A 144,179-nucleotide genomic window follows, 5' to 3' on the forward strand; every position below is an offset into this window, starting at 1 on the left:
AGCATTGTAAGATGGTAACGAGGCCCACCCTCCGTTAGGAAGCTTTATTCGTTATAGTATTTGTTATTAATATATATGTGTAGTACTGTATTTAGTAGCCTATTCCCATATGCTATCTTCCCTCATTGTGTTTTGATTTCGTATTTTTTCTGTCTTTATGTTGCTTATGCTTTCTCTTGTTAATGAACATGGGTTGTTTTTTTGTATTTGTCTACTGGCTTGATAAAAGAACAGAAAAAAATGAAAAAGGGAAGTTCAAAAAAGTGTGAAAGTCCTAATCTGAAAAGGTACTTTGTCATTTTTTGTTTGGAAAAAATTATTCTCCATGTGGGACACCCCTGACATTCAATCAAGCACTTTACACTACCAGTTGGATGCTTTTTGCATTACGTCCCATTAACGCTCTATAGCTCCGGAGTGTACGTTTTGAAAGAGTGCCCATACAACCACTGAAATCCAATTCCAATGCCTCTGGGGCCTCAGGGGGAGCACTTAGAGATTATCAGGGTGTCAGGCAGAGGCCTACAATAAAGTTCAGTCCTGGTCCATTTGCCACCAGTCAGGTGAGGTTCTTCACGGGATTGCCCTCTTCAGCTTTCTTAAGTTCCTGAAGCCTTCAAGGGGATCAGCCTTAAGAACCTTCGAGATCTTTCGGTCCTTGTATTTCAAGTGGAAAGAGCCCAACCTTTTGAGGTCCTTGTCATAGACCACATATGCCTAGTGCAGCAGGTTCAGTCCACCTGCTATCGTTTTCGCGAGTCCAGCAGTGTTATGAGGAAGGCCGGGTGAGGGTCCAGATTTGTAGGATTCACGATCCTTTGGATGGGGGACAACTGAAGACACTCCAAATTCATCTTTGACCAGTGGAGTAAAGGCTCCCAGGTCCTGACCTACCCACTTTTGCAGTAGTTCCTGTTTGCTTTTCTGCAAACAGACCCAAGATGCAATGTGTCAAAGCAAATCAAATATAACAAAAGTTTATGGTCGCAGTGAATGTTGACTCTAATCCTTAAAGTGGGAGTGGGGAGTGTACTGTGGTAATCTCAGTATTCTAGCATCAACACTAAAATACAATTTGAAGCAGGTACTATACCCACTACTAACCCAGAGATATAAATCTGTTAACACAACAGCTTGGTCCTTCAGTAACCAGACAGGGGATTCACAAGAGTTGCCCTGGGATTTGACTCAGAAGACCTTGACAGGCAAGATTTGACACTGTGGTGCCAACAGAATGCCCACAGACCCCAACTCTACATATTCTTTTTAGCTCCGAGGATTGTGTACACATGGGAGGAATTTTACACCACTTCCTAGGCTGAGCACAAGCTGGGAGTGAGTTAGCAGAGTTAAATGCTCATTAGCATTCCGAAAGCTGAGGTAAAGGGGAACTGTCTAAAAGTTACATTTTCTCCATTTATATCATAATCCAACTTCAGCAACACATTGTATTGTTAACACCTATTAAAAACAGTAGTTTAATTATCTTTTTAGCTGGTCCTAATCCATAGACACAGTATTAGTATTTCAATCTGTACTCTGGTTTTCACCTTATGACAGCAGGGTCTGCAACAGTGAAAATAGCTTTTGTGGCCTTGCCACTGTAGGGTCATATTAATATAAATTTTCGAGATGTCACATTTAAAAATGCCTTGCACCCTACCTTGTGGGGTACAAGGCATACATGAGGTGACATTCTAATATTTTAAAGAAAAGATTTCACCAGTTAAAAGAGGTTATTTTATCAGGCTCTACTGCAGGATTTAAACAGCAAAAATCAGACTACAATGGTAGGCCTGGAGCCATGTTGTTCTGTGTCACACAACTGAATGCACAGTGAGTGCGGCAGCCAACAGGCAATAATGTGACTTTCTATGCTGTAGGTGTATGGTCTGCATCATTTCCTCTGGCCTTATATGAAAGGTAAATAAGACATTCAGGGATTAGTCAATACCTACATGTTTTAGGGCTCAGAGCAGATACACTGGGCTCAAAACATCAGTATTCCAGTACACAGAGCCCACAAACAAGAAATACAAATCACAAGAAATGGCGGTAACCACACAAAAGGGATCATTTGCTGACACATGTACACCTTGAAAAAGGATGGAGCAACGTGGTAACTTTTTCTAATTCCAAATCAGATAAACTATTGATTTTGGCAGATTCCTTGGCCTTGTAATCCTACTTATTTTGAGATTTTCATACAAAGCATTACATATTAACAGTTACACAATGAGGAATATTTGAACACAGGTTTATGTTAATTATCCATGTTGCTTCAGCAGTCTAATTAGAACACAACAACACTGCTTTTGTGACTGAAAGTAGATATGATTATCAAAACTGACAGAGGTGCCAAGAGTCCGAAATTCTGCAGATCTTATTGTTAAGGTATAATTGGTTGGCATTCGTCCAGTTATTAGTTGTGTCTATCATAAACTACATGGGGTCTTTTTTCTTGTGAGCACTCAAGTGAGCTTCAGAAACGGACTAATATTGACTGAATAGGCATGAAAGGGCATACTTGAGGCTCCTATTATTTCAGGCTGTAGTCAAAAATGTAAATATTGAATACTGCAATGGAATATAGGGCCAGAAGTACGACCATTTTATTTTGCGAATCGCTAATTATGATGTTTTGCAGCTTGCAATAAGAGACTAACAAAAAAGGAAATTTACTAATGTGCCTCATACACTTTTAGCAATTCCCTAAGGGGTCGTAAACGACCTGCCTCATCAGTACTCAGGAGGAAGGTCGCAATGGCTGGCAATGGGCAATTACACAGGGATGGTGTTCTGCTGAAGTCACCAGACCAACATGACTGTATTTGTTTTTGAATAAAGCAACTTTTTTGTATTGAAATACAGCCTATTTTCCTTAAAGAAAAATTAGATGCATTTCAAAAAGAAAATTGAAACGTTTCAGGTTCATTTTTAAGAGTAGGCAATCACAAAGTTTAAGGGGTGCCCTGTGGACCCCTCTCCATTTGCAACTGGCTTACCACCTACTTGAAGTAGGCGGTAAACAGCAGTTGTTTCGCGACCATATTCCAGTTGCAAAACAATCGTACATGCACTTGCGACTTGCTATTAGGGAGAGACACCCATGGCAGGCCCCTTACTAACAGGGACTCGCAAACCCTATTTTGCGAGTCGGTAATAGATTTCCGACTAACAAAATAGGGTTGGTACATTGCACAAGCCATTTCAGCGGTTGCAAAAAGCCCGATTCCCCATTAGTGAACACTGAAAATAGTCAAACATCTGGACCATAGAGGGCAATGTGGTACTCTACCTTCCAGAAATGTCCTATTGGCAACAAAATTTACATAAATTACATGAATGTGTTTCTTAGATAGAAAGTTGCAATACCGTGAGAGGGGGGTTTGAGAGGTCAGAATTTTTCTGGGAAAAGATGTGTATACCTAATGTTATGTTACAGTAACTGTCTTTACTTTAGATTCAAAATCCAGGCAATGTGGCAATAGGGTTATTCAAAACGCTTGCTTTTCCTAACAAAGATGGCAGCAATGACCAGCCTGGAGGTATTCAGTTAAAATATCAAAAATAAAATATTGAGGAGCTGAAATGTTGAGTTTGAAATATCATGATGCGCAAATAGTGTGTGTGAAAATATCGTGGACAAGAATATCAATTTTATGATAAGCAATATCCATGTTAAAAATACCCATGTTACTATTATCATTTACAAAAATATTGTTGTTAATAATATCATTTTTGTTTTCAGAAATTCTTTTTATTAAGCATCAAGCAAAACAAAGATATTGACATTAGCATAATATCATTTTAAAATAATTTTTATGTATTTTAGTACATGTTTCATTGTATATTTTATAAATTGTGTGATTACTGTTAATGTTTTTTGGTATAGTTTGCACATTTTTAGTTGTTTTTAAGTTTAATTTAATAGTTTAGTTGTATTTTTAGTGCTGTAACAGGTAGTGGGGTTTATAGGGTGAGAAGTACATTCGTTATAATTAAGAAGGTGTAGGTTGTGGGGTTTGTAGGGGTATAGAGTGGGAAGTAATTTAATTACAATTATTCATAATTCATAATAAATTAATAAGTAAATAGTTCATTGATAATTAAACATGTAAATTGTGTAATTAATTAAATATGTTATAATATTTTTGGTGTTGTTTGTGGTTTTTGTAGGCATGAAGGGTGTGAAGAAAATAACGTATAATAATTAATAATCAAGCGTAATTATTAATAATTATTTAATTAATAATTAACTATTTAAATTGTTTAATACGTTTTTTTTAAGTTATCAATGAGCTGTGGGTTGCTGTGTTTGTAGGGGTAAAGAGTGGGAAGTTAATTAAATATAAAAGTTAATTGTACTAATTGTTTAATTGATCTCACATTATGTGAATTATGTAATTAAGATTTGTGGTTATAAATATTTGGTGCAAAGAGCACCTAATAGATATAAGAAAAATATTAATCACATAATTTACATAATGGGTTTCTAGGTGGGAACTTAATTGAATATAATCATTTTATTTTTAGCTAATTACTGATAGGTCTGAAAAATGTAATGATGCCTAGGGGCAGAATCCTGCATTCGGCGTTTGGACACCTCATGTGAGGTATCTATGTGCTTTATAAAATAAAATATTATTATGTTTGCTGCACAGTGCAGCACACATGCAAAGTCGGAAAAGAAAGGAGAAATAAAGCAATTCTGCTCTTAATGTCTCCTTTCAAATGGCGTTAACTTTTGGCACTATATCCTGTCCACTATTTTTTGTAGATAGGGTTTTGCATCAAAAGGCATGGGTGGTAGCATGGGAACGCTCATGTACCACCCATGTAACGCCCTATTGGCGCTAAATAACACAAAGCAGTGCTTGCGTTGCTTTGTGTTTCTTTCAGAATACTATCCAGAGCAAAACAAGTTTTGAACTGGAAAGTAAATAAGGGAAAACACATTTTGTGCTGGTTAGTGTCACTTTCGTGACACTAACCTAGGGCAAAATGTTTGTAAGTCTACCCCCACAGTGCCCTCATCTCAATGCATGTGATCAAGTGAGACTGTAAAGACACTCACCAGATATGAAAGAATGCTTTGAAGCATATATCATCTAGTTCTATTACAAACATTCTAAAATCTCTCCTATGATGGGGAAAAATATTGGAAAAACAACAAAAATGGGAGAGAGAGAAAACTGTGGATTTGTTCTCCCTGGTCAAGTATATTTAAACAAAAGGAATTCACAACTAGGTGAGCGTGGTCCCTACAGTGGTGGGGAGCACAAGGTGTTTCTTAAAATATCACTCACACACCAACAGGCCCATTGGTGCCATGCTTCATCATCGGGGTCTTCGCACCCCTCTACGGGATGCGGCGTGCTACGACCTATGTCTGCACGGGAGCACTTTTAATCAGACTATGTGTGGTGTGAGTGGGCCTGTGTGCAAAATTTAAGGTGAGTGGTGAGGTTTGTAGTGATAGGTTAAAAAATGCCCTGGCTCATGAGAATAACCAAAAATGTTTTAATAATTCTCCAAGCTGGCACTGTTAAAAAGGTGTTTTGGCGAGGTTACTATGTATTACAATGTACACCACCTCATGTGTGCGTCGACGCACTACGGAGCCGAGTGGGGGAAAGCAGGGTGGAGAATTTCTCTGTATTCGATGCAAATTGGCTCGAAAAAACCCTCCACGTCCTGAGGCTCATGAAGCATTACAGCTCCAAACATTGTGTTTGCGAAATACGCAGACACCTTCTTGAAAAGAATTTAAGTACACAGTAGCCTTTTTTTATTTTCATTCTCTTTTCTGTAAATTACAGATTTTTGTTTTCAAAAAACGTGAGTAAGGTGGGGATTTGTGCACCCCGTCCTGAAGAAGGAGTTACGACTCCGAAACATGTGGACGCACACATGAGGTGGTGTACATTGTAATACATAGTAACCTGGCCAACACACTTTTTTAACAGTGCCAGCTTGGAGAATTCTTAAAACAATTTTGGTTACACTCATGAGCCATGATTCCTTTTGTTTAAATATACTTGACCGGGGAAAAGATATTGCCATTTCATCCATGCCAGCTCTTACCATATGATGAAACCCACTCACAAGGGTAGCCCCGACATATGGACATGGTAAACAGTGGACAAACCTGAAATGGACTACAACATAATTTCATTACAGTGCCACCTGTATCCTGTGCAAACCAAAATACCACATTACTCAGCAAGATATGTAAATCTCAATTTCCAGCCCAATTGATGGCTTTGGAAGGCTCAGTCGGACTGCCGCTGGTAGAGGGCGAACACTTATCTCCATGTTCTACCATTTGAACAGACCTACTGTACTCTCACTTGGTACAAGATGGCAGTTTCTAGACTGGCAGAACAAGGGAAACAAAAATATGCATGGTGATCATCACAACTCTTTTCAGGGATAACTGGAGAAAACCGGCGCGCAAACAGCATCCCTTTTTAAATCTGTACTATCTCATTCACATTCTCAATCCTCAACCTAAATCACAATATTACATGCAACACATTTGGTGGGTGGCTGGCATAGGTTTGCTGTATAACAGTGGACATACTTCTTAATGTCATCCTACTGTACCTCCATGGGCAGATACTTAACCCCTTCGCTGCTAGCCATTTTTCCCCTGTGTGCTAAGCTTCTTTTTGACTATTTGGGGTAGTGCGCGTTGAGGCCCCAGTAAAGTTTTGCCACATAAGGTATCCACACCAAATTTGTGTCCTTCTCTTCCAACACCATGGGGATTCTAAAGGTACCCAGGTTTGTAGATTCCCCCGGCGGGGTCCCAGAAATTAGCCAAAATACACCAACATTTTGGGTTTTTTGAGAAAAATTGGAAAAACTGGCTGGAAACGAAAGCGTCTGGGTTTTTCCCTGCAAATGTTATCAAAAAGGGTTTGTGGGGCTGAAATCACAATTTTTCCAGCTTTTAGGAAATGATAGACTTTTGTCTGAAAACCAAAATGTTTTACACACTTTGTGCATTTTTCTGGGACATTAATGGTTAATGGTAGAAATGGGTGTGAAAGCAATAATGGATCTAAGACAGCTATACATTTGAGAAAAGTAGACTAAATTCTGAATTCAGCAAGGGGTCATTTGTGTAGATCCATCAAGGTTTCTTTATAGAACTAACAGTTAAATATCGTAAAAATTGAAAATTTGTTGAAAAAACAGCCTTTTGTGCCAACGTTTTTTCCTGTAACTTCTTGTAATTATGCCAGCTCTTTGAAAGCAATATACCATTACATCCGCTGAACCTTCCTGGTTGTGGGGATATCTAGGACTTGTAGGTTCACCAAAGAACCAGACGAACTAAGACTCAAAAACTGTGCAGCAATTTGCAATGGCTTTTTTATTATGTACCGGGTATATAGCAGTTATTGTGGGAAAATGTATACATGGAAAAATCGGTATGAGAGACACCTATGTATTTCTGAAATGGGAACAAATTATATATTTTAGAAACAGTACATATTTGCACATTTTTACTCAATGTCTTTCATTTGGAAGGCAAAAATGCATCAAAAATCAATAGCTAATATCAGTTTCTTTACAAATCTGAATTACCCCAAGTCTCCCAATAAAAATGGTACCTCACTTGTGTGGGTAGGCATAGTGTCCACAACAGGAAATGGCTTAAAACCCAATGTGAACACACCATATTTTCACAATGACAATTTACCCTTTTTTGCGAAGTTCATAGCTGTAGGTTTTGAACACTAGCTCTGCCAGCACCTCGAGAAACCTAGCAAACCTATACATTTTTGAATACTAGACACCCAGGAAAATCCAGGATGGGGTGACTTGACTGCCTCCCACTAGGTTATGTTACCCAGAATCCCTTGCAAACCTAACACTTGTCAAAAAGTCCACATTTTCCCCACATTTCTGTGGTGGAAAGTCGTGAAAAGTGCGTGGATCCACAAATTTCTACCCACCCCGCGTTCCCCAAAGTCTTATGAGAAAATTGTTACCTCACTTGTGTGGGTCGGCCTAGTGCCTGCAACAGGACACGACACAAAACGCAACGTGGTCACACCTCAATTTCAAAGTGCCTAGCTGTAGTCTTTGAACCCTAGCTCTGCCGGCACCTAGGGAAACCTAGCAAACCTATACATTTTTGACAACTAGACACTCAGGGAAATCCAGGATAGGGTGATTAGACTGCCTCCCACCAGGTTATGTTGCCCAGAATCTCTTGCAAACCAAAAGAATAGTCAAAATAACACATTTACCCCACATTTCTGTGGTGGAAAGTTCTGGAATCTGCGTGGATCCATAAATTTCCACCCACCATGCATTCCCCAAAGTCTTCTGAGAACAATGGTACCTTACTTGTGTGGATTGGGCTAGTGCCTGCGACAGGAAATGGCACAAAACGCAACGTGGTCACACCTCAATTTCGCAGTGAAAAATTACCCTGTTTTGGGTAAGTGCCTAGCTGAGGTTTTTGAACCCTAGCTCTGCCGGCACCTAGGTAAACCTAGCAAACCTATACATTTCTGATAACTAGACACCCAGGGGAATCCAGCATAGGGTGACTTTACTGCCTCCCACCAACTTATGCTACCCAGAATCCCTTGCAAACCTAAACAATTGTCCCTCCCTCCGACTTAAGACTTGGGTCTCCCGTGGACCGGATGGCTGGCCCAGCCATGGCTACGAAAGAAATGTTACTTGAGTTCCCACCCCTTACGTACGAGGCCTTCACGAAGCTAGCCAGAGGGATTTTATCTGGGTCTTCTCTGGATCCTGTGCCTCCTAAAATTAGGAAGGAATTTGAGGAAGAATTATTCCCCTCACTCCACCTAATATGTAACCAATCACTTGTGACTGGTACCGTTCCAGCTCAATGGAAACGGGCGTTAGTATCTCCTCTGCTAAAAAAGCCTTCTCTAGACCCAGACTGCTCAAAAAACTATAGGCCCGTCTCCCTGCTACCTTTTCATGCCAAGATTGTCGAGCGTTTGGTTAGCAACACTCTCTCCAACCATCTGGAATGTCATCAATTACTAGATGAGGATCAATTTGGCTTCCGGCCTGCCCATGGAACCGAAACAGCTCTAATCACCGCTATGGACGAGCTTCAAAGGCGGGCAGACAGAAGGCAGGCAGAGTTCCTGATCCTGATTGATATGTCTGCCACCTTTGATACGGTGAACCATAAGATTCTGTTGAGGCAGCTGTTTGAGGCAGGAGTGAGAGGTACAGCGCTGCAGTGGTTCCAATCATTCCTGCAGGATAGGCAGCAGGCAGTGTACATGCCACCTTTTCAGTCAGCTTTTACTTTGATATCACATGGGGTTCCTCAGGGCTCAGCAATCAGCCCTATCCTTTTCAACCTATATCTCAGACCTCTGATTTCACTCATCAAAAGCTTTAACATCAGGATTGTCAACTATGCTGACGACACGCAGATGATCCTCTCCTTAGAAGGTGAGGACTCAACATCTATGGAGGTTCTCCACAACTGTCTGCGTGATACGTCTCGGTGGCTAAAGGACAACTCCCTCCAGTTTAACGCAGGGAAGATGGAGGTGCTCTTTAGCGCCGGAGCTAAGAATCCCGGCCGTTTCCAAACAACTTTTGGCCCCCGGAAACAGTGACCAAAGTACGGCCGGTGGAATCAGTCCGCAATCTAGGGGTCATGCTGGATTAAAGGCTCAGTATGGAGACGCATGTACAAAAGACGTCTGCCTGCTGTTTTGCCATCCTTCGCTCCCTGAGAAAAGTCCTGCCTCTCCTACCAACCCATGCTCGCGCCCAAGTGGTAAGGTGTACCATCCTTAGCAGGCTGGACTATTGTAACGCCCTTCTGCTAGGGTCCCCTGGGTTCCTGTTGGACAGGCTCCAAAGGGTCCAATCAGCAGCTGCTAAGCTGGCCTTAGGGCTTCCGAGAAGATCTCATGGGCCGTCCGCTCTGGGCAAACTACACTGGTTGCCGGTGAGACAGAGGATACAATTCAAGGCCCTTTGCATAGTCTTTAGGGCTCTCCATGGAACTGGCCCAGCCCCCTTACAATCGAAATTTGCCTGGTACACTCCAACCAGACAGCTTTGATCTTCTGAGGCCAAGCTGGTAGTGGTACCCAGATTCAAGAAAGTCCGAGCCGGAGGCAGATCCTTTGAGGTGGCAGCTGCCAAACTCTGGAATGCTCTCCCTGTCGAGATTAGGCACATCACTGAACTCCTCCCATTCAGAAGAAGGATTAAAACCTGGTTATTTCCCATGGTAACTGCCTGAAAGCTCACACTCCCTGTGATCACTTCCGCTTCTTCCGATCTTATCAGCGCCAGGATGCCTGCAATGGTGACAGCTGCACTTTACAAGTTCTTAAAATAAAAATAAATTGTCCAATAAAACACATTTTCCCCACATTTCTGTGGTGGAAAGATCTGGAATCTGTGTGGATGTACAATTTTCCACCCACCCCGAGTTCCCCAAAGTCTTACGGGAAAAATAGTACCTCACTTGTGTGGGTCGGCCTAGTGCCTGCGACAAGGAACGGCACAAAACGCAACGTGGTCACACCTCAATATCGCAGTGAAAAATGACCCTTTTTGGCAAAGTGTCTAGCTGTAGTTTTTTAATCCTAGCTCTGCCGGCATCAAGGGAAACCTAGCAAACCTATATATTTTCAAATACTAGACACCCAGGGGAATCAAGACTGGGGTGACTGCCTCCCACCAGGTTCTGTTACCCAGAATCCCTTGCAAACCTAGAATATTGTCCAAAAAACAGATTTTCCTCATATTTCTGTGGTGGAAAGTTCTGGAATCTGCGTGGATCCACAATTTTCTACTCAACCCGCATTCCCCAATGTCTTACGAAAAAAATGGTACCTCACTTGTGTGGGTCAGCCTAGTGCCTGCAACAGGAAATGGCGCAAAACGCAACGTGGTCACACCTCAAATTCGCAGTGAAAAAATACCCTCTTTTGGCAAAGTGCCTTTCTGTAGTTTATTAACCCTACCTCTGCCAGAACCTAGAGAAACCTAGCAAACCTATAGATTTTTGAAAACTAGACACCCAGGGGTTCAAGGATGGGGTGACTTGACTGCCTCCCATCAGGTTCTGTTACCCGGAATCCCTTGCAAACCTAAAAAAATGCCCAAATAAACGCATTTCTGTGGTGGAAAGTTCTGCGTGGATCCACAAATTATCACCCACCCCGCATTCCCCAAAGTCTTCCGAGAAAAATGGTACCTCACTTGTGTGGGTGGGCCTAGTGCCTGCGACAGGAAACGGTGCAAAACGCAACATGGTCACACCTCAATTTCGCAGTGAAAAATTACCCTTTTTTTGGCAAAGAGCCTAGCTGTAGTTTGTGAACCCTAGCTCTGCCGACACCTAGGGAAACCTAACAAATCCACACATTTCTGAAAAGTAAACACCTGAGGGATTTCAGGGACGTATGGCTTGCGTGGATCCCCCACGTTTCCTTACCCAGAATGCTCTCCAAACCTTAATTTTAGCTGAAAAAATCACTTTTTTCAGACATTTTTGTGTGGGGAAGTGTGGCATCACCGTGCTCACACAAATTTCCTACCACCCAGCGTTCCCCCAGGTCTGTCAATAAAAATGGTGCCTCACTTGTGTGGGAGGCCCAAGTACCCGCGACAAGTAAGGGCCCAAAACATAGTGAGGCAACATCAAAATTGCCTATCTCACAACCACCTGGTTTAGCAAGGGGGATTACCTGGGTTTTTGGCCACGTGCTCAGCGGTCATCTAGGGAAACCTAGCAAACCTTCACATTTCTAAAAAATAGACTTCCGGAGGCTTCCAAGGAGGTGTGGCTTGCGTGGATCCCCCAACGTTCCATTACCCAGAATCCCTGTCAAACCTCTTTTTTAGCATTTTGTGTGGAAAAGTGTGGCATCACTAAGCTCACACAAATTTCCTACCACCCAGCATTTCCCTTCATCTCCCAATAAAATTGATGCCTCACTTGTGTGGGAGGTCCAAGTACCCGCGACAGGCAAGGGCCCCAAACGTAGTGAGGCGACATCAAAATTGCCTATCTCAAAACCACCTTGTTTTGCAAGGGGGGTCACCTGGGTTTTTGGCCCCGTGCTCGGCAACCATCTAGGGAAACCTACCAAACCCACACATTTCTGAAAACTAAACACCCGGAAGCTTCCAAGGAGGTATGGCTTTCGTGGATCCCCCAACATTTCCTTACCCAGAATCCCTTGCAAACCTAATTTTATCTGAAACAAGTCAAATTTTCTAACATTTTTGTGAGGGAAACTGTGGCATCAGCATAACCCCATATCCCCCGATAAAAATGGAGCCTCACTTGTGTGGGAGGCCCAAGAACCCGCGACATGCAAGGACACAAAACGTTTTGAGGCAACATCAACATTGCCTATCAAAAAATGTTTTGGGCCCTTGCCTGTCGCGGGTCACTAGGGAGAGGTACCATTGGAAAGGGGAGATACTCACCTTTCCAATGATACCTCTCCTGAATTTCTACATGCTCATGGGGCTGAGATAGCCCCCTGAGCATGTAGGAACTGATACTGAAATGAGCCTCTTGGTTCATTTCAGTTTCGGTTTCACTGAAATGACATCAGCGCGACGTGCGAGCTGATCATCATTTCAGTGAAACCAGGGGGGGGGGGGGGCTTCGGGAGCTGGGGAAGCTCTTCCCTAGCTCCTGAGGCGCTTTTGGCAAAAAGGGAATCCCTCTGGTGTCCGCACCAGAGGGATTTCAAATGCGATGTTTCATGACGAGCTAGACTCATCATGAGCACACGAGCACTGTGTGCCATAACGAGTCCAGCTCATCATTAGCATGCAAGGGGTTAAAGCTTCAATGGCGCGCTTCATAATTTTTAAAACTCATAAGTGAACTGGCCAGAGTCTCTTCTCAAACAGGTTTTTACCTCCACATTGAAAGTGCAGAGAGTATTTCCACAGCTCATTTAAGTTTGGGCAGATACAGACAACATGTGTTTTATGGTGACCCACATAGGCAAAATGATGTGGCCACCTCACCTTTTATCCTGCCATACCAAAGGCCTCTTAGCAGAACTTAGCTGAAACAATAACTCGTTATTCATGTCTTTCATTTCAGTGGCCATGAAAGTTTCAGGTAATGTTGGGGAGCAGGCAAGTTATAAAGTGCAAGAGCTGAGTTAAAGTCAGATTCACGCCTTAAGTTGCTGATGTCCTGCATGGCTGATAACAGCTTGGTTTCTTTGTTCAATACCTTGGGCACTAACTTACACATGAGTGCCTTATTCCAAATCTCCTCTGCATCCAGATCACGTACTGATCACACAGAGTAGGTAAACTTGAGGATCAATACTTTATTCTTTCAGAGTTCTACAATATCAAGCCACTCGTCTTACTTCACTCTACACAAACGTTTTAATGCAAGCTTCATGCAAACATTTTAAGTTGGAATTGGGCAAGGCATGAGGAGGGGTGGCAAGGAAGGAAGCAAAGGGAATATACCATTTAAGTTATACATTACAACACATCTCCCTTTGAAAGAAAAGAAAGGTTAAGCAATGTAAATGTAGTATTGTAGAAATGTACAGTAATCAAATGTAACCTAAGATAAAAACTAATAGGGCATATTACCCTACTAAGAGAAAACAACACATGCGAATAGAACCATCTCAGTGCCTGGTATATTGAATCTATTTACAACAAGGGGTGGTGAGGGACAGAGTCTCTGAATTAAGCAGAAAGCTCTCACCCAGTCAAGAGATCAGGGCTAGATCCAACACCGTTTTTTAGCTCACTGCACCATCCCAGTTTCAGAACCTGGCTGTATGCAAATTAGTCTGTTCCTGTCCCAGTGCATGATGGGAACAGGGCAAACCAAACTACAAAAGCCAATTCTTACACTGGGAAGGAAACAAGCTCCCGGGGACCGGTTTCTGGCATTACAGCCGTCTTCGGCCCGGTTTGCTTGAATCCTGATGGTGCAATGAGCAAGGGTCTCACATCTGAGAATACCCTTCCACGCTTAGGGTGGACAAAAATATTTACAACAAGGGGTGGTGAGGGACAGAGTCTCTGAATTAAGCAGAAAGCTCTCACCCAGTCAAGAGATCAGGGCTAGATCCAACACCGTTTTTTAGCTCACTGCACCATCCCAGTTTCAGAACCTGGCTGTATGCAAATTAGTCTGTTCCTGTCCCAGTGCATGATGGGAACAGGGCAAACCAAACTACAAAAGCCAATTCTTACACTGGGAAGGAAACAAGCTCCCGGGGACCGGTTTCTGGCATTACAGCCGTCTTCGGCCCGGTTTGCTTGAATCCTGATGGTGCAATGAGCAAGGGTCTCACATCTGAGAATACCCTTCCACGCTTAGGGTGGACAAAAATATTTACAACAAGGGGTGGTGAGGGACAGAGTCTCTGAATTAAGCAGAAAGCTCTCACCCAGTCAAGAGATCAGGGCTAGATCCAACACCGTTTTTTAGCTCACTGCACCATCCCAGTTTCAGAACCTGGCTGTATGCAAATTAGTCTGTTCCTGTCCCAGTGCATGATGGGAACAGGGCAAACCAAACTACAAAAGCCAATTCTTACACTGGGAAGGAAACAAGCTCCCGGGGACCGGTTTCTGGCATTACAGCCGTCTTCGGCCCGGTTTGCTTGAATCCTGATGGTGCAATGAGCAAGGGTCTCACATCTGAGAATACCCTTCCACGCTTAGGGTGGACAAAAATATTTACAACAAGGGGTGGTGAGGGACAGAGTCTCTGAATTAAGCAGAAAGCTCTCACCCAGTCAAGAGATCAGGGCTAGATCCAACACCGTTTTTTAGCTCACTGCACCATCCCAGTTTCAGAACCTGGCTGTATGCAAATTAGTCTGTTCCTGTCCCAGTGCATGATGGGAACAGGGCAAACCAAACTACAAAAGCCAATTCTTACACTGGGAAGGAAACAAGCTCCCGGGGACCGGTTTCTGGCATTACAGCCGTCTTCGGCCCGGTTTGCTTGAATCCTGATGGTGCAATGAGCAAGGGTCTCACATCTGAGAATACCCTTCCACGCTTAGGGTGGACAAAAATATTTACAACAAGGGGTGGTGAGGGACAGAGTCTCTGAATTAAGCAGAAAGCTCTCACCCAGTCAAGAGATCAGGGCTAGATCCAACACCGTTTTTTAGCTCACTGCACCATCCCAGTTTCAGAACCTGGCTGTATGCAAATTAGTCTGTTCCTGTCCCAGTGCATGATGGGAACAGGGCAAACCAAACTACAAAAGCCAATTCTTACACTGGGAAGGAAACAAGCTCCCGGGGACCGGTTTCTGGCATTACAGCCGTCTTCGGCCCGGTTTGCTTGAATCCTGATGGTGCAATGAGCAAGGGTCTCACATCTGAGAATACCCTTCCACGCTTAGGGTGGACAAAAATATTTACAACAAGGGGTGGTGAGGGACAGAGTCTCTGAATTAAGCAGAAAGCTCTCACCCAGTCAAGAGATCAGGGCTAGATCCAACACCGTTTTTTAGCTCACTGCACCATCCCAGTTTCAGAACCTGGCTGTATGCAAATTAGTCTGTTCCTGTCCCAGTGCATGATGGGAACAGGGCAAACCAAACTACAAAAGCCAATTCTTACACTGGGAAGGAAACAAGCTCCCGGGGACCGGTTTCTGGCATTACAGCCGTCTTCGGCCCGGTTTGCTTGAATCCTGATGGTGCAATGAGCAAGGGTCTCACATCTGAGAATACCCTTCCACGCTTAGGGTGGACAAAAATATTTACAACAAGGGGTGGTGAGGGACAGAGTCTCTGAATTAAGCAGAAAGCTCTCACCCAGTCAAGAGATCAGGGCTAGATCCAACACCGTTTTTTAGCTCACTGCACCATCCCAGTTTCAGAACCTGGCTGTATGCAAATTAGTCTGTTCCTGTCCCAGTGCATGATGGGAACAGGGCAAACCAAACTACAAAAGCCAATTCTTACACTGGGAAGGAAACAAGCTCCCGGGGACCGGTTTCTGGCATTACAGCCGTCTTCGGCCCGGTTTGCTTGAATCCTGATGGTGCAATGAGCAAGGGTCTCACATCTGAGAATACCCTTCCACGCTTAGGGTGGACAAAAATATTTACAACAAGGGGTGGTGAGGGACAGAGTCTCTGAATTAAGCAGAAAGCTCTCACCCAGTCAAGAGATCAGGGCTAGATCCAACACCGTTTTTTAGCTCACTGCACCATCCCAGTTTCAGAACCTGGCTGTATGCAAATTAGTCTGTTCCTGTCCCAGTGCATGATGGGAACAGGGCAAACCAAACTACAAAAGCCAATTCTTACACTGGGAAGGAAACAAGCTCCCGGGGACCGGTTTCTGGCATTACAGCCGTCTTCGGCCCGGTTTGCTTGAATCCTGATGGTGCAATGAGCAAGGGTCTCACATCTGAGAATACCCTTCCACGCTTAGGGTGGACAAAAATATTTACAACAAGGGGTGGTGAGGGACAGAGTCTCTGAATTAAGCAGAAAGCTCTCACCCAGTCAAGAGATCAGGGCTAGATCCAACACCGTTTTTTAGCTCACTGCACCATCCCAGTTTCAGAACCTGGCTGTATGCAAATTAGTCTGTTCCTGTCCCAGTGCATGATGGGAACAGGGCAAACCAAACTACAAAAGCCAATTCTTACACTGGGAAGGAAACAAGCTCCCGGGGACCGGTTTCTGGCATTACAGCCGTCTTCGGCCCGGTTTGCTTGAATCCTGATGGTGCAATGAGCAAGGGTCTCACATCTGAGAATACCCTTCCACGCTTAGGGTGGACAAAAATATTTACAACAAGGGGTGGTGAGGGACAGAGTCTCTGAATTAAGCAGAAAGCTCTCACCCAGTCAAGAGATCAGGGCTAGATCCAACACCGTTTTTTAGCTCACTGCACCATCCCAGTTTCAGAACCTGGCTGTATGCAAATTAGTCTGTTCCTGTCCCAGTGCATGATGGGAACAGGGCAAACCAAACTACAAAAGCCAATTCTTACACTGGGAAGGAAACAAGCTCCCGGGGACCGGTTTCTGGCATTACAGCCGTCTTCGGCCCGGTTTGCTTGAATCCTGATGGTGCAATGAGCAAGGGTCTCACATCTGAGAATACCCTTCCACGCTTAGGGTGGACAAAAATATTTACAACAAGGGGTGGTGAGGGACAGAGTCTCTGAATTAAGCAGAAAGCTCTCACCCAGTCAAGAGATCAGGGCTAGATCCAACACCGTTTTTTAGCTCACTGCACCATCCCAGTTTCAGAACCTGGCTGTATGCAAATTAGTCTGTTCCTGTCCCAGTGCATGATGGGAACAGGGCAAACCAAACTACAAAAGCCAATTCTTACACTGGGAAGGAAACAAGCTCCCGGGGACCGGTTTCTGGCATTACAGCCGTCTTCGGCCCGGTTTGCTTGAATCCTGATGGTGCAATGAGCAAGGGTCTCACATCTGAGAATACCCTTCCACGCTTAGGGTGGACAAAAATATTTACAACAAGGGGTGGTGAGGGACAGAGTCTCTGAATTAAGCAGAAAGCTCTCACCCAGTCAAGAGATCAGGGCTAGATCCAACACCGTTTTTTAGCTCACTGCACCATCCCAGTTTCAGAACCTGGCTGTATGCAAATTAGTCTGTTCCTGTCCCAGTGCATGATGGGAACAGGGCAAACCAAACTACAAAAGCCAATTCTTACACTGGGAAGGAAACAAGCTCCCGGGGACCGGTTTCTGGCATTACAGCCGTCTTCGGCCCGGTTTGCTTGAATCCTGATGGTGCAATGAGCAAGGGTCTCACATCTGAGAATACCCTTCCACGCTTAGGGTAGACAAAAATATTTACAACAAGGGGTGGTGAGGGACAGAGTCTCTGAATTAAGCAGAAAGCTCTCACCCAGTCAAGAGATCAGGGCTAGATCCAACACCGTTTTTTAGCTCACTGCACCATCCCAGTTTCAGAACCTGGCTGTATGCAAATTAGTCTGTTCCTGTCCCAGTGCATGATGGGAACAGGGCAAACCAAACTACAAAAGCCAATTCTTACACTGGGAAGGAAACAAGCTCCCGGGGACCGGTTTCTGGCATTACAGCCGTCTTCGGCCCGGTTTGCTTGAATCCTGATGGTGCAATGAGCAAGGGTCTCACATCTGAGAATACCCTTCCACGCTTAGGGTGGACAAAAATATTTACAACAAGGGGTGGTGAGGGACAGAGTCTCTGAATTAAGCAGAAAGCTCTCACCCAGTCAAGAGATCAGGGCTAGATCCAACACCGTTTTTTAGCTCACTGCACCATCCCAGTTTCAGAACCTGGCTGTATGCAAATTAGTCTGTTCCTGTCCCAGTGCATGATGGGAACAGGGCAAACCAAACTACAAAAGCCAATTCTTACACTGGGAAGGAAACAAGCTCCCGGGGACCGGTTTCTGGCATTACAGCCGTCTTCGGCCCGGTTTGCTTGAATCCTGATGGTGCAATGAGCAAGGGTCTCACATCTGAGAATACCCTTCCACGCTTAGGGTGGACAAAAATATTTACAACAAGGGGTGGTGAGGGACAGAGTCTCTGAATTAAGCAGAAAGCTCTCACCCAGTCAAGAGATCAGGGCTAGATCCAACACCGTTTTTTAGCTCACTGCACCATCCCAGTTTCAGAACCTGGCTGTATGCAAATTAGTCTGTTCCTGTCCCAGTGCATGATGGGAACAGGGCAAACCAAACTACAAAAGCCAATTCTTACACTGGGAAGGAAACAAGCTCCCGGGGACCGGTTTCTGGCATTACAGCCGTCTTCGGCCCGGTTTGCTTGAATCCTGATGGTGCAATGAGCAAGGGTCTCACATCTGAGAATACCCTTCCACGCTTAGGGTGGACAAAAATATTTACAACAAGGGGTGGTGAGGGACAGAGTCTCTGAATTAAGCAGAAAGCTCTCACCCAGTCAAGAGATCAGGGCTAGATCCAACACCGTTTTTTAGCTCACTGCACCATCCCAGTTTCAGAACCTGGCTGTATGCAAATTAGTCTGTTCCTGTCCCAGTGCATGATGGGAACAGGGCAAACCAAACTACAAAAGCCAATTCTTACACTGGGAAGGAAACAAGCTCCCGGGGACCGGTTTCTGGCATTACAGCCGTCTTCGGCCCGGTTTGCTTGAATCCTGATGGTGCAATGAGCAAGGGTCTCACATCTGAGAATACCCTTCCACGCTTAGGGTGGACAAAAATATTTACAACAAGGGGTGGTGAGGGACAGAGTCTCTGAATTAAGCAGAAAGCTCTCACCCAGTCAAGAGATCAGGGCTAGATCCAACACCGTTTTTTAGCTCACTGCACCATCCCAGTTTCAGAACCTGGCTGTATGCAAATTAGTCTGTTCCTGTCCCAGTGCATGATGGGAACAGGGCAAACCAAACTACAAAAGCCAATTCTTACACTGGGAAGGAAACAAGCTCCCGGGGACCGGTTTCTGGCATTACAGCCGTCTTCGGCCCGGTTTGCTTGAATCCTGATGGTGCAATGAGCAAGGGTCTCACATCTGAGAATACCCTTCCACGCTTAGGGTGGACAAAAATATTTACAACAAGGGGTGGTGAGGGACAGAGTCTCTGAATTAAGCAGAAAGCTCTCACCCAGTCAAGAGATCAGGGCTAGATCCAACACCGTTTTTTAGCTCACTGCACCATCCCAGTTTCAGAACCTGGCTGTATGCAAATTAGTCTGTTCCTGTCCCAGTGCATGATGGGAACAGGGCAAACCAAACTACAAAAGCCAATTCTTACACTGGGAAGGAAACAAGCTCCCGGGGACCGGTTTCTGGCATTACAGCCGTCTTCGGCCCGGTTTGCTTGAATCCTGATGGTGCAATGAGCAAGGGTCTCACATCTGAGAATACCCTTCCACGCTTAGGGTGGACAAAAATATTTACAACAAGGGGTGGTGAGGGACAGAGTCTCTGAATTAAGCAGAAAGCTCTCACCCAGTCAAGAGATCAGGGCTAGATCCAACACCGTTTTTTAGCTCACTGCACCATCCCAGTTTCAGAACCTGGCTGTATGCAAATTAGTCTGTTCCTGTCCCAGTGCATGATGGGAACAGGGCAAACCAAACTACAAAAGCCAATTCTTACACTGGGAAGGAAACAAGCTCCCGGGGACCGGTTTCTGGCATTACAGCCGTCTTCGGCCCGGTTTGCTTGAATCCTGATGGTGCAATGAGCAAGGGTCTCACATCTGAGAATACCCTTCCACGCTTAGGGTGGACAAAAATATTTACAACAAGGGGTGGTGAGGGACAGAGTCTCTGAATTAAGCAGAAAGCTCTCACCCAGTCAAGAGATCAGGGCTAGGGACAGTCTGCACTGGGCCAGGGACAGTCTGATTTGCATATAGCCAGGTTCTGAACTGGGATGGTGCAGTGAGATAAATAATGGTGATGGATCAAGCCCTGATCTTTGGACTGGGTAAGAGTGGTCTGCTTAATTCAGACACTCTGTTCATCACCACCCCCATTTCTGTATCATGGTATATTGAATCAGCAGAGGAAAGCTATCCCATTGTACAATTGGATTGCCAGTAACTGTGGGCCCGCGGAGTATGCAGAGATTTGCCTACTCCATGTTCTGCGGAAAACATGGAGTAGGCAAAGCTCCGCACACTCCCTGGCGGAGCGGAGTTCAACAACCCCGCCATCAACCCCCCAAGTAAGAATTAAATCAATATAAATTATAAGTAAAATAATAAACACTGACCTTCCCTGCGGCGTCCCTGGGCTGCCCTACTCCTCTTCCTCAGTGTTTCACGTTGATCTGCACACCCGCGCACTCTAGTGCATGCGCATTCCTTGCAAGAAATGTGCATGCGTGGGTGCACGCGAATGCGTAGATCACAGTGAAACGCCAAGGAAGAGGGGGACCGCCGCCCGGGGATACCGCAGGCAAGGTAAGTGTTTAATATTTTACTTATAATTTATATTTATTTCATTCTTACTGGGGGGGCGGAGGCGTGAGGCAGAGCGGAGTTGGTCACCAGCTTCGTTGACTTCCTTGTAGTGCCCCTCCGCCAGCTCCGCCCAGAGTTAATTGCCATCCAATTAGACAACACTCCCTGGTATCCTCATGATCTAGATTTTGAGTGTCTTAGACACAGAGGGGGCAGTTCCTCAACTAAGGGACAGAACAGGCCCTAATAGATGGAAAAGCAGGTCTGAACAGTAGTACCAAGGGGGATCCGGATAATCAGATCAAAGTGCCCTCACACACCTGGTACGGTGTCATGCTTCATCATTGGGTGCTCTTCATTAGGCAATGCCTGATGGGACCTTCACTGGCGGATCTTTGACAGAGATCTTCTGATCATAAAGACATTTGATAATTGCACGTAAGGGAAGAAATAGGGAGGTGAAGACGTTATTTAAAAGTGTCTATGGGAACCAAGGAGATCTTAATGAAGTGTTGGTCCGTTGACTCATTAAAAACAGAGACTCTATCTGAGGTGATAATGTACCCTAATAGTTATAGTGTGTGTAGAGTAAGGTCAACATGTTTCATGCCTATTGTGCCAGGAGGGTCTATGGCATTTCATTAGGATCAGGCTGGTACCTACCCATTAAACAAAGATTGTATCCAAAAGAATTGGTGGATATGCTTTTCGATCTGCAAACCAAAAATATGTGTTGATACTATAGTCTGCACTAAGTTAGTATCATATCAATTTATGTTGGGTGCTCCTGTGGTGCCAAAATACTCACCCACCTTGAGTATTAATCCACTAGACCTATAACATAGTCTAGATACAACTTTCTACCATAGACACCAAAGCACACCAAAAAAGTGTGACTATATTCCTCAGTGAGTAATACACTGAATACAAAAGAAGACACAGTCAATCAAGTTCCAAGGATGCTGTCTTAATAAGGGATCCACAAAAAATGATCCACAGCTGTAGAAATGTACAGATATTGACTTTTATTCCATACAAAACTGCAGCCGATGCGCGTTTTGCCCTCCTGAGCTTTCTCAAGTATTGTTTCAACTGTATGTACGCATTGTGCAGTCAGAGCCCATCGTTTGACGCAGGTAACAGTTGCCAGTAAATATGATATAAGTCCGACTGCCTCAATTTTCGATAAATCAAAGTATGTTAAAACACGATGGTGGACTCTATCTGGGATGGACTATCATACACATTTTTATCTCCATTGATAAGTTGTCAGATTACAGTATAAATGCAAGGACCATGATGAGTCCGTGCATGTCTGTATATTTGCAGAATCCATATCCCGATTCAGAAATCTTTTCGCAGAATTGTATGAAAGTTCATTTTCAGTCTTGATTTCTCCGGAGTCTGTTTTTCTCTTCTTCCTTCTTTTCAATGTGTGTGTTTTTTTTCTACTCTTGCTCTCTGTAAATATCTTATCCGAAAATAAGTGCCGGTCTTTCAGTAATATATGAAACATTCAGCCCGTTATCAAATGTATCACGTAATATAACATTGTTAGAAAAACAATGTATTATCTCATTGTTAGGAAATCCACTCGCTTACATTGTATGTTTCATGCAGTTCAAAAGGAAATCCCTTTGAATTGTAAACTTACAAATTGATACGCTGGCGTAATAGTGCATTTTTGTTTGAAAACATTGTATATAATGATAGACGATCAAGCATTTCAATGCCGGGTTGAAATCAAAATTTCTATTTCTACTTTTAAAAACGAAATTTCCACCGAGGGATTTCATAGAGGAAAAGAACTTCGAAACTCCAATGTAATTTTTAATTATCATGTTGTTCCCCTGAAGAAAATATATTTTCAACATCTTCACAGCTTCAAAGAAGTCCTTCTTTTTGCCCACTACACAATCAGTAATTAAAAGGAATGATTTTCATATGTTCACTTCCAACAATTTCATCAGATATGAGAAACGACATTGAATTCCCAGTGACCCAGTTTGATTAGATGCCTCCTTTGGTGTCTCCTCCCTGTAGATTTTCATATGTTAAACACTTACTAATGGCTGCTGTTCAACAACTGCAGCTAATCTTTTATTTATAAATGTAGATGCAATACATTGCCTAATACATTCTGGCACCGTTATTTCTCTCTCAGAAATATATTTGAAAAGCAGGGCTTTTGTTTTTCTAAGAAACTGTATGTAAAAGGCTCTAATTTTGATGATTGATGCACATGGCATATTGCAGTGTGAGTTGATTTCTGATACAACACGAGTCACACAAATAAACAGAGGGTTTGCACCCTACATAATATTTTCAGAAATCCATTACAGGGATTAAAAGCAACCTATGAAAATGGAAACATTATAGAATGCACTTAATTGTGCAAAAATGAGAAACATATTATACAGTAAAACGAGACTTTAGAAAGCTGTACTCAGGAATATTGCTGCAATATCATACCTTAAAAGTTGGAAATATATTATTGAAGGTCACCAGAATGTCAGGGATCGAGAATGGGACATTATTTGAACCTGATAATGATGAAATATCAGACTATCGATAACAAAAATATTGTCTGACATAAATATTGTGGCCTACATATTGTTCGTAAAACTGTCACTCTAATGCGATATTTTTATGCATGATATATTTTAGTACATGCTATTTAGGAAACAATATTTATAACAGACGTTATTTAGGCCATTATGCTCTGGTAGCATACTATATAGACATCACATAGGTGTCCCCTTCTCCTAGTCTAAGGACCTCAATAACCTTCTATTTGCTGGAATGGATAGGGAAGGAGCAAGGTATGAACCATATGAATTTTCTGTATCGGATTCTCTCTTCATGACCCTTGAGACCAAGCAAAAAACATCTTGTGTCAAGGTTTCCAAAAGGATGCTCCACCTGGCCAGTTCTTACATCTGTCTCTCTCTAATTGACATCCATAACTGTGTTTGTGGAGGTGTCTCCAACAAGCTGAGTATTTTTCCAGTACAAAAGTAAGCTTATTAAGAGAGATTAAGACACAAGTATATAATACAGTGAAAATAGTAAACAGTCATGCAACTAAGATGAAGGAATAGCTGGGTATACGTAAGAGTTATACAAGATTTGAAAAGAGGAGAGTTAGAGTAATAGGGACAACAAGTGCAAATAATGCATATAAAGAACAAAATCAATAATTGGAAGTCATGGAGGTTGTGATACTTCTTGTTGAATAGGGGTACGTGCAAAATAATGCTTTGCACTTACATCAAGGAATACTGTAACAGGTGACCATAAAGTTAAATGTTTAACAACTGGAGAAGCTGGGTACAAATATGATGTGTCTCCCCTATGAATGTGACAAACTGCATACCACCAGGCTTGACAAGATAATTTAGTTATATTCTTCCAGTTTTTGGTAATCTGCTGAAATGCAACTGCTAGTAGTAAATCTAAAATCTTTCCATTAGACGAATAAGTAATTCAATCATTAGACTAACTTCCTAAAAATATGTTAGCAATGGAAAAGGTAACTGTGGAACAAAAAATGTAGTTAATCTGAGTGCAAACATTTTTCCAAAAATTGTAAACATAAGGATAACTAAAAAGTAAATCTTTCAAATCAGCATGAGCGGAGGAACAGGTTGAAGAAGCAGGAGATAAATGTGTATTTTGTGAAAAACCATAGGAGACAATAGAAGTCCATTATAAATAAAAAAGAGTGTTTGTGTGGTATTTGCCGCTCTAGAGGATTTTCTAATTTTGGTCCATATTCTATTCCTTAATAGCATAGACCAGTCCACTTCCAAGTCTTGTTCCCAGGATAGTTCCACCTTTGCTTTCTCTCTATCTTAGCAATGCAAAAATAATTGAGAGTAAAGAATGTATTCTCTGGGATGAGTAATAAGAAGAGTGTGTAAATTGTTAACAGAAGGAGATGTAAGAGGGGCAGGAAAACGAAACTGAGCATATGCAGTGCAAAGAGCATGTTGTAAAGGCCTATATTTGGTCTGAAAAGAGGAGGGAAATTCAAAAAGGAGACTAGATTGTGAAAAAGGCATGACCTCATTTTGTTCATATAACTGATATACCCAAATTAGCTCTTTTTGTCTCCAGGATCTCCAGTAAAAGAGTTTGCCAAAAATCAGTACAAATGTATTATGCCAAATCTTGAATTTAAGAAAAGTTTCATAGTCTGTAGGAGCCAACAGTGACATCAACTCTAAAATCGTGCATGGATGTTTAAGAAAACAAAATAAACGATGCATCATCCAAACCGAGGGAGATATACCAAATTGCAAAAACCCTGCTCAAACTTCCGGACAATCTGCCAGACCCTCGAAAAGCACAGACCCGCTGCGACGCACAGGCTGAATTTTTCCACCATAAAATAGCCACGATCTACTCCTCTTTTCCGCAAGCCCCTCACCTCCAAACAGATAACAAGGAAACAAGTCTGCCCCCTCCTGTCACCCTGGATAGCTTCACACCACTAGAGCCGACCACCCTAGAGACTTTAATGCTCCAGGTCAAATCTGGATCTCCTAGCGACCCAGCCCCAGCTCATTCACTCAGAACAATTACCCCCACTATTTTGCCCATGATCCTAAACCTGATCAACAACTCTTTATCCTCAGGCATCGTACCACCTAGATGGAAGCAGGCGACAGTTAGGGCCCTTCTGAAAAAAAACAATCTCGATCAAGAAAATCCAGGGAACTATCGTCCGATCTCCCTGCTACCATGGATAAGCAAAATTGCGGAAAAATATGTAAACCTCTCCCTCACTAATTTCTTGGAAACGAACAATTTACTGCATGCATCACAGACTGGTTTCCGTCCTATGCACGGAACAGAATCTGCACTCCTTGCTGTGATGGAAGGAGCCAGAATGATTATGGATCAGGGTGGCACTGCAGCCATTATCTTATTGGACCTCAGTGCCACTTTCGACACCGTAAATCACGATATTTTACTGCACAGAATTCTAGAACTAGGAATCCCCTCTAAAGCAGCAGCCTGGCTCCAGTCATTCCTTTCAGACTGCTCGTTCCGAGTTTGTGAGGGTAATGTCACCTCATCCAGCAAACCACTCAGTTGTGGGGTTCCTCAGGGCTCCTCCCTGAGCCCCACACTGTTTAACATATATATGCGCCCCCTTGCTGAGATAGTTCGCCCTTTTGGCATTCAAATCGTGTCCTACGCTGACGACACTCAGCTTGTGGTAACCCTGAATCATCCCTCTTCCCAACCAAGTGATCTAAGGGGATGTATGGAGGCAGTATGTGTTTGGATGACCCAGTCTTATCTCAAACTAAACGGAGATAAGACAGAGTTAATGGTACTGGGTAATGCCCCACAGAAATCCATTGACTCCATGTGGCCACCAGCCCTGGGCCCTGCTCCTCCAGCCAAAAATACCATCAAGAGCCTGGGAATCTGGATGGATAGTACACTGACTCTCGGCTACCAGGCAACCAAACTATCTGCCACCTGCATGGGCATCCTGAGACTCATCCAGAAGATCCTTCCGCTCCTACCATTTAAAGCCAGACAGATCCTGGTCCAGGGCTCAATTCTTTCCCGGCTTGATTTCGGGAACGCCCTCTACCTAGGAGCCCCTCAACTAACCCTAGGAAAGCTCCAGCTGATTCAAAACTGCGCGGCCCGCACTTTGTTGCGCATCCCCCGCCGCCAGTCCGTGAAATCCGAACTAATAGATCTCCAGTGGTTGCCAGTGAGGGAAAGAATCAACTTCAAAAGCATGTGCATTGCCCACCATGCTTACTGGAGGAAAGGAGCAAGTCTGAACCACACCCTGATCACTCCCTACCATCCTAAAAGACAGCTTAGATCAGCCCATACCTTCCAAGCAATCATTCCCAGGATCAGAAGAGAGAGGAGCGGAGGCAGGATGTTTTCTGTAAATGCAGCAAAACTCTGGAACTCCCTTCCAATCCCACTCCGATCAGAACCCAACCTTCTGCTCTTCCGGAAAAAATTAAAAACCCTTCTTTTTAGCAGATAACCCAGAACCTGCCACATACACCCGTGAAATAAGCAATTCAATCGCTAGGACGCCTGCGGGTAGCTATCGCGCTATACAACTATAAATCCAATCCAATCCAATCCAAGAATAGGAGCAGATAGAATGTGTAGTTTGCGGGTAAAAGATAAGTACTCCTGAAAAGAAAAGGGAGAAAGGTAAGAATTCTCTAGCTCAACCCAAAATGACCAATCCAAGAAAGCGTCAGAGAGCCACAAGGAGGACTGACAGAGCACAAATACCTTGTGAGTGGTGGGAAAGTCAGGAAACTGTACCCCACCCTCTGATTTTGGACATTTAATTCTAATAACGATATACAGAGATTTTTGTTATTTTACAGAAACAGAGTTAATCTTTTTAAAGAAGTTAAAAGGAATATGTACTGGAATGTTAGAGATGGTATAATGTATGATATGTGCTCACATCCTTTTAATGGTGTCTAGGTAGCCCCACGCGGATAGGTATAAAGGATGCCATTTCTTAGTTCATGTTGACATTTTCTGTACACATTTGTCTATACTCTTAGAAAGTGAAGTTGTAATAGATGGATTGAAATATAAACTTAAATATTTTATGTGTTGAGGACTCCATACAAAATTGGAGATGATAAAATCTGTTTTAAAAGTTAACTTTGTCAAAGGTAATATTGCACATTTATGATTATTCATCTGTATCCAAAGACCTATGCATAGGAACTTACTTCTTATAAAAATGTAGGTAGAGAGGACTGAGGTTGTGAAAGGAATAATAACACATCATCAGTAAAAGTTGCTAGTTTATTTGTTGATTTTTAAAAACAAAACTATGAATGTCTTAATTTTGACGTATTTTAGACAAAAACGGTTCTAAAGCTAATTTGAAACGAAATGGGGAGAGGTAGGGCCATTTAAACAGATTGATGCACATGGGCGGGAATAAAGAATAGAAATCAACTATATAATTTTTACGGCCTAAACCAAACCACTTAAGTGTTTGAAAGATGAAAGGCCAATATACTCGATCAACTGCTTTTTCTGCGTCTAGAGCAATTGCTCCAAGAGATTCAGATATGTGGGGGGTTTATGATAAAATGTAAAAAAACAAGCGAGTATTATCAGAAATAAGATGACAAAACCTGATTGTTCCTTACCTAGTAATTTAGAGATATATAAATCCAATCGAAGGACCAGGTCCTAAAAAAAATCTTAAAATTAATATTGACTAGAGAGATAGGTCTGTAATTTTTATAGTGCTGTGGATCTTTCCCTTTCTTTGGAATAAGGCAAATTAGGTTTTCTAAAAAGGAACCAGAAGATTCACCTGAGTGTAAAAAAGAAGCTAGAAGAGCATTTAATTTAGGAACGAGTAACTGTGAGAAGTGTATGCAAAATTCAACTGTAAAGCTACGCGGACCCAGGGCTTTGTCTTTTTTATGTATATATAATGTGGTGAAAAGTTTTGTTTCAGTAAAATCAAGTAAAATATCAGAGGGGTTTTGGATAGAAGAAAGATACTGAGAACTATGAATATCTGAAGGTAAATACTCTGTTGTATATAATGATTTATAAAATTTGAGACATTCTTCTAGGATGTCTAAATCCCTAAACTATAGTCAGTCAGTCAGTGAGTCAAAAGCTTTATTATCGGTTAAAAACCATAAAAGTACATGTATACACAATTACAGATAAAAAAAGCAAGGACAGAGGGAATATAGCTGTCGCAAACACAATCAAAGGGGTGGTGTCATATTTTAAGATTCTGAATACCTCCCTATAATCCCGGAGACCCCTAGACTTGCAAAGGTGGATGATCCATTTGGCTCTAGCCCTAGAGTTGGAAGGGCAGAAGAGCAGAACGTGCAGATCCGTCTCTTCACTGCATTTGACCACTTATATGTGTTGGCCCTTAGAGGCAGAGTTCCATGTCTGAACTGGAGATATAGTTACTTAGCCATTAAGGGCTGAATATCATCCAAAAATTTCTCAAAGTAGGGGATAACCTTAATATCCAATAAGGTGTTAGTCAGCCTACCCAAAGAGGAATTCATTAATATGATTTCCGTTCGATATCGCTTGAGTACCAAACTCATTAACCTCTTGGAAATCAAGATGCAGGATTCCTCAGGAGAGGACCACATGTCTCCCTTGCCAAGTGCGTAACAAATGTGTTTAATGTACTTCAGCCAGGGGATTTTTCCCACACCCCCTCTGGACAGAAGGTCCCTTAGGTCCTCCCTGTAGCTTGAAAGCTCAGGGGTGGACCACAGTCGCCTCCAGTACAGCAGGGGACGATTTGAAACAATCTCCTGAATAGGGACCAAACCTAGATCTAACCGTAAAGGGGTCAGAGGGGAACTCTTGGGTAGTTTCAGAAGGCGCTTAATAAAGCTATTCTCACTATGGGATAGAGGGGTGGCGCAGAGATGACCCCACAGGTCTGCACCATAAAGTGCTCCTCCTCTTGCCTGGGCTGTGTAAATTTCCACAGGCGGTCCCAGCGGTTTAAAAGAGCCCTCATTGTAAACCTTTAGAATACCGCCAGAGGATTGGGCCAACCTCAGGTTTGCCTTAGCCATGTGAGACCCCCAATTCATTCTATCATTTAATGTTACCCCAAGTAGTCAAAGGTTGACACTCGTTCCAACCCCAGACCATCCAAATGGGGGTGGGGACAGTTGGATGATTTGGCGTTATAAACCATAAACTTAGTTTTGGAGAGGTTAATCTCCAAATTCCTCGATCTACAAAAGGAACAGAACGCCTCCAGTGTTCGCTGAATACCCATGGAAGATTTTGATAACAGAAGGGTATCATCACTGAACATCAGGGCTGGTATCTTACGGCCTGCTAAAATGGGTGAATCTAGATCCCTCGCTCCCATTAGATGTTCAATAAGCCCATTGAGGAAGAGGGAGAAGAGCGTGGGGGCCAACACGCACCCCAGCCTCACTCCCTTTTCCACTGGGAACGGAGCCGAGAGCTCCCCATTCCTCCCATACCTCACCCTTGCGTAGGTACCTTGGTGCATGCGTTTAAATAGATGGCACAAATATGCCGGGACACCCATTTCTAGTAATATTACCCAAAGCTTTTCCTGCTGGACCAGGTCGAATGCGGAATGAAGATCCACAAAGATCAAATACAAACTACCCGCCCCCAGAAATACTGTCTTCCAGTAGACCAATTGTAATCTAAACAGTTGGTTGATGGTGGAGATCTTCGCTCGAAAACCCGCTTGCAGGGAGGTAAAGATGTGGTGTTCATCCATCCAACTCTGCAACCTTGTTAGTAAAAGGCGGGCAAATAATTTCTTGAGGACATCACTAAGGCTAATGGGGCAGTAGTTAGCCGGGTCGAGAGGGTAAGCCTTTTTGTGGATGGGTATATTTTCTGCACCTAACCAGGTTTGGGGGATCTCCATACCCTGTAGGATGGCATTAAAGTATAACCAGATGTAGGGAGCCCATACCTTCTGTTCACTTAGGCATAAGTCACCAGGGTTCATGTCTACACCCGGAGCTTTCCCAGAAGTCAAACTTTTTAAGGCCGCCTGGATTTCAAGCAAGGTGCAGGGTGGGCAATCAAGACCCAGAGCATCCGGGTGAGCTAAATCCGGTGTATTCTTTGAAGGGGGTAGATCTACTACAGATGCGGTGTCAGAGCATGAATAGAGGGGCTTAAAGTGGGCTAGCCAAACCTCTTCACTAAGGTTAGGAATTATGGCAGATGACCCCTCTGCTGAACCTGATCTAACTAGGTTCCAAAAGGCCCTGTAATCTCGTCCGTCCAGGGCTACTTTCATGCTTTCCCAACTTAAGACCTCCCACTCCGACCTAGCATCCGTGGTCATTCTTTTGTAGTTTTGCCTAGCCGTTCTAATGCTTGACTTCCTTTACAAGGGTATTTTTAGCCGCCCTACAATTTTTATTAAACCAGTGAGCCTGGTTTTTTACCCGTGGCCTCTTATTATCAATGGTGTAAAAGTAATCGGCCAAGAGTAGAAAGGAGCTTATTATGTATGTGTTGTAAATCCTGAAAATGGGACAGATCATAATTGGCACCCACGAGGTCACAAGCCTCTGCTAAGGAACATGCAACGTGTTGATAAATCTCGGCTAGTTTATCAGTGCTAGCGCGACCTTTGCCCACCTAATGCGTCTGCCACCCGCCACTGTAACTAAGTTCGAGTCATTAAGAGTCTCCAGTACCCCCAGTTCCTTTGGGTGTCCCAATACGTTGTTTAATTCTAGTGACAAGAGGTTATCGTCACTATCTACCCTTGAGATAACAATAAAAGCTCTCAATTGGGCCCAGCAATCCACATTGACCAAGATGTAATCAATGGTTGTGCTTTTCCCCGGTCTATTATAAGTACTTGTGCCAGGTACATCGGGAGGGAGTCTACCATTACAGGCCCTGAGGGAGTGGGTTACTACCAGCCTATTAATCTTGAGGGCCAAAGGCGATATGCGCTTAACCGGGTACATAGTACACTCGGGATATGCCAATTGGAGTCCTCATCTGAAGTTACAGAAGGGATCCCAGCAAGTGGCAATTAAAATAACCCCTGATGATTTTGTGGAACAGCTCAATATTAAAGGGGTCATTATGATGGCGGAAGGACGGCGGTCCTTCTGCCATCACCAAGCGTATACCTGCTGCCAAATTATGATGGTGGTGGGTACCTGGGCGGATGCAAAGTCCGTCCGCTGCTTCACCACCAAAGGCAATCACACTGATTGCCTGGCGGACGGTGCAGGGCCCCTAAAATGGTGGCCAGTATGGCAGGCGCATCCTAATCGCAGTAGTGGGACTGCTGCATACGGTGGCGGGTGGACTGGTAATCAGCCCCTAAGTTTGTTATGTTTAGCCGTAAGATAGTTAGCCAGTAGTTTGCCAACTTTGTTTTGTCCACCAGAAATCTTTGCACTAGAGTTTAGTAAATAAAGTGAAGCTGTGTCCATTGATTCCTTATTAAATTGAAACTTGCCAATAATAAGCTCAGATAAACAGTCTTTTGATCTAGAAGAATAATAGGAATGCTCCAGTCTCTTTATTTTTGCTACAAGTTCTTTGGTATGCTTACATGACATAGTAAGTATTTTGGAAACATAGCCAATAATAAAATCACTAGCAGCCACTTTAAACGAATCCCAAATAACAGAAAAAGGTAAGTCGTCTGTTTGATTTAAGGAAACAATTTTGTCAAAAAAAGAAATAAAAGTTGAAGTAAATATAGGATCTAAAAGGAGTGAATTGTTAAAACACTGGCGTTTAGGAATATTAGGCTTCTGCAAAATGTCCGATTGAATGGAGCATGGTCAGATATTAAACTAGAACCTACTAGCAGCTTTTCAGTATTGGGAAATGTTATGCGATATAAAAAAATCATCGATTTATGATTGAGTCTGATGTACCGGGGAGAAATAAGTATATTTTCTCAGGGTGGGGTTACAAAGTCTCCAAGCATCAATTAGCTTATATTGTTTAATATTTTGAACAAAACATTTATGAGCTTTATGTGGCATGAAAGAGACTGATGAATTACGGTCTATAAAGGGGTCAATAACTTGAATATATTCATCCCTAGGAGGACATTTTCCTTGGAATATTGTGAAAGTTGCTGAGTAAGGTGAGACCAAAAAGAAGAGTTAACAGCAAGGGGTGGGGTGGCATAAATATTAAACAAAGAAACTGGAGCTCCCCTGATCAACAATTTGGTGTATAGCCATCTACCATCATTATCTGAGTCTTGAGAAAGCAATTTAGCAGAAAGTGATCTGTGACAAAGAGTTATGACAACATTTCTTTTATGATCTCCTGGTGAGAAAAAGAGTTCACCTACCCATCCCCTCTTCAACTTTAAGGATTTATTTACAATATAATACATGATCCTGTGCCCATGTGAGCAGGCTTACATAGGAGAAACTGGTCGTGAGGTGAGGCTAAGGATTACCGAACAAAAGTCTGCCATTAAAAATAACAAAGAAAATGCCGCTCTGGTAGCACATTGGAAAGAAAAAGGCCACCATGAAAGAGATCTTAGATGGATCATTATAGAACGAATAAAAGAGCTAACCAGATTAGGCGATAGCACCACTAGACGTAAACAACAAGAACAGTGGTACATGATTAAATTTAACACTATCAAAAAAGAATGGGAGGCCCTTATTTAATGCTGGACACGAACAAATTGACCCCTTCAGCTATTTAATGAAATCAGCCCCCATGGTAAAATTAACTAATTATCTTACTTGTGAAGGGTAATCGATAGACATAAACTGTAACATAACGGAGAAGGTAATTAAACTAGTAGAATGCCCAGACAAATATAAATAATGGTAAACTGACACCGGCAAATCATGTATCATATACAAACACCTTTGACGCCAGATACTATCTCATGACAGTATTGAGGAGAGTTTTTGCCTGCAAATATTGAAAAAATGAAACGGTGTAGCTCCGATCCCGAGTAAAAAGATACGTAATATTCTCCATCTAGTTACGTCACCCGGGAAATATATTTACATGTATTAAAGTAGTGGAATGCCCAGATAAAGATAAACAATGAAAATCTAAAATCGGCGGTCCGTGTATAATATATAAATATCCTTGACGACCTGACCCTGTTCCAAGAGAGCATTGAGGAAAGTGCTTGGGCACAAACATCGTAATGACGAAACGTCGAAGTTCCGATTTTTGAGTAAAAAGATAGAAAACACTTCCCATGTAAGAACGTTACGCGGGAATTATATAATTACTTTTGTTAAACTCGCTTAAAGAACACATAGGGAATTTAAAGCCATATAACTATGAAATCGAGGATACAGACACCACTCCAAGATGGCGATACCTCGTACATAGGTAACGCCCCAAACAGAAACGGACTAACCAGCTGCCAGTAATTAACTGGCGTAATATACATATAAATAGAAGGGAGTTTAGTGTGGACGCCAGAGAGCGATTCGAACGAAGCAGAAACACGGCGCCACGAACACGGAGGTAAGAACGAGAAAGCCCCAACCAGCATATCTTTAAAAAATGGGGGTACTTTAAATGGAGGGAGAAAAGACTTGCAAAGCTATACTTGAGGTGTTTGTAGGTAAATACAACTTGTAGCATTTTAAGAGAGCATTATTCCAGGAGAGGTGGGAGGTGTTCATCTTAACATTGAACCCACCTCCTCGATCTTCTATATAATCTGGCAATAAATCCAGCAACACGGAAAGCCAGACAGAAGCAGGGGTTTGATGCCAAGCATTAAAATATAAGCTGTTAAAGAAAAATGTCCAGTTAAAGAGTGAATTTTCCATAGAATGCTCTAGGATAGAATAGACAAAAGCTAAATCTGATTATTCTTTAAAATAATCATTCCATACGTTCTTTTGACCCCACTAGAACATATCCAGTTCCCGTGAGGGTCCCAGACATTCTATGCCCGTTCAAAGTGGGTTTTAAAACGCTTAAAGGTAAGTTCCTGAGTGATAACATAATCGAATTTAAACCTCCAAAGTAAGAAACGGAAAGGCAACTAGAAATGTATTTTTTTCGTCCAAATAGATACATGCTTTTTAAAAAGAAACAGATCAAACAAACTGATAAAGAAAACCCTATACGAGGAGTGTTATTGGAGATAAAAAGGTAACTAAAGATTACATGAACTCCCTTTTGATTGAGGGCTAACGTCATCCCTTCAATAATCCAACCGTATATATCTCTCATCAGGCCAAAACAGCCAAAGACCGCTGACATTGAACGATGCTACACGCGCTCTGTCCATACGTATCAGTGGTGAAAACACCCCCTTTGTAATAGGTGAGAATATGAGAAATATGTTCGAGACATCTTAATTCTCCTTCTTTAACTAGAGACCCTTAAAATAATGGTTTCCACAATGAAATGGATTTGGAGGGTATAAGATCCAACGTATATAAATGTTTTTATGTAAGCATTGCATTAGGATGTAAAGTATGAGATCACATCAATAGAAAAGCCAGCTTCACTGCAGTAATGTATACTGTTTTCTATAAGATCCCGAATCGTGGGGTATAGGTATATGATTGCCACTACTAAATGAGAAACTGAGGGCATATAGACAATTCGTTAATAGTGAATAGTGCACAATCTGAGAAGATGGATACTGATATTTTATTATTTTATTATTTTGCTCCTTAAACAGAGAAATTGAAATCTTCTTGACACAGGAAACCCCTATCAAGAAGTCCTGAGGAAGGTGCCACAGAATTAAATGTATTGCACCGAAACGCGTCGACGCATTTCCTAATGAAAGAATCCAATTGAAGCCTAAGTACACACTGGGTGTACATACATTTCTGTCACATTTGTGTACGATTGACAATGCAACTCTAGGCTTTTGGATCTAGAAATCTACAGTGGTGAGAATATCCAGGAGCCACAGTCATTATAGGGGTTTATTGCTTTATAGGTTGTTTTTGGTAAAACTGTTTACTGTTTATGAAATGCAATGTGTTATATATGTACTTTTTTGCTTTGTATTTTTAATTACTGTATTGTCCATTTGTACATGTGAGAGACTAACTCTATGTAATTTTTACTCTTCAAGGAATTTTCCTTTGAAATTTTAACATTGTGCCCTTTTTCATTGTAAAAAACTTTTTTATTAAAAATAGATTGTTAACAAATCTTTTTTCTTTGTGGAAATTATTACGAAACTTCTCTCTCCCAGTAATACAGGGATCTATAGTAGCCTGTTATTTTAATGCTATAGTGCAACTGTAATGGTATAGATACATTAAGTTAACGAACGCACTCCAGGGATTTCCCTCTGACTTGTTGTCTTTGTGCCCTGTTCCCTGGTGATAGTGGGGTACCCTCTCTTTTGAAATCTGTTAAGTACGGCCTTGTGCTGGAGAGTTTAGGTTTTTCATGGTGACTATTACAGTTTTTCCTATCTAAATAAAACCCAATAGTCTTTGTCCAATCATAAAATGGATAGACTAAAGACCTTTGGCTTTAGTGAAGATCAACTCAACAAAATATTAAGCTCTAACAGAGGCAGTAGTAACATCACAGTCATCCCAAATGGAGGGGAAAAGTGGAATCAACTCATTAACCTAAAAAAGAAAATCATTAGGACTGAACTACATGCTGAATTCATGACACAGTATGTGAGGGCAGGTAAAATACCGATAGGACTGCAAATTTGTAATGAACCAGGGCTATTCGTAGATAACCAAAAATTCCTGGAAACATGGACATTCATTTGCAATAGATGCAGTAGAGATCTCATGCTGCTTATTATTGAAACTGCCCAGACCACTGTCCTCATAGAAATAAAAGAAATGGAGGAATTAGAAAAAGCACTACTAGAGAATAATATAGTTGAGGATGTTAAGAAAAGACTCGAGGAAATAAATAGAGACATGAAAGGTTATTGTGAATATCTAACTAACCGTAAAACTCAAAAGCTGAGAAAAGACATAAATAAATTCAGCCAAGAGGTAGTTTATCCTTTCTTACAAAAAGACTATTATACCGAAAAATCTGATAACTACAGAAATGAGGGCTCAAAACCTAGATTCCAAACAAGGTTTCAACCTAGAAGGCCAAGACACGTACACTTCTCAGGGACATCAGAAAGCAGTATAGAAGAGGAAGAACACTGTAGAGAAGATGAGGAATATGCCGGACCAAACAGGGAATACGAAACCCCTTTTTTAGACCAGCGCCCACAGAGAAGCCGTGGGAACTTCCGTGGCAGAGGGAGGGGTCAATATTCGAAGAGACCTGTCCAGAGAGAACAGGAGCAGGATTATCAACAAAACCCGGCCCCTCAGGAATACAAGCGGACCAGGAACAAAATATACTGGCGCTAGAAACAACTCCAATTATAAATCTATCCCAGAGAACTCTAACCAATACAGAAAAGCAGGTATTAGGTATGGGTTTTAACTTTGTTCCAACTACAGGTATAAATAAGTTCCAGTTAGAAAAAGATCTCAGAGCTTTTTTTCGCAAAATTAGACTACGCAGGTTTTTTGAGAATAGACCAAGTAGAGAACCACCAACAGACTCTGGCCTACGAGCTAAATCTACATTTATCCCCAGCCTAGGTATGGTGGACAAAAATCTGGAGATCTTTGAATCTATGGTAAAATTAGAGATAGGTATGTTATTGGAGAAAAAACATTTCCAAGAACAGAACATCAACAAGGAGCAAAGAGAGGCCATCAACTCTTTATCCGCGGACACAAACATCACGATAAAGCCCGCGGATAAAGGGGGAGGAGTCGTAGTATTCGATACCATCGACTATGATCGAAGAGTAAGGTGTCTTCTAGCGAACGAACAACATTATACTAGAGTCCCCCAATCGAGACTTAATAAATTAAAAAAAGATGTAGAAACCCTGCTCCAAACAACTTTAGAAGAGGGAGGCATTACCGAAGATGAATGGAAATTCCTGAGTAACCCAAACCCCAAAACACCAGCCCTGTATGGACTGCCAAAGGTCCACAAAAGTCTCAATGACCCGCCGCTAAGACCAATAGTGGACTCTATTGACTCGCTACTGGAACCTCTGAGCCAGTATGCGGACAGGTTCTTAAAACCACTGGTAGAAAAACAAAAGTCTTACATCCGCGATACTGCGGACATGATAGCAAAGGTTGAAGGGACCCATTTCGACGAGGATAATGAACTCATGGTGACTCTCGATGTAGAGTCACTCTACACTAATATACCTCAGAAAGACACTATTACAGCAGTGAGCGGTCTTCTAGAAGATACCGAGATTGTAGGTGGAAACAAAGAATTTATTGTTAGATGTCTCTCCATGGTACTTCTTAACAATATTTTCCTTTTCAAAAAAGACCTGTATATCCAAAAGAAAGGGACCAGCATGGGCGCAACCTGTGCGCCTAGTCTGGCCTGTATATATGTTAGCTTGTTCGAGAACAAGCACATATACAATGAAGTGAGTCCATTTTTTGAAAATATTCGAAACTGGGCTCGCTTCATCGATGACATATTCTTCATCTGGCTAGGAACCACGGAGTTATTGGAGGAATTCCTGTCATGGCTAAATCTGGGAGACCCCAATCTTAGATTTACAGCAGCATATAGCAAAACGAGGGTAAACTTTTTGGATATCTGTATTAAGAGCGAGGACAGACAACTCAAAGTAGAACTCTACAAAAAAGAATCAGACCGTAACTCCATTCTGCACTATAACAGCTATCACCCCAAGAGTCAAAAAGACTCAATACCATTTGGGGAGTTTCTCCGCCTGAGAAGAAATTGTACAGATCTAACAGACTTCCACAGACATGCCGGGGAAATGAAAAAGAAATTCAGAGAGCGAGGTTACCCCAAGAAACTGATCGACCACTCACTGAAAAGAGCACGCTATTACGACAGGGAGAGTCTGCTAATTAAAAAAGATAAAAAGAAAATACAGGATAAAATTGTGATGGTCAGCCAACACTCCGTGATAGCAAATCAGGTGAAAAATATAATTAACCATAATTGGAAAATTCTTAATAATGGACCAGATACCAGTACCTTGGAACGTCCGTTATATGCCTATAGAAAAAACAAGAATTTGAGATCTAACCTGGTACACACATACAGGGATGATGTCATAGAAAACCAAATGACCCTTTCTGGAAACAAAGCATTTGGAAATAATAAATGCGGCAACTGCTGCATCTGTGACTTATGTGTAGTTACAAAGAAGGTGGTACATAATGGAGTAACACACGACATCACCACCCTAAATAACTGTAGAACTAGAAACGCAATATACATGATCCTGTGCCCATGTGAGCAGGCTTACATAGGAGAAACTGGTCGTGAGGTGAGGCTAAGGATTACCGAACACAAGTCTGCCATTAAAAATAACAAAGAAAATGCCCCTCTGGTAGCACATTGGAAAGAAAAAGGCCACCATGAAAGAGATCTTAGATGGATCATTATAGAACGAATAAAAGAGCTAACCAGATTAGGCGATAGCACCACTAGACGTAAACAACAAGAACAGTGGTACATGATTAAATTTAACACTATCAAAAAAGGCCTTAACTCAAGAGAAGAATGGGAGGCCCTTATTTAATGCTGGACACGAACAAATTGACCCCTTCAGCTATTTAATGAAATCAGCCCCCATGGTAAAATTAACTAATTATCTTACTTGTGAAGGGTAATTGATAGACATAAACTGTAACATAACGGAGAAGGTAATTAAACTAGTAGAATGCCCAGACAAATATAAATAATGGTAAACTGACACCGGCAAATCATGTATCATATACAAACACCTTTGACGCCAGATACTATCTCATGACAGTATTGAGGAGAGTTTTTGCCTGCAAATATTGAAAAAATGAAACGGTGTAGCTCCGATCCCGAGTAAAAAGATACGTAATATTCTCCATCTAGTTACGTCACCCGGGAAATATATTTACATGTATTAAAGTAGTGGAATGCCCAGATAAAGATAAACAATGAAAATCTAAAATCGGCGGTCCGTGTATAATATATAAATATCCTTGACGACCTGACCCTGTTCCAAGAGAGCATTGAGGAAAGTGCTTGGGCACAAACATCGTAATGACGAAACGTCGAAGTTCCGATTTTTGAGTAAAAAGATAGAAAACACTTCCCATGTAAGAACGTTACGCGGGAATTATATAATTACTTTTGTTAAACTCGCTTAAAGAACACATAGGGAATTTAAAGCCATATAACTATGAAATCGAGGATACAGACACCACTCCAAGATGGCGATACCTCGTACATAGGTAACGCCCCAAACAGAAACGGACTAACCAGCTGCCAGTAATTAACTGGCGTAATATACATATAAATAGAAGGGAGTTTAGTGTGGACGCCAGAGAGCGATTCGAACGAGGCAGAAACACGGCGCCACGAACACGGAGGTAAGAACGAGAAAGCCCCAACCAGCATATCTTAAAAAAATGGGGGTACTTTAAATGGAGGGAAAAAAGACTTGCAAAGCTATACTTGAGGTGTTCGTAGGTAAATACAACTTGTAGCATTTTAAGAGAGCATTATTCCAGGAGAGGTGGGAGGTGTTCATCTTAACATTGAACCCACCTCCTCGATCTTCTATATAATCTGGCAATAAATCCAGCAACACGGAAAGCCATACAGAAGCAGGGGTTTGATGCCAAGCATTAAAATATAAGCTGTTAAAGAAAAATGTCCAGTTAAAGAGTGAATTTTCCATAGAATGCTCTAGGATAGAATAGACAAAAGCTAAATCTGATTATTCTTTAAAATAATCATTCCATACGTTCTTTTGACCCCACTAGAACATATCCAGTTCCCGTGAGGGTCCCAGACATTCTATGCCCGTTCAAAGTGGGTTTTAAAACGCTTAAAGGTAAGTTCCTGAGTGATAACATAATCTAATTAAAACCTCCAAAGTAAGAAACGGAAAGGCAACTAGAAATGTATTTTTTTCGTCCAAATAGATACATGCTTTTTAAAAAGAAACAGATCGAACAAACTGATAAAGAAAACCCTATAGAGGAGTGTTATTGGAGATAAAAAGGTAACTAAAGATTACATGAACTCCCTTTTGATTGAGGGCTAACGTCATCCCTTCAATAATCCAACCGTATATATCTCTCATCAGGCCAAAACAGCCAGAGACCGCTGACATTGAACGACGCTACACGCGCTCTGTCCATACGTATCAGTGGTGAAAACACCCCCTTTGTAATAGGTGAGAATATACGAGAAATATGTTCGAGGCACCTTAATTCTCCTTCTTTAACTAGAGACCCTTAAAATAATGGTTTCCACAATGAAATGGATTTGGAGGGTATAAGATCCAACGTATATAAATGTTTTTATGTAAGCATTGCATTAGGATGTAAAGTATGAGATCACATCAATAGAAAAGCCAGCTTCACTGCAGTAATGTATACTGTTTTCTATAAGATCCCGAATCGTGGGGTATAGGTATATGATTGCCACTAGTAAATGAGAAACTGAGGGCATATAGACAATTCGTTAATAGTGAATAGTGCACAATCTGAGAAGATGGATACTGATATTTTATTATTTTTTTATTTTATTATTTTGCTCCTTAAACAGAGAAATTGAAATCTTCTTGACACAGGAAACCCCTATCAAGAAGTCCTGAGGAAGGTGCCACAGAATTAAATGTATTGCACCGAAACGCGTCGACGCATTTCCTAATGAAAGAATCCAATTGAAGCCTAAGTACACTCTGGATGTACATACATTTCTGTCACATTTGTGTACGATTGACAATGCAACTCTAGGCTTTTGGATCTAGAAATCTACAGTGGTGAGAATATCCAGGTGCCACAGTCATTATGGGGGTTTATTGCTTTATAGGTTGTTTTTGGTAAAACTGTTTACTGTTTATGAAATGCAATGTGTTATATATGTACTTTTTTGCTTTGTATTTTTAATTACTGTATTGTCCATTTGTACATGTGAGAGACTAACTCTATGTATTTTTACTCTTCAAGGAATTTTCCGTTGAAATTTTAACATTGTGCCCTTTTTCATTGTAAAAAACTTTTTTATTAAAAATAGATTGTTAACAAATCTTTTTTCTTTGTGGAAATTATTACGAAACTTCTCTCTCCCAGTAATACAGGGATCTATAGTAGCCTGTTATTTTAATGCTATAGTGCAACTGTAATGGTATAGATACATTAAGTTAACGAACGCACTCCAGGGATTTCCCTCTGACTTGTTTATTTACTTTAACACGCGATTCCATTAAGATAGCAATATCTAACTCAAGCTTTGACAAATGTGAGAAAACCCGTTCTCTTGATAGGAGAGTTTAAACCTCTGACATTCCAAGAGACAAACTTCATAGACATAAAATATTGCTGACAAAAAAATAAAGAATGATCTAGATAGGCTATATAAGAAGCAAGATAGAAACCATATACCAGGCAGAATATTCAAGCAAATAATATAACATTACACAGAAAAGAAAAAAATAAATAAGGTTTAGTAGATAGAAAGATATAGAAAGAGGACATATTAAACAAGAGATTAGGAGAGAAAAAGGACATATAGAGAAAAAGAAAGAAGAACAGTAATTAGAGAACAAAGAAGAGCAAAACATACTTAAATATTTCCAAATTAGATGGGGCGATGAGACCACATGGAACAGATGACACGTCCAAGTCCTACGGAAAGGAGGGACCGCAGCGCACAGGATAAGAAAGAAAGACATGCACAAACATAAACATCCCTGTAAGGGAGAAAAAAAGCAGTTGGTATAAAAGAACTACATTTCTACACTAAAACAATAACTCAATAAAACAGTGCTGGATTAATCATCCTCACAGTGATATGTAAAACAGGTCTAACAGGCCAAGAACTACTAAAAAAATCCTATGACTTTAAATGACCTGAGATGTAGATGCTCCAGAAGTTTACATAGTCTCTATTCTGCAGGAACTGATTAAACTTTTTTAACCGGATCGGGTCTTCAAAGGTTGTGGTCTGATTCTTATAAGTAACTTTATATAGGCAAGGATGAAAAAGACAATATGGGGCGCCAAGAGAGCAAAGATCTGGTCTCATGTTAAGGAATTCCTTATGTCTATCAGCTGTGCTCTTGGCATAGTCGTGAGAAAAATAGAAAGTCTTACTCGACCATGAAATACCTTATGCTGACTTAACCACTGCAAGAACTTTAAACAAGTCAGTGTACTCCAGAAAGTACAAGATAACTCCTCTTGCCCACTGTGAATTGAAGATTGAAGTGTGTTTACCTGACCAACAGTGAGCCCAAGGCTTGATACATTTTTATCTACCACCATACGTCCTTCATCCTTCTGAGACCATTTATCAGTAAGAAACTGCAAATTAGCATTGGTTTCTTCCAAGCAGGTATGCAAAGCATCTATCTCTTCCAAGAACAAATCCAAGGATACAAGAGAAGAAGACTTTGGAGGAGAAGATGGATTCTTCTTCAAGCGTTTTGTGGAAGCCTTCCCTGACACAAGTGGGGCATGAGCCGAGCCCTTAAGAAAAGAAGCCAAGGAGTCCTCCATTTTGGAAAGCTGTGAGAAAATAGAAGAGTTTTTAATGAGGGAGAGCGTGGAGCATGACACAAGAAGTCCCACTTTTTTCAATCTTCCCATAGAAAAAGCACAAAATTGAAAGGCAATTAGGTCAAAATGTCAGGTAAGCGCTAATTCATTTGGTAAAATATAGGAACTCCAAAAGAAAGCAAACAAGAGTGATTTTCTAGTAACTGCTACAGACAGTAGGCAAACACATCTAGACAGGAAAATGTGCTGAAATATGGGTCTCTGTAACAGCCAAAAAGAAGTATCCATGAGCAGCACTAAATGCCATTTCCAAGCTATATTAACTGAAAAAGAACATGGAGGAAAGCAAAGAAAAGCTGCCAAAGCCCATAAAACATGCCATTTATTATTGCAGCCAACTCCGCAAAGCAGAAATGAGAAAACAATACGTGGCATGCTAATGTTCAAGCAACCATGAGCACACTTTCAGAGGTGCAGATCCGCTGTGAGGAGGCGTTGCTTCATAAAATGGTTACTGCTGGCGCATTGAGTAGACCCGCGTCTCCGATGTAAAACATGCTGCAAGCCAAAATCAGCAGTCATGGTAAGAAGGAAGCTACCTCCAGAGGCACTGAAACAACAGCAACCAAGGCAGCCTGTACTGTAATGATGAAAACAGCATTAAACCGCCGTCAGTTCGTGCTTAGGAGAGTCACTTGGATGCTGCCATCTTCCACAGGTGTCAACCCGCGCCCCAGTTGAGTATATTTTCAAATATTGGAGCGCTCGGAGACATTGCAATTTTTACTCCTGTGAGTTTTCATTAAGCTTAAATCTGCATGAGTAATTCGGGCACACATGAGCATGGGAACAAACATTCTTCATTCTTTCTTCATAAGGACGTAAACCTTCCCAATGGAAAAACGTCTTCACAGAAGCTTCAGGAAAAGTGAGTTTTTTTGTGGTACATTTTCCCACCTTATTTCCAAACTCACTCTATGTTTTGAGAGGTTCTTTAGGAATGGTCAGCGGCAGGAAATATCTATAGAATGTGTTTGTCAATGCTATCGACATAAGAACACTTTGACTGTTCACAACATTATCAATCTCCTGGCCTTTTTCTGTGCCCTCTCATTTGAAACAAAACTCAAAGCATTGAAACACAGATCAGCTAATAGAATTTCAGACATCATAACTTGCTTTTACGATTCTAAAATCGCAAGTGTTTTGAATTTTTGAATCAATATATGAAAATAACCTTCTTTTCGCATTGAATTTACATTTATTTAATTAGGTCCTTTTTTTTTTTTTACATGATCTATCTCTTCGGTTGGAGAATGTCTGCATTCAACCATAGGATGAGTTACTCAGCTACAAATTCATAGTCAAGTTCACTGTTTTTATGTAAATCAATTAAACAGAAATGTTGTTGCAATCCTTGTAACAAATGAGTCCTGTTATATTTTTTCAATTGTTTAACTTTCATTGCTGAGTAAAATCTACAAAGAATGAAGTGTGTCATTTATTTTTTATTTATTTTATTTAATGTATTATTTTAGGTCAAACTTTGCTGCAAGGAGCAATAACCTGCTTAACAGAGAACGCGTTAATTGGAAAGCAAACATCTCAAACTCGAGATGCAGATAACAAGCCTTCTCCATCTATTTAACCAGCACTTGTATGATTTCCTTGTATCCATAAGGACCACTCCACGCCTGCTCCACTTAAGGTAAGAGATGAATACACACCTCTTTATATAACTATACTGCATGATGCATTAACAGTCCACTTCCACTCTTAGAAACCATCTACCCCTCCAAAACACACTGACTGTGTCTTTGCCTTGGAATATGTCCAGCAATCCACTGCCTTTTTGTTAGGTTTGCCCAAAATGTAACCCACATGCATACATACATACATGGTAGTGCATTGTGTGTGATGGTCAAATTCACAAGAGATTATAGACAATATTTTAATATGCAGCACAGACTCGCTAAATTGCACACTAGAACAGTATGTGCATACGTATATTATTTAGCTGATATGTTAAGTTTGAGAGATATAGAAGTCAGTACAATAAAGCAAACAAAATTACATTAAAAAAAAGATAAAACAAATTATAAAGTGAGCTAAATAGATACCCAACCTTGACATATGATTTCCTTATTCATTCAGCAATAACATTCAAAATAAATGTAAAAAGATGGATATTTCCTTGAGCATAATGACATAAACATATATTTCCAAAACCTCAAGCTAATCCAACATTGTCCTTAAACTCCAGAGTACATGTTCCTGCAGTCTTGAGCCGTTTACAAAGAGAATCTTACAAATGTAGCTGGCTGATGTTATATAGACCCTGGCATTGGACATGAAATGTAAAAATATTTCTGGACCTTGATTTATCTTTTTTCTGTCCACAAATACTCTCAATATTCATTGTGGCATTCATGAGATGGTTCTTTTAAGTCAATCCACCAGTTCTTGATTAGCATCCATTCCACTGCACTGTTAATATCCTTCTCAATAGCTTTCTTTAAATTGAGTAATAACCAACTTCAGTCTATCCTTGAAACAACTAGTGAACAGGTAGAGAAATATGTATGCTTGCCACGTGCAAATTGGAGCATCTTGGACATTTTTATTTTGACTGCTTTGGCAAATATTCATATGTACTCAAGGTATATTAAGAATTGTACTGAGGGGCTGGAATACAGAACCAACACCTTCAAGAAAGGATGAGGAGAGAAAAGGAAAACTTCTACTACTCTTCTGTATGGTGAGTTATGCTCATTCAGAGTGTTATGAGTCCTTCTCAGAGAAACTCTGATCTGCTGGAGTTATATGTATATGTTTAAACCTTCACCTCGGCCCCTGGAAATAGACACATGCAGGCCGTTGGTGTATCATAGCAAATAGTTAATTTGTATTTGCAACCAGCACATATCTTATATATCTGGATGATGTAGTGTGGCAATCTCAGCAGTCACTATACATCACACATCCCTACCACTTGAAATCAATTTGCCTAAACTCATAATATCTATCATATCTATGTGTTGCTACTAGTCAGTTATGATTAGTATTGTGTTTCCATAGGAATTGTTTTGGGGGGGTTTTCCTAATGACATTGACACTGTTGGATGAATCTTCACAACACCTTCCAAAAGTATGTTCTTACATCTCAGCTACCAACTGGAACATTTCATGGTGGTCCGTCATGTGGGAGCCGAGAGAAAGGGGGTGGGTCCCAAAACACATTTTCCCCATTCATTTTTCGGTAGGAAGATTAGACACAGCACCAGCCAAAACCTCTTAACGGATTTACATCAAATGTAGCAGAAAGCTAGATCTTGGTCAAGAAAGTGTGCTTTTTGTGGTTTGGTGGACATCTATTCAGTAGTTTTTGAGAAATTAGGTATTGGATTTCTCCTTCTCTGCACGTTCCTCCCCAAACTATTTGCCTTCACCCTTCTGTTTTGAGAACCTGTTTTTGTTTTTAGGGCTCTGCACACTTTACCAAAGTTAACCTGTGCTAACATGCTTGTGCTTTCTCCTTAAAAAATGGACACATTGGCTTGCACCCAATTGACACATTAAATTTACTTGTAGGTCCTTAGTAAAGTGGTACTAATTCTGACCAGGGTCTGTAAATTAAATGCTACATGTGGCCCAGCAGCACGGATTGTGCCACCCACTTAAGAAACCCTTTAAATATATCTCAGGTCAGGGGGCATGGCTTGGCCGAGCAGCGGAATGGCTGCAAAGAAGAGCAGCTCCGCCGGCCGGCTTTATAGTCCAACTTTTATCTGACATACAACATGCAATACCAAGGTCCAACTGTGGGAACTTGAAGTAGGAACCAGCCAGCAATCAGAGGGGAGCCACTCATGAGGATATTGTGGCACATGGAGACAGACGAGTGCCCGTGACATAGCTGAGCCTAACAACGAAGCCACTGGGGGACGCTGGGACCTAAATTTCAGTGCTACCGTGGAAACAGAGGTGAGGGTGCCGGAGGTCGGAAACCCTGTGGAGGCCCCACCGGAGGCAGAACGCGAGAGGGCTGCTGAAAGGCGACAGCCGGCGTCAGGGTGGAAAACCCAAGATGGCTTGAGAACCGACAAAAAGCTGGAGAAGGGCGGAAAGAGCTGTGGTCCCGCCCAGAGCATGCAGGTAGAGAAACTGCAGTGCCAGAGTAGAAACCGGTAGAAGGGCTGGGAACGCGGGAGACGGCAATGGAAGACAAAGCAGATTGAGAGGGCGTCATCCGGGGCTCTAGCAGAAGAGAGCAGACGCCGGTGCCCTGGCCGATCGGTAGGTAGCACGACCAGTGACGAGGGTGCCGAGCTGCCATCTTGTGCCATCTGGTGAGATATCGTAAAGGCGGAGGGAGGACCCATTGTTGTGGCTGCGGGGTGCATGCAGACGAAAAACTTGTCCTGGATGGAGCACACCTAAGAGTTTTGTATAGAGGGGTGCCTGAACAACAAACTGTCGTGGCGTCTGAGGAGCGAGTAAGTAGATGCTGGGAGGCATTGGGGCACAACGGGGCCTCTGCCAGAGATGAGGGGATAAAACACTGTACTCTCGGAGGGTGGTTGGAAATTATACCAGAAGGCCACAACACTTCCAATTTCGGTAGAAAGAGGGGAAATCCTGCAAAGATGCTGTATGACACAACGTGCAGTTTACACCTGCAATTGCAATAAGCAGCTACTGACGAGTTCAAACTCATCAGCCACGGCGCAATAGTGGCACTACATTGCGAAGGGCACAGTCTTGAGAAAGTGAGCCACGTCCCTTATAGATCAGGGGGAAAGATCCATAGCACCCAGCATATTGTAGCCACACCGGTGCACAGATACATGCGCTCCACACCAGGGAGCAGCCTGACTCCATTACAGTAGGAGGTCCACGCTTTACAGGACACGACAGAGAAGTAAATACGCAAGCTCACAAGTCTTAAAGTACCAGGCGGAAGAAACTACATAGACCTGGTGGGAGATCGCGAATGGTGGAGTGCCTCACCCATACTGCGCACCTACCCTCTGCTTTAAAAATACACCGCCTTCACAAAGTCACGGTCAAGGGTCACCAAATCTGAGACACACACTCGGGGAGGTGTGGAAGTCAAAGATGGGGAAGCCGGATACCAGACAACCATGTATACATTTTGATTAAAAAAACTGCGAAAGAGGCGTAGGTGGACACTAGCCACCAGGAGCAATCTGAAGGTCACACAGCGAGCCAACCTCCAGCTGATGATATGCGGGAAATGTATAAAGATCTCAAATCCAGCTTACAGGGCCGAGAGAGAATGGACAGAATAACGCAGAGAATGGATAAACAGGAGGGACGGGTGAGCGTACTGGAAACCAGAGTGACAGAAACGGAAGAGGGACAAACTGAAATGGACAAGAATATACGCAGCATGGATGGCATACTGTATGCAATACAGCAAAAGAATGAAGATTTGGAAGCCAGGTTGTGGCGTAACAACATATACGTTACTGGAATTGCGGAATCGACTGATATCCAGAATATGGAGAAATATCTTGAGACAATGATAACAGATCTTTTTGGACAGCACTTATCGACAATGTTTCTTATCAAACGGGCACATCGCACGCTGGGACCACGGCCGAGACCTGGCACGCCCGCATGGCCTATCTTGAACTACAGAGTCCGAGACACTATGTTGAGGAGGACTAGGGAGAGGGTGAAATACAATATAAAGGCAACAATAGTGCATTCCACCCAGACTTAACGCTCAAGGTCCAGGCGGCCCGGAGGGAATTCATTCCGGCTGAGAAAATATTTCAACAATTGGGCACCAAATATTCCTTGATATATCATGCGAAACTGAGACTACAAGAGCCAGGAAAGCCTACATTTTTTCAAGACACAAACGCAGCACTGTCATATGCTAAAGAAATGGCAAAGGATCACTAGTAAAAGGCAGTGACTAGAGACTCACAGACCGAACATAATCTCAGTGACAATGATTGATGGACAGATGCCCACACAGGAGAGGCACAGATAAGTATCACATCTTGAAGATCATGGTGCTATGTCTTGCTGTACTCGGGTGGGGGTTCCAAAGATAGGCATGTCTTTTACAGAAGATGAGTAGGCAGTGTGCAAGCTTGTTGGATCAGGGCTGTGTGTTCAGTTCCCGGCCCCCCTGTCACGAGTACAGGGAAGTTTTTGCCGGCAGACTCACGCACCCCACGGGGATGATTCCCATTGGTTCACTGTGGAGAAGAAGTCGTCCCTACCTCTCCGGGGCGACGTCCGAGCCAGGGGTCCCTGCCCTCCACAACGGGTCGTACAGCGTCCCTTCCAAATCGGACTTCCCCTCTCTCTCTTCACCCACAGGAACCGGCAACAAACACCGAGCCTGAAGAACCGGAAGCGATCCCGCATGACCCCGGAAGTGAAGCACCAGTAGAGGAACCGGAAACGACCCCTTCCGAACCCGGAAGCGCTTCCACGGAAACCAGCCCGGAACAGAGAAAAGCCGTATGGAAGGAAGGAGAGGCGTTCACACCAGCGGACTAGTGGCAGGAGACAGCGGTAGGCAAGGAACCCCTGACGGAGAGCGGAGCGGAGCAGAAGAGCGGAGCGGAGCAGAAGAGTGGAGCGGAGCAGAAGAGCGGAGACGATGACGACGAAGAGGACGTCTGGACGGAAGACTGGTGGCATCCTCAGGAGGTGGCTGGAGAGCGGCCGCAACTCGGAAGAGAGTTGCGGCGGGGCACGTGAGTACACACTATCCTTTCTCCGTGTTCCCCCTGTACATAACTGGAATATACTGTATAGAGACCCTCACGAGCACCAAGCACTATATATAAATAGAGAAGTATCACTGGCACTGTATAAACTCCTGAGCACTGATCCCAGTCACACACAACACCCTCTTCCCATTCCCTTTCTTACTCGTCTTGTCCCATCCTACCCTACCGGCCCTTCCTCACGTTCGGTTTCCGATCCCCTCACTCCCCGGTGTAGGTGGAAGTACTCAATAGTCCTTGCTGAACTGGACTAACCCCCTGTATTCTCTCTCCCCTGTATACCTCCGAGGAGTACCAGTGCCCTGTATTCATCCAAGACGACATCAGCCCAGCAGAAGACAACCCCACGGCGCCTAACCATCATCCGAGCTAACCCAGCCCTGCACTTCCACCCGGGACTCATTCATCCAACTATGCTACTAAAGAATGTTGTGCTCTTCAAACTTCCAATAAAAACCACTGACCATAGCTCACTATATCCGGCCTCCCCGCCTGTCATTCCGGTCCGCCCAACCCACAACTCCACAGTTGGTGTCAGAAGTGGGATTAACCGGAAGCATGGAGGCCGCAGTCCAACAGCTCGCGGAGAGCCAGGAGCAGCTCGGGAGAATGATGGAACGTTTCCTCAAAGCGGCCGAAGACGATCGGGGACAGCTGCATGATTTCCTGAAGGGCCAGGGCACCGCGCAGGATCAAGCCCTCGAGAAACTAACCACCGTCATGGGGCAACAAAGACCAGTTACTTCCCTGCGCTCCGTGGTCTTGCAAAAATGTGTGTCGGGTGAAGACCCTGATTATTTCTTCACAAATTTCGAGCGCCTAGCCCAGGCCGCGGCATGGCCGGCCGACCGATGGGGCCACTACCTTGGTCCCCGGTTGACGGGTGAACTGCAGGCAGCCTACCAGCAGGCCAACATCCAGGGCCAGACCCCATACAATGATATAAAAGCCTGCATTCTGGAGCGTCTGGGGATTGACGACGAAACATACAAGGTTCGTCTGCGTCAGGCAAGGGAAGGACCCCAGGAAACGCCTCGGGCTCTTTCATTCCGTATACAGGACTTGGCTAATCGATGGTTGAAGCCCGCCACAGCCACCAAGGAAGACATCTTGTCGAAAATATACTTGGAGCAGTACTTAGCGTCCCTACATCCGGCCACCCAGAAATGGGTGCGACAACACGCCCGGCTAACTCTTGATAGTGCTGTGGAGATCGCCAGTGCCTACAGCAGAGCCCAGGAATCCCAGCGATCCAGGGATGAACCGCATCCTCGCATCCCAAATGGCAGTCATCCCCGTGCCCAAAGACCACCTCCCGTTGCCAGAAAACCTGACCCTGTTCCCCTGTTGCCATACCCTGTTATACCTCGGCCCAACCCACCCGGTCCTAAGTGTTATATCACTGCGGTGGGTACGGACATATAGCTCGTATGTGTCCTCAAAAGGAAGAGCCCATGGACATAGGACTGGCCAGGAACTATGTCTGTCTCACCACTGAAGCTACCCCGCCACCTTTTCGTTGTCCGGTACGGATTGCTGGACACCGAATGATGGCACTAGCCGATACGGGTTGTCGACACAGCGTTCTACGACCACAGGAACTACCACATCCTGTCGGACCAGTGACAGGTACGGTGGCTATCAAATGTGTCCACGGCGATACCAGGAGTTATCCGACGACCAGAGTACGTGTGCAACACCCCACAGATGAAGGAAGTATGTTAACCGTTGGTTTGGTACCCAATCTCCCCGAACAAGCCATCCTGCGTAGCGACTACAGTGGTCTCCCCCACCTCCTTCAGGACACTACAGACTCCCTGAAGAAATGGTGGGCGGAAGCACCTTTTCCTCATGTTTCTCCATCTGTAAACTCTCCGTCTAAACTGTACAAGACCAAGAAGCAAAAGAAGAGAGAAAAAAGGGACTTTACCAGTGCCTACCCGGCTCAAGTAGACACCCATCCGTGGGAAACAGATAGGGAATTCCGCGCAACCCAGCAAGAAGATCCTGTGTTGCAAGAAGCCTGGAACCGTGCCCTGGACAATGAGGACCCACTACAAGTAGGTCCTTACTTTTTCCGAAGGAATGGGCTCTTGTACAGGAAAGGGGGGCCCCAGCTCTCGCCCCAGTTGGTTATCCCTGGATTGTTTCGGGACAAAGTACTGTTTCTGGCCCACAGCCACTTACTAGGAGGGCATTTTAGCGACGAAAAAACGGGGCAAACGATCCTAGAGAAGTTCTATTGGCCTGGCGTACATGGGCAAATAAAACGGTATTGCAGGGAATGCCCGGTTTGCCAGAGAAACAGCCGGTATCGTCCCCCGAGGGTTCCTCTTCAACCCCTCCCTCTTATTGATGTCCCTTTTTCTAGAGTAGGGATGGACCTTATAGGACCCTTAGTACCCTCTAGGACTGGGTGTAGGTACGCTCTTGTATTGGGGGACTATGCCACCCGGTTCCCGGAAGTCGTCCCATTGCGACAACCCACTACCCAAAACATAGCCAAGGCTCTCATCTCCATCTTCTCTAGAGTAGGATTTCCCCGCGAGATCTTAACAGATCAAGGGACGCCTTTTGTCTCCTCCCTCATGCGCCAAGTATGTGCCCATCTGGGTATCAAACAAATAAGAACCTCGGCTTACCACCCACAGACCGACGGGTTGGTGGAGCGTTATAACGCTACCCTAAAAACCACCATCAAGAAACTCTTGGGCCTCGAGAGCAAAAGGTGGGAGGAGATGCTCCCCCTTGCCCTTTTCGCCATCTGCTGTAAGGTTCAAAGCAGTACCGGGTACTCACCATACGAGTTGTTGTATGGGCGAGCACCCCGGACCCTGTTAGATATGGCTCGCGAGGCCTGGGAAGCTGAACCAGACCGAACCCGTACCCTGCCCGAATATGTAGATAATCTCCGGATCCATTTAGGACAAATAAGAGAGATCGTGAGACAGAACATGGTGGCAGCTCAGGTCACACAGAAACAGCAGTACGATAAAGGAACCAAGGCCCGCTCTTTTAACCCTGGGGACCTTGTGTTGTTACTCTTGCCATCTTCCGACCATAAGCTATTAGGGCAGTGGCAGGGCCCGTTCCCCGTCATAAGACAAGTGACTCCTGTCACCTACGACATCGAAACGGACTCCACCAGAGGGATCACCCAGATCTACCATATAAACCTCCTAAAAAAATGGGAGGGGCCCCGCCCTGTCCTGGTGAGCACTCCATCCCTTCCTTTTGAAGGGTGCCTGGACTCAGACCTCCCTGAAAGGAACAAACAGGGCCTCAGACAGTCCTTATCCTCTGTACAATCAGTGTTCTCGTCCCTACCGGGACACACCACCGTAGTGGAGCATTCAATCCACACGGAACCGGGGAAAACAGTGAGACAAAGGCCCTACCGTATCCCTGAAGCACGCAGAGCCATCATTAAAGAAGGGACGAACCAGATGCTGAAGATGAGCATCATAGAACCCTCCAGCAGCAGCTGGAATTCGCCCATCGATCTAGTTCCTAAACCCGATGGCTCTACTAGATTCTGCATCGATTTCAGAGAGGTGAACAAGATCTCTGCTTTTGATTCCTATCCCCTACTTCGCGTAGATGAGATGGTGGAGCGCATAGGCAAAGCCAAGTATATAAGCACCCTTGACTTGTGCAAGGGATATTGGCAGATCCCCCTAAAAAAGAAGATAAGCCAAAAACTGCGTTTTCAACCCCTGAGGGCTTGTTCCAGTTCAAGGTAATGCCCTTCGGGCTTCACGGAGCTCCGGCTATGTTTCAGAGGGCTATGAACCTTGTGTTGCAACCCCATGCCAGATATGCAGGGACATACCTAGACGACATCGTCATCTATAGTGACAGTTGGGAACAACATCTACACCATTTACAATCCGTAGTAAACTCCCTCGGGAAGCACGGTTTCACCATCAACCCCGACAAAACCACATTGGTGGCACAAGGCGTGAAATACTTGGGATACCTGTTGGGGGAAGGGGTCATCCGTCCACAAGACAATAAGATCAAGGCCATTCAGGCCATACCCTTCCCTCAAACCCGGAAGGAACTCCGTGCCTTTCTCGGATTGCTGGGATATTACAGGAGATTTATCCCCAACTTCTCCCAAACCGCGGCCCCATTGACCGACCTGTTGAAGAAGGCCACAAGAACAGAAGAGAAGCTACAACATCCCACTCCCTTGCTGTTACAAGCCTTTGACCTACTCAAACAGTCCCTGCTTTCCGAACCAGTGCTAATCAGCCCCGATTATACACAACCCTTCATCCTGCAGACAGACGCCTCCGATCAGGGTTTGGGGGCGGTCCTTTCACAGAAAGATCCGACAGGGGTCGAAAAACCAATCCTGTACCTCAGTAGGAAGCTCTTCCCACGTGAACTGAACTATGCAGTTGTTGAAAAAGAGGCCCTAGCAATTAAATGGGCCGTGGATAGTCTTCGGTACTACCTGGAGGGACGCGAGTTCCTCTTGTATACTGACCATGCCCCGCTAGAGTGGATGGCCCACAACAGGGGCCACAACGACCGAGTCCTCCGGTGGTTTCTCTCTCTACAGCCCTTTCCATTCAAAACGCTACACCGAAAGGGGCTGGAACAGGGTAATGCAGATTATCTCCCACGTTATCCACCTCCATCAAGCCCTACAAGAAAGACAGCTAGGGAAAGGGGATGTGGAGAAGAAGTCATCCCTACCTCTCCGGGGCGACGTCCGAGCCAGGGGTCCCTGCCCTCCACAACGGGTCGTACAGCGTCCCTTCCAAATCGGACTTCCCCTCTCTCTCTTCACCCACAGGAACCCGCAACAAACACCGAGCCCGAAGAACCGGAAGCGATCCCGCATGAACCCGGAAGTGAAGCACCAGTAGAGGAACCGGAAACGACCCCTTCCGAACCCGGAAGCGCTTCCACGGAAACCAGCCCGGTACAGAGAAAAGCCGTCTGGAAGGAAGGAGAGGCGTTCACACCAGCGGACTCGTGGCAGGAGACAGCGGTAGGCGTGGAACCCCTGACGGAGAGTGGAGCGGAGCAGAAGAGCGGAGCGGAGCAGAAGAGTGGAGCGGAGCAGAAGAGCGGAGACGAGGACGAGGAAGAGGACGTCTGGACGGAAGACTGGTGGCGTCCTCAGGAGGTGGCTGGAGAGCGGCCGCAACTCGGAAGAGAGTTGCGGCGGGGCACGTGAGTACACACTATCCTTTCTCCGTGTTCCCCCTGTACATAACTGGAATATACTGTATAGAGACCCTCACGAGCACCAAGCACTATATATAAATAGAGAAGTATCACTGGCACTGTATAAACTCCTGAGCACTGATCCCAGTCACACACAACACCCTCTTCCCATTCCCTTTCTTACTCGTCTTGTCCCATCCTACCCTACCGGCCCTTCCTCACGTTCGGTTTCCGATCCCCTCACTCCCCGGTGTAGGTGGAAGTACTCAATAGTCCTTGCTGAACTGGACTAACCCCCTGTATTCTCTCTCCCCTGTATACCTCCGAGGAGTACCAGTGCCCTGTATTCATCCAAGACGACATCAGCCCAGCAGAAGACAACCCCACGGCGCCTAACCATCATCCGAGCTAACCCAGCCCTGCACTTCCACCCGGGACTCATTCATCCAACTCTGCTACTAAAGACTGTTGTGCTCTACAAACTTCCAATAAAAACTACTGACCATAGCTCACTACATCCGGCCTCCCCGCCTGTCATTCCGGTCCGCCCAACCCACAACTCCACATTCACTAATGTGGACCATTTGTTTGCAGTTATGGAGGATGTGGGAGGGCGAAACACAACCTGATTGGGGAGTTGGTGTGGTTGGAGGAGGGGATACAGGGAAGTCTTATTTACTAATATTACCATGTCAATGCCACTATGCAAGACACAAAACTGTTTGAAACACATCTGTTCACTCATTTGGGGTGGCTTAGCACGGAGATTTGGTCCGTGGGCTATTATTTCTTTAGTGTACATCTCTTTCCATGTATTTGCCTCATGTCTGTCAGCTGTTGACCTCGCATATATAGGACCCAGGTACTCCTCATGACAGCACTTAAATGTCTTTCCTGGAATGTGAGAGGCCTGAATGATTGAAGAAAGGCCAGGCTGGTTTACTCTTACCTCTGGCGACATGCAATAGATATCTGCTTACTGCAGGAGATTCATTTGCCGACGCACTCAAACATTCTAGATAGGGGGAGGTAGTTGAGGCTGGATTCTCGAATTACTCCAGAGGAGTGGCAATACTAATTTGCAGGGGACTACAATGGAAAACGCACCATAAAGTCATAGACAGAGAAGGGAGGTACATATTATGGCAAGGCACTCTCTACAATACCCCTGTGGTGATTATAAACACTTACGGGCTGAACACAGATAATCCCACCTTTTTTCAATCCATACGGTCTTGTGGGAGGTGATTTTAATGTAGTGCTGTCGCCCTTCGCAGACAGGCGGGAGCTCCCCGCGAAAATCACCCAAGAGCGGCCGAAATGCGGCTGGGGATTATAGAAGACCTCAGTCTAGTAGACCCCTGGAGAATTCTACACCCGACAGTTAGGGAAGGAACCTGCATGTCACATCACCGAAATGCATGGTCAAGGTTGGATTATTGGTTAGTATCCTGGGATATACACACATGGGTAATAGACCCTACACACTGCTCACATACTTTATCAGACCATACGCCCACCCTGCTCACATTGCAAATCCCACCGCAGTATCGCCAGCCTTCAGCTGGCGGTTTCCAACAGGTGCACTACTGGATCAGGTATTCCGGGAAGAATTAAGAGAAAAGATCACTGACTACTTCGCATTGAATGAGGGTTCAGTAGACTCGCCGAGTACACTGTGGGAAGCTTTTAGAGTGGTTATAAGGGGAAACTGCATGGCACTTAAATCTGGGGTACTAAGGGACATACTAACTACACTGCACTGGAACGCAAAATAGGAGCACTAGAGCACTCAATCCAACTTGCCCCATCACCTGATGCTACGGCCCAGCTCAGATTAAAACTCACAGAATATCAGGAAGAGGCTGAACGGGAAATAGCATACATGTGTAAATATACGCAAGCTAGGATATGGGGAGGGGGATAGACCCGGGAAAAAACTGGCTGGATTGCTTAGGACTCTGAGGGGGGCTAACTATATAACCAACTACGGACAGAGGCTGGCGAGACAGTCAAAACACCAAGCGACATATTGCTAACAATGTCTAACTTTTATAAACAATTATACACCTCCCATACGAAACTAGCCCAGACAGTCATAGATGAATACTTAGATACTGTAGCCCTAGCATGGTTTATTAGGGGAGCCCCAGAATACATGGACCTACCAATTACGGTGGAAGATGTGAGACAGGCGATTGGCGGAATGCCGGCTGACAAATCCCCAAGGGCAGACGGGCTGACAGCAGCCTTTTATTAAGAATACATAGATATTTCAGCTCCTTATTTACTGCAGGTGTATCTAGAGGCGATGGAAACGGGAATCCTGCCCCTTACTCTAAGAGAAGCCACAATCATCACACTATTAAAGCCTGATAAGGACCCCACATCGCCGGACTCATACCGGCCACTGTCGTTAATCAATCTGGATGCAAAGATTTATGCCGAATTGATTGCGAACAGACTACAGCCGATGCTGCCGCAAATTGCCCTGCCGGACCAATCCGGGTTCATTCCGGGCCGGCCGACAGCTCACAACTTGAGAACAATATTCGGACTGGTGCATTATCTAGCCCCTCATGTCCAGGCAGCAGCCACCTTATTGGACGCCACAAAGGCGTTTGACTCCTTGGAGTGGAAGTTCCTTTTCACCCTCCTACCCAGATTAGGACTGAGGCCAATGTTTGTGAAACAGATAACATTAATATACAATACGCCTACGGCACTGGTGAGGGTAAATGGGAGGTTGTCAGAACCGTTTGTAATCACGAGAAGGACACGGCAGGGGTGTTTCTATATGCAATTGCCACTGAACCACTGGCGGCTAGACTCCGTCAGCAGCACACACACCGAAGCATAGGTTTTACATTCAGGGGCCTATTGATACCAATGTATGCAGACGACACGACAATATATCTAGTGAACCCCAGAGAAAATGTTGATGTAATTATGAGAGAAATGGTACGTTTTGATGGTCTAACTGGGATATAAATAAACTGGTTAAAATCCACAATGCTATCACTCACTGATGACGCTAACCCATGCACAACCAAATTCCCTATCAAGTGGGCGTCAGGCAAAATACGCTACCTGGGTTTCTGGATACGTAGGAACATACAGGAAATATGGTTAGCCAATTATGGGAAAGTCATGGACTGGATTGACAGTAAGATCCAGGGATGGAGAAAGCTTCCACTATCCCTTATGGGCAAAATAGCCGTTACAAAAATCGTGATACTCCCAAAACTTCGATACTTGCTCGTGAATATCCCAATGCCACTCATCTTTTCAGACGTCTTTGTTCTAGTATTCTTGGGCTAATATGGGCGGGCAGACAACCCTGGGTTTCCTGGCACTTGTTGACATTACCTTTCAATCAAGGTGGGCTGGGAGCGTCGGGCTTTAAGCTCTATGCATTCAGCGCACAGGCACAATACCTACACTTCTGGCATCAACCTTCACATTATCAACCACCCTTATAAAATACCTAACATGAAAATAGACACAGTAGAAACAACGCGTTGGGCTTGGAGGAATATAGCAAAGAGGGCAGGTCAAAGTGTACCATATGCCCCACCCATGCCCTTTGGGGGGAAACCCTCTACTGGCACCATTGACAGACAAGGCCACCGCCCAGAGGGCGCAGGCGCACGATCTCACAAAAGGCAGTGACCTATACCCAAATAATACATTTCTTTCCCTCCAATAAATGTGCAAGCAACAGACACCTTCGGCGTCAGATATGTTGCTATATTATCAACTTAGGGCAGCAGGTAGGGCTAGATATGTTGATTTACTGAAGGAACCCCCCACTTTGGCAGCTCTAGAAGATGTGTTGTTGAATCCCTCTTCCCATAAATTGATAACACGTATTTATAGAATGACTCAAGCTACTGCCCCCATCATCACCAGCACGTCAAAATCACAATGGGAGGGCGAAACTGACACTACGATAACTGACAAGCAATGGCTATTCTGCTGTTCACAGCTAGAACACCTATCACCAAACTATAGGCTGCGGCTCATACATTTTAACTTTTTACATAGAGTATACCGTACGCCGATTCAATTACATTGCATGGGCCTACAACACGTTACGAGATGCTGGAGATGCGGGCACTAGACTCAACATTCATACACCTGGCCTGGTATTGCAGACACATAGCACAATACTGGTATGAAATCAGTAGACACATTGGAGACATTGTTGAGACTCCACTACAAATAACTCCACTGATAGCGCTACTGGGATTTGTGCGTGCGTGGCTACGCTGCTGCTATTGGCTAAGCGTCAGGTCTCTATGCATTGGAAATAGCTAGATGGTTAAATGCAGCAACATACTGCAGGGATTAATTGACAAATTAATGGGAACTGATGCCTAACAGGTCAAGGCCAGTGGATATATGGGGGCCATTTGAGAGTTGGCTGAGTTTGGGAGGTGCGGACCTCCGGAACGATAACTAAACTGTGTGTCTAATATTAGGGAGGAGGAGGGGGGCGCTTCACTCAGTAGTTCGATGCGGGGATGACCTCCATGGCATATAAAGTAAGGAGACACAGTAACGGTCTGGGAAGGGGATGAGGAAGATGTGTGTTAGATGCTCAAATGTTGATCAGAGATGTCTTCATAACTGCATTGGTATATTAGTATATAGCAGGGAGGAGCGGTAAGGGGAGCTTATGGGGTTTAATCAGTTAGTAGAAGTTTCGAAGGAAATGCAGCTTTGCCCTCACAGCATTACAATTTAAAGTACAATGTTCTAATGTATCGTAATTCCTAAACACTGACGGGCACATGGGATGTTGGCTTGATGGCTGTGTTACAGTACAGTGACATATTGTGGACGCTGCCGGCCTTAGAGTTGTAGGCACATAGCTGTGTAGACTGATTATATTGCAATAAATTAAATATAAACCTCTTGCCAAGTCCAAAACTTCCTTTTTAATATCCTTCTCCATACAGGTCACCCCTGGGGTAGGCCCTACCCACCCCAGAGGGCAAAGTGCAGCGTATTTAAAAGTTGGACATGAACATTTAAGTGTTTACATGTCATGGTAGTGGAAAACACCTAAATTCATTTTTCACTACTGCAAGGCTGACCTCGCCTGTAGAATAACCTCAGGGTTTTTTATAACATCTAATAAGTGTTCATTCTCAATTGAGAATAGATAGACAGGTCGAGTTTGGTGTCTAAAGAATTGTATTTAAAAGCGCTTGTCAATGAATGGCAAAGTTGTATTTTAATCACAATTCTGAAAAGTCCACTTTGAGAAAGATTGCATTTCATTGTCCTTACCGTTTGCAGCCTGTAGCCTGATCCTGTTACATATGACTATGTGTACCTGGCAGTTGTTTTGTGTGTATTGCTCCCAGATAGTTGGACAAAGGGAAGAAAGGTGTTGGCAGGATGGTCCACTCTGAGTTAATGAGGGGGAGCACCTGTCACCTGCCACACTTGCACATCACAATGGCTCTACCCGAGCACACTCTCAAAGGGTTTGTCACTAGTCATTTGTGATCCCAGACCAGCTGGAGTCAGGTAAGGGAGGAAGTGAATGCCTGACACTTTGGGGGGGGGGGGGGTGGAAACCTCTAGAAGCGTCCTCTACTTCAAAGTGGGCACCAGGTTATGTCATGTTATGTTACGTTAACAAAAGCTTATAAAGTGCACCAAGAGGGTGCATGGCGCTAATCATGAGTAGTTTTGTTGCTTATGGACTTTTAATAGGTTTGATCAAAAAACCACTTTTAGAGAACCCGTCTGAATCCCAACAGGTTGTCACAGCTCCTGATTGTCAGTGGGAGAGAATTCCAAAATTATGGGGCAAGGTAGGAAAACCTGCAACCTACCTGCTGTTTGAGTTTGATAGCCGGGGGTGGCTAATAGGTGGAGATGGGCTGATCGTAAATTGCGCCGAGGGACATGCTTTGTAATCATATCACTGATGAATTTTGGGCTCTTGCAATGCAGAGCCTTGAAGGCTATACAGCCTGTCTTAAATGCTGCCCGTTCGGCCACGGGTAACCAGAGAAGTTTTAACAGCCAACGCCTGGCCGATTGCCATCTTGACTGTTTGTAAATCAATCTTGCCACTTGGTTCTGAACTATTTGTAGACGTTTGAGTAGAAACAGAGGCAGACCAATGTAAAGAGAATTTGAGAAGTCAAGGCATGAGAGCCAGCGCTATCACAACCTGGTATAACTATTGGACCCTTAGGCCCAACTCTTCAGTACACTTCTTGACCTGTGGGCTCTGCTAGGGAGAAGGACTGATGTGCAGCTGAAAGGACTGCTACTTTTTTAGACAGCTGCCCTGAAAGACTGCTGCCCTGCTGTGCTGACCTGCTGCCAAGCTGCCCTCATGCCAAAAGGACTGGACCTCCATCACTAAACCCATAACCCCAGAGTGACTCCAACGGCTTGTTGGCTGGAATCCTGATCTGAAGCCTCAGGGACAGAACAAGCTTTCATCTCAGCCCCTTGACTTTGCCATCTGTGAGTTCAGCCCCCCCCCAAGTGGTGCCACCCCAGTCCTGGGCCCTAGGAAGTGGGCCTGATTGTGCTCTGCAAGTCTATCTGTGGACCCAGCAGAAGCGACATGCTCCTCTGCTGAGCGGCGCAACACCTAGCAGACCCGGTACATCGCCTATACTGTGGGGACTTTTTCCATGCAAGGACGTTGTATCAAATTGCTGCCCGCAGCCACACTGGAACCACCGCTGAGCAATGCTACCACAATGCAGGCCCTCATATCACAAGCCCTCGTCGACAGCATCCCCGATGATGATGAGACAGGACTTTGCATCACAAGCCTCTCAGTTTCTTTGGAACTGGCTGAAGGGCGGCACATCCTCAGCGCAAGACTTTGTATCACAAGCCATCTCGCTGACGGCCTCCTCAATGATGATGCTTGACCTTGCATCACAGCCTTGCAGCTACCTGGAACCAACGCTGTATGAGGAGTCTCCAACCAGGTCCTCGCATCACCTCAGCTGCACAATGCATCCTCGATACGAGACCTCACAAAGCTCCGCAACCAGGATTTAAAGTACTTTTTTCAGCAGGCCTAACTGGGTCCCTGTAACCGGCCCACGTTCCATCACTGTGGGCCTGAACTTGTCACTTTTTTCAAGTCCGGCATGCTCAGAAAAACACAGCTGGTGATTTGTGCTTTATTGCTCTATATTCACGAAACTTTTGCATATCTGATGTTCTACTTATTGGATTTTTTTTGTTTTGGTCTTGTTTTATTTTTTAAAATGTACTCAATTTATATAAATTGGTTTGGGATATTTATTTTGTTGTGCTTTCACACACTCTTTTACCATCCAAAGTGTTAGTTCTCTAGGCCCTACGTCTTGCACATAAACCATCTAAAGAGTAATGCATCTGTTTGTAATTGTTTTTGGCCTGATGGTTATGTAATATGTAATCATTATTGGGAAACCCTGCCACATATGTCCACGTCAGCAAATTGTAAATTGAAATAACCACAAAGACTGAACCACTATACAACACCACAATACAGAAAAGGTGGAATCCAATAGATAAATATACCCACTCGACCAACTTGATGTGAAATTGCGTGCAGTCTGCCTTTCTACTGATTGAAGATATTACTGATCACCTTTAAAATTAGAATCTATTAGTTTTTTTCATATGACTACACACTTCCTGATATCTGAAAGAATCCAGTTGTAAGTACAAGCATTATTAAGAGGTTTGAAATAGATTGACAACAACATTGCTAAAAGAAATTGAGTGTTAATAGATACCAGCCCAAATAATGAAAAGGTCCTTTCACATGATATATCAACTCTGAATCATTAATGGCACTGAGCTGTGTTCTCTCTTGAATTCAATTATTATTATAAAAACCGTTTTTAAATTCTGCACATACATTCAATACTGTTGAAGCCATACTGAAGAGCAGCTCTGCTGTTAATCAAATAAACGAAATGCAGACTATACATCCTTAGCTACCCTGTCATTATCGCACTCAGTTGAGTCATCAGCTCAAGTAGGCTTGTACTCCCTTGTTAGGCAAAAAAGAGGGGAACATCCAACACATTCAAAATAGCTAATCAATACAAAGTAAACTCAAAATAAAGAACTGTCACAGCCATAGAAGGATCAAACATTCTCTCTTTAAAATCTTTTTGATGAAAGCAAACACACCATAAAGAATAAGACATTTTTAGATCATGAGCCTGAACCCATGGCGAAGACTGAGACTGAAGTATATACATTCAATATTTACTGAACCCAAGTGAAACTTTGGGCCTCATTTACAAGAAACTGATGCATCAGCATTGATGCATCAATTTCCTTGCAACTGCGCCAAATGTCCATGCAACACCACGAATGTGCTGTATTTACATTACAGGGCTTCATGGCACAAGGATTTAACCAATGCATCAGAAATTCTGACACATCTGTTGGGGCAAAAGTGGCACATTGTCTGAGTTGATCGTGAAAGTGACGCAACTCCAGCAATGCGTCACACCCACAAGCAAGTCCCATTGTAAAAGCCCTGCATCAATCTTTACACAGAAGGATTTTGATGCAGTCAAGCCATAGAGTGATGCAGTGAAATGTAAATTTCACTGCACCACTTCTTCGTGGCTTATTTGCATGGGAATGCCTACCCTGCATACATTATACCTGGTGCAGGAATATTGTGATGGAGGGCTCTACAAAATGATGCATTGGACCAATGCGTCAGTTTGTAGATAGGGAGCAGTGTGGCACACTGATTGCGCCACTGCTGCATCAAAAAAAGTGATGCAGCAGCGGAGCAAGCTCCTCATAAATAAGGCCCTTGAAGTTTCTGAGTACTAAACTTAAGAAGAAGCACGCAAAGATTCTAACAAAAAAAGTTGCAGGTTTTTAAGATTCTTAAAAAAATGTCAGTCTCCTATTTAACAAAAATATCCTTCTGACAATAACAGCAATACATAGTCAATGATGGTTGGTAGTATTAAGGTGAATGTTGTAGTGATAACCGAACCTATACTCTCATATTAATCTAGAAAAGAATCATCACTGAATCCACTGGCCCCAAATACTTTGACACATACAATACAATAAAAATGTAATTAACATTAAACAGTATATGGATGATAGAAATCGGGGTCTCTAGTTGGCAGAGGTAAGTACCTTTGACCAAATAGGGACCCTTGCTTCTAGTGGGGGAAAGGCGGAAACATACTTGAGATAACCACTGCTCTCCCCTTGGTAGCTTGGCATGAGCAAACAGACTTATCCCAAAGGCAATGTATAAAGTATTTGTACTAACACTCACAGTAACACAGTGAAAACACCACAAATGGACACCACAACAATTTAGAAAATAAAATATCTTTATCTAAACTAAACAAGACCAAAACAACTAAATTCCAACATACAGATACTCAGTACAATGTCTTTAAAAAGAGTTGTTGCAAAAATAAAGTGGTAGATGATAAATGCAACACTTTGTTCTCAAAGTACCTGGGATGTGTAACGCAAAACAAATAAAAGGGGTGCAGAGAAGGTGATGCCTCGATTCCGTATGCTCTCCGGTTCCGATGCGACAAGATGGCGCCTTGATGAGTTGCGGCGATCTGGTGCGATGCGACCAAATGGCATCTCTGTTGGGATGCGACAATGTAGAGCCATAGTGTGTACGCCCGACGGCCGTGAGGCAAACTCAGTATTTTTATGGGCCACTACAGGCACTGCGGCATGCTTATCCAGTGATGCGACGACACCCTGAGTGACGGAGTCATCCTACTCCGGTGTTGTGGCAACAATCAGCTGTGCCGCGCATCCTCAGCGATGCAACGGCCCTGTGACACGCCTCTCCAGTGATGTGACGGCACCTTCTGTGGTTGTGGCATGCATCTCCGGTGATGCAACGGCAAACAGCGGCAGCGGCGACACGCTTCCTCGATGATGCAACAGCGGCTGCTGCAGCGTCATTACACTTCTCTTTTATTGCGTCGAGTATCCAGCTCTTCACAGCAAAAAGGCCTCACACACAGTTACAGGCCCTCCTGGCAGACTGGAACTCCCAGCAAGGAAGTTCGGGGAAGCTGGGGGTGAAGTCATTTCTTCTCAGGCCCTTGGAGACTTTTCTTCAGATGGACACAATACACAGCAAAGTCCTTCTTCAAGCAGGGAACACAGCACACAGCAAAGTCCCTTGGTCCTCTCCACAGTAGAAACAGCAAACTGAAGGCCAACTCCAGACACAAATCAAGGGCAGTACTTCTCCTCAGTCTCTTCAGTTGATCTTCTTTGGCAGGCATTCCTCTTGATCACGAAGTCATCTAAACTTCAGGGGTTTCAGCTCTCATATTTATACCCCAAAAGTCTGTGTTCTCTATGTGCGAGGGGTCCTGGACCCAGTCCAAAGCAGTTCTGGGTGCACTCTGCCAGTGCACAACTTCTACCTTTGTCTGTGTGGGTCAGGGTCATCAGACGCACCACAGTAGGTAGAGTCAGCGTTGTGGAAGGCAGGCATAGGCCTATTCAGGCCCAGGTGCTACTCCTCCCACCACTCCAAATGCAGGTAGGTCTATTTAGCCTAGTGCTGACTCACCCAGACTCCTGGAACCACCCCAGCCCCTGTCACACTCAAACCAGACAGTCAATCCACAAACAGGCAGAGGCACACAGAAAGGTTGAACAAGAAAACAGCCACATTCTAAAAGTGCTTTTTTCACACAGAATTAAAAAACCATCTCTCCTAAAAGATGCGTTATTAAATTCTGAGTTTAGGGATATCAGACTCTAATTTTCTATCTCACTCCTATGGGAAGATATGCAGGTAAACATGTTTCACAGCATTTCCCTATTCTGTCCTACGGGCAAAATAGCCTTTCAATAGTGAAAAACGAGATTGGCAGTATTTCACTATCAGGACATGTTACCCACAGTAGTATATGTCCTACCTTTCACATACACTGCACCCTGCCCTGGGCGGTACCTTGTGCCTACCATAGGGGTGTTCAATGCGTAAGAAAAGGTAAGGGTCATGCCTGGCAAGTGGGTACACAGGCCAGGTCAATATGGCAGTTAGCAAACTGCACCCAGGCACTGCGGTGGCAGGCCTCAGACATCTCGTTGGGACTATTCGTGTGGGTGGCACAATCAGTGCTGCAGGCCCACTAGTAGTATTTGAATTACCAGCCCTGGTACACTCAGTGCACTTTACTAGGGACCTATTGGTAAAACAAATATAGCAATCATGGATAACCAATCACAATAACAATGTACACTGGGAGCACTTGCACTTTTGCACTGATCAGCAATGGCAAAGTGCCCAAAGCATCTAAACCAGCAAAAACGAAATCCAGCACAGTGCCAAAAATATAGGAGGTAGAGGCAAAAAGTCAAGGGAACCCATGCCAAGGATGCCAGCTCTAACAATGGAACATTCCACAATCTCTGAACGAATAGAAGAGCTCCAGAAACAGGCATCAAGATGCATTACACATTACTTTATATTTACAATCTAGGGCCAGATGTTCAAATATCTGGACACAAACTACTGGTCGTAAACTCTAACCGATTTTAAAGAGCCCACCTATATTCCCATAAGTCAGTACTTAAAAATCCAAATCATAGGGGGTCACAATCACTCCTATAGCCTCAATATCCTTGAGTTAGGTCAGAAATGTTGGTTCACTATGATTAAAGGACATCTCAGGGATAATGGGCTGCTGGGGTCAGCAGACCACCATGTCTGTGATTGCTTATTAATAAAGCAAACTTTTATTTTTTAAATGCAGACCATTTTCCTTAATGAAAGCAGGACTGCATTAAAAAAGGAACGTTTTCTTTATTTGTGTTTTTTAAGAGTTAGCAATGATTCCCTGGACCACTGCCTACTCTTTAACAAACAAAACTTTTTTTTAATGTTCACCAAAGAGAAAGGGTATCAGGGGAGCATCTTCCCATTTACCAATTCCTTATTACCTTCATAGAGGTGTTAGTAAAATAGCAATGTTCTGCTACCAGATTTCATTTGGAAACCTTTGATACATAAAATATCAATCACATTCTATATTGGTTTAAGAAATAATAAAAGAACCTAATGTTTTCAAGACTTGAATTATTAAATAAAATGACAAACTACTTAACTTTCACAACAGGACAACTATTATACCAATAAAATCGTTTGACTTGTTATTTAATATTGCTGAGATAGAAGTGGACTCTGTATACATATGATAAATGAAATATTCAGTACTTATATATTAGTTCATAAAGAAAATTCCAGGTATAAAAAATAATTAAAAACACTAAGGGCCTGAGATTGGTGGTCCTGGAGCGGGCAGCCATGCCACCATCCCGATACAGGACCGACAAACAGCGTCGCTGGGGGTGCATGCCCTCAGCGGGGCACAGCATTTCCCCCTGCTAGCACCCCCATGCATGGGGCATGAAAGGGCCCAAAAGGACCCCCTTTGTTTCATGACCACAAGCAGTTTCATGGAGGAAGAACCTCCATGATACTGCTGGCGGTCCTGAAACTGGTAATATGCATGGTGGTGCCGCAGCTGCACCACCAGCATATTGTGAGCCTCTGAATTCCGCAGGGCCACCAGAGAACACAATCCATGGTGGTTGCAGCATTGCAATGTAGCTCCGACCACAAAAGTTGTAATACTGCAGTCAGACGGCTGATGCCGCAGTGACTGGACCGCAACTCGCCCACAAGTCCGATAAGGACCATAGAAATCCTCTTTAAGTGCTTAGATTAGAAGCAATTATCAATTTGTTATTCCTAGTCTGAGGCAGCATGTTTGAGAAATACTAACACATATTGGCTCTAAAAGACAACAATTGCCTCTACCAATCCTTTAAAGGCAGTGGCTTCCTTATATTCAAGAACTTTACTTCTCAAATGGAGTGCCTCAAATTAATCTAAATTGTGTTAGATCCTTAAATTATAACAGTTCATTAAATGTAGGCCTGGGTGGGATTTTAATGATGATGGTTTAATTAGAGCAATTTCAGTTATTCCATGTTACTCTTTGACGCAGATTTATCAATATTAATGCAGTTATACTTCCTTGTATATTTAAGAGAAATTGTGGGGGGAAAATCCTATGGCAAGAGCACATTTTGCGAGTGGCTGTGAGCACAGCTGTTAATGTTCTATCATATTTGGTGCTATTTTCTTAGTGCAAAATGAATCTTTCCGTCCATTTTGGATATGAGGGGGCATTTTGCATTAAGAACATAGTGCTAACTTCTGGGAGTAATTTGGGGGAAAACATACATTAAGTGCACAATTAGTGAGCGCAATCAGATACTCGCTCACACTTGCTATTTATGTTCTGTTGCATTTAGTGCCATTTCTTAGTGCAAAATGCATCCATGCATCTACAGTGGATGTGATGGAGAATTTTTGCACTGAGAAAAGAGTGCTAAATGCAGAATTACTCTACAGAGTTATGCTTCATGGAATTACACAGGTTAAGCACACCCCTAATTACATTTTACTTTTCAGGTTATAGTAGGGTTAATAAATAAGACAGGGGATGCTAAAGCTTAAGGCCTCAGTGGAACACCATTATTATTACTACAGCAAAATCCAGAACTAAAGGGCAACAACTTGCCATCCCAATGTATGACATTTTTTGAACAAGGTGATGTACCGAACACCTGGAAAAGGAGAATACTTATTTTGAATATTAAGAAAGGGTCTCCATCTGATCCAAAACACTACAGACCACTGTAATTGGGCACAATTGTCAAAATGTATTCTGCCATCATACTAGAACATCTCCAATAATGTTTAGATAGAGAGAAAATACTTCCTAAGAAGAAAACAGGATTCAAGCATGGTAGGCAACAGCAGATGCCTGGTAGGTGACAGTGCGCTCTGTAAATACTATAAATAAATAAACAAAATCAATCTGCCCTAGGTTGACTCTTTTTCATTCAATTGACATATGTGAAATACGTGATAAGGAAACAACAGGCAGTCTACATTGTTTCTATTGTCTTTACCACAGCTTTTGATAAAGTCTAAAGAAGAAGTCCTCAACCCACCTGAATCCAGATTCCGAAGCAACCACAGTACCGAGACCGCCCTACTCGCTGCTACAGACGACATGCGCACCCACATGGACCTAGGCCACTCCACAGCCCTCATCCTCCTCGACCTGTCTGCAGCCTTTAACACCGTCTCTAACCGCACACTAGTTGACGGACTACACAATGCCGGCATACAAGGAACCGCCCTGGACTGAATCCGATAGTTTCTTACCGGAAGAAGACAAAGGATGAGACTACCACCCTTCCTCTCTGCCCCCACGGAAATCACCTGCGGAGTCCCACAGTTGTCATCACTGAGCCTGACCCTCTTCAACATCTACATGCCCCCCCTTGCAGCCCTCGTCCGACAACAGGGCCTCAACATCGTATTCTACGCCGATGACACCCAACTCATCCTTTCCCTCACCAGAGACCCCACCATCACAAAACTCAACTTCCAGAGAGGGATGCAGGACGTCGCAGTCTGGATGACCAACAGCTGCCTAAAACTCGATGCTGAAAAGACGGAAGTCTTCGTCCTTGGAACCACCCCTTCAGCATGGAACAGCAACTGGTGGCCCACCGCCCTCGGAAGCCCACCTACCCCCTGAGACCATGCCAAAACCCTCGGCATCGTACTCGATTCATCACATGCCATGAACCGACAGGTCAGCGCCATCACCTCCAGCTGCTTCAACACCCTCCGTATCCTTTAAAAGACATTCAAATGAATCCCCCCAGAGACAAGGAAGACAGTCACCCACGCACTCATCACCAGCAGCCTGGACTATGGAAACGCTCTCTATGCCGGCATCAGCAATTCCCTACTCCGCAAACTCCAGACAATACAGACCACCCCATTCAGACTCGTCCTCGGCATCCCCCGGCCCGAACACATCAGCCAATCCCTATGGAGACTCCACTGGCTCCCCGTAGAGAAGAGAGTCACCTTCAATATCCTCACTCATGCCTACAAATGCCTACACAACAACGGACCCAAATACCTCAATGACTGAATAAACTTCCACGTACCCAAAAGAAACCTCCCATCTGCCAACCTCGCACTAGCTGAAACCCCGCACATCCACAGAACCAGAGCAGGCGGAAGATCGTTCTCTCACATTGCAGCCAAGACCTGCAACAAGCTACCGACAGACATCAGACGCGCCCCCTCCCTGGACACCTTTAAGAAGGCTCTCAAGACCTGGCTCTTCAGCTGAACTGATCTGCGTACCCCCGCTCCCCCTCAGTCTCTTGAGACCCTCACGGGTGAGTAGCACACTTACAATTCCCAGATTGATTAATTGATTGATTGAATAGAAGCACATGGCATAAGTTTGCAGCATTACAGTATTTGAAAAACTATATTTAATATCGTGGCATTCTGATACCTGGATGCAGGTTCTTGTGGAAAATGAATGAGGACTTACTATAAACATTTGTCACCCCTAATTAGGCTGTCTTTTAGCTCCCCTCTGTTTTCTCTTTACATTCATGACCAACGATTAGTGACATCTTAAGGATTTTGTGGACCTTTGGCCAAACATATTTTGGTGGCCCCTTTTTGGAACAGCTTTGAATTTCATAATCCTATTTCAGTTCTTTCATGCTCTCTTTGGCTAGGTCACTGCCACTGCACAGGCACATTCTAAATGAGTTTACATCTAATATTCAGGGATAGTGATATGTGTTTTTAATATTGTAATGTAGCAACAGCAACTAATATTATTGCAAATGATTTCTGTGACCCACTACCATTTCGCATATGTGAGGTCCAGTTTTAAACTAAAAGGAACTTTTTTATGGATGTTGGATGGTGTTGAAAAACATAAACACAGCATTTCTCTTCAAAATGTCTGTAATAGACTTCCACATATCACCCTATTAAAAATAAATTAAAGGAAAATTGTATTAGGAACATTTTATGTTTGAAAATTATTTATGGTCATCAGGGAAGGAACTATGTGGAGAACAGAGCTGGATCTGTCAGGGGGGCCCCCCCTGAGAGGCTTGAGCCCTAGACCAGAGACCACTTTGCCCATGCCTTAAAACACCTCTGGCCTTAGCCTCTTCAAATAAATACCCCCAGTAAAAAATACATTGATATTGTACTATAAACTTACATCACATCATGATCTTTGACCAAACCTCTCATGGTCCGCAGTCTTTGTGATTACGAAAGTGTTCATCAATTAAAAATAAATGATGAGAAATTAAAAGCCATGACTCTTGCAAACTCCACAATAAATTTGCTTTACCTGTCCTTTAGGCTCATTGAAATTTGGAATGGCTAATCATATAAATATGTTCGGGATATATTGGCACATAATATAAAATGTAATCTCTATTTTCAGCATTTTTAGTCTAAACAATGGTTTCAGGCTGATTTTATAAGAAAAGGATACAAGGCATTGGAGAAAAAGAATTTGGGACACGCACTCAAAGTACATAATGTAAAGATTTACCAATTTTATTTTATGGTTTTGAATGTAGCTCCTTTGCACTCATGCACTCATGGATTTTGGCACATTCCCAGATTTACCATTACTAGTAGACCTGGGAAGGCATACGAAGGCGAATGCTATGCCAACCAGGGGAGGCGTAACGAAAAGAAATATCTTTATTTTTCCTTGTTACTTCCTCTTTCTATGTGTGTATTATTCATTTTATTTTTATTTTAATGTTTTATAGAGCGCAAGCTTGACCCGTTAGGGTATCAGAGCGCTTTACAGAGTCATTGAGTCATACAAGAGGCATGATAACACAAGGTTATACTGTACATTTGGGAGGGGGATCTGAAAAAAAGAGGAATGGAAGTATACAAGGATAATGAATATTACAGTTGCAGAAGACAGGCCCCTGGTTTCTTGGTGGGGCGAGGTCGAAGGAGGATGGCAATAGTCTCTGAGGTGTTTGTGGGACGGAGTTAGCCGAGGAATTTACCCCTGAGCAAGGATTTAGCCTCCTTTTTAAAGCGTGCCAGAGAGGGGATTCTTCTGATGGCTGGAGAAAAGGAGTTCCATATTCTTGGTTTAGCCCCAGTAAACGCCCGATTATAGTTTTTTTTTTTCAAAAGCGTGCAGGCTGGAGTAGGAGGGCACTGACCGATCGTGAGTTTCGCCTACCTCCAGATATCAGAAGTTTCTGTGTAAGATACGCAGGGGAGTTTTAGTGTAGGGACTTGTGCATGATGCATGCCAGTTTAAGTTGAATTCTGGCCTCGAGAGGAAGCCAGTTCAACGCTTTCAGATGAAGAGTGATGTGATCAAATTTCCTAGTACCGGTGAGTAGCCTGGCGGCTGCATCGAGGCAGGCTTTTAAGGGTTCTAGGGGGGGAACATCCTTCACAACGCGGTCTAAACACCGCGGTGCCATTACGACGCGTCTTTTGCAACGCAAGTCGTTACAACGACTTGCGCTGGAGGGCGCTTTAGACTAAGGAATAGTAGATTTACTATTCCAACACCTTCCCTACTGTACGTAGTCTGGAATTGGAATAGTAAATCTCACTATTCCTAAGTCCAGCACCCTACAACGCAAGTCGTGGTAACGACTTGTGTTGCAAAGGTTGTGTTGTGATGTACCGCAATCATTTTGATCGCGTTGTAACATCATACAACCTTCTTGGGAGATCTTGGGTAAACCCAAGAGGGTGGAGCAGCCATATTCCAACCTAGAGATGACTTGCGCTTGGACTGCAAATTTTAGGTCGGGAGCTTCAAGAAAGGGTTTTAGTTTTCATAGGTAGCTCAGGTGGAATCTGGCAGATTTGGCCATTGAGTTAATATAGTCTTGCATGTTTAGGTTGTAATCCAAGGTCATTCCCAGAGATTTGGCCGAGTCCACAATGGTCGGGGGACAGTTTAAGGCTGTGATGGTTTTGATCCATGTCTGGATCTCCGAGTTGCTGTTTGGCAGGAAAATTAGAAGGAACTCAGTTTTCTTTGCATTGAGTTAGAGTTAGTTAGAGAAGAGCCATTGGACGGTCAGCTTCAGAGCCTCATTCAGGGAATCTCCTTGAGAGATGAGATTTTTATGTAGATCTAAGTGTCGTCGGCGTACATATGGTAGGAGATATTTGCGGTGCAAAGGACTTCGGTAAGGGGTTCTAAATAAAGGTTAAAAAGGGTGCGGGACAACGTTGATCCTTGAGGGACTACAACCGTGACCAAGGAGGGAGCGGACAGGTTTCCAATGATTAGGAATCTCTGAGATAGGTTTTGGAGGAAGGATCTAAACCAGCCAAGGACAGGGCCATCTAGTCCCATCCTACATTTGAGGTGTTCGAGTAGCTTCCCGTGGTTGTAGAGGAGGAGGAAGGTCAGGGTTTGGCAGAGAGAGTGAGGTAGAACGAAGTTCGTTACCTAAGGTTTTGATTGTATGTGCGAAAGACGAGGATAATTCCTCAGATGTGATAAGAGACTTGGGGTTTTCTTCCGATGTTTTGGCCAATTTGTTCGATTGGTGTTTGACCAACTCAAAGAGTTTACGTGGTCTGTTCAGGGCATTTTCTAGTTCCGCTCTGAAGAACTCTTTTTTTGAGTTGAGGATGTTCTTGTTGTATGTATTTCTGGCCTGGTGGAGAAGTTTTAGGTGAGCGTCCAAGGGGTGCTGTCTCCAGATTCTTTCAGCTTGTCGGAGGGATCTCCTCTCATTGTTGAGGGAACCAGTGAACCATGGGTTTCTATCTTTGACTTGAGTTGTTTTTAGTTTAAGAGGGGCTAGGTCATCCAGAATGTTCGACATAGTTGCAGAGTAGTGATTGTTGGACCCGGCCCTTTTGGCAGGTTCACCCCGAGACTTTTTGCTTTTTCCTAGCCTGTTTATGGAACCTCGTGGTGGTGATTTTAGGCATCTGCGCACTTTTTCACTGTGGTACAGTGTAAAGTGCTTGAGCTCTCTGTGTATGTGTGGTGAGTGACCTGCCCTCACATAGGAATGCATGGGAAATATGCATGCCCATGGTAGTTCCTGATGTGTGGGGAGTGCAGGGGCGAGTTTGGTATGAGAGAACTCGTGAGACTGAATGCTGGGAAATGGTATATGCGGCATGAATGTGTCTAGTCTAGAAGTGCCACTTTTAGAGGTTGGCATATTTGTATAATTTGTTGCTGGCGTGTGATTGGCTGGTGAGCCTGGCCCAGAGTGCCTGGGCCTGCTGGTGGATTGACTGTCTGGTTTGAGGATGACGGGGGCTGCAGATCCCCCAGGAGGTTGTCTGAGTCAGCCCGTGGATGAAAGGCAGCATCTGCTGCCAGGGAAGTGGGAGGAGATAGCCCCTGATAGTGAAGGGCTGTGCCTGCCTGACTACAAAGCTGGCTCCACCTCCCGCTGGGCGACTGTCACCTCTATCCCTGATACTGGAAGAATGAAGGAAGCTAGGAAACTCCCAGAGCCCCAGCAACACCCAGAACTGGTTTAGACCGGGCTCAGGGACCACTTGCACAAAGACTTCAAAGGACTTCAAATACTTTTTTCTGTATAAGAAGGGGCTGTGTCCCCTTCCAATTTGTTCTTGTTTCTAACTTGAATCTGCCAGGGGCATGCTGCTGCTGGGGCTCAGGGGAATCCCTGGGCCCTGCCCAGCCCCTGGACACTTGATGGACTTGCCCTGGGATCCTTTGGACCTTCTTATCTCCCCAGGACTTTGCTGCATCTCCTGAAAGACTTTACTGGACTTTGGATGTCCTTATAGCGCTGGGGGTGCTGTAGTTCGATTCTTAGCGCTTTATTTGAACTCCTGGGCTTGAGGGCGCGTGTTCTTGCCCTTTAGCGCTTTGGAGCGCTTTATCTTGCCCAAGCGCTTAGTAGCGCTTTCATTTCCATATTTAATGAAGCCGGTGCCACCCAGCATTGCCCCGTGTTTGATTCACCGCCGCCGGCCCGGAGATCGTGTGAGGAGGTGCTGAGCCTGCCTCCCTGCCCAGGGCCGCGCTGCCATTGGCGGCCCTGCGAGACAGGAAGCCAGGCAGATCCTTTGGTGATGTGGGCGGGGCCTGTTTGAGGCTACTTCCGCTTCCCCCTGCCCGGGGAAATTTCGTTGTTCGTTGCCGGTCTCCCATGCTATGGAGGGAGACCGGAGATGTGCCCAAGGATAGCGAAGGCTGGCGTGAGCTTTCGCGGGGCTCCCATGTGAACGGGAGAGCCCCGCGGTGATGCGGCAGGAGAGGAGAGGAAGCTGGGCTGCAGGAAGGAGGGGCCCGGGGTGAGTGGATGCCGCCGGTTCTCGGGGAGGCTCTCGTGAGATCCCCGCCCGCCGCCTATGCAGCCAGCACGAGAAGGAGCCTGGTAGCGCCGGTGTCAGCAGGGCTCCCGTGTCTGGAGAGAGCCCTGCTGGTGCCCAAGAGAAGTCGTGCCGAGTATTGCCGGTCTCCCGCATAGGCAGGAGGACCGGCGCTGTTTCCCGCCATGCTGCGTGGTGCTACCCACATGGCCTGTCTGCGCAGGGCTCCTGTGAGAGGAGAGGAGCCCCACAGCCCTGCGCCATGACCGAGTGGAGAAGTGCTGATGTCCATGGACGATGAGGAGTCCCCCGTGAACAGCCCGGTAAGTCAGAGGAGGGCTGGGGGACTCCATGGGTGTTTCAAGTGTGTGCCGACGACTGCACTTGCGGAAAATGGTGCGGTTGTGAGCCCACATGTGCAAGATCCCCCGAGTCTTGAGCAGCCCCGTCTAGCAGTGGGCCGCTCCAACGTGGGCACATATGTTTAAGAGCTTGTGGCTCCAACGTGGGGGCAGAATTGTTTAGGGAGCCTGTGTGGCTCAGAGGGCCATATTAGATAGAGGGGGCGTAGGGGCACATTGCCGGTGCCCGCCCCCTCCTGCCTGCGAGGGATCTGTTCAGAGCCTCGAGGGCTTCAGGGGCCCATAATTGTTTAAGAGCCTGTGTCGCTCCAAGTGCGCGGTTCAGAGCCTGTGTGGCTCCAGCAGTGGTGCAGTTTGCGCCTAAGGGTCAGTGAGGGCCCTGGCGCAGTTTTGTTGATCTCCAGCTGCCCAGCAATTAGTGGGCAGCTGCACCGTTTAGGCGCAAGATGGAGAGTGAGTCCCTGAGAGGGACAGAGGTGGCACAGTGGTGCCAGGCCTGCTACAGCTGCGCAGCACTTAGTGCCAGCTGCAACTTTTAGGCCCTTGTGATTGTTTCCAGGTGCCCAGCAAGTAGTGGGCACCTGCACCGTTTAGGTTTTGCGCCAGTGGCGCACCCCTGACTGGCGCTGCATGGCAGCGCGCCCTGACATTCTGGACACAGGGCTCTTTTAGTCCCTTTATTAGATTGGGGCTGGTATGTGATTTCTATGTTTTTAATAGTAATTACTAATGTGAGTTTTGCGCAATGTGATTTTTATGTCTTTAATAGTATTTGCCTACTGTGTGTTTTTGCGCTATTGTATTGTTCTGGCACCTCTGAATGTTTTTAGGCATCATGTGTCTTCCTTTTCCCTGCGCTGCACCTCTGAATGTTTTAGGCATCATGTGTCTTCTTGCGCTGCACCTCTGAATGTATTTTATTGCATCATGTGCTTTGTTCTTAACACCGCTGAATGTGTAGGTTTATGCATCATGTGTTTCTCTTTACTACTCCTCCGAATGTATATTTATGCATCATGGGTAAAGTGTTCTTTCCTAGACCCCTAAACGCTGTGTGATACTTAGGTGGTTGTTCTTTTTAGTACAGGTGGTCCTAGTGAGGTCCTGGTCCCCTGCGTGACATTCTCCTAAGGTGTTTTAGGGTTGCGTAGGGGGTACTTACCTGTTCCCAGTAGTTACTGGATGTGATTTATAACTGTTACTTTGTGCTACAGTGATTTTGTATTCTTTTACTCTAATTTCTGACAGTATTTCTATTACTAAAAAGTGTTGATTATGACAGTGGCCCATGTGGCCCTGTCTTGTAAATAATCCCTTGTGAATATTGCCTGTGCCAGTTGGCACCATGTATATTGTGTGATCCTATCTGATGTGTTTTGACAATACAAAAGTTATTTTATAATAACCTTGTGTGGAGTTCCTTTTGTGGTGTGCCTAGGATGTTGTTGCTGTTGTGTGCTGGCGCAAATGCTTTACACATTGCCTCCGAGTTTAGCCTTACTGCTTGTGCCAAGCTACCAAGGGGGTGAGCAGGGGTTATCTTGGCGTGTGACTTCCTTGCCCTGACTAGAATGGTGGTTTCTGCCTAGCTTTGGCGCCAGCCTTAGCCAACCAGGAATAGCCAGTTCTAACAGTGATCATTGAGGTAATTGACCAATGTGATATGTGGGGTGGGGGGTCAGATTTGCAGCGGACCTTAAGTTCCTTGCGGTCCAGGTTCTTGGTGTCTCTGACCCAGCGTTTGGTAGGCACCGGTTGTGGTGTCTTTATCTTGTGGTGCCAGGTAGATGGAAGGCAAGGGCATGGTGGTCAGGCCAGTCACAGGGGTCTATAAAGATAAGCTTGATGGTTGCCTCCTTAGAGTTGATCCAGTAAAGAGTGGTTCCTTTTGAATGAGTTGGGAGTGAACAAGCTTGGGTCAGGGCTTGATCGGCCAGGACGTCTTTAATGGCGTTGACATGAGGATCCATGGGATCGTTCCAGTGTAGGTTGGAATCTCTGAGGAAAATGTCTTTGGCGTTGGAGGAACTCTTTGCTGTGAGAATTTCCATGAGGTGGTCAGTAAAGGAGTCATTGGTGCCTGGGTGGTGGTAAAAGATGTGCAGGTTGCACAGTTGGGTGGTGTTACTGCAAATTGAGAGGGCTAGGTATTTGCAGGAATCAGTAGTATCCGCCAGAAGCTCTGTGACAAGGAAGTTAGAGCGATAGATGCAGGAAATGCCACCACCTTTCTTGTTATGATGTCTGTCTAGCCTAGCAATGTTATAGTTGGGGGGGACTAAGAGGTCCAGGCATGGGGATGAGGACTCGTTAAGCCATGATTCTGTTAGAATGGCTAAGTCGGAGTTATTGTTCAGGATGAGAGCAGCAACATCTGCGGCATGCTTTACAGCCGATCGGCAGTTAATTAAGAGACAAGTCAGGGAGGAGAGGGAGGTGGTGTCGGGAGTCTGGGCAGCCAGGTGCACAGGCGCTAAATTGCTTCTGATCACCCTTCTGTTACAGAGGCGAGTAAGCATGGGCGAAATTTGCGAATCTGGCGTTCGCAAATTTGCGTATTTGCGAACTCGCAATCCGCAAAATCCGCGAATTCTCGCGAATTTGCAGATTTTTTTTGTGTGTTCGCAAGGGTTTCTGCCAGTTCGCGAGGGTTTTGTACCAGTTCGCAATTGCGAACTTACTTGCCGGCTCGCAGCGGTCGCGCCTATGTTGTTTCTACATCTGGTTCATCATCACAGGTTCCTAGCACCCTCTGTTTCACCACTGCCACCCTCTGTTTCACCCATGCCACCCTCTGGTACATCAATGCCACCCTCGGGTTCATCATCACTGTAGATTATGGGGGGGAAAAGCAAGCACACCTGCCCTGCTTCAACTGACATGAATTAATTTGGGGTTGATTTATTAATGTGTCACTGTTTTAAAATTCCAGTCTGGCACCTGCTTCCTTATCTATAATTTGCTTTCTGTTGCAGTGCAATTTTTTTTCCAGGACCTTTGTGGCCTACTTGTAGCTATTCTATGAGCCTGCTGTGAGGGTCAGAGCAGGGTCATAGAATTGTTGCAACTAGCAACTGAACTCTGGAGGGGCCCCAGTCAGGAAGCACTACAGGGAATGGTTACTATTACTAATGATGAGTTTGAACTTTTGCACCTGCTGAGTGCTTTCAGTTTTGCAAAACTCGTTTTTCTGCAGAACAGCAACTGTAATGCCCCAAACAAACATAGGCAACTGAACTCTGGAGGGGCCCCTCAGGAAGTACTACAGGGAATGGTTACTAATGATGAGTGAACTTTTGCACCTGCTGAGTGCTTTCAGTTTTGCAAAACTCGTTTTTCTGCAGAACAGCAACTGTAATGCCCCAAACAAACTTACTTGTAAAAGTTGATTTCTAATCCAAAAGTGATCCAAAGAAAGTCAAAAGGCCTCAAATCCAAAAAAGTGCAGGCAAATGTCAACCTGAGGAGTTATTCTGATAAAAATCATCATTTTCAGAAGGTCTATGCTGCTTGCTAGTGGATTTCTTGTGCAGAATTGCAAATTTTGTAATTTCGCGAGTGCGAGATTGTTGCTGCCCGCCGCACCTACATGTTCGCAATTGCGAACTCTCGCGATGCGTCGCCAAACTCCCGCGGGATCCGGCAGCAAGATCCAAAACGCTGAATGACGGTAAGTGAACGCCGCACGCCGCAATATTGTATCACCAAGAAAAAAAATCCGCTGCGTGCGAATTTGCGGATTTTCGGTAAATTCGCGAGAGTTCGCGGATTGCGAATTTACCGAAAATCCGCCCATGCTTAGAGGGGAGCTGATCTGCAGGGGTTAATAGCGACCATGCGGATGGGATGTTCAGCACTCACGTCTGATAGACAGGGAGTGACCGGGGCTGCAGTATGGTCCTGGAGAATGTCAAGGATTTCCTTTTCGGTGCGGTCTAGGGGATTTGTTGTGATAAGGGAAGGGTTGTAGGAGAGGGCGAGGGCTAGGGTTTCCTCCTCCAATACTTGGCTAGGGTGCTTACGAGGGCGAAGATGCCTCAAGGATGTCAGTAGTGGGTGTTTGGGAAACTCTGGGACAGGAGGGGAAGTGGGATTCAGCTGAGGCTTGAGGCTAACAAAGGGGAGTTTGGCGAGGTGAAGGAGGTTCGATAGATCCAGGATGGAGAAGTGGATTCTCTGAATTATTTTGGTGGCTCTGGAGTGCAGAGTATCGATATCCATGTAAGGGGGCCGCGGTAGAGGTGCTGGCAGGGTTAGGATGGACTGTGCTAGGGGTCAAAGAAGGGGCGGATTGTGAGTTAGCGGGGCTAGCTTGACCTGCATCAACAAAGGTCGTTGGAGGCGTACCGGTATTAGAGTCCGAGTGGGGAACATGAAGGGAGGAGACCAAGTGTCTTGAGTCGATTGCGCTGGGGGGGCTGGTAGGAGGGCTGAGGAGGTTAGGGTGTGCTGTGTTGGAAGCCGTGGATTCCGAGTGGGGAGCATGAAGGGAGGAGACCAAGGGTGGTGGGTCGATTGCATTGGGGAGGCTGGTAGGAGGACTCAGGGGGTTTGGGTGTGCTGTGTTGGAAACCGTGGAGACTGTGAGGGGAGATAGAGGGGAGGAGACCCAAGGTCTCGGGGTGGTAGTGTTAGCAAGGAAGGTAGATGAGCTGGGGGGTTAGGAGGAACTGTGTTGGAGACTCTTAGAGAGGTGGCTTGTGGGAAGTTGGTAATGCTGGACAGGTGGGTCAGAGGATCGTCAGGACGGGTGTTGGTCGCCTTTACAATGTCATGCACATGGTTTCGGAGGATGGTAAAAAGATCTGCAAATTTGTTAAGTTTTTTGGTTGAGGCTTGGATCATTACAATGCCGCTTTTGTAGAGGGTGATGGTGAGGTCAGCTCAGAGGGTTGCTGAGGGCGCTATTGTGAGCTTAGTGCCATAGGGAATGTTCCTGGATGAGCATACATTGAGGATAAGCAAAAAAGTATTGCGCCAAGAGGGGATTCTTCTGGAGTAGAAAACGAGATCGTTGATGACTGTGCCGTTGTCTGCCCAGAAACGCAGGTCAGAGATCAGTGACTTGGGGTGATTTTTCAGGGTGAGGTGTTTGAAGGCTTTTGTAGTGGTTTTGGAGAGGTTAGGGAGGTAAACCAGGGTGTATGAATTAGCCCCAGAGGCAGTCAGACCAGGACCGACCATGTTGGCTAGGGTTGGGCACACTAGGGGTGACCTGGATCAGTATGCAGCCAAAGTCATTATGACCATGGTAATAAGAATGGTGAAATTTGTAGGAGATAACGAATTGGCCGGGTTGTAGGTGAGAGTTCCCAAGAGACAACCGGTCTTTTGTAGAATGTTGCAGCCGGTCGGCGCCACTTCAAAATGGCCGCCACCTGAGCGAATAGGCCCTAGCTTGTTGTGCTGGTGCAGTCCTCTTTCTGTTGCTACTGCCTGAAAACAAGACTGGCTGGGGTCCAGCAAAGGGCCCTTGTTTGTTTTTAAAGAACAGTCCTTTTTCTGTGGACATTAACAGGAGCTACCATTTTGGAGGGTAGAAGGTCCCAAGACAGTGAAAGGTGGTAGATTGAGTACAAGATGGTTGTCGCCATTTTAGGTTCTCATTGTTCAAAAGACACTGAAGTCAGATCTCTACCTAGTCATTGGCAATCGATCATGGTCTTTGACATCAGAAAGGCTTTTATGTGGAAACGCTTGCATAAATCCTCGTTTGAGGTCCGCTGTGACCCAGGAGTACAGTGAAAATGCTCTGCTTTCCTAAAAGCGCCGCCATTTTGGGTGCCTGAAAACTATGTCCCAGGATCAGTTAAAGAGTTAAATTGTTTAAAAAAAAAGGAAATGAGGAAAACAGTACCTGGCGCGTCTTGATCAAACGTGAACGGAGGGACACTTTTGTCAAGCTGTGTGTCCGAGGATCCTCAGTGATGTAGAAAAAGAAGAAAGAGGAAAGTTGGGTATCTTGGAGGTAAGCTCCGTTGCAGGCAATATTTTCTGGCCAGAAAAAGAAAGAGGAAGGTTGGGCATCTGGGCTGTGAGTTCTGTTGCAGGTGATATTTTCTGGCCAAAGAACGTGCGCGAGACTGAGGGCGAGAACCCTGTTCTTGTCACCCGGCTGTGTCGCGTGAGTCCTCAGCAGGCAGCCGAAGGACATGCGGGGTTCCGGGCGAGGCAGAGGTGGTGGCGTCTCAGGATCGGCGCTGGGGCAGGGAATCAGCGTTCCCATGAGCCTAGCTCCAGGCAAGACCAAATGGGTCACACTGCGCTCCGTCAGCAACCGGGTCTCGACCAAGTCCTTTCACAGAGCAGAGGGGCACTTCCCAGACGGTGATTGCAGGATGCGAGCAGGGGCCGTCTCCGAGTCAATCCCGGCACCAGAGATACGAGACCACTGGGACAAGATGCGCAGCGTCGGATGAGAGCGCTGCGAGGCCCAGAGCTCTTTTCCCCAGCAGCGAACCGGTGGCGAGATGTGCGGCTCAGGTAGCCGGTAACGGTAGCCGGCAGAGAGAGGTGCGATGAGCGACGATGGGGTCCGGCAAAGTGGGATCGGACCAGGGCAGCCACCTCCGATGTTCCAGCATAAGAGATGGATGCCCAGCCCAGCTTCCTGGTAAGTCTCGGTAGTGGAGCGCAGTCAGGTTCAAAAGGTGGGTTGTGGGATGATTGGTGAGACGGTCTATACAGGGATAATTACCACTTAACAATCCCCAAACCGGGAGCTTCTCGAGAAGGCTCCTACACGGCGGCCATCTTACCTTGATTGAATATGTTAAATTTGGTTCATTCCTACCCTTTTCCCAACAATGCAACGCATTATGGTGACTTTTCTGTGATGTGTGATGATTTCATGAAGATGCCCCTTAATTTCACAGCTATAATAAAAAAAACTTATATAAACAATAGTTTTGTTAAAGATATGGAAAGGTGCTAAACAGGTTCAGTTCTATTGCACTTTTGCAAATCACCCCACGAGTGAAAAGAATGGAAGGCTATTTAGGCTTTGTAAACAACCATGAATTGTGCATATTAATTTGTAATGTAAGAAAAATGGTCTCCTGATTCAATGTAATATTATGCAATATAGTCCAAGAATCACAAACCTATTCACCCCCTTTTTTAATTATAACCTCAAGATTTGAAATATGTTTTTTTCTTTTGCCCTACTTTGTTTAAAATAAGATGTGATACTTTAAAAAACAATGCAATCTAACATTATGTCAAAGACGAATGATGCTATAAACCTAGTACATAATCCTAAAATTCTATTGGATGTTCAAAGAAATGTACCTTTTTAAAAAACTTTTTATGTTGAAAGTATGAGTCACATATATTTTAAATGTTATCATAAAGTGTGTGGTCCTCATTATTTCGACTTATAAACGAATAAAATGAATTGATTTGTTGGACAGAGAGTTCTCATATTTCTTTATCTCCAATGAATTTTATGTTTGATTCAATTGGTTATACACCCTCCTTATCAACTTTCTTATTTTTTCTACAACTCCTCCCTCATTCTCCATCTCTGCCAGATACTGCATTCTATGCAGACTCCAGTAACAATCCCACATGTCAGTCCTTCCCTTTGTAGTAACACCTCTATCATTGGTCAGTCTGTTGCCCCCACACCAAATCTTCTTCAACACAATCCCTGCCACTCATGTGGCAGTTTTTTTTTCCTTTGTTGTCTCGACCTAGTGGTGTGGCCTTTCCCCCGATCTGAGGTTGTCACTCCTTCCTTCAATCCTTTCACCTCTCTTGAACTGATCCCCTTTTCTCTTATTCCCTTTTAACTGATGGGACAAATGCTACTGGTTTCTGTTGACCTTGTTTTTTGCTGCTGCAGTCGTATCCCCATCAGCTTGTGTGGCTGCAAAAATGAAAAGACTTTTATTCAACATCATTTTAGCCACATATAGTATGTTTACCTTTTCACTGTTTCTAATGCATTTTTTATCTTGTTCAGTCTTTCTGTGTGACTTTATTACTTTGATTTAAATAATTACCCCCTTTTAGGAACTGAGTTGCTTTGTATCTGTTTGTTGGCCTAAAGTTGTTTTACGCTTTTAATTCACAGTAATTCATGTGTGACATATTCTAGTTTTGATATTGACTCAAACATTGCAGGCAGTGGCGGCTCGCCGAGAGAGTGCTTCGGGGTGGGGGTGGGGGAAAGGCAGGGTGGGGGGTAGTAAACTCCGGCATATGGCAGAACGGAGTTAAGTAAATGAATAAATAAATGAAACAATTTACATTGCGCGCGCTGCAACCCCAACTTGGCGATGAAGCGCGCGCAATGTAAATTGTATTATTTATTTACTTAACTCCGTTCTGCTGTATGCCGGAGTTTACTGCCCCCCACACTTCCCTTCCTCACCGGCCCACAGCGCTGCCTCGGTGAGCCGCCACTGATTGCAGGGATGCCACCCTTGGGCCTAATCTGAAGGATACCAAATATAATTGCTGTTATTGATTGAAATATTGTTAGAATTTAAAAGAAAATGTGTCTCCTTTGCAAAATATCTGAGGTGCACAGAAGGTACTTGTGGTTGGAATGTCCGATTACCCGAGAGGTTTTTGTGCCAAGTGTTGGAGACTGCACAATCAGCCTTTCCTCATGGGAGCCCTCTAAGATTTTTGTCTCTTCTCCCAGGTGAAGAGAAACCTGTCTGTCAGTCAGACAAATTGGTTATTGATGTCCACAGGACAGGACCTCGATGTTGTCTGAGGACTTGAACAATGGAACCAGGCTTCTGCCATTTTGAACAAGGGCCTCCTGAATAGTTTGCAGGTAGACAACAGAGGACATTCTGCAAATGTAGGAAGCCTGATTATGGGAATTCAGCTGGGAGAGGGCCAAGAACATCACCATTCACTTGCTAGTATACACAATAAAATTAGCGATATTCATGCATTGCGGCGATTTTTATCGCATTTGCGATAAACCTTGGTAATACCAAGGTTTATTTGCGGTAAAAATCGCCGCAGCTCTGCGGTAAATTTTTGTCTCTAACCAAGCAATAGCGATAATTATCGCTATTGCTTGCTAATATGCCCCTATGAGAGAAACCATGAGTGACTTTTTAAGCATCATTACAAAACTATACTTTGTCACTGCTTGGGCCGCTGGGTGTCTGGGACCACACACCAAAGCTTCCAAAGAATGGTGCGACCTAGCAGAGCTGTATCTGACTGTAAAGAGCTCTCATTGGTTACAGCTGCCTGTTAGTCCCATTAGAGGAATTTGGCTACCAGAAAAAAAGAATAAGATAAGGCATAGAGGGGCATATTACCAACAACTAGCGATAATTATCACTATGTTGGCTTAGCGGCAATATTTTTATCGCCGAGCTGCGGTGATTTTTATCGCTTAGGAACTTTGCTATTATCAACGTTTATCTCCTAAGCGATAAAAATCGGCTGAAATGCATGAATATCTCTGAAAAGTCAGCGATATTCATGCATTACCGAGCTAATGCTCTTAGCCATGTTATCCACCTACCATTGGATAACATGGCCAAGAACTGCTATGGGGCAGGTGTTAGCTTTTGGAGATATTCGTGCTTAGCGCGAATATCTCCAAAAGTTGGTAATAGGAGATAGCAATGTTAGCGACTGTTTCCAGTCGCTAACATCTTGGCACGCCCACTTTGCATGTCATTAGTGATAAATTTCACTGACATGCAAAGCGGGGCCCAAGATGGTCGCTATCTCCTACTAGCTGTCGCTAACTGGTGTTAGCGACAGCTAGGTAATAGGGAGATAATTTTATCTCCGCTTTCTTGGCTTTCAAAGCCAAAAAAGCAGAGATAAACCCCCTTGATAATATGCCCCAGAGTCTGCTAAACACTGGGCCAAAATCAGTGGATGGCTTGTGCAGCAAACATGTGGTTCCATAAGACCATTAATAGGTGGTATAACTGCTGGGCTTCTGCCGGCGGGGACTCCACTGGGTCTACCTTCAAAAACCCTTGTCACTATTATTCGTGCTCTAAGGAGCCCCTAAGTCACAAAGACCATCACCCCGCCCTGTTTACGGAAAGCCATCACTGATTTTCCCAGACCAGGCCTGCTTTCAGAGTGTGGCTGATACATGGAAGGAAAAAAGTTAATGGACTATTTGCCCAGGGATAATTCCATGCTCATTAGGGCCATTGTTTTCAGAATAAATGTTTCCTTTTCAGTATCAGTGACAAAAGTGGATGCATTTTGGTCACAGATGACTGCCATATATGGTGGGGTGGAGGAATGCACAACAAGGATGGCTTAAGCCCCAAGGTAAAGATTTCAACCAGTGTGACATGCAAGTCTTACCCGACCCCTACTACAATGTGACTCTATTTTGTATCACTTTTTAATCCTTTTTCAGCATTAATTAGGATGCTATTAATGATTGATTGCTTCATTCTATGCTCCAACCAGGAATTAAGTAGGCTGCTCAATCAAAAATAAATGGGCCTTTTTATTGGCATTGTACTTTGGGTCAGTCTAGCAATTATGTCTGGTCAAGCCTCAGCTATGCTGACCAAATTGCCCACTGTTGTAATACTGAATTGTCCTAAAAATACATTTTACCAAACAAGGGACTTTTTGGCGTCTGCCACAGCTAAATGGTGTATATGAGAATTTTCTTAGTAAATTTAGCTGTACTCTAGCCTTATTACGATGGTTCTGCTCTTCCAAATTATTAATTTACTTTCTCACTACTAATTTGTAGGGAGAATTAGTATTTGTCTTAGTACAATTTGCTTGAGTGGGAATAAGTACTTCGCTATTTTAGAGAGATTCGGATGCTGTCTACGCCATGTTGAAGTATTTAAGAGGGGCAATCTTGATCTTGGCAGTAAATGAATACATGCTGAGTATAGTGCCCCATTAATGTTTGATTAGATTTGCAAGACAAATGCAAACCATGTTAGTTTCTAGGAAAGCTATTCTGAGTTTTTCATACAGTAGATTGAATGTTTTCACATTGTATTCTATTTCCAAAGTGGTAAGATCTGAATTATTGTAATTGTTTGATTTAAAATAACTTCTTGGCTTATGTAAATAGTTGTTAATTGATCTGTGCAGTTTACAGTCTTTGCTGTTGATATCCTTTCTCCCACCATTGCATCGAATTCTGAGATATACATATATCACAAATGCTTTTCACTTCGGTCTTTTCCCAATTTTTACAATCTGTCATAGTGTTACAAAATAACGCTTTGAACACACCCTGAGAGAGCACATTCATTATCCTCTCGCAGCTTTTTATTTAACGCCGAAAACTGAGGTTATATATGTGCTTTGCAGATGTTAATGTACATATTTCGTGGTCTAATGTAGGCTGTAATTGCAAACGGAATAGCTGAAAGTTCTATACTTATAATGTGAGAGAGTAATCAATAGGTACAAATTGTTTATACCATTCAGAGAGAAAAGTACATGACTTCAAAGAGGGATGTGCATGTTCTTCTATACGTCTAATATTACAATTTCCTAGATAGGTTTCTACGTTCTCTATCTGTAAGCATTGCAATTTGCTTCTGCTAACATTTTTAAATTGACTTCTGGATCTATATGCATAACAAAGTATTTAGTAATAATGCATGATCCTATAACATATAATTCTGTAGCGATAATATGTTCCATGGCAGATTGTGAAAACTGGAGTGCTGGAAAACATTAATGAGGAAGTGTAGGAAGTGCTCAGACACAGGTCCAAATTACATAAAGTAGGAGATGGATAATGTTTGGGTTGATTGGTATCTTATATAGCTGAACATCTTGAGCATCACCAGGGTACCACCTTGATCATTGGTAAGCAATTGCATCACTATGGAACTTTAATGGAATGTGCTTCTTTTGGCTGCAAGCTTAGAGGCATTTGTTGACGTTTGGAAAGAAACTGCATAATATAAAACACACACAGAACACAATGGCAAAACAACCACAGCAAATTGTAATACAAAAACATAAAAACACAATAGCAATTTAATCACAATAAAACACAGCAAGTCACAAACATGTCAGCAGTGCAAAAAGCAACACAGAACAATAATGAAAAAGCAAAATACAATATAATCACAAAGCAATAACATACCATAACCCAGTAAAGCAAAACAACAACATAACACCCTTGCAATGTTGTGCTGTTGTTATGTTGCCCTCTTGTTCTATGTTATTGTTGTTTTGGTGTTGAATTATAGGGTCAACATTCCATTGCTGAATTGCTGTGTTGTGCTATTTTTGTCTTGTTCTGTACTTGATATACTTGTTTTGTACTGATAAATTGTGCTGCTTTGTTGTCTTGTGGCCCTGTGTTGCAATTATTTTGTGTGATGTTGTGTTCGGTGCACAGACATAATATCGACACCAAAATATCGACTGGACATAATATCGACTTTTAAATATAGACTGGACAAAATATCGACAGGACAGAATATAGATGACCAAAATATCGTTTTTAAGGTAAGTGATATAATATCGACTGTTAAAAATATAGATAGTAAAAAATATCGATTTTTTAATAATATCTAATTTTTTATAGTGTATTTTTATGGTATAATATGTGTGAAAAGTGTGTATTTATGTTATAATTAATTTTTATTAATGAATTTTGTTTTTATAATTATTGCGTAATTTAATTCTGTAGCGGGTTGTGGGTTTATAGGGGAATAGGGTGGGAAGTATTTTAATTATAATTAATTAAATATATAAATTTATTTATTGATAGTAAATTTAAAATAATAGTTAATTAATTTATAATAGTTAATTAATTAAATTTTAATTGGTAATTAATTATAATTAATTGATTAATTGGTAATCATGTAAATTTTACTAAATTATTTTTGTAGCGGGTTGTGAGTTTATAGGGGAATTGGGTGGAAAGTGATAACATTATAAATAATTAATTAATTACATTTATTTATATTTATTTAATTTCAAATAATTGTTAAATACTTTTTCATTATTAAATAATTAATAGTAAATATTAATATTAATTAGTATTAATAGGTGATCAATAGAAATAATTATTGTAAATTAGTAAATGTAATATATTAATTATTAAATTGTATACAAATATTATTTATTTTTAATTAATTATTAATAGATATTCAATAATACATTTTATATTTATTTATGAAGTATTTACTTTCCCTAATGTTGTATTCTCTGGAGTGGGAATAGTAATTTTAACCCCTACGCTATCCAACTTTTTCCCTACTGTTGCACCCACTGGAGTGGGAATAGTAATTTTAACCCCTACGCTATCCAACACTTTTCCTACTGTTGCACCCACTGGAGTGGGAATAGTAATTTTAACCCCTACGCTATCCAACGCTTTCCCTACTGTTGCACCCACTGGAGTGGGAATAGTAATTTTAACCCCTACGCTATCCAACGCTTTCCCTACTGTTGCACCCACTGGAGTGGGAATAGTAATTTTTACCCCTACGCTATCCAACGCTTTCCCTACTGTTGCACCCACTGGAGTGGGAATAGTAATTTTTACCCCTACGCTATCCAACGCTTTCCCTACTGTTGCACTCTTTGGAGTGGGAATAGTAATTTTAACCCCTACGCTATCCAACGCTTTCTCTACTGTTGCACCCACTGGAGTGGGAATAGTAATTTTTACCCCTACGCTATCCTACGCTTTCCCTACTGTTGCACTCTTTGGAGTGGGAATAGTAATTTTAACCCCTACGCTATCCAACGCTTTCCCTACTGTTGCACCCACTGGAGTGGGAATAGTAATTTAAACCCCTATGCTATCCAACCCTTTCCCTACTGTTGCACTCACTGGAGTGGGAATAGTAATTTTAACCCCTACGCTATCCAACGCTTTCCCTACTGTTGCACCCACTGGAGTGGGAATAGTAATTTTAACCCCTACGCTATCCAATGCTTTCCCTACGCCTGCACTCTTTGGAGTGGGAATAGTATTTTTTACACTTCTGCTATTGTACGGTAATATAATAGTATCTTATTTAATTATAGTATGTTACTATATATATATGTTTTAACAAATATGATTGTAAATTTTTTTTTTATTAATTTCATTTATTATTTAATTATTATAAGTATATTTAAGTATATTTTAGTAATTACATTTTAATATTAATTTAATTTAACAATGTTTTTAATAAAGTAGATATTTTTTAAAACTATATTTTTGTAAACGATATTTACTACTCGATATTTTTGTACTTACCTGTTTGTAGATACAAACTCGATATTTTGTCTGTCGATATTTTGTCCACGATATTTTTGCAAGTCGATATTTTGTCCCTCGATATTATTTCAGTGATCCGTTGTGTTCTATTGATGTTTTTTTTTATATGTGCACTATATTGTTCTGTGCTGTGTTGTTATGGTTTTGTTTCAGCAGTTTTGTGTAGTGTTATTGTTTTGTGTATTGTTATGTTGTATTGCATTTGTGTTATGATGGCCTCTTTCTGTAGTATGGTTGTGTGCTCTCGTGGTGTTATTGTTGTGTTGATGTATAATGTTTCCTAATTCAATTTCAATCTGTCTGCGTAAACACTCACAAACAATTTTGGGTCCAATCACCATTGCAACACATCCACACTCATGGTACGATGGTTAAAAAGTTGCAATGAGCGCTACAATATTTATCATCTAGCACATGCAAAATCACTGGCCAACAAATATTTTGTGATCCATCCCAGGAAGTTTTCCAAGGTTTTGTGCTGAGTGGTTACCTAAAAGGTGGGACATCTGGAGAGGTGGTTCTATGCTGTGTGCTGCCTCCTTTGGCAGTGTGTTTCACTGGAATGTTAAGGAAAGGTGTTAATTGAGATGTAAAAGCATTTGAAGTATTTAACATGATATAACAAGAACATAACCAAAGCAACTCATATATAAAATGGTACAGCAAAATAACAACATAATACTCCACAAACACACCACTCCACATCAGCACAACACATAAAGCAAAGCATCAACAACATAGTAACAATGCAGAAGACCACAACATCATAACACAAATATGCAACACAACAGAGCAATTAAACAGAAAGCCAGACAAAATGAATGCAAAAACTGATCAACTCCAATAACATAGTACAACAAGCTAACATCTCAAAACACAATACAGCACAACAATAATGCAGCAATATGACACAGCAACTCAGCATAGAATGCCACAACACAAGAATAGTAAACAGCCCTAAGCTTAACTTTCACCTAAAGACTAACACTAACCCATAGCATGAGCTAGGCCCATCATAATCAAGTCAAGTCAAGTCAAGAAAGCTTTATTCCATTGTAAACAAACAATCATAAAAGCGCAATTGCAGCATTTCATACATGTTAAAAATACATATAATATACACTTAGACAACTTGATAAAACATTAATAAACTTTACATGCTTTCCTGAAATTCATGAAAAAAAGATTAAGATCAACACAGTTGTTTTCTTAAGCGCAAGACTAATTTCAAATAAGTGACCATACTGAAAACAATCTGGACATTATCTAGTTGTTTTAATGCCAAAACAGCAGATCGACATTGACGAAGCCCAAACCGTTTTAACACAGGGACAATGCTCATTCTTCTGGCGTCCAAGTAATATTTGCAGAAGACAATAACATGGATCGATGTCTGCTTGGAGCTGTTATCACAAGGGCACGACTGAAAAGTTTGGGACCAGTCTTTTGCTTTAGGAAGGGTAACTAACCTGTAGAATATTCCTAAACGAAAGCAATTTAAAAGGAACCTATCAAAATCACGTAGGATCACGTTGAGGTAGGGTTGCATATTAAAAGTAGTTAATATCAATTGATTATTCAGAACTGTAGGTTTTACAATTTCTTTTACAGCCTAATAGAGTCAAGTAGAGACAGGCCCATTAGTTTTGGTTCCTTCGTGGTTAACTCCTTTGTTGTACTGGGGTTGGTAAAATACTCACGGTGATCGAGATCTTGAAAAATCTTTTGCACATAGCTCATCCAAGGAATTCTCGAGGCCCTATCCAATTTCAAAATGTCCAAAATTATACCTCTATTTAATTTAGTCTCATCCTTCGACCAGATTCTGTCCCATAATAGCATTGTCTTGAGTTTTATTAAATCTGAAACAAAGGAGAGACCCAACTCCGCATGACATATGGACGCAGACGTACCATAAGGGACAGATAAAATATACCTTAAAAAATAATTTTCTACTCTTTGAATGGGGAGAAAATCAACGGGTCCCAAAATCCCAGTCCCATAGATTGCCACAGAGACGCACTTAGCTCTATACATTTTAATAAGTGCCCCCGGTGGTCTTTTCACAAGCTTAATCACAAAGGCTCTAAGGGCGGACATGGTGCGCAGTAGTGCCAATTTTTGGGCCGCCACCGCCTGTGACCAAGAGTCATTATAGGCAAAAAGAATGCCCAAATATGAACATTTCTTGGTGACCCCTATCTTTTGCCCAGACACAAACATACTTTTAGATTCTCTAGTACTCGAACCACAGCGCATAGTGAAGGTCTTAGAGGAATTAATTCTTAGGCCGATCTCATGCATCATTTTGGAGAAGCTATCCAACAGCCTCTGAAGTCCAATACTGGTGCGGGACATCAGTACCGCATTGTCTGCATATAAAAGGGCTGGAATAGGTCGTCCTGCCACTTGGGGAAAGTCATGATTGTTTTTTAGGAGAGCCTCTTCCAGGCCATTTATGTACAGGTTAAAAAGAAACGGAGCAAGGACACAACCTTGCCTGATGCCGCTATTAATTGGAAAGGAAGCTGTGCATTCAACCTGCAGCCCGCAACGCACACGAGTGTTAGCGTCGCTATAAAAACATTTAAGAAAATAAATAACCTGTGAATCAACTCCCATTGTGTCCAAAATTGATCAAAGTTTATCATGGACCACGCAATCACATTCGTCTGTGAGGTCCACGAAAGCTAAAAATAGATTCCCCCACTTGGCCCTAGTATATTTTCCGACTAAAACTGATAGGTTCAGGCCTTGCTCAACGGTACCTACACCAGCTCGAAAGCCGTATTGTACATTCGATAGGACGGAGTTTTCCTCTGCCCATGCTTGGAGGCGTTTTAACATTATTCTGCCTACTACTTTTGTTATAGCATCTAATAATGAGATGGGCCTATAACATGTCGGGTCTTGTCTGTCCCCCTTTTTAAAAAGGGGGACAATAGTTGATTCTACCCTTGTAGGAGGGAAATCTGCTTCGCAGCTGTCATTTAAAACTTGCATTAAGATGGGTCCCCAAAGGGTAATATTAGATTTAAACAAGTCAATGGGTATCCCATCAGGCCCAGGTGCCTTACCACCCTTACTTACAGACAGGGCCCGTTCTACTTCATCTAAGGTGAACATGAGAGCATTTGCTTGTGCGGGGGAGTTCAGATTGCGAACATCCTGGTTAAGACAGTTTGTCAAAGTAGAGTTACCCATGCCCTGGTAGATCTTGGTGAAGTGGTTAATCCATTGCTCCTCTGTTATAGCTAACCACTAACCAGAAGGCCGCACTGTCATTAAACGTTGACGCAGTGATTAATGCTTCCCACAACCCCTTTTTGATAGTGGCCTTGCTAGCCCTTAGTGCTAAATTATATGCATCTCTTGCCACCTTTACTTCATTACCATTCCTCTGGATTTTATGTAGTACCTTTTTCAGAAATTAGAGAGTTTGAGTACATCTAGAGTCAAACAAACCCTTATTGCGATCCTTAAAATTACATCGTCTAGTTAAGGACTCTCTGACGGGGTTCGTAATGGCCTGGAATGAAGCTAAGATTGCTTCTGGGGTGGCTGTATCACTCAGGCTCAGCTCTATCGCTGGTTTGATATTACCCAGCACTGATTTAACCAGGGTGTCTTGATCCAATATAGTCCAGATCAGTGTAAACCCGTTGGAGCTTTTTATTACTAAATCGCTTAGCAAATGATTATACTTTTCCCGTCTTAAGATGGCTTTGGTCGGGTGTAAGAAGGCCAAGCAAAGAGGGAAGTGATTGTTCAGGGGGTTATCAGACACATAGAATGAGTAAAGACTATGTGCGTGGCTATTGGAGACTAAAACATAATCGATGGTGGAGCGAAAGCCCTTTCAAATAAATGTGGGGGGCATTTGGACAGGGATTGGGCACATTTCATTAGCAAATCCCAGATCGAGTGTAAAAATTAGCTCATTAAACTGTTCCCCCAGTACAGAGTGTCAAAAATGAGATAGCATGCCCAGTCATCATTTAACGTTTCACATAGTTTGTCCCCAGCATTCAGACATAAAGTACAATTAAAATCACCAGCCACAATCAGCATTGCATCTTTACTACTACCTATATTTTTTTTACATATTTAACAAGTTGTAAATTACAGCTTTCATCTTGTCAGAAGGAATGTTGTTATATAGGTTAATAACTACACGTGAATTCTTAGAATCTAGATCCATTTTAACTAGCTGAAAAACTCAGTATGTGCGTGCATTGTTATCTTTTTAAAATTGATAGTGCACGATAAGTAAACACAAAGACCACCCTTGGCCCTACCATTCAAACTGCTAACTGCTAGCTTATGGTAGTTCCTATAGCCGTTCAAATGGTGAGGGTCCTTGCTCCAGGTCTCCTGGAAACACAAGATCTCAAACTGATTGATCAATTCTCCCCATATTGGATTGTGCAACTTGGAGGCTATACCAGCAATATTCCAGGAGAGAACTTTACAAAGGTCAGAGTTACTTCTCACTGGGGGTATAGCCACATTTGTCCTAGTTACTACCTTACTGATGGTATTAGGGGCTAGAGAAATAGCAGAGGGGTCAAGAGGATCATAAAGGAGTCTAGTGTTTCCTGCTAGCTTTTGTTGAGCCGCTGGACTATCACAGGGTGTGGGACTGCTAAATGGCTGACTAGTTAAGTCCTTGCTATAAAGGTTAAAAAGTAAACCTGCCCTACACTGTTTCACTAAAGGGGTTTCACTGGCTTGAATTCCCTCAACCAGTCAATCTATATCCTCCAGTAAGCGCAGAGCCTCAAAATGATTAAACACTGGGATTGGGAATCTAGGCTCCCTAAAACTCCTCAAGTGGTCACCCAGAGTAGTACTTCGGAATTCAAAGGGATTTAGTGGTTTATAAAAATAGCCCAATGGTAAAGTATGTATATCACTAGCATTGGGGGTCCCTAAGCTACTTCTCTCCAAGATCGTGTGCATCAGCAAGGGTGAACTAAAAGTTATCAGAACACAGTCTCCATTAAATATCTTCTTTGAGGGGCAAACCCAACCTATTCTACGGGCCATTTTAAAGTCGGAGACGAGGGGGTTGCTTAAACCAGTTTCTAGACTCAAGTAATGGAGTGACTTGTATTTTAACGCTGCCCAATGTTCATAGGTGTTATGAGGTAGGGGGGGAACATTTGCCAAGACCACGATGTAAGGGGTAGCAGCTGGAGGGAAGTTTAAGGTGGACAGAGGTTGAAAGGGGGACTCAGAATGATCCCTAGGGACAATACCTCTATCACAGTCTATCGGCTGACCTGACGGCCTAAGAGTCAAGTCTCTACTCACTGCACCAGAAGTACCACCAAGATATTCTGGGGGGGTACTTTATGAGAGGGTGGCTTTCTGGTACAGCCAGAACTGGTTGCTGCACATAAATCATTACATGTAGCAATGTTCTCACCCAGGGGCTGTACGTTGGTAATTATACAGGAATTGCCAGGCCCTGTGGCAACCTCACTATTATTCGGGATGTTAGAGCTTGGTGATGATACAAGTGAGTGCATATGACTAATGTATTCTCCCACCTTAGCTAATCTCACTTCAACAGCATATAATTTTAACTGAATAGGTTCCAGAAGTGTTGTCATCATAATTTCAAGCCTACCCCAGAAGTTCCCAACTTGCAGGCTATCTAAGGATTTAGCTGATACATTTGAATTATTACAATTACAAACGCCTGGATAAAGACCCCACTGCGGACCTACAGAGCATCATAAACACCATGGTGAAAAGAGCCAGCGTTGTCGAACATATCTCAACACAGGAAGTAGAATACCTGTGTACCAAAAACGCGAAAGTCCCATACTTCTATACGGTACCCAAAGTACATAAGGGCACTATACCACCACCTGGAAGACCCATAGTCTCAGGAATCAACTCACTACTGGAACCACTTTCAAGGTACTGCGACCACTTCCTGAACCCCCTGGTACAAAAAACCCCTACTTACATCAAGGATACCAAACACCTTCTGAACATCATCGCAGAAACCAGCTTTGATCAAACCACCCAACTACTGGTGGGACTGAACATAGAAAGCCTCTACACCTGTCCCCCACAAGACGTCACTCTGCAAGTACTATATGATGTGCTCATGCAAACACCATGGACATACCACACACCACGCCAATTCGTCCTTTACTGCACATCCCTTGCACTCAAGGAGAACTATTTCGAGTATGAAGGCACATATTACTTGCAAACCAACGGAACTTCAATGGGCAGCGTCTTTGCCCCAAGCGTAGCCGGACTGTACGTCCACCAATTCGAACAGAATCAGATCATGCAACTAACCAACCCATACTCAAACAACATTAAAACCTGGCGCAGATACATAGATAACATCTTTGTGATCTGGGAAGGCACAGAGGATGTACTGAATACATTTCTCATATGGCTTAATGATCGCAACCCTTACCTACGATTCATGTGCAACTCCAGTGCAACGGACCTAGCATTCCTGGATCTTAACATCATAGCAGAACAAAAAACTCTGCGCACCACTATGTATTACAAACCCACCGCTAGGAACTCACTGTTGAGTTTCGACAACTTTCACCCCAGACCCTTGGGAGAAAAACTCTCCTTTGGGCAGTTCCTGTGGATCCTTAGGAACTGTAGCCACCTAGCAGATTACAAAAGACAATCCTGTGCCTTTTCACACAAACTTCCAAGAAAGTGGATACCCTAAGAACATTATCGCCAAAACCAGCAAAAGGGCCCTCAATATAAACAGAGAGGCATTATTGGAAACGGTGACTAAAGACCAGGAACCTACACCGATGACCTGTGTGACAACTTACAACGCCGCGTCAAACCAAATCTCGAGCATCATCAGGAAACACTGGAAGATCATCAATTCAGGTACCAGAGACTGGGAGACCCCACGTTTTGCATTCAAACGTGCGAACAACCTCAGAGACAAATTGATATTCACACGTCCCTGTGCCAGTCCAAAACCTATGGACAATACAGTCCTCAGTTCCTGGGGACTCCCTAAAGTCACAGGCCACTATCCCGGCAACAACTGCAGTGTGTGCCACCTCACAAAACCAACCAAAACACTCAACCTTGAACCAGGAAAAATCTGGACACAAGGCCAACACACCAACTGTAACTCCTGTAACTTGGTGTACCTCATAACATGCCCCTGCGGGCTCCGCTATGTGGGCATGACCACCCGCAAAGTCAGGACGAGAATCGTCGAACACAAAGCATAATCAGATGTGGCAAAAATATCATCAAACTGAAAGATCATTCTCTCACTAAACATCAAACTCCCAATGACATGTCTTGGACTGTCATAGAGCAGTTTGAAACAAATCAACCCAATAATGACCGGACCGTGCTTAATAAAGAACAAAGGTGGATCTACCGCCTCTCAACACAGTTGCAGGGCCTGAATGACTCCATACCCTGGAGCTCACTGAAATCATGACTTTCCCTTGGGGTTCATTGAAACTTTGACATTCACCATGTATGCGATTCCCTTCTCCCTGTGATAGTTACCTCCTTGCTGTTCTAACGTGCGAACTATAGCCAGGATCTATATACCTGGCCTTCTCAAACGTGCTCCACTCTTATTTATTTTTAATTACCAATCTACACTTGGCAATTCATTAATGCAGCCAGGATCCACGCCCGATATCCCTTCAGGCATAACGTGCAGTGCACAGGCCCCAACTGACGGCACAGTGCACTACTTACTAACCTACTTGCAGCCAGGAATCCAACCCCAATGTGCAGGTGCCTTCTACCAGGCACGGCGCAGGCGCACACTAGGAAGACACATCCCCATGCACACGCGCAGGAGAGACATGACTTAGCGCCACCAGCATAGTCTCTCCTTTGTTTCTCTGTGCGCAAAGGTGATCCGCATTTACCGGCTATACCTAAGGCATGAACACATGCAGTGGCATTCTTACGGAGGTCCCAGAGACAGTAAGAGGTTCACCGCAGATGCCGACCGAAAGTATCGTGAGTAAACTAGCACTTCAGCAACGGCTCGGGTAAGCACTTTCTTTGCAAGTCACTAACCTCCCGAGGAACCTTTATATTTCTAGGGCCAATAGCACTGCCAGGACTACTCCATGGGGCATTTATGGCAATTCGTCAACATGAGGATAACATTCTCTTTATGCACCTACCAGTCCTTGCTTGGGTTGTTGTGCTGACGATGCCTAGCCCACCACAAAACTTTAATGTTTATACGATAACATTCACTCAGGCCATACCACCAATATGATTCAGAAAAGGGGGTGGTGATGGACAGAGTATCTGAATTAAGCAGAGCACTCGTACCCAGTCAACAGATCAGGGCTTGATCCATCACCGTTTTTTAGCTCACTGCACCATCCCAGCTCAGAACCTGGCTACATGCAAATTAGTCTGTCCCTGGCCCAGTGCATCATGGGAACAGGGCAGACCAAACTACCAAGCCAATTCTTTTACTGGAAAGGAAACAAGCTTCCGGGGACCGGTTTCTGGCATTACAGCCGTCTTCGGCCCGGCTTGCGTGAATCCTGATGGTGCAGTGAGCAAGGGACTCATGTCTGAGCATACCCTTCCACGCTTATGGTGGAAAAAACGATTCAGAAAAGGGGGTGGTGATGGACAGAGTATCTGAATTAAGCAGAGCACTTAGACCCAGTCAACAGATCAGGGCTTGATCCATCACCGTTTTTTAGCTCACTGCACCATACCAGCTCAGAACCTGGCTACATGCAAATTAGTCTGTCCCTGGCCCAGTGCATCATGGGAACAGGGCAGACCAAACTACCAAGCCAATTCTTTTACTGGAAAGGAAACAAGCTTCCGGGGACCGGTTTCTGGCATTACAGCCGTCTTCGGCCCAGCTTGCTTGAATCCTGATGGTGCAGTGAGCAAGGGACTCATGTCTGAGCATACCCTTCCACGCTTATGGTGGACAAAACGATTCAGAAAAGGGGGTGGTGATGGACAGAGTATCTGAATTAAGCAGAGCACTCGTACCCAGTCAACAGATCAGGGCTTGATCCATCACCGTTTTTTAGCTCACTGCACCATCCCAGCTCAGAACCTGGCTACATGCAAATTAGTCTGTCCCTGGCCCAGTGCATCATGGGAACAGGACAGACCAAACTACCAAGCCAATTCTTTTACTGGAAAGGAAACAAGCTTCCGGGGACCGGTTTCTGGCATTACAGCCGTCTTCGGCCCGGCTTGCTTGAATCCTGATGGTGCAGTGAGCAAGGGACTCATGTCTGAGCATACCCTTCCACGCTTATGATGGATCAAGCCCTGATCTGTTGACTGGGTACGAGTGTTCTGCTTAATTCAGATACTCTGTCCATCACCACTCCCTTTTCTGAATCGTTTTGTCCACCACAAGCGTGGAAGGGTATGCTCAGATGTGAGTCCCTTGCTCACTGCACCATCAGGATTCAAGCAAGCCGGGCCGAAGGCGGCTGTAATGCCAGAAACCGGTCCCCGGAAGCTTGTTTTCTTTCCAGTAAAAGAATTGGCTTGGTAGTTTGGTCTGCCCTGTTCCCATGATGCACTGGGCCAGGGACAGACTAATTTGCATGTAGCCAGGTTCTGAGCTGGGATGGTGCAGTGAGCTAAAAAACGGTGATGGATCAAGCCCTGATCTGTTGACTGGGTACAAGTGTTCTGCTTAATTCAGATACTCTGTCCATCACCACCCCCTTTTCTGAATCGTTTTGTCCACCACAAGCGTGGAAGGGTATGCTCAGATGTGAGCCCCTTGCTCACTGCACCATCAGGATTCAAGCAAGCCGGGCTGAAGACGGCTGTAATGCCAGAAACCGGTCCCCGGAAGCTTGTTTCCTTTCCAGTAAAAGAATTGGCTTGGTAGTTTGGTCTGCCCTGTTCCCATGATGCACTGGGCCAGGGACAGACTAATTTGCATGTAGCCAGGTTCTGAGCTGGGATGGTGCAGTGAGCTAAAAAACGGTGATGGATCAAGCCCCGATCTGTTGACTGGGTACGAGTGTTCTGCTTAATTCAGATATTCTGTCCATCACCACCCCCTTTTCTGAATCATTTTGTCCACCACAAGCGTGGAAGGGTATGCTCAGATGTGAGTCCCTTGCTCACTGCAACATCAGGATTCAAGCAAGCCGGGCCGAAGACGGCTGTAATGCCAGAAACCGGTCCCCAGAAGCTTGTTTCCTTTCCAGTAAAAGAATTGGCTCGGTAGTTTGGTCTGCCCTGTTCCCATGATGCACTGGGCCAGGGACAGACTAATTTGCATGTAGCCAGGTTCTGAGCTGGGATAGTGCAGTGAGCCAAAAAAACGGTGATGGATCAAGCCCTGATCTGTTGACTGGGTACGAGTGTTCTACTTAATTCAGATACTCTGTCCATCACCACCCCCTTTTCTGAATCGTTTTGTCCACCACAAGCGTGGAAGGGTATGCTCAGATGTGAGTCCCTTGCTCACTGCACCATCAGGATTCAAGCAAGTGGGGCCGAAGACGGCTGTAATGCCAGAAACCGGTCCCCGGAAAATTGTTTCCTTTCCAGTAAAAGAATTGGCTTGGTAGTTTGGTCTGCCCTGTTCCCATGATGCACTGGGCCAGGGACAGACTAATTTGCATGTAGCCAGGTTCTGAGCTGGGATGGTGGAGTGAGCTAAAAAACGGTGATGGATCAAGCCCTGATCTGTTGACTGGGTATGAGTGTTCTGCTTAATTCAGATACTCTGTCCATCACCACCCCCTTTTCTGAATCGTTTTGTCCACCACAAGCGTGGAAGGGTATGCTCAGATGTGAGTCCCTTGCTCACTGCACCATCAGGATTCAAGCAAGCCGGGCCGAAGACGGCTGTAATGCCAGAAACCGGTCCCCCGAAGCTTGTTTCCTTTCCAGTAAAAGAATTGGCTTGGTAGTTTGGTCTGCCCTGTTCCCATGATGCACTGGGCCAGGGACAGACTAATTTGCATGTAGCCAGGTTCTGAGCTGGTATGGTGCAGTGAGCTAAAAAACGGTGATGGATCAAGCCCTGATCTATTGACTGGGTCTAAGTGCTCTGCTTAATTCAGATACTCTGTCCATCACCACCCCCTTTTCTGAATCGTTTTGTCCACCATAAACGTGGAAGGGTATGCTCAGACATGAGTCCCTTGCTCACTGCACCATCAGGATTCAAGCAAGCCGGGCCGAAGACGGCTGTAATGCCAGAAACCGGTCCCCGGAAGCTTGTTTCCTTTCCAGTAAAAGAATTGGCTTGGTAGTTTGGTCTGCCCTGTTCCCATGATGCACTGGGCTAGGGACAGACTATTTTGCATGTAGCCAGGTTCTGAGCTGGGATGGTGCAGTGAGCTAAAAAACGGTGATGGATCAAGCCCTGATCTGTTGACTGGGTACGAGTGTTCTGCTTAATTCAGATACTCTGTCCATCACCACCCCCTTTTCTATACCACCAATATGGCTACACTATTTGCCGCTTTTTTATCGTCTACACTGCACAATAGAAATCGGCAATAAGTCTGTTGTGTGAATATGTACTACCATTCTAAGACTCTCTTCTGTATGTTTGTATTGTCATACATGTTGTATGTCCAGTGATGCTTTAAGAGGGAATCCCCCTCGCACACATAGAGCACCTTAGCGAGTGCTTCACATTTTCCAATCACACACTCACTTAAAATAAGATAATCAAACCACCACTTTTTTGGGCCTGGGGAAAGCCAGTTTTAATCTCAAAGGCCTGGCTGAAACATGTAGACCACACTTGGATGCAGGAGACCCTAATATATACTCCTAATCCATCCAGCAGCCTTTTTTAATGCTAACAGTGACCCAGTTATTAAAGTATGATTTACCCTTGGGTACCGGGATCCCTGTATAGCTTTTAAACTTTCACCTTCACTTCCCCACACTGCACTCTCAGTAACATACCTGCTCCGCTGTATCCAGGCGTCGAAGCACACCCGGGACACACTCGGTGTCGCTGGGTGGGCTTGATGATGAAGCATGCCACCAACCAGGTTGGCTGGTGAGGGCTTCATGAACAAACATAAGGGTTTGCATTCTGTCATACAGTTTTTGAGTCTATGTTAATTCACAAATAGGCTAATCCTTATTGATTCTACATTTGAATTATGGACAGTTTTTTGGACTTCACTCTGCGCATTAGGGCTGTCTGGGGTTTCCACAACCTTTCCATTGAGCCTATGCACAGGTTGGGTCTGCTTCCTGGTGACCCTAGCCTTCCTTTTTTGGGCGGGGCTGCTACCACAGGGGCTAGCTTAAGCTTGGTTTTATGTCCTCTTGTGGTAACTGTGGGCCTGACCGGACTAACTTCTGATTCCATAGATGACAAGGGCACAATATCTACTGAGTGTTCTTCTAATGTGTGCTGAATAGGACCAGACTGGGGGGAAGATACATCAGTATTAGTCAACATACACGGCCCATTGAGCACAGGGGTCATAGAAAGTCTGGGGGAGGTACTTGAACCAATCCTAGACAGGGTCTGTAAGGAAGAAGAAAAAGGGGTGGTTCAGGGACATATCCTTCCTCTAGGTCATATAAGAGGTTAGCCTTTCATGGGTGCGCATATGAAAGGTGTATCTGTTCTTACTCACACCGGAACACCTGTGGGCATAAGGCTAATATGGGGAGTGAGCCTGCTTAGCCAAATATCGTGCAGTCATACTCTAGGACTCATCAACGGCACTTAGGACAACAGGCGGCAACAGAGAGGGAACAGACATATGGGGAAGGGATACAAAAGCGTATATTAATAGTGTCCTGAGAAGAAACCAGGCACATCGCTGATACAGACGATAGATAGATATCACCCCCCTGCTCCCCATCAGATCCAAACCCAACGGGTGTGCCCCACCCACCACTTCCACTGTCAGTTGTGTCATGTGAGGAGAGCTCCTCTTCTGTCAACCCCGACGCACACATAACGCGCCAGGCCATTAAGTCGTCCTGCAGCTTCTCATCCCTCCGAGTGAGTTGCATGTGAGTTTCCTCAGCCAGGGACCACTCCCGCATGTCTCTAAGCCAGGTGGAGACCTCCGGGGCCCTCTGCCCCATCCAAGTGATCGCCATCCAGCGCCTTGCTAGCACCAACATTAATTGCAGGAGTTATAGGAAAGTTTATTTTTCTTGGGCTTCCGGACCAGTGCAAGCAGACAATGCAGGGGTTCAAGTGCCATCCTAAGGCCTGTGGCTGCGACTATTCGCTCCACCATCCCCACACAGAATCGCTTAACCAAAGGGCAGTCCCAGGCTAAGTGCAGGAAGCCCGCTTTCTCAGCGTTACATCTAGGGCATCCATCTCCCCTATCCTCCGAGATACGCTTCAGAGACACCGGGGTTAGGTAGGTGCGGTGTAAAAAGTTGAAGTGCATCAGTTTAAACCTTGTGTTGCATGAGACCTTGCTCGTGAGGGAACCTATGCGCGTCAACTGTCCCTGGTCCAGCGGAGCTCCGAGATTCGCATCCCGGGCTGCCCGGGACGGTGGCACCGGGGGGGTTGAATCATGTTTCATGGTCTTATAGAGAAGTGAAATCAGCCTGCGCCCTTTGCCGCAGGGTGTGGTGAGTGGTGGAGCATCCGGGTACTGGGGCCAGGTGACCTTCGCCACCCCCTGGAGTCCCCTGAAGTGTAGATACTGCCCTTGTCCAATGCCAAAAGCCTCCTCAGCCTGCTCATAGGTAATGAAGGCCTCGTTAGGGTAAAGGTCACCCAGAACTTCGCAGCCACCCTCCCTACAGGAATGAAAGGATATATATTGCTCCATATCGATGAAGGGGGCCAGTATCCAAATCGGGAGCTCCCTGTGAAAGGGTGCTCTCCGTAAGATTCTCTTAACAAACCATTGGCCATATAGCGGCGGTATGTCGCACACCATAAGGAAGGGACATTACCTTGCATCAGGGCCACCTGCAGCACCTGGATATCTACCCTACCAGAGAGGAGGCGCGTCTCCCAGTTGTCACGGTCCATAAACCAATGGGCCGCATGTTGTAACTGGGCCACATAATAATATAGATCGAAGCCTGGGGCGTCTAGGTCCCCCTCCTTGTAGCTGCGAACCACCGTATGAAGAGACACTCCACTGCGTCGGCCCCCCCAAAGCAGGGACGTGAGAAGCGTATTGAGAGTGCGGAAGACTCGAGGTGGGAGAGGACACAGTGAATTCTGAAGTACATACAACGTCCTAGGGAGCATCACCGTCTTGGCGACGGCCAGTCTTCCCATTAACGAGAGTGGTAAAGAATTCCAGAAAGACACCGACTGCTGTAAGGACGCGATTATACGATCGACATTCTGGGCTAACGCCTGCGCGTCCGTCAGGGCCACCTGTATACCAAGATAACGGACTCCCTCCCATTCCCAGCGCAGCCCGTGGTCTGGTAGGTCTCCCAGGGGCACCAAATCCAACCCCGCCAGTGGAAAGATCAGGGACTTATGGCAGTTGAGCCGTAGCCACGACACCTCCCCAAATCGGTCTGAGTGTTGCAACAGTACTGGCAATGCGTCCTGGGGAGCGGTCAGATAAAACAAAGCATCGTCCGCATACAGGGAAATGACATTGCACGTGTCCCCCACCCTGAAACCCCACTGCTCCATGTCTGTTCGGACCCGAACAGCGAGGGGCTCGATGGCTAGGGCAAATAGTAGCGGCGAGAGGGGACAGTCTTGGTGAGTACCCCATCCCAGCTGCCATTCCGCAGATCGCGTGCCCCCCAGTTTCACCCTGGCGCAAGGGGCCGTATACAAGATGCGAATCCAGCGACAGAAATTGGGGCCAAGCCCCATGGTATGGAGGACCTCAAGAAGATAACCCCAATCGACCATGTTGAACGCTTTGGCGAGGTCAATGGATATCAACGCCATCTGCTCTTCCCGACCCTGCACCTTGTGTAGAATGTGATTCAGCCTCCGCAGATTCATAGCCGTGTTACGTCCCTGTATGAAACCGCACTGGTCCTCATGGACAGGTGAGTCATGTACGGTGCTAAGCGCATGGCTAGAAGCTTACACAAGATTTTAACATCCGCATTGATCATCGTGATCGGGCGATACGAGGAAGGCTCGTGGGCATCCCCCCCGGCTTCAGGAGCATGCATATTTCCCCCAGCGTCATGCTCGGCGAAAGAGTCCCACTCTCAAAAGCTTCAGGATTAACCTTCAGTAGGAGTTGGGGGAGTGTACCCTCAAAGGCCTGATAAAACTCAGGAGGGAATCCGTCACTCCCCGGATTTGGCGCACACCTCACCCAGCGTTAGAGCTTCATCGAGGTCCTCTTGCGCCGGCTTACAGAGAGACTGCAGGGCCAATTCCTGAAGGTAAGGCAGATAAGACGTCTCAGTAACAGCGGGGTCCGTAGCGTACACCCGCTGGAGATGTGACCGAAGGACCCGCAACAGGAGCGATAGCTCTTCTTAGCTGCATAGGGTTTAATTTGCCCCTTGTCTGTGTTTTCTTCTCTTCCAAATACTGACAACATATTGTCTATTTCATAATCCTTTTATCAAATCTGTTCTCAGCCCTAAATTAGAGTCCTAATTTAAACCACTGGCTATCCTCATTATCCTCAGTCTTTGTCAACTCCAATAGGTTGCTCCTTATTTTAGGTGCGGTGGCAAACTACACAAACATATTTTATTATTTCTACATTTATTTAAAACTTTTCAATATGTTTCTGGAATCTCGCCTCAATTAATTTGTCTATTTTACTATCTATGACTTCTGCTGTAGCATCCCTGTCTTCATTTTTCTGTCACTACCATTTCCAAGTACATTTGCTATATATAAATGCTTAGTAGCTAGACATAAGCAACACATCCATTAAGAAATACATTGTTGAGTTGATCCAAAAACAAGGTAGGAGTTTTGACAGGGCACAGCCTACCTACTCGTTTACAGATTTGTGTATAATGCAAAGAAATCATTTGAATGTGATTGAATTTGCTATCATGTACCCTATTTGGTAAATAGAGTAGTGCAGTGTTTCACAGACTGTGAGTAGTGAGCCGTTTTTGGATAGGTCGTGAAAGTCCATGCAATAAAGAAAGATGCCTTTACATTCTGTATTCATATTGTCTCATATCTGTGCTTCAAAGACAGAGGTAAAATGCTATTTATTTGGACAAAATGCTGTTTACATGGTAGTTAAGTCTGGACTGTTCCCATGAGGAGCAGGGTCAAAACTGATTTGTAAGTGGCTAGGTCTGAACTGGGGTGGTGTGATGAGCAAACAAATGATGGATTACACCCAGATCTGTGACTGGGGGTGAATGTTTGCGTTGTTCAACATTCCACCCATCATCTGTTCTTTTTGCTATTGTTGCCCGAAGTGGGAAGGGTGTGGCCAGACGTGGGTCCTATGCGCACTGTGCCACTGGATTCAAGCTATCCTGGCAGATGAGTGGTGATACCCTGAAACTGGTCCCAGGATGCTTGTTTCTAGTCCAGTGAGGGCCTGGCAGCTCAGGCTGGTCCGTTCCCATCAGGAGCAGGGTCAAGAATAATTTGCACATGACTGGGTATGAACTGGGGGGATGCAGTGAGCAAAAACACTATGGATTTAACCCAGATCTATGACTGGGAGTGAATGTTTAGATTGATCATCATTCCGTCCATCATCTGTTCTTTTTGCTTTTTAGCATGGAGATTGGAGATTGGTGTTTACAAAATACTCTCACTTTACAGTCAGACAAAGAAAAGGGAAGTGAATTATGTGATAATCTGGCTGGGGTAAAGTGAGTGAAAGGAAAGGCTGTATGATGTCATTTTTTGTAACACACAAAAAATGTTAACACCTGTAAGGAAACTCTACATATTCAGCAATTAGGTAAGCAAAAATGAAGCACATTACTTGTAATTTTGAAGTCTGAATGGAACGAGCATTTGAATACGATTAAAACAAAAGAAGAAACTCTACTTGGTGATGCAAAAAGACAAATATCCTCTAAAACCCAATTTCCACACATTATCATTTGTGTGCTGTATAGTTTTGCCTGTAAAGATGTACGTTTGTGCAAATTTTGTGGCCATTTCAATGGAAAATGTGGTCTATAAATGACAATGTGCTACCACATGATACTTTAGTTAAAATAAAAAATCACCCACCTCATGCCCATTAAAGGTGTGTGGGTCACAAACGTTTGTCGTTCTAAAATGTGGGCTAAGGCTCTAAGATGTTTGGGAAGCACTGATCTAATGATTATCCCTGCAACATACTTAACATGTGAACTTCAGCGCCTTGAGACCCCCACGGGTGAGTAGCGCGCTTTACAAATGCAAATGATTGATTGATTGACAGGTATTCAATTTCTGTAAAATATTGCTTTTCATTTTGGAAATGGTCAGTGTGTAATCACTCAGAAATATATGGAGTTTTCAAATGCTCTTTTTACTTATATTAGGGAGACGAACATTCCATTCATACAATGGTTTGCATGGCTGTCTTAGAGAAACTGTTGGCAGATGCACATTTTCTTTTCTCTGATACTAACTCTTACTTGACTTCGACAACTCCATTTATAATTGGATATCCTCTTCCCTCTGTATCAATTGTGTGAATTAAAAGTGCTTCCATCCCTATACAAGTCTTCTGTATAGTAAGCTTTGTGTTAGAAGTGTTTTCCTTTTGCCACAAAACATTGCATCTCTACTCTTCATCTTTTTCTGGCTCTTCCGTGTAATACTTAGTTTTGTCAGAGCTTAACAACTTTCATTTTATCGTGAATACCTGATCTTTTACACATTATTTATGCTGTTTCTTAAGCAGATGCTTTTACTTTTTGTTTATGTGTCTTCTCTTTTCTTAGCAGAATTTCCATAACTTTTAACATAAGGCGCTTGGCTTCACTTGTGTGATACCACTTCATGGCTCTTAGTGGCTATCTTATAGATGTTCCTATTGTGTTGCTTTAATTAGGGTTTAGGTGTGCTTTTCACTTTGTTTTCTTTTGTCTTCATTAATCCCTTTTTTAATTTTCTGGTTTCCTCTCTACTATCATGGACATTTTCATTTATGTGATGTATAGCTTCCTTTTAAATTGTGCCTATTCTTTTCTTTTTCTATTATTTTCTTTATTATATCATTGTGCACAATGTTGCCTCCGTGTTTGCTTTATTAAAGGATTTTTTCAAAGGTCCTTGTGTCTGAATCTGAAAGATTTAAAATTGTACTAATATATTTAATTTCTTTTCTTATCTTATTACGTTTTTTTTAAAGCAAATATTCGAGCTTCTAAAGACAGAATCTACATTATCTATTTGGTAATGTTTTATATATTGGGTATATCTCAGACAACCACTATGTCAATGCCTAGACATCTGCTTCTTTTGTACCTTTTTGTGTATATGAATAGAAGTATACATGTTCCCCTATGTACCTCATACTATATCTGTTTTCTTATGAATATGAGTCTGATTGACTGAAAGTTAGTGCAGTTGTGCCCCGAGCTTTGACTGTCTCCCTTATTAGTTGATTAATATTACATTTTTGTGACCTGTTTTGATGAGGAAGGCTTCTGCATCTCTAGTGCATATTTGGAGTGAGAAATGTTTATACTTTTGCATTTGCTGAACATGTTATGAATTATGGCCCTTTGTAAGTGCAAGACCTGATTGTGTCAAGCTTTCACTTCTGCATATGTATATCTGGTCTGAGAGTGATCATTTGAACCTCCACATATATTAGACCTACTCAAAGTGACAGAAGATTATAGTTATGCCTACCCTGAACATCTTCTGGCTGTGGATAGATATCCCTTCATCAAGTGCTCAACCAGTTAAAATGGAGGCAGTCAGCAAGCACTGCTTGTCTGTGCCTGTATAAATATATCACCTACTCTGTCTGAGAGAACATGCACTTATGTAATTGATACACATGACCAGAGTGGGAAATGATTTTCCATCTGTGAGAGTAGTAACTGTTCTAAATGAAGGAAATAATATGAGTTTGCACCTATAAAGGCTTACTGCTATTGCAAGGAAAGTTAGCAATTCCACCTGTTTAGGTGGTAAGAAGCTTCTACTTCTAATTCTGTAATACTTGTACAAGATTACTTGAGCATGGACATCTGCATGTTTTGAACATGTACTTTTTCTGGGATGCTAAGGCGTTTGCAGGTGCAGTACCTATTCTGAATAAGCAACCCACTCTCCAATGTCTGTCCCTGTTAGCCAGAGAATATGGGAAGATTGTACTTCTGGATATATTACCTATTCTGATTGAGGAAAAATTGCAGGAATGAGACTCCAGGACAAGTTCAGAGTGTGTGAAGGTCCTAATACTTAGAGTCTATGCAGGAATTGAAGGAAGGGTTTCATTAGGGCCTTCTTATTACAATTGTGATTTTGCTCAGGGACATTTTGAACCCTTACTTTTGTAGCTACAGCTGGGTTAGGTTTCCTTATGTCTTGGTCTGTATGCAACTCCGCAGGCACACATTATTAATGAATACCGCAAGGGAATACCAGTGTTGGAATTAAAGGTGTAAACTTCTACATTAGTCTACCTGCTCTCAGTGACAGAAGATTACAGTTTTTTTTGCCTTGGGTATGTTCTGCTATCTTCTTTACAGATTTTGAGTGGGGAGGCCTGAGGTTTTGCACTGATTAGCTATTCCTAGTGATGCAAGTGTGCCATTCTATATGTCATGTGCAAATTCACAGTGAGGTTAGCATCCTCATTCACATCTAAAGAATGCATTATGAGTAAGGACAACTTGCACTTATGGAGGTGTTAGACCTGTCTGAGGAGGGTGCTGGTTACATTTCAATGTTTATTTGCCATATCCAAATAACATGTTTGCACTTCTGCATGTCCTAAACCTGGTCTGATCTACAGAAACGTGGCTCTCTGCATGTTCGAGATATGTTTCATTTGCTTGAAGCTCATATTTTAACTTGGGCACAACGTGCTAAGTAAGGCAACCACTCTCTACAGCATTTCCGGAACATGTTTGGAGTAAGGAAAGACTGCACTTATATGAGTGGTATCTATTTTGAGGGAGAAAAACTTACACTTTTCTAATCCTAGGTTATGTTCATCTTGGGGGTTTTGGTTTGTTTTCCAATTATGTGCTGTTTCAAATGAAAAAATTAGGAAAACTTGATTCTATTGAGGTGTTGTGTTTTTAGCAATGAGTGTTGCTTGCTTTTCAGAGATAAAATACCTTGTTTTTGGCTATAAGCGTTGTAATTCTGAACATCGCTTACACTACTTGCGATTGGTAAAAGCTTAGGGGCCAATTTATTGTTTAGCGGCGAGGGTACTCCATTGGAACGACAACAGAGTATCCTCTGCCAAACTGAAGGTCTGTCCTCCTCAGTTAGAGATAGGCGGACCTTCATTATGTCGATGGCAGAGACTACTTGTCTTAACTGCCAACATAAACCTCTCATGGCCTGAGGGGGTAAGTGCCATCGGAGGTCTGGCCACAGGTCTGCCCACCCGATTTAGAGTGGGAAAACTGATGCCCAGTTTTTACTGTCAATCACCGTCAGGTATAACTTGGCCGTGACGGGCAGTGAGACTGCAAAATGCCCCCTTGTCATGTGAGAAAACTGAGTTGAGGAGGTGTCGATTTTTTTATTTTACAAAACACAATGCTACTTTGGATTTTTGTTTAGGAAAATGAAAAACACTGCAAGTTTTCCATGGGGCTCTGTCATGCTGACCGAGCCGCTGTCAAACTCACTAGACAGGTCAACATCTCAGAATTTGTTTGATGTGGTGTCCATCAGGGTAATGGAGTACTTTACTCCGTTGCGTGACATGGTACACACTAGTCCTGAATACTCTAAATCAGGCCTTTAGTCTTCTACATGCCCAAGCCTTATTTTGTGTGAGTTAAACTAGCACTGACTCATGAACATCATTTAGGGGTTGCCAGGTGTTGATGCTACGACCCACGGATTGGTTCTTGCCATACCTATTGCTGTCCTTGTCACACCTGGCCTCCTGAACTGCAGGAGCACCGCTAAAAGTAGAAGCAAATCAGGGCTGTGAGAGCTCGGTTTACCTTTTAAAGAGGTCAGCAGTCCCTCCTTGTGGGTCTCTCAGCATTGTGGCACAGTAGTACAAACAGCGAATTTCAACAGTAGCTTTCTAACCTGAAGGAAGCTGTGTTAGTAAACATGCATTTGCAATGCATCGGTCTCGCCTTTGGGGCCTTAAATGTATTTACTATGCAGCACATAAGCCTGGGTGTTGAAAGATCTACTGTTCTTTAACATGGAGGCAAAGTAAGCACCAAACTGCGTGACATGCCTGGTAAGGAAACACATGGAGAGAATTATTGCCTTTCAGCGGAGAATGGTATAGTCCAAAGCTATGTTTTTAATATAAAAGCAGGGCCTTCGGTGGTCATATCACTGAAAATACAAGACTTGGAAAAAATAGAGAGGATCACGTTCAGACTCCTCACCCACGCACACAAGGCTCTCCACGACATGGGCCCCAAATACCTCAACAGCCGTCTCAAATTCTACACACCCACCCACCAGCTCCGATCCACCAGCCTCGCCCTCGCCACCGTCCCACTAATTCGTAGAGCCACCACCGGAGGAAGATCCTTATCCTACCTGACGGCCAGGACATGGAACTCCCTCCCCACCCACCTAGAGCTAACCCAGGACCATCTCTCCTTCAGGAAACAGCTCAAGACCTGGCTGTTCGAGCAGTAGCGGCTCCCCCTCCTCCCAGCGCCTTGAGACCCTAGCGGGTGAGTAGAGCGCTCTACAAATATGTTTGATAGATTGATTAATTGAGATGGCAGCAGTGGGAAGCAGGGGTCTTATGACACAGATTAAAAGTGGGCTCTTGGAGGGGAATCTTGTGCGAAACAGCAGCAAATTAGGGCAGAGACAAATGTAGGCAGCTAGGTGGGAAGTGTTGAAGGTGAGGCCCTGCAGAATGGATGCACTGAACAGGACAGAAACTGCAGTAGAGGAGGGAGTACAGTGTTGATTTAGTAGTGGACAGTGACCAGAGTAAACTAGGGTGGCGAAGGGAAGGAGGGCGTTGAATTACAACAAATCGCATTGTTCTGTTTGGCGAAAAAAAGTTTGCTGTGTTTATGAAAGTCTTTTACTTACGTAGCCTTAATGAGTGCAGTCTTTATAATGCCTTCATGTCAGAGTCGTTAAGTGCGCAGTCACTGCAGCCACGTTTGCCAGCAGTCAGCTTGAGCGTTCACAGTCAGTGAATCAAGGATGCGTCATCAATTGCGTAGACCTGCTGATAGCGTCTTGCGGGACTTGAGCAGGGCAAATGCATACCCACAACCCTTTGCACTGGGACAGTTATTTATCTTCCATTCACAAACAACTTAACAATATTTCTCACTATTTTAGGTGTAAGGCAGCAAAGTACTTGAACTGGGCTGTCACACTTTGCCTGTTAAAAATGTTATCAATGTCGCTCTAACAGTTTTAGGTAACGTATACTGTGAGGTGATTCCGTTAATCAACTACAGATGTGCCTAATTCATTAGCCTCTGGTCTTGTCATTGAATTGACACTGGCTTCACTCGCACTTATTGTCAGTGAGTACGATTGGCTTTCCTGACTCAAGCAACTAAATGCAACAACGCGCCTTTACCTCAAAGGACTGGGCATGTGCACACACGTGCTTACAGATGGATTGTACTGACTGTACATCTCGTTGTGGCGTGGCACTTGAAGCCTCGTGCGGCATTCTTCTGGCCAGGAACTGTCAGTTAAGTCTCTGTGCTGCATGATCTGAGCCCAGGTACTGCCCAGAAGCCTGTGTGCTGTCTGCCACCCTGTGCACCACCTGAAAGGTGTCCGGGGGCGCTCTCCCGGCTGCTTGCATGCCAGATACACAGCATTGCAGGATTGCTGAACGGTCCGTGCTGTCTCTTGTCTTTCCTCCTCCTGGAGGACTCAAAGGACTGGGCATGTGTACACACGCGGGGGAGCGCGGCGGCACGCCCACTCCCCTCTCTCTCCACTCAATGCTGGTGCTGTCAGTATGAGCACAGTGACGTCCCATGTCTTTGCCTTTATGGGCACGTAGACCTGCTGATAGCGTCTTGCAGGACTTGAGCAGGGTATTTGCATGCCCACAATCCTCTGCACTGTGACAGTTATTTATCTTCCATTCACAAAAGACTTAACAATATTTTTCACATTTTTAGGTCTAAGGCAGCAAAGTACTTGAACTGGGCTGTCACACTTTGCCTGTTAACAATGTTATCAATGTCGCTCTAACAGTCTTAGGTAACGTATACTGTGAGCTGGTTCCGTTAATGAATTATAGATATGCATTATTCATTAGCTTCTTGTCTGGTCATTGAATTGCCACTTAGTGTGGCAGTAAATATGCAACAACGCCCCTTTACCTCTCAGGACTGGGCATGCGCACACACAAGCTTACAGACGGATTAGGCTGCATGCCAGAAAGAAGTGCGCCAGGAAAGGGGCCTAATAGTAATGGCACAATACAAATGATCACATAATCGTCATAAGGAGGGACTAACAAGCTTTAAACCAATTGCAGGCTGCATTTACTGACCTAAGCCAATAAAAAAGATGGGTGGAGAGTGGGCGGAGCTTCAATGAAGCTTCCACACTTCAGTGTATACTGCATGTCTCAGAGAGACGGCGCAAGCGCTGTCTAGGCGAGACTTAAAAAAAGTAGCAGGCTAATCCTTATCCACTTCTTGCTCTTTCACATAAAGTGACGATAACACATGTTTCCCTTACACTGGCCAGATGAGTTTTAAGGCATTCTGTGTTACATTAAAACATTCCTGATTTGAAAGGCACTACTATTTTATGCTTTTCTGCAGCTAACACCTGAAGTAAAGGTGTGAGAAAACAGCATTCTCCTTTTTTCCCAGCTGGTGGTAAAGGTAAGTACTTCAGGATACTTGTGCACAGAATATGTGCAAGAAATAGCATAAGAAAAATGTGATTCATTAATCAAAATCACAAGCTATTATAATTTATTTCTGGGATTTTTACTTATGTAAACACAAATCGTTTCCAAATTAAAGTGCTTTTCCAGAGCCATAGTTAAGCCTCACTTTTGCTTCGGAATATGAGGGAGTGCCACAGCTCCAGAGTGATGTGCTCCAGAAAGCTCTGTAATGTATAATACCATGGCTTCCTGCAGGACAGGAGTAACATGGATAGAATAACCATTTTATTCCAAAACACAAGGCCATAACATTTCCAGTACTAGATTTCCCATTTATACTAGCAGCCCGTCCCGACAGTGTCCGGGGAATAAAGAGAATGTGTGCAATGGTGTTTGTTTGTTTCTAAAGATTGTATAATGAGGTAGAGGCGTTTTTCCCCAAAGATATTGCTTGTTGACTTTTACCTTTGTACTTCATCTGTGCCTAGACTTGTTGAGTCCTTTGGTGTGTCCGCTTGTGCAGCAGTGAGTGGCAGGAACCGGCCGAGTGAGAAGTGACGAAACGCCGACTGCAAACGTTACCGAACGCTACCCGCACCCCCCTCCCCTCTCCCCTGCTCCGCGCTCTACAATGAAGCAGGCGAAGGAAACGTTACCGAACGCGACCCTCCCTCCGCGCTTTACAATGAAGCAGGCGTCTTACAATGCATGCAGATGCCCAGACACAACAACGCTGAAGGGCACGCTGACGCCACAACGTGCACGAACGCTAATCTCATCACAGTGAGATTAGCGTTAGTGCACGTCGTGAGGTGTGCGTCCTTTTTAGCGTTGTTGTGTGTGGGCATGTGCATTGTGGTCTCTGAACACACGCCCACCCACATGCCCACCTAAATATTTTTTACCCGGACAACGTTGTCAGGCTGCATGCGCCTGTGAACGCACACGCCCACCCACACGCCCAGCTTTTTTCTACGGGGACAACGCTGTCAGGCTGCATGCGTCCCTGAACGCACACGCCCACCCACACGCCCCGACACACCAACGCCCACGCCCACAAGGGACTACTTTACCCCTAATGTTGTTTGTCGTTTGTAATTTATATGGGGGCCAGATGTATAGCCTATGTCCATCTCCTCAAACTCCCCTTTCCAACGGTGTATTGCGTGTTCTGATTGGTGCTGTACTTCTGGAGTTTACCCGCCTCAAAGGTTCCCAGTTCTCGCTTTATAATAGTAGTATAGATATAATTTTTTCCAGGAGTGATTATATAAGAGCATTAATTAAACAAAACCAATACTTTATATCACATAATACATTATAGTGGTAATAAAAACTGGACTGGAAACAGTACTCTTCATGATATAAATCCATATTTTATCAGTAACTGTGTTTGCTCCCAGTGGTGTAATTGATCAGGATTGAAGCATGCTGTTGGTGCTTTGTGGGTCCCAGTACTACATTTTTAGATTCCTTCTTTGGGTACATTGTCACTACTGTGTGGACACATGTAAGGCCCCTATTCAGTTCCTGAAGCAGTTAATGGTAACTGGGCAGTTATATGGTAATTAACTATTGTTTATTTTTTGTGTCTAAGTGCCTTTGGTTTTGTTGTAGCGCACATTGACTGCCAAATATTCCCGCATGGTGTGGTTGAGCATTTAATGTGCAGTCTAGGAAGAGATGAGAGTCCAGACATCTGATTCAGTAAAACACAAAAACATAGTACTCACACAAAGTGATTCTCCAGTTTGGGCTGTGTACAAGAGATCTTTGTATTGCAACCTGTAGAACAACACAAATACACACAGACACATAAACCAAAGGTCCTACTGCCTACTGGAATGGGAATACGATCCTTAGCAGTTTAATAAAACTGACACAATTAGGCAGTACAGTTCAGAACAAAATGGCCATCAATGCGCATTGCTATTTTAATGCAGAAAATATTGTGGACCTCACCTTATTCTTAGAGTTATCTGCACATGTTAGTCACATCTTGGTCAATACCGTGAGTGTCATTTACTTTGACTTGTAACGCCAGAGGCTTTTTCATTTTGAGACAAAATATTGTTGTTTTTACAAACTGTTTTCTTGTAAATATGCCACAGCTACATGCACATTTAATGTATGTATGCCCCTTGTGTTAAAAGGTCCACCAGCTTGCACCATGACATACTGTGGCTACTCCCTAGTTTAGTTAGTAATCAAGAGGGAATGAATCACGTGTCTTTGACAAGCCAGGGTCTATAAGTGTTGTACAAACGCCCTCATAAATTCTACCTCATGGGTAGAGGTATATCTAGGTTCTTCTCTAGAAGAAGTTAGGTGGTTGGTTTTATGATTGGGTCCTTTTCCCGTCAACCTTCCTTCAACCTGGAGGGAGACCATATGGTACTATGACCGTCGTGATAGTGTTGGTTCTAGCAGAAAAAAAGTGAAATATTAAAAATACCTCCTTTCCTGTACACTTTGTTTTATTCATCAGGAAGGGGTAAGATTAAAGATAGTGTGTGGTGCTCTGGTGGATATGTAAGTGGTCCACCGCACCTAGATAATTATCGTTTCAGTGGTCAACATGTTTCAGTCCATGGGTGTCTCTAAAGATCGGTGGACTTTCATCAGGACCATAGTCATAGCAAGGAAGAGGTGGATCACTCTAACAATTCACTAAGTTAATGTCACTTTCCCATCTTTGTCATTGTTTCATTTAATTTACAAGTTTATAGGTTATAGTTCTACCTATAGCTTGGGAAAGAGTAAGAAAAGGATGCTGTGATTTGTACTGTTGTGATGCTATTTGCATTTGTAACACAATTTGAGTACATAACTATTGCATTTTCCAATCTTGAGGTGGCCTGCAATTATGTTCATAGTTATGGAGAACTTATGTATGGACGTTGTGATGTAATAGATTTAATTTACTCTCTGGCAGTATACAAAAATGTCTGTGGCCGTTAAATCACGGCTAAGTAGATGAGAAGTATATCAATAATCATCATTCTTCTCTCCCAGAGCCCAAATTAGTAATTTAGGTATGCTACCATGGGTGAGGCATGCTTAAAAACGTCTCTTAAGGTTACAAATGTGTTGAGTTAGTGGTTAGAATCCTCTTACCCTTTTTTTTTTAAAGGAGGGGAATTCATGCTTTATGAACGTTTTGGCTTTGACCTCTATGTACGTGTTGTGTACTTTTTAAAGAAAGAGGGCATAGTGATTCAAGTGTAAAAGCATGCAGCCGCCGATAAAGAAAATAGTACCTTAATGGGAGTTTTATTAAATCTCCGTTGGGTGCTGCGGGAGCTCTATGGTAATAATGGGAAAGGCGTAACAGTGCTGGCATGGTATGCACATTACCTTGTATTGTAGCTGTAGTTCCTCGGTCAGTTACCTCAAAGATGCTACTTGCACGTCCTTACTGCAGGTTTCTACTGTGACCTGGAAGTTGTCATCTGCGGTCCGGGAGGAAGTGCATTTGTATGGGGATGGTTGGGTATTGAAATTGAAGAAAGACAGCTCATATTCCAATTTGGAGAGAAACACAGACTTAGGAGTTCTGGGAGGGGTGTGAGGGGATAATTACACATGTGTGGTTTTATGTGCTCATAATAAATAATACTGTTGTAAATTGGTAAAAATGTTGTATTGGAGGCACTATGTGGCTAAGGCTAACACCGGGTCTCAGTGTTGAGCTTCATGAGATGGGATTGATTTGATCATCTAAGAAGGAATAAATCAAGTTCTCATTGCAATGTTCATTAATTACTATGTAGATGTTATGTGAATATCTGTTGCGTCCATTACTATGAAGATGTCATATTTTTTAATATAATTCATTTGACTGTAATATATGGGTTAGATACAAGTCTTCTGGTAATGTTCTGTTCTGGGCTCACATGGATCATTATGCTAATTAGGCATGTATTGCTCAGTGCTTCAATGACAGCCAAGGAATGTTATTATTTAATCCTTTATCGTATGTCCGTAGCCGGTATACCCAACGCTGTTCCTTCTTTAAGAGGATTTTTTCTGAGTTGGGGTCTTGTTTATTGCCTAGAGTTTCAATGATGACCCATTCTATGTCTTTCATGGTATGGTTCATGTTTAGATAATGGGTGCTCATGCATGTGGTGGACTTTTCGCTCTTTATGTTGCTGTGGTGCTCACAAATTTGTTTTACTTTTCGACATGTCATGCCTATATATTTCAATTGGCAAGGGCATGTGATTATAGATATCACATGCATCGTGTTACAATTTGTGTGTTGTCTGAGTGATCAGATCATATCATCAGTCAACTGTAAATTGTCCGTTTTTTTGGTCAAGTGACAAAGAGAACATTGGCCACATGGGTGGTGTACTTTGATAGGTCTATTTGTCCAGGGTAACTAATTAGACTCCTTCTGATTTCGTTTTGGTCTTGTGTGAACTGGGATGTCTTGAATGTTCTTTGCTCTCTTGATGACAAATCTGGGTTTGGGCCATTTCAAGTTACCTGAGGTGAGAATGTTCCAATTTTTGTTCATTAGCTTCTTTACTTGGTTTGAAGCTATGTTGTACATAGTTACACAGGTGAGGATATTTTTGTCCATTGTTTTAGGCATCATGTGAAGAAAACTGTCGCGGTTTAATTTCTCGCTCTTTTTGGCATTTGTTGATGATTTAATTGGGATATTATCTATCTTTGAGATTTTTGCTTAACTCCACTGCCTGTTATTTGTATACCTGTATATTGCTGCAGTTCCTCCTTATCCTCAGGAATTGACTATACAGAAGGCTTTCTCTCAATGATCTTGAGTGGAAGCTATTGAATGAGAGGAAGCTGTTTTTGGCAGTAGGGTCATAGTAGGTCTTGGTGGATAATTTGTTGTTTTCCGTGTAGATAGAGATGTCTAAAAAATCTAGTGTATTTTCGTCTGAGGAACAGGAAAAATTGAGAAAGCCATCTCTGGTGTTGATCCATGTGTAGAATTCTGATAAGGTTTCTGGTTTCTCTCCCCAGATCATAAGAACATCGTCTATATACCTTTTCTAGAAGTAGATCTTAGTCTTGATCAGATTGGTTTCACTCAGAATACATTTTTCTTCAAATTTGCTTACATACTGGCCTACAAGACTGGGGGCAAATGTACTGCCTATGGAGGTCCTGTGTGTTTGGAGGTATAGGGTTCTCTCATATTCAAAACAGTTTTCCGTTAAAGCTAGGCAGCAGCACTGCAAGATGAATTGTCTCTGTGTTTTTTATTACCAATTTTCTCTGAATAATATCTCTTCAATAGTTTGTAACATGGCTTCTTGGGGGAGGCTCACATATAAGCTATCCTAGTCTAGGCCAACTAGACAAGAACTGCCTTGTTGGTATGACACATGCTTCAGGAGGTTCGGTAGATCATGTGTGTCTTTTAGGTAGGTAGATTTTTGTTGTACTAGAGGTCTCAGATAGTTGTCTGCCAATTGTGACCGGGGTTCTAACAAGGAGCCTATCCCTGATCATATGTGCCTCCCTGAAGGTGAATTGCTGTTCTTGTGGGTCTCTGTAGGGAATATAAATAGGGTATATATGGATTTGTGGATCTTAGAAAATCTGCCTCATTTTTTGTGATCCAAAAGTTAGTTTCCCCCTCCTCTGTAATGATGTTGATGGTTATTTTAAGTCTTTCTGTTGGGTCCTGTGAGATAATTCTGTAGTGTCTCTCATCTCCTAGAAGATTTGTACATTGTTTATGATAAGCTGATGTTGATAGGAGTACCATGCCTCCTCCTTTATCTGCAGGTTTGACTATCAGATCTTTCCTTTGTTGTAATTCGCTCAATGTGTATTGTTCTCTCTTTGTGATATTCATGTTTTTAATCTTTGTGTTTAATGATTCAACTTCTTTAAACAAAGCTTGTTCAAAAGCTAGTACTTCAACTGGTACTGCATACATTGGTGGGCAAAAGATGGAGTTTATTCTCAGATCGGTGTCCCCGTCTTTGTGGGGTTCTTGTTTGTCTTCAAAATAGGCTTTCAGTTTTATTATCCAACAGATCTCGGCGATCTCGCAATGTAGTTTGAATTGATCGAGTGTTGGGGTAGGTACAAAACCTAAAGACAGATGTATGACCACTCTAAATTGCGAGTCACAATTTGTGCTTGATTGCGAGTCGCAAATTGTGAGTTTCAATTTAGAATGTACAACAGTGTCAGAGACACTGTTAGCGATTCCCAATGGGGTCGCATAATTCGAGGCACATGAATATTAATGAGCCACTTGCAATTAGCGTCCCCATTGGGAATGGCTGGTCCTCCTCCCAGGAATGATCTGGGACTGATTTTCAATAAAGCACGCTTTTTTTTTTTAAATGCAGCCCATTTTCCTTGAAGGAAAACGGGATCCATTAAAAAAAAAACATGAAACATTTTTGTTTCATTTTTAAGGGCAGGTAGTGGTCTCTGGGACCACTGCCTGCCCCCCAAAAATATTTTTGGAGCCGTCACAACGGGGAAGGCGCAAATAGGTTGCAAACCTGTTTGCTCATGCTAAATACCGTTGGACATCTGGCCCTAAATCTTTTGTTCAGTAGTTTCGGTCAGTCCTCCATGAGTACATGTTGGGTTAAGTTGACACCTAGTGATTGGTTGTGCCCGGTCTTGGTTTGTCTCGATCCTTGGACATACTCCAGGTTTGTACTCGTTGTTCTGATTAGTGCCAATTTACTTTTTTCTTTCTGCCTCTTTGTTGGTTCTGGCCTCTCCCTGTAAAAGGTAGTCGCATTATGGGGAACGGTTGTGGTGATTGGGTATGCGTGTATGCTGGGAGTAACATAACTAGTTAACACATGGGTAGTGACTACAATAGGTTTCATTTGAATTAGTAGTCTTCTTGCTACTTTTAATTCTTGCAATTATTATATTGTAGTTATGTCCCTTACTGTGAAATCATTGGGATCAAACCTCAGGTGGCATCACTTACTGTTATGTCGCAATGCAGAGTCCAAAGGGTGTCTGATGTCACTTCCACTAACCATGGCCTTTTGGTGAATTAACGTGTATGCACATTATAAATGCTTAAGCTATTCTGAGGGAGGAAACTATCTACACCAGCTTTTTCCTTGTAAATTCTCTATGAAGTAATTTTACAGTCCCGTGTCTGTGTGTGTGTGTGTAACCAGTTTTGAATGTGAGAAACTAAGACATATGTATATCATAGGCATGTTCTGAATAAGGGTATTTTTGCTCAAAAATATGTATTCTAATTGAAGGAATTCAGAATTTCTGCATGCTCAAGACTTGTCCTGAGTGTGTGATACTTTAACTTCAATATGTATTTACTTGGTTTAAGTGTGGAAATAAGCACTTCTTCATATGTTAGGAGAAATCTTTAAGAATCTGGGTTATTAGTTGATGAGGTGAGCCTATAATTTTCTTCTGGATCAAGTTTACACCTCCTTCAGAAACATTTCTATGGCAAAAAATCGATCATAAAATACATTAAAACACTCCAGAAATTCACAATTCAAATGCAGTTATTATGAAACAAAATCGAAAAAACTGACATTTACCAGTCATAGTTCAGTGAACTAACTGTAACTTTTACCCCCATTGTTAGATGTGTCAGCCTTAGGGTGGTCTACCCCCAAATGTTTTGCCTTCTTCCTCCAATTTACTTACCTCATTTTTGCTAGTCTTAAGACTTTGTGCAGTTTACCAGTGCCAACCAGTGCTAAATAGCTTGTGCTCCCACCTCTAAACTAGACAAATTGGCTTATACCAAATTGGCATTTTCAATTTGCTGATAAGACCCTAGTAAAGTGGCACTACATATACCCAGGGCCTGTAAATTAAAATTCCACTAGTGAGGCTGCAGCACTGATTCTGCTAGGCACTTACGTAGCCTTTTAAACATGTCTCAGGTCTATAATTGCAGCCTGTGTGCAAAATAAATCTTTTCCCAGGCCCAAATCCTCCTTTTTAATACATATAGGTCACCCTAAGGGTTGGCCCAGGACAGCCCAAAGGGCAGGGTGCAATGTATTTACCAAGTAGGAAATGTACTTTTAAGTTTTGCATGTCTTGTTAGTGAAAAACGCTTAAATTCGTTTTTCACTACTGCACGGCCTATCTCTCCCATATGATAACGTTGAAGTTGCCTTATTGCATTTTATAAATGTAATTCCCAAATGGGATGAGATAACCAGGTCATATTTGGTGTCTCTGGAATCACAATTTAAAATCCTAACTTATGGTGAAGTCCAGTTTTAAATTGCAATCCTGAAAAAGGCAGTTTTAGAAAGATTGCATTTCCTTGCTGTAGCCATTTAGTGTTGGTAGCCTGTCTCTGGTCACATGATTGTGCGTAGCTGCCAGTTGGCTTTGCATATTCTTTCCAGACAGCCAAACACAATAGGGAGATTAGCTGTGCCTGGATGGGCCATAACTGGCAGGATGGGAGGGAGGAGCTGGGCACAGCCCCACTTACACTTGAATATGCTATGTCCTGCCTCCACACATGGGGCTGAATGCCAGCTGTAGTCAGTCTAGAGCTCGGACAGGGAAGACAGGATATCTGGGGAATTAAAAGGGAAACCTCTAGAAGCTCCTCCACTTCAAAGGTCCCCCTGGTTATAAATACTGAACCTCAGACACCACCACTTGAGTACACTCCTTAACCTGTGGTTACTCTACCAGGAAGAAGGACTGCTGTGCTGCTGAAGGACTGCACTCTGCTGGATTGCACTTCTCTGGACTCCGAATTTGCTGTGGTGACCTGCTGCCTACTGCCCTCCTGGTTGGGTAAGAACAACTAGACCTGCATCTCTTGAATCCAGAACCCCAAAGTGACTCCAAGGGCTAGTTGGCTGGTCTCCTGACCTGATCCTCAGGGATAGAAGCTTCCAACAGCCTTGCACTTGCACCTGGACTCTCCTATCTGTGAGTCTACCCTGCCAAGTGGTGCCACCCCAGTCCTGGAACCTTGGAAGTGGCCTTAAGGTGGTTTGCGATCCTTTGTGGATTGAGCAGAACCGATGGATCTCCTCTGCTGTGAAGCACCAACTCGAACAGAACTGGCACATCTCTGCTGCTGCATGGATTGGACCTGTTGGAAAGCCCTGTATCATAGCCGCAGCCTGCATTGTATTTAGAAACTGCCTCTGTGTGATGTATCCTCGGCTCAGCCCCTCTCATTCATCATCAACAGTAGCCTTGACAATGACACCTGGCTCTGCATCACAGCCTCACAGCTCCTCAGAACTGATGCATTGCCTTACTGGGCGACACATCCCTGACTCTAGACTTTGCATCACAAGCTCTCTACAATGGGACCTTCAACGCCAATGCAACAGGATCTCGCACCGCAGCCTTGTCGCATCTCAAAATCGATGCGCTGCATTATGCATCTTCTACGCAGATCCATGCAATGATCCTTAAACCAGGATTGAAGGTACTTTGTTCAGCAGGGCTAACTGAGTTTCTGTAGATAGCCCATGCTCCATTGCGATTGGTTCAAACTTATGACTTTGTCCCAGTCCAGCGGAACCGGATATCTGCAGTTGGTGTTTTATGCCTTTTGCCACTATTTTTACTAAAACCTTTGAAATTGAATATCTCTGCTTCTGCTGATTGGATTTTTATCATTTTGGTCTTATTTTATGTATTAAAAACACTCTGTTTGTCTTACTGTGTGGTAAACTCCTTTTGTGGTGGGTGTTCACTTTGTTACTTTTTGATTTGTTGAACAAATACTTCACATATTACCTCTGAGTTAAGCTGACTTCTCTGTCACAATCTACCTGTGGGTTAAGCACAGGTTAATTTTGAGCACAGGTAACTTTGGAGCTGTAACTTCACCCTGAGATGAACTGTGGTTGCTTCTTGCGAATGCCCCCCCTCTCAATCAGTAACCCATTTTCTTGCACTGGTGTTTAGTGGCAATGATTTCGACTTGCATTTGTGCAGTGCCTTACAGTTATCTTGTGTTACACTACCACATAAATACCCTAAGACCAATTTGAACTTAAATTCTCTGTGGTTATATTTTTTCCAAATTTTTCCCCTCTTTTTTGTGTCTGAAACCACACTGTGGCCCTGCTCAAGGTTCTGCAAGGAGAGAGGACTTCCTGCGGGAGAGCCACACAGAGAAAGTGGAGTTGGACAAGGCTCTGAGGGCCTGGGCAGAAGCACATCAGTCTCTGGTTGAAGCCACAGAAGTAGATGAGGCGCCTGAGATGCAGCCTTCAACTCAGGGGGATAACTTGGCCCTTGAAATGGATCCTCCTGCCAGGGCAGCGAGCATTGCATCTTCCGGCAGCCTATCCACAGAAGAGATGGTGGAAAGGAGGGAGGAGAGAGAGTTCAAGCTAGAAATCGGCAGGTTAACAATGAAAGAAAAGAAGGCTGAGGCAGAGAGGGCCTTGTAGGAGAAAAATATATTACTGGCTTATTAACTGAATTTGAAAGAGCTGGACCTCAAGGCAAAGCATGCAGAGTCCAGCACCAATAGTGGCAGCAATTCTACAATGTCTATAGGAGACAGAAAGGTCTGCATCATCAAGGATCTGGTGCCCATTTATATGGTGGGGAATGACATTGACAAATGTTTATTATATATGAGGTAGCCCTGAGGGTTCATAAGATCCCAGAAAAGCATTGGGTGGTGAAGGGTGGTTTGTGGTAGCATGAGAATGGGGACCCCCTCTAAATTTGCTTAGAGCCAGGGAAAAGAGGGGAAACTATAAACACACCAAAGAAAGTGTTTCCCTTATGGCTCACATATTTTATACATTGTGACCTAGTTCACATCAATATTACATGTCCTTCAAAATATGCCAATAACACGTTTTTTTTGGATTTATCATTAAAAGATTTTATTTCTTTTTTTAACGTATATCTATATCAAAAACTTTTTTTTAAAAGTGCTTTTTTAAAATATTTCGTAATAACCACAGAATGAAATGTGGGACCTGGCGCTGAATCCCACATTTCATTCTGTGGTTATTACTCAGTCAGAGACTGTCTCTGTTAAACCTTATATACAGAAAGAGTGTTTAGGTTACAAATGAATTGTATGTGAGTGTATGTATGAATAGCTGGTGTGTGTGATTTTAGTGGTGGTGTCAGGGTGTTTTTTATAACTTTTGAGTATAAACATTTTTTTGCAAATAAGTGTTTAAAAGATGAATCACGTCTTTATATGTGTTAAAATTGTGTAAGAAAAGTATAATGAATTTGTAAGAACAAAATATTTAAAAGGGTGGTTTGTGGAACAGCTTGTCTACAGTGGGGCAGGAAACCCTTCTTAATTTAAAGGTTTTGGACCAAACCCGGTACTTCCCCATGAAAGCCAACTTGATCACTAAGTTTGCTTGGACTGGAAAGTAATGCCAGAGGTTAAGGGGACAGCCAGAAGAACCCATGGTAGGGGGGCGGAGCTTGCCGGCATCGATGGCGGACGCGTAATTCTCGAGCTCCGCGACACTGCTTAAAATATCCTTCAATATCCTACATCGCTGCAATCCAAACGGCATAGAAAGCACCAGCGGGCTCCTACCAAACTCCGGTGTGAAGCGGAAGCTGGTTCGGAGACCCCAAGACCGGCTGCGCTTGACGGCGGCGAAGACGATCCTGGCCGCGAGTGCGGCCGCGAGACCGTGCCATAGCCTTCTGATCAGCGAGTTTATCCTCGCTTATGACCTTGATTTCCTTTTTGCTACTGAAACCTGGGGAGACGCCGGCTCAGGACCGGACTTCTGCACTACAACCCCTGAAGGCTATAGTGTAGCCAGGCATGATAGACTTATAGGAAGAGGTGGCGGACTCGCCATTATTTACAAGAACCAGTATCGTACCACATTTGATCCTATACACTCCACTAATTGTGAAGCAGCCACTTTTGCTATCAGCATTAATCATAAACAAGCCCTTAAAGGAATCTTGCTATGTCGACCTCCTGGCCCTCGAAGCTCCTTTCTCTCCACTCTTTCGGATTTCAATGACCATATCATAAGTTCTACGGAATATATGATATTGGGAGATTTTAATTTCCATTTGGAAGAGCAGGATAACCACGAAACCACTCAACTTACTGCTGACCTCTTGACTTTAGGACTTCATCAACTGGTAAAGGGAACTACACATCAGGCGGGACATACATTAGACGGTCTGTTCACCAACAACCCTGACATCTCTGTATTGGATACTCTTCCCCTCACGTGGTCAGATCACAGGGCTATTATCTTTGGGATACACACCCGGATTGCTAACCCTCCCCCCCCAGGCCACGAACCAGGACAGGGACTCGTGCCTGGAAGAATGCGGATATCCCTCAGATGCTAGACTTTCTGGCACTATCCTGTCCCATGGGAAGAGGCAACCCTGCTCTATCAGCCTCCGATTTCCAAGACTGGATTCGGAACGCCGCTGATCAAGTGGCCCCGGAGAAGTTTACGAGACCCAACAGAACAACTCCGTCGGCGGCTTGGTACACTGAAGATCTTAGGCTCCATCGACAACATTGCAGGAACTTGGAAAGGCGTTGGAGGAAATCTTATTGCCCCATAGCCAAGCAATCCTACAAAGATGCCCTTACAATATATAAAAAGGCGATCATTGCTCGAAAAAGTGCCTTTTTCTTGGCCCAAATAGAGAATGCCAAGAACTCTGCTAGAGAACTGTTCTCAGTTGTCACCACTTTGTCCACTCCTTCCACTGGTCCCGGGGTTTAACCCTCTCAGACTTTTTGTAATGCTCTGTCCACCTTTTTTACCACCAAGGTGGCAGACATATACTCATCTTTTGAAGGGGACATAAGGACCAGACCTAGAGTTTGCATTGGGGAAGAACTAACCTCTGATCACAATCACGATCTTCTTCCCTCTTTTGCCCCCATCACGCAAGACCATATCGGCAGACTCATCTCTACTATTAAGTCTGGCTCCCCCTTGGACCCTTGCCCTCCCTCTGTGATGGCTAACCTTAGCGAAGTGATCTCGTGGCCACTTATGGAAATTTGCAACACCGCATTTCAAACTGGTCAATATCCAACCTCATGGAAGAAGGCGGTGATTAAACCTCTTTTGAAAAAACCCTCCCTGGATCCCACAGCTATGGCCAGTTATAGACCTATTGCGTGTCTCCCCTTTCCTGCCAAAATATGCGAATCTTTGATGAACAAACAACTCTCAGAGTTCGTCGACACTCACCAACTTCTCGACGAAACGCAGTTTGGTTTCAGGAAAGGGCATGGAACCGAGACCGCCTTAATAAAGGCCTCAGATGAGATCAGAGCCATCATGGACCAGGGAGGTGTGGCCGTCCTGATTCTCCTGGATTTGTCTGCAGCCTTTGACACGGTCGACCATGCTATTTTGGTCGACCGTGTCGCAGCCCTGGGGATAAACGGTATGGCCAGGGATCTTATTTCATCTTTCCTGGCCAACCGTACCCAGACAGTGAAGTTGGGTGATTTCTACTCTCCTGTCTCTGCACTCCCTTGTGAAGTCCCACAGGGCTCCTCGCTAAGTCCCACGCTATTTAATATCTACGTAGCGGACTTAGCGAGGGTAATAAAGGCCCGTGGATTGCGACTTACATTCTACGCAGATGACACCCAACTGGTCCTGGCAATCCACAAGGATGGCCCAGTGGTGGCAGCTAACTTCCAAAAGGCCATGCTTGCTGTTAGTACTTGGATGGCCTCCAATTGTCTGAGGCTTAACTCGGACAAAACCGAGATCATGACTTTCAGCAAGCTTTCCCCGGAATGGTCCTCCATCTGGTGGCCTGTCCAGCTGGGTTCTCCACCCATCCCGGTAGAAAAGGCTAGAAACCTGGGAGTTATTTTTGATAGCAAGTTGTCATTCAGCCTTCACGTCAACAAGGTTGTGTCATCTGCGTTCTTTATTTTAAAGAAAATCAAAAAATTACTGCCTTACCTCCCTACTTCAGCTGGGAAGACCCTGGTTTCCACCCTAGTATTTTCAAAAATTGACTACGGGATCGCCCTCTTTCTAAATACTCAGAAACTTGTCCTATCGAAGCTGCATTCCATACAGAATGCGGCTGCAAGGATTCTTCTTGACATCCCCCGTCGCCAGTCCACTACTCCCGCCATTCGTCATCTGCATTGGCTAAAAGTAGAGAGCCGAATTAAATTTAAGGCCCTCTGTATTGCCTATAAGGCAGTGCATGGCGTCGGACCTAAGTTTCTGACAGAAGCGTTTCAGCTGTACACCCCCAAGAGGCAGCTTAGATCCGCCAACACCTGCCTCCTTCCAGTGCCTCGCACAAGAACTGCTACCTGGGGAGACAGGCGCTTTCTGGTGGCTACACCCAAACTTTGGAATCTATTGCCATTGGCGATTAAAACTGCCCCCAATCTGATGAGCTTTCGTAGGCTCTTAAAAACATGGTTGTTTAACCAGTAAGTTGCTGTCTGATCGTTTTTAGCCTCCACATGCGCCGAGACACCTTCGGGTATTTGTATGCGCAATAAAAATCTCGAAAATAAATAAATAAATAAACCTTGCGTGAGCCTGAAGCCGGGAGACGTGCTGCGGCGTGAGGGCTGAAGAGCCAGCTGTGCCCGGTAGGCGTTGCATCCCCGGTCTGGAGTGAGCGGAGTGAGCGACATAACCTGCGGGGGTGGTGAAGCACACGCCACCTGAAACACTCTCCCCCACTCCCCCCTGTTAAACAGTGCGACTTGGGAGCTGTAGGCCCTCGGAGACCTCTGCATGCAGATACCCACCTCGTAGCAGGGGGGAGGCCACACTAGCAATCGAATCCTGACTATACTCAGCGCTGCTCAGCCGGAATGACCCAGTAAAGAGGGGCAAGCGGCAGCATGAAGCGGACGCTCTGTTCCTGGGCAGTGGGCCACTATTATCACTGCACACAGCGAGTTGCGGAGACTCGAAGCCCTCAATTGGCGCACTTGGCGACCCGCAGCTAACTTGGGGCAGAATAGCCACACGAAGCTCAATTGTGCAGCACATCGGGCCTGATCTGCTCGCAGCAGATCTTTAGTAACCTGTCTCATTGTGTGGACCCTGGGGACAGCCTGGTGGGGGAGTTCACCTCCGGAGCACTGGCACGACAGAGACGCCATCTTGGCCCTGGCTCCTAGGGCGGTCTAGGCTACCAACCATAGCTCGAGGAAACTTCATCTGCCTGTCGGGCGTAGGATCATGCCGACAAGAGCTCGCAAGGAGCTACCTGGTGTAGTCCCCCACTACAAGCCAACACAAGCGGACTCCAAGTTTTGCGGCGACTACTCCGGGAACACCACGCGACTTGACATTGCCATGGGGAAAGGGGACAAGACACAGAGCAAACTCCCCTTTGAGAACTGTCGAAACAAATCCCCTGAAACTCAAGAGGCGGACCATGCTCACTCAGCGAGTGGCACGGAGGGCTCGGTCAAAACCCTGCTCCTGTCCATTGAGAAGGGCCTACAGGATAGCATGGCCTCGATTGGAGCTAAAATAGATGCCCTCACTTACCGAATGGACTGCATGGCGGAGCGCGTAGACAAGCACGCGGAGCGCTTAGACATGTCTGGACGACGCTTGACAGAGGTGGAGGAGGCTTAAACAGAGCTGGACGTCGACCACAAGAAAATAGGCAAACTTTTGCAAGCGATCCAGGAGAAGACGGAAGATTTAGAGGCCCGCTCGATACGCTCCAACATATGCATCATGGGGGTTTCGGAGACGACACCAACTGGCAACATGGAAAAGTTTGTCGAGAAACTCCTAGTCACGTTGTTAAGAGAAAACGTCTTTTCCCCAATGTTCATTGTGGAGCGGGCACACCGCTCGCTAGGCCCTCGCCCACGCCCGGGAGCCCCGCCACGGCCCATTATCGCCAAGCTCCTAAACTATAGGGACAGAGATACGGCCCTCCCGACTGGCTCGGGATAAGAAGACACTGCAATACGAGGGTTCTGCAATCTCACTGTATCCAGATTTTACTGCAAAAGTACAGGAGGCACGCAGGCATTTCGCCCAATTCAAGGGACTGCTCCGGGAACTTGGGCTAGATTATGCCATGTTGTACCCTGCAAAATTGAGAGTCAATCGGCAGGGGCCTTCCCATATCTTCATGGACCCTAAAGCACTACAGCAGGCTCTGAAGGGTTGGTCCAGAGATCATCGTAGAGACACCAATGGCCAGGCGGAAGGCGAAGACAATCGGAGCCAGCTCGATGAACAAGATTGAAATGGCCCTACAGTCGACAAGTTGTGATCCAGCATGTGCAGATCCACTCTAGTCACCCAGACTGTGCCACACCCGGGACTGAAATTGAAGTTGGCACTCACTCTGCTCCTGTGTTGGGGGCGGATAGAGCAAATCTGATGGAGGATGGATGACCGGATGGAACTGTCTGTGGGTGAGATCACTCCTATGCATGTGTAACACGCGTTGCTAGTCTAGTGGTTCGGACTGTGATTAGAATTGAAGGATAGGCGGGAGCAGCTGCTTAGAATATATACTCCTGGCCTGTACAAACCACCTGTTAATCAATGCTGGAATGTCTCTATTAGCCGAAGTAATGATGCTAGGCAGCGGAGTTTAGGGCGGGGTATAAGGACAGTACTGTAATCAGCTTACTTGCTGACTGCCTGGCAACCTTGGCCCCCATGCTGTTTGCACCCTGAACCCCCGATGGGAGATTCCACGTTTTGGAATAGAGTTGGGAGGGGGGAGGATGGGGTTCGACCATGCAAGGCCGTGTTGGGGTTGGTCTACTGTGGGTGGGAGGTTGAGAGGTTTTTGGGGAGGGAATGTTCAGTTATTGATGGGGGGGTGTTCTGTCTGACATTGGACACTATGCTGGCCTTGGGCATACATGTGGTATTCACTCTGAGGGCTCGGGTGACCTTTCAGAATGGCTAACATGACTACTGAGACCAACAATGCGCATGCTCCTAGACTCAGGGCCCTCACTTGGAACGTCCGTGGCCTGAATGACCACCGGAAAGTCAGGAAGGTCATCAGTTACTTCCAGCGACAACACATAGATATAGCCTTACTTCAGGAGACTCATCTCCCTATGACCAGCAATATGCTGCGCAGTAGGGGACTAGAGGGTAATATAGCGGCGGCAGGCTTCACGTCGCACGCCAAGGGCGTGTTAACTTGGGTGAACATGAAATCGAAACTCACCTTACAGACTCTAGTAGCAGACACAGAGAGTAGATTTGTCATCTCCAAGTGCGATGGACCAGGTTTGGAATTTGTAATTATTAACACATATGGCCCCAACTTTGACTCTCCAGAATTTTATCGGACCCTGGCAGCCAAGGTCAAACAGTATGACTCCGACCGCCTCCTATGGGGAGGAGACCTCAATCTCATTTTGGACCCCGCGCTGGACAGGTCGGCTGGCCCTCATCGCAGACCTCTGGCAGCAGCCTTGGAGCTGCAGAGTGTGATGACGACTCTGGGCCTGGAAGATGTATGGCGATTCCGCAATCCGGAGCAGGGGGGATACACACACTACTCCGCTTATCACGACATCCACACCAGGATAGATCACTGGCTAGCACCTGCCTCCAGGCTGGGACAGATTAGGGACTGCAAGGTATTGCCTAGAATTTTGTCCGACCACTCGCCGGTGCTCTTGGAGATGCACATCCCAGGAAAGGCCATTCCGCCCTTCACGTGGAGATTCCCGCCTTATTCCCTACTGGACCCGGTGTTCAGAGGAGAACTTGCAGAAGCGATTGACGTATTGTTTGAGGCCAATGTGGGCTCTGTAGACAGTTTTCAAGTGGTCTGGGAAGCTTTTAAAGTATATATAAGGGGCGTAGCGATGTCCAAACATTCTGGAGTACTCAAGTCCATCAGACAGAGACTAGCTGACCTTGAGCGACAGTTGGCCGCCCTAGAGGGGCGACAGAGTAGGCAAGCGGACAGCACGATAGGGGAGGAAATCAAGACACTACTTGCTGAATATCACGACGAGGCAGACAGGGAAGTTAGACAAATGGGAAAGTACGCTACAGCTAGGACATATGGAGAAGGGGAAAGACCTAGTGTAGTACTGGCCAGAACCTTGGGTGCGAAGAGAGGGCGACAACACATTACTGAGGTAAAGTCTGCAGATGGGGAAGTGCTCACGGACGAAACTGACATAGCAGACGTATTCAAGGCCTACTATGCTGAGCTGTACACGTCCAAAAGTAGGGACATGGAGGATGAAATAACTGACTATCTTGACCACATTGCCAGTCCCACATTGACTAATACGCATAGGGAATTCCTTATGCTCCCCATAAAAAGGACAAAATTATAGAGGCTCTGTCCAGTATGAGGTCTGGTAGCGCACCTGGCGCAGACGGCCTCACAGCGGGTTTTTACAAAACTTTCAAGGACCAGCTGCTTCCTCACCTATCTGCTCTTTTTGACAATATTTGCTTTGGGGGCAGCATGCCTAAATCCATGAGGGAGGCGCTTTTGGTCACGATACTGAAACCAGGCAAGCCCCGTGATGAATGTAGCTCATACAGACTCCCCTTCTTCTGCTAAATGTTGATACTAAACTGTTCGCTAAAGTGTTGGTTACCCGTCTGGCGCTCCTTGCGCCAAAGCTAGTTGCACCCGAATAGGCCGGCTTTATCCCCGGCAGGAACTTGGTATACAACATCCGGATGGTACTGGGCAAGATACAACATGTGCGACAGGACAGGAAGGCGCTAGCAGTGTTCTTGACATGGAAAAGGCCTTTGATTCGGTAGAATGGCCTTTTATGCAATTGGTGATGCAACGGATGGGTCAGGGACAGCCATTCCTACAGATGGTGGGAGCACTATATAACCAGCCGAGGGCTAGGCTCCGATGGGCGACCTGGTTACTGACTCCTTTCCCATCAGTAGGGGCACCAGACAGGGGTGACTGCTCTCGCCCCTTCTATATGCCCTGGTGGCAGAACCACTAGTATGTGCCCTTCGGGAATATCACGGGAACGAAGGCATAGGCTTCCCCATGTACAAGATTGTGGTGTCAATGTATGCAGATGACACCCTGCTATATGTCCGCGACCCGGACAACCATCTCACCTCAGTACTTAGAGAGGTAGTCCGCTTCGGTGCCCTATCGGGTCTGAAGGTCAATTGGTCAAAGTCACTAGCCTTCCCCCTAACCCCCATTACACAGACCATCGCGATGGAGTACCGATTACAGTGGACCACTGACACGGTCAGGTACCTCGGGGAGCACCTACACACGGACGCAGCGATTCTGTTCAGGGCAAACTACGGCACGGCCTTTAGCAGACTGGAAGATGACGTTGCGGCCTGGTGTAAACTCCCGCTCTCCCTACTGGGACGGATATCCATAATGAAAATGGTTGTGCTACCCAGATTTTTATTCTTATTTATGACTATCCCTATAGTACTCCCTAAATCTTTCTTCCAACGACTACAGCAACTAATGGTTAAACTAGCCTGGGCGAATGAACAACCACGGGCCAAATGGACACTACTCACGCTGCCCTACGCAATGGGTGGACTTGATGTGCCGGACCTGGAACTCTATTACTGAGTGGCCCAGGCCGCACATCTGCACACTTGGCTCCATAAAGATCGCGAGATTCCGCATGTACGCATGGAAACACTCTTCGCCATCCCCCTCTCGCTCCCACTCACTATTTTCCAACCGACAGATCGTAGGACTGGGGTACTAGACTCAATCACGGCTACAAATCACGCCTGGCACAACCTTTTACAGGCGCGGGATGGTGCTCTGCTATACTCCCCTGTGATGCCGGTGGAATGGGCTCGGTGGCTACCTTCTCTTAAAGAGAAAGGGGTGATCCTCGCACTGCAGAAACTGAACATTAAAGTGGAAGGTGATCTATTCCACGGCAGGGTAGCCAAAACATGGGAACAAGTTACAATTAACAGCGAGGCTCCGCCGCTCCTGACGCGTTTCCAGTTTCACAGAGTACGCTGCGCTCTTTCTGAATTATTGGGTGAGGATATGGAGGAACCTCCTGAGGTTCCGGAACTCACATATGTCATCAAGGCCGACTTCCCCCAAAAACTTTTGTCCAACCTGTATAAACTGTCCCAAGCCCACAGAGAACACACGTACACAAAAGCGCGGCTTGCGTGGCAGACTAACCTGCAGATTGTCATTGACGACGACATGTGGCGATACTGCTGTATCAACACCAGGAAACTTTCCCTCAATGGCAGACATAGATTGGTACACTTTAAGTTGCTTAACAGGGTGTACTACACACCGGCTAGACTATGCAGGTATAGCCTTCGTAATACTGCGAATTGTGAGAGATGTCAGGCCCCCGACGCAGGCTTTCTACACCTCGCATGGCAATGCCCTGGCGTGTGGGATTTCTGGGAAAAGGTCTTTGCTGACATTAGCAACATAGCAGAAATTGACCTCGCGCCTGATCCCACGCTGGGTCTACTAGGATATACGAAAAAACTCCCCAGGGCTGCGCGGAGCTTGGTAGACATGGGTCTGCTCATGGCCCGGAGGGTTGTTGCATGCTGTTGGATGAGAGGCCCCATACCCACACCTAAACGCTGGGCGCATGATATGTTGTCTGAGAACTACAGTGAATTGCTGCCCCCCACTAGTAGACCTAAAAACTTTTGGGGGCTATACCAGACATACCTGACTAATAAAAGAGTCACTAGCTCCGTAGAGGAGACATAGGAGCACCATACGAGTAAATGGAGGAGGGAGGCATCTCTGGGGCGACAAGGGCCGATTTTATTTCTGTGCCAAGTGTTAAGCCCACTTACCGAGCAAGGAGAGCGGTCTACTTCGTTGATGTCCACGTTAATGTACATTTTAAGATCGCCGACTGCCCAGCTATGGGTTGTTGGCTAAATGGCTGTGTATACACCAGAGGGGGAATAGTCGCGTGGTTGTCCATGCTAGAGATGTGAACAAAGTCAGACGGGTGGGGGGGGGGTTGATAACTGTATTGTTTCGCAACCTGTTAACCCAATAAAGAAATTTAACACAAAAAAAAGAAGAACCCCCGTTAGTCTTGGTTGGATTTTATGTACTACTCGAGCAAAGCACTAAATGGTTGGGAGCAGTGTCTGCAAAGTTAATAACTACAGTGTGTTGTACAATCTAATTTTGAGAGAGCACATGTTCAGTATGTTTTCCAGAGCTGAGCCATCACCTGGTAGACAGTAAGCTATCTGAACTGAGGGAGCTTGTTGAGAAGGCAGACGTCTGGGCTAGCGCCAGAGTGTCCAAAAAGTATCCGGGGGAGGCTCCTACAAGGGTGGTCAGCAGTCCCACGAGAAGAAAGAGAGTGGAAAAAAACATAAATTAAGAAGTTCTTAAAAAAAAAATAATAATAATTCCCAAGGGAACAACAGTGACCAGTCCCAGTCTTTGATAAGCAAGCAGGGATACTTGTCCCCCAGTACACAGAGTGCTACAAGTATGGGCACTTCAAGGGTGACTCCAAATGTCACAAGAGGGCACAGCCCCCAACTGGTGGGCAGACACCTGGGTTGGCAAGTGTGGCACTAGGGAGGAGGTGGTCCCAGTTTGTTTTGAGGAACAGACAGAGGTGACCCTAGTCTCCCTGGGGGATAAGAAGATGTTGCCAAAAGCCCATATGCCTACTAATACTTCTAAATACAGGCAGAGGGTCACCATCGTTGGGCATTGAGTGGAGGCTCTGAGGGACACAGGATCCAGCATGACTGCTGTAAGATGTCAGCTGGTACACTCAGAGCCGGTCCTCCCTAACACATTCCACCAAGTCATAGTTGTCGACAATCATGAGAGCCATTTAACAGTGGCTCTGGTTCTTGGGAGGTGTCTTAGGTTCTCCAAAAGAAGCTGTGAGCCCAGCCAAGCCTTTAGATTGTCTGTTGGGCAATGACCTGGAGCATACTATCTGAAGGGAGGTAGAGCTTAGATCACATTTGGAGATGTTGGGATTGCCTGAATGGGTCTGAATGAATTCAAATTCCATAGCTACCTTGAAAGGGAGTCAGGGGCATTTAGAGCTTGGAATAATGGCACACAAAGCTGCCAAGAAGTATAGGAGCAAGTAGCATGGGAAATAAGCCAATGAAATGTACACAGTCCAAGGTTGATGGGGCATGTGAGGAGGACAACCCTGAGCCAGCCTAGGAGGACACTGCCAGCTCAGACAGGTGACCTTACTGAGCTTGCTGGCTGGTAACTGGAAGATGGGCCCACCAGAGCTAAATTCCCCCTCTAGAGGGCTTGAGGCTGCAGGCATAGTCCCAGACAGCTGGTGACACCTCTGGGGATCACCTGATTTATTTGGATAATTACCTTGTATACAGTGAGCCTAAGGTTAATAGACCTGGGGTAGCCCACCCAGTGTTGCAAGACCTTCCTACTGGGGTTGGATCATGACATTCCCCTGGCAGAACATCTGGGGCAAAGAAGACCTTGCCCAGGCTTGTTGCCCACTTTTATTGGAACCAGATGAAGATGGCCCCAGATGCATTCTGCAGGTCCTGTCCCACCTGCAAGGCTAGTGGGAAGTCAGGACAAAAGCTCAAGGGTCCCCTGTGACCCCACTACCTGTCAGTGGCACTCCCTTTGAGGGGGTAGGCATAAACATTGTTGGAATATTGGATCCTAAGCCAGCTTCAGGCAAGTTCATACTGGTCTTGGTGGACCACACCACTCATCCCTCTGAAGTCAGTGGCTGCACCTGTGGTGGCCAGGGCCCTGATAGGGATTTTTCGTCATATGGTGTTTTCTGAAGAGCTAGTATCTGACAGAGACACTAACATCATGTCAGCATACATGAAGTCCATATGGGATGGGTGTGGGTTAACCTATAAGTTGTCCAGACCCTATCACTCCCAAACTCTTATGGAGAGATTCAACAAAGGCATAATATTGGGCCTTCCTGAGCCTATGAGGCTTAGGTGGAGCAACTTCCTGCTGTGCCTTCTCTTTGCCTACAGGGAGCTGCCACCGAAGGGGTTTGTGTTTCGCCTCTTCAAACTCTTCTATGGTCATCCTGGTAGGTGACCTCTTTGCCATGTCAGAGAGTTAAGGCTAAGTGCCCATCACCCCACATTCTTTCATCCATGGTCAGCTTTCTGCCCCTACCCCCTTCCGCCTGCCCTATGTTCTCCATGTGCATACCCCACCTCCTCTCACCTGCTCTCCTTGGTCCATTGAGCTGCACCTGTTCAAGATGGCATGCCCTCCATTGTTAGCTTGCTGCCCTGCCCCTCTACACCACTAATGGCCTCCGTTCTCATTGTGTATACCCCTGCCCCTCCCTCCTACCCTCCATGGTCCATTGCACTGACCCTCCCAATGCCTGCCTGCTCTCCAAAGTCAGATTGCTGATCCTGGCCACCTTTTCCTGTCCTCCATTCAATCTGCATGCTTTTACACTAGTCTTCCAGCCCGCTGTGGATAGCTTAGAACCCAAGTCCATACCAGCCTGCCCTTTGTGGACAGATCACTGCCCCTACTCCAGCCCCCTCCTCCCTCACCTCCATTCTCTGTGTGTGCCTATTCCCCTTCCTTCTTGAATTTCAGGGTGTATTATGAGGCCCCTTCCCATAATAGACTATCATCAGCGGTCAGCCTGCTGCCCAGCCCCATCCTACCTGCACTGGTCCATGATCCTGCCCCTCAATCCTGACCTGGTTGGCTGTTGAGCTGCTTCTGTCCTCTTACTTGCCCTCTGCGGTAAGCTTGCTGCCCCTGCCCCGTACACCCTGCCCTTTACTGTGTAAAACCATGCACCTGCCTCTTCTCTGTGTCGTGGTTTGTGCTACCACATCCCCTTCGGCTTGCTCTCCATAGTTAGCTTCCTGCCTCACCCTCTCCTCCTGCACTGTGGACATTTGTGCTGTAGCTCCTCGACCCTCTTACCTGCATGGTTAGTTTGCTACCCCTGTACCCCCTTGCCCTCTGTTGTTCAAGTTCATGCCCTTCCCCTATCCCTGCTTTCCATGATCTACTGTGCTGCCACTCCCTCCCCTACCTTCCCTTGGTCTGTTGTGCTTCCACTGCTTCTCTCATCTGTCCTGCATGGTCACTTTGTTGCCCCTGCCTCTCTGTTGTCCAAGTCTATGCCCCTTTTCCCTCCCTCTTGTTCCCATAGGTTGTTAGTGTACCCATGCTGACTTCCTTGTGAACTTCGTGGTCCATTGTGCAACAGCCTCTCCTACCTTGCTTTTGGGTCGGCTTGTGACCCAGCCTCCTCTCTCTTGAGCACTTTTGTCCATGTGCATGCCTCTTCCACCTGCCTCCTGCCCTGCATGATCCATTCTACTGCAGCTACCCTCCCACCTGCCTTATGTGGTCTGTTGTACTGTCACTACTTCTGCACTCCACTGTTTAGTTTGCTCCCAAAATGCTCCCCTCCTGCTTTCCTTGGTATGTTGTGCTGTCAATGCCCCCCTGTCTACCCAACAATCTGATCTTTCTGCCTTTGCCATTGCTCCCTGCCCCCTGGCCTCAGTGGCCCCTCCCTACCCACCATGATCAAATTGATAGCTAGAGCACTAATATTCTGAATATATTAAAAAAGTGATGCCACCTTTTTTGTACCACAGATTTTATTGATTTTCAAAAGATATAGTATTTGATTATATTGGCAATGCTGTGATAAATTTGGTGAAAAACAAAACCATCTGAATGGAATCAAAACGGTCAAACCTAAAATATTTCCTTCAGAAATTAACAAATGAGTGGGCTTTGTTTGCCATAGAAATTATGGTTAGTGCTCGCAAAAAGGTAAAATGAGGACACATTTTCTGAGTTATCATTTAGCGATGATGATGGGCTTTCAAACTAGCTGCTATGTTCTTCAATTGAGCATTTAAATATTTGTTGCAAAATTTACCTCAAGCGTTTCTCATAGGTGATATCTGGAATTCATTTGGGCTCCTTTTGCTCAGACAGCCATCTTGAGAGACTTTTCTATTATAAACATCGCTCATTTCTGCATTTACTGCAGAGTCATCTATAGTAAATGAATTTAGTTTTACAGCTTTGATTTTATCAAGATGGTGTGCTACATGTTTGTTATAAATTCAGGTATAAGTTTCCATAGTAACGTTGCTGCGGCTCCATGATTCCGCACAAAAAAGATTCATCCAGGTTGGTTACTTTATGGACATTTCGCACAGACTTGACAAGTGGGAGCCAAAAAATGAGGGTGTTCCAAAAAGTGCTATTTCCTATTTTATGGGAAAGTTTGTTCATAGATATAGAACAAACAGAGGAATGGAATTAAACCAGATTTGGCATGAAGTTAGAATTTTACTAAGAAAGAGTGCTTTGTATTATTTGGTGTAAATGTATTGGGATGTTTTTAAACATTTAGCATTAAAAATGGTGCTGTGGCTGGTCACAAAAGGGTTATCACTGAGAAATAGGTAGAATTATCTGGACACATATTTTGAGGTGGACACATGGTTCTGGTACGGTGGAGGATCCTTGAATCCAAACATTTTGCCTGGACGCTGAGTCCCATAAAAAAGAAAAGGAATACAATGGGGGGGGGGGGGATTGAGCACAACTTCCTCCTGGTCCATTGGGGGGGTTGAGCGGAGCTAAGAAAACAGTGAGGTCACCAATGTGGTTCTGTGGACCTACCACGATCCTTCCAGAGTAAGTTTTCCAGCCATGGTGCTGTGGTCCTATGCAAACATCAGTACCATGGTGTCATATCCATGGTACCAGTTATTGTACTATGGACCAGCACCAGTGAGGGAAGCTTTCTTTGTATCAGCGCACCATTGTATGGAAGCTTGCTAACAGATGATTCCCCACCAAAAAAAGATTGGTAGGTCCGGAATCAGCCATGCATCGTGGGCCCTTACATGGTGCGGTCACAAACTCCCATTTCCTGAAGGGAGCTTGTGGTGCAGGCTGAAACCGCCTGAGCACAAGCTCATGCAGTGAAATGGGAGTTTGTGTAAATCCCTTGACCACACAGTTCACGTTATGATGCCTGCCACACAGTGCAGGTATTTTCAGGGGGCCTTTATATATTTTGAGGACTGGGATTTACTCAAGGGTCCGCTACGTTCCGCGCTACACATGGTTTGCAGATGCAGAGTCAGTTACGGAGATACAGCACACTCCATAGACATCTGCTTGGGATCGCGTGCGGCATGCATCGGCGCATGCGCCAGGGAATAGCGTTTCCTCTTTGGAGCATGCACACGCCAACCGGCGCTCTTGGTGCATGCTCGCCGGACTAGTAATGCTTGAACTCGGTAAAACACAGGCGCAAAGAGGTTTGGCGCCTACTAAAAACGATCGAAATTGGCGTCCTCAAGCGGGCAAATAACCAATCAGTTCCGCTATATAAACGTGAAGGGTTTTCCAGTCGGTACCTCCACTTCCTCTCGGATGTCAGAGAGAGGTACAGACAGACAGGTAAGGGTTTCTCCTTCCCCCTTGTTTGAAGCCAATGCTGCTTGGTTTAAGAGAAACGGGTTTGACTTAATCTGTTGCAATCTGTGGATTTCAGAATTTTAAAATTGTTTTGCCATCTTTCTCTGCCATTCCTCTTTTTGTTCCATATATTTGGTACAACACCAAGTGTGTAGGGAGCAAAGTAGAAGCTAAAGATTATCTGTTAACTTTAATAAACAAAGCCATGAAACTAGTTTGGAAACTTTTCATAGATGTGAGTTCATTGCATCTTTTGTCTGACACTTGGGCAGGTTAAGCCATAGGATGACAAGACAGCGTCCACTGCAAATTGTTAGGGTTTAGATGTGAATCAGTTTACCTGGGCATATGAGATAGTCTTTCCTAATTATGTCCTTCATTTTTCTTATACACTAGAGCGGGGCCTAACATTCCCGAGCGGTTGCCGGGTGAGGTGAGGTTGTCTCCCACAAAAAGCTGGGTGAGTACTACTGAGAGGTATTTCCTCTCTGTACTTGGGTTATTATGCTCATGAAAAAAGCTGGGTATATAATACTCATGCAGTTGTGTTGTCTGTACAGTTTCTTTGTAACTATGTGGGTATATACATGTAAATATGTGTGTTTTCTATGCATTCTTTCCATATAGGAAAAGACAATTTTCTTCTTCCAGAGTTCATTGGGGCTCCAAGTTCCTGGTAGATATAAGTATTGTAAAGTATACCATTTAATTTTTATTTTCTTTCACACATTACTATCACCTCACTTATTGTTGCAGTAGCATTCTATCACTAGGGTCCTGAAGAAAGCCGAACAGAGTTTCCATCTAGGCTGAAACATGTTGACCGTCCTGCACAGCGCCATAGTGCAGTTATAGATTCAGACTACCTGGCGTGGTTTTAATCTTGACACTTGGACAATCCTTATTAAACATACTTTTTGTCCAGGTAGTCAATTTTAAGCATCACTTTCACTATAGCACTGCACTCCATTAGTATCACCTTTTTTGAGTAACTCTGGCTAGAGTCTCTTTTGACATCCATATCCGCACCGTCACTTGATGGTTTGGGCGGTGTTCGGATTGTTTAACAACTCCCACATGATGAGATTCCGCCAGAAGGGTGGGCTGATGGGAAATTCCCCGCCAGATGTAACTCATTATTCGTTTGTATAATCCTTGTTGGTTCTTAGTAATTAGTACAGCGACACACATAGTGGACCGAGGCATCTCTGTTTTGTATCTTGATTTTCAGGGGGCCACCATAGGTGCCCCCTCAGCCCCCAACCGGAGGCCGTGCAAGAAGGGGGGGCCCTGTCAGAAAGCCCAACATGAAAAGCCTGCCAGAAACCTACATCATAATCCTGATGGCGGAAATGCTGTCCATACAGGATTATACGGTCGTCCCAACTTGTTGACGAACTCCTCGAGCCCTTCGGAAGCCAGTCGGATTGACTGGCTGGTTTCAAATCCAACTGCTGTCATTGAAGTACGGCGGTCAGATTTGAAACCTTGGATGTTGGTCGGAAAGCCTCCCACCTATGGTAGGAGGCTTTCCGACCAACACCCAAATTAGGCCTGGACTGTCTTACAAAACACAGGACGTGTGTGTGTGCGTGTGTGTGTGTGTGTGTGTGTCTGTGTGGTGCGTGCCTGTGTGTGTCTGTGTGTGTGAGGGAAAGCTATGTAGAACAATTATGCCAATATAAAAAATCTTTTGCAAAGATATTTTTGCAAAAGATGATGTGGAATACAATTTTATCCATTGAACCATGTTTGGTCCCTGTTTAAACAGGTAAAGTACCACAGAACCAGCTCTTCAAATATTTAAAGTTCTAATGTTCCCAAAACTGTGTTAGAGACATATTTTAGATTAGCACTGCGTGCTGTCTATTATCAGTACATTTAGTTATAGAAATAACAATTATCTATTTGTAAACCAAACATCCAACACTATCACCTCCTATTTTCCAGGAATGCACCTTCCTACTTTAAGAAGGAAGCGGGATTTTGAAAATGTTCACGTCTCTTGATATTTAAATCAAATCATTTCTGCGCAAATCGTTTTCTTAAATGTAGCCGAGAGTTCAAAATAGGTTTTTACCGGCATAGAACAAGTGTAGCCTGAAGCCAAAGAAATGGAATGCGGCTCTGATGCTTTTCATCTTGTATTTTAAAGAATATTAGTCAGAACGTATGGGAGAGCTCTTGGGAGCGCCGCTGCCTTTTTGAATTATGCATAGAAGTGTGTGGGAGGTTCAGTTCTGAGTTTCAATTACATTAAGATTTAATGTATGCAGCGCCAGTTTTCTTTTTCATATCATGAAGTTAATGTTGAGACATTTTACAATATTAAATTAACTGAGCATTTTATTGTAAAGTAACTTTTTACCTATTTTTACTGGCATTTTCTCAGTCACGTAATACCTGCATTTTTCAATGCAGTGGGGACGCAGGGATCTGACTCATGGTATAATTCCTTTACTTGTATTGCATTTAAAATACATGGAAGCCTGAAATCCCATCATAAAAACCTGTCTCTAAATTCCTTACTATGGTCGATCTGTGACATCTTTATTCACATGTAATGATGTAGCTGCTCAACTGTTATAATTTATTATGACTGAATTGTGACATCATAATGTCTTCTGCCATCATAATGTCTTCTGTAATAAGCAGGCCATAGAGCAACATTGCAGCTGCATTTTAAACAATAAAAATTAGAACTGACTTTTTTTCTTATGATTTACTTTTTTAAAGAGAACACAGATAGTCAGAAAGTAGAACATTCTTAGTTTTTTGCACACTCATCCTACCTTTCTTATCATTCTGAACTGAAGCCCATTTTAATATTTTTATTTAACTTATTCCCAAAGTTCCTGATTCACAAAGGGACTCAGCATTCGTGGTGGACCCCCCACAGTCCAGGCGGCAGTACCTCGTCATAGCAGTGTTTCAATGTGTAGGTCCAGCCACAAGTGCGGGGCCCCCAACACGACTGCAGGGGTTTGCCACAAGTGCGGGCCCCCAACACGCCTGAGGGGTGTTCGCCACAAGTGTGGAGGCTCTTTGTGAATTGGGCCCAAAGATGTTTGCAACAAATTACTAATTGCTGTTGGCATGCTTAATTTGGCACAACAAAATATTCTCCTATTCTTCATATCTGCAATCATAATATCTCTTTATTATGAAGAAGAAGGGCTCCAAGGTTTTAATCATATTGTGAGAAGGTTGACGAAGTGAACACGTTTTATAAGGGATACAATTACTCTCTGCTGTACATTTAAGGGATATTGCAAGTCACCTTAGAGTTTCGATAAAAACTCTTTGAGACATACAATATCTTTATATTATCCTCATATATTATATACAAGCATGACACAAGGTATTTTACTCCATCTATAAAATATGTGGGATAAAGTGAGTACAATTGGATAGATGAAATTTGGGGGGTCATTATGATGACGGGCGGACTTAGTCTGCCCGCCATCCTACCGGGACTCGGGACCGCCTGCCATAAGGGCAGGGGCCCCGTGAGTGGTATTAGGATGCGGTTGCCACAGTGGTGGCCGCATCCTGCATTTATAACATTGTGGTGTGCAGTGCTCTTTGCACCGCCCGCCACAATGCCATAAATGCATGTATGCATTTCCATACACAATGCGGCAGGCACCGCGCGGTGCCTACCGCATTGTATATGCAAATGCAGGGGGGTACCACAGGAACCCCCTGTGTGCACCCCCCACCCCTCCTTCACTTTGGGGGCCCGCAGGGGGCCCCCAAAGGGAAGACCGCATGCCTTGTAAAATGCCCATCATAATATGGCTGGCGGTGTCTGATAGACACCGCCACCATATTATTCCTTTTCCGCCCCGGCCGCAAGGCGAACGGGGCGGAAAAGCGGCAGACGGCCTTTCCGTCTGCCGAGGTCCCCCCCGCCATACTAATATGGCAGGGGGAATTCAGGAGATGATGTCGGGCGGATTGCCCCCGCCAGGCCGGCGGGGGCAATCCGCCCGACATCATAATTGGCCCCCTAGTGTACAAAACAATGCACAATA

This window comes from Lissotriton vulgaris, chromosome 10 (assembly GCF_964263255.1).
Source record: "Lissotriton vulgaris chromosome 10, aLisVul1.2, whole genome shotgun sequence".
Taxonomy (NCBI): domain Eukaryota; kingdom Metazoa; phylum Chordata; class Amphibia; order Caudata; family Salamandridae; genus Lissotriton; species Lissotriton vulgaris.